The sequence below is a fragment of the Panthera pardus genome, unplaced genomic scaffold (assembly GCF_024362965.1).
Source record: "Panthera pardus isolate Hobbes unplaced genomic scaffold, ASM2436296v1 HiC_scaffold_20, whole genome shotgun sequence".
NCBI classification, from domain to species: domain Eukaryota; kingdom Metazoa; phylum Chordata; class Mammalia; order Carnivora; family Felidae; genus Panthera; species Panthera pardus.
Window position 1 is genome coordinate 86,316,888 of NW_026526766.1, and position 137,302 is coordinate 86,454,189.

A 137,302-nucleotide genomic window follows, 5' to 3' on the forward strand; every position below is an offset into this window, starting at 1 on the left:
GAAAGCAATAAGGCCAAGTGGAACTCCAGGTCAGGATACTGTGACCTTGAAGGAGACCCATCTCTTTCCAAGCCTCAGTTTCCTCATCTGTAAGATTGAGTGAGACAGCCATGACCATTATCCAAGAGGCCCGGCACTAGGGGTACACCTCGCCCATTTCCAGGAATGTTACCGCTTTGCAGCATCAGAGCCCCCCCGCCAGACACGGCTCCAGCGCCCCAAACCCGCAGATGAAGAAAACTACAATCCCCATGGTGCCGCAGGTTGCACCTGCGCACGACTGCCATCCCGCAGCGCCGTGGGCGCCCTCTGGCGGCATCCTGACGCAGAGCTCCGATCCACTCCCGGAGGGGCGGGGGGTCCGCGGCACAGGCAGTCGGAGCGCGCGGCTGCAGCGGCGGAGCCGGAGCCGGAGCCGGAGCCGGGAGCCGGGAGCCGGAGCCGGGAGCCGGAGCGGCGGCCGGATCGTAGCCCGCGGGGCCCGCCGCAGCCATGGGGAACCGCGGCATGGAGGATCTCATCCCGCTGGTCAACCGGCTGCAAGACGCCTTCTCCGCTATCGGCCAGAACGCGGACCTCGACCTGCCGCAGATCGCCGTGGTGGGCGGCCAGAGCGCCGGCAAGAGCTCGGTGCTCGAGAATTTCGTCGGCAGGTAGGAGCGGCGCGCCTCGGAGCGGGGACTCCCCCCGCCCGGGCCCCCGGGCCTCCGCCCCCCACCCCCCCAGCCCCGACGGCACCGCGACCTCGCAGCCCTTGGCGCTGTACCCGCGGACGGCGCGCCCCCCACCTCCAGCCAGAAGGAGGCGGCCCCCCCTCCCCGAGAGCCCCTCAGGGGCAGCAGCGCCCCCCGCTTGCCCGCAAACGTCGTCAAGCCACCGGCCACGGTATCACGCCCCCCTCCTCTGCCACATCCTTTAGGGAAGACGGCGCTCTGCTAAGAGACCCTGGCAAAGGGTCCCCCCTCCCCCAGTATAGGCACCAAGGGGGCCTGCATTACTCAGCGCCTCCCTTCGGCTCCCGCGTTCCCCGGAGCGGGCAGCACCCCAGGGGCAGTGCTCCCCGGCCCTGGGCTCCACGGAAGACAGCTCCCTCCCCCATGAGGATCCCTGGGCCAAGGCTGGGAACCCTCTCCCCAGCTGTGTCCCTGGGAGAGGACACAGTCCCCGGGCATCAAGGACCAGGCACAGCCTCCCCCCTCTCACACACACACACACACACACACACACACACACACACACACCTCTGCAGCTCCCGCCGCCATCCGTGCGCAGCGCAGCGGCCGGGGGGGGGGGGGGGGGGGGGGTCGGGGGAGCTGCAGGACCAGGATGGGGGTGGCGGTGAGACCGCTTCTGATCCTCTTGCGAGCCGCCGGCCGCTGGCTCCGCCGCCGCCCCTGGGTGGGGGGCGCCTGCCGCCGTCGCTCTCCCCGGGGCCTGGCAGAGGGCTTGTAATGGAGGGAGAAGGCGGCGGAGGGCAGAGATGACTAAGACAGGGAAGCAGGATGGCGGGGAGGGGGGAGCCATTTGCAGAACCTAATCCCCCTCCTGCCTCTGATCCCACAGGGCGCTGGGAGGGCCAGGTGGCAGGGAGTGGGGGGGCAACCTCAAAGACAAAAGGTCCTGGGTTTAGGGGGGCAGGTAGGGTCGTGACCCCTTGCCCAGGCTCCCCAAATAAAATGGACGCGGGGATGGCTTTTCCGTGCTGAGAAGAGGATGACGCTCTCCCCGGAGGGGGATGGGGGCTGGGCAGACAGGGAGAAGGCAGTGACACTGGCCTCCGCACTCTGGCATGTCCCTCCCTCACCTTCTTCAGAAACCCTAGCTTTCTCCCAGTGACCTTCCAGGCTGAGGAAGCCACTGGCGAGGGAGGCAGAGGCCCCTCCCTCAGAGGGCAGCGGTTCTAAGGAGACATCCTGGATCCAAGCCAGGTTCTGCTGTGACGCCTCAGACCAATCACTTGCCCTCTCTGAGCCTGTTTCCCCACCTCTAATGAGGACAGCTGGACTGGATGGTTGCTCCTGCCCCTCATATGACTGAGAAGACCAGGGGCAGCCCTGGGGCTCAAGGGAAGGGTTCTGACTGGAGCAGTGTATCTGGGAGACATGGGAAAGCCACCATTGGGGGCGGCTGGGCCCATCTGGTCAGCAGAGGGGGAGGCCGTCTGTCTCTTGGGGACCGGCTCCCACAGAGCCCCCCTCCTGCTCACGTGACCCCCCCCCCCAGAGCTGCAGAGACAAACCGGCAAGAGATACACAGATGGGCCCCTTCCCTGTGGCCCAGCAGTCAGGGTGAGGGAGCGGGGGGACTCTGGAGACAGTAAAGCCCAGAGGCCTTAGTGCTTTAATGGCACCCATGGAAATGCAGCACTTTACGTGTACAGATCATAGTCCTACCTTCATCCATTGAACATTTGCTGAACGCCTGCTTATTGCAGGCTGTGTGCCCTGGGCCGAGGCGGGGGTGGGGGGGAGGTGACCTCAGCCCCCATCTGCTGAGCCCTTCTCGCGTGCCCCACACCATTCTCGGGACGGCTCACAACAGCCCCATGAGGCAGGTACCATGGTGCCCATCCTGCAGATGAGGAAACAGACCCAGAGTCACACAGCCAGGAAGGACAGCATCTATTATATTCCAAAGCCCAGGTTCCTAATGTCAATCTTAAGAGCCCCCGAGAACCAGGCCCTGAACCAGACACGGGGACATGCAGGAGCATGGGCCTCCATTTTCCCCATCTGTGGGATGGGAACACTGGCAGTGGCTGCCCTGCCTTCCTGAGAGGGTGGCGCAGGGCTCCGGTGAGTCCCTGGGTGGAAAAGCCCGTGTTGGGAGGGAGCTGCTGATGGTCAGTTAGGTTTGGGGACCCATGCGTGCTAGGGCAGACCTGGCCCCTGTCTTCCTGGAGTTCGCTGTCCAGCAGACCAGCCAGGCCCCAGCTGACTGTAGCCGCTGTTAGCTTGTTGACTGGAGCAAGATGTGGACTCTGTTCCGGGAGCCCTGGGCCCTCTTATGCCTCCTGCACCTGACAGTGGCCCTGCAGGAGGATAGGCGGCGTGTCACGGGCTCCCGGCCTCTCCTCCGAGGGCTGGGTCCCCAGACTGGTGAGCATGGTAACAGCCGCTCAGCCTCCTGGGGCTTCCCAGGAGCCAACACCCCATGGAGAGGAAGTGGAAAATGCACCAGGGGAAGCAGAGGCTGCTCCGGGCCAGCCCGGGCTCCTGGGCACCCCGGGGCGGGGGGGGGGGGGGGGCCCTGCTGGCAGCTGTGCAACGGAAGTGGCCCCGCAGCTGCCCAGGACGCTGCTAGGACTTCTCTGGGCCTATGCTCTTTCTTCATCCCATTTTGAAAGAAGGGGAAACTGAGGCTAATTCATTTAGTCACTCGGACATTCGTAGAGTGTCCACAGTGTCACAGCACTGGAGATTCCAGGGTGGAAAAGACAAAAGCTTTGCATTCCAGAGGGGGAAACCTCTGAAATAGTAAACACAGGGACAGGTATATGAGGAAGGCAACCGGAGAATGTGGTCAGTCCCGTGGAAGGAAGAAGGGCCGCTTTCCACAGGGAGGTCAGAGAAGGTTTCTAGGAGGGGGTAGCATCTGAGATGAGAAGCCATGGGACGGGGAAGCATTCTAGGCGGAGGGAGCAAAGGCAACGGCCCTGGGGCACTAATACATTTGGTGTGTTCAAAGAACAGAAAGGAGCCACGGTAGCTGGTTGTTTGGAGGGCAAGGGCAACATGGCATCAGAGAGAGATGGGCAGGGGGTGGGTCTACAAGGCCCTGAGGCTACGATGAGGAGTTGGGTGCATTTTCATTATTGCCAGAAGCTTTTAAGTAGTAGAGCGCCTTGAGCTGACTCCAGCAAGGGTGTAAGTTGGGGAGGGGGTGAGGGACAGGGGAGGAGGCTGCTGCGGTGAGCCAGAGCCGTCGGGGAGCCTGGCCCAGGGCTCTCACAGTGGGGAGGCGGAGAATGGTGGGCTTCAGGGGACATTCTGGAGGGAAGTCCCCACAAGACTTGCTGGGATGGGGATGGGGAGGGTGAAGAAAGGGGACTCAAGGCTGACATCAGTGTCTTTGAGTCTGGGTGGGTGTTGGTGCCATTATCGGAGGACGGGAGGAGCAGGCACGGGGGTAAGATCGGGAGCTTGCTTTTGAATATGTTCAGTCTGAAGTGTAAGGTGGGCCGTGTGGTGATGCAAGCCTGAAGCTCAGGGGAGGGCGGGCTGGAAATGTAAATTTGGAAGTCCCAGTAGAGGTGAGATTTAAACCCATGGGAGTAGATGAGATCATCTCGGGGTAAGTGCAGACAGAGGGGTGCGGGGGGCCCAAGACACCCCAGCATTTTGTGAGCAGATGCCTGCTGCCCCGGGCCACCCTCTGTCTGCCCCTGGCTACGTGCCCCCTCCCTGCGACACCTGTCCAGTCCCAAGAGCGGGGTGTCCCGGGGCAAGCTTTCAGGCTCTGCTCCCCTCGCTCTGGTGCCCAGTCGACTGGACAAGTGGATTGTGGCCCCTCTTCCTCCCCTCTTGGTCCCTGGGCAGGCCAAGGCCGGTGGGAATGTGGCAGAGGGGCTGAGAGCTCGGTCTCTGGAATCGACCCTGGGTTTGTAGCTCGGCTCTACTACTTATAAGCTGAGTGACCTTGGACATGTTTCTTAAACCCTGCTCAGCTGCTCTTTCCTCATCGGCAAAATGGGGATAATAATAGCACCTCCCCCATGGGACTGTGCCGAGTGTTGAGATAATGCCCACAAAACACTCAGGGTAAGGCCTAGCACAGAGGATGTGCCCGTTCTGTTCCATCCGAACCAGCTGGGAGGCCGGGGTGCAGGGAGGGCAGGGGGTCTGGTGGGTGGGCTTCTGCCAGGAGGCGGCTCTGAGAGGCAAGGTGTTGGGTTTCCCTAGTGCCTCTTGCCTCTACCCCTGCTCAGGCTCCCTGCCTCCTACCAACCTCCTTGCCCCTTCCTCTACATTCTCAGCCCAGCACAGGCTTGGTGCTGGTCTCTGGCCTCTGAGAGCCCCTCTTGAATGGTTCCATTTCCCAGATTTGGAGACTGAGGCCAAAGAGGATTAGGGGATATCTGAGACATCGTAGGTAGAAAGTCACTGACTGGAGGGGACGGAGGGGACTGACGTTTGCTGGACACTTACAGTGTGCCAGGCCCTAGGGATACAGCTGTGAGCAAGCAGGACCCATCCCTGCTCTGGGGGCTGGGGGGTGGGGGGTGGGAGTTCACAACTGAGCAGGACAGACAGACACTAGATGACACAAAGAGCTCTTTTGTTGTGTGGACCCCCGAGGAGGTGGCCATTGAGGCTGGACATGAACAAGAAAGGGACCCGGTCAGGCAAAGGGGTGAACACACTCCAGGTTCAGGGTCCCACCTGAGCAAAGGCCCAAGGAGGGAAAGAGCCCCCCGTGGGTTCGAGAAGCCAGACAAACAGCAGTGTCACCGAGTGAGGAGTGGAGGCCCCAGTGAGACCAGGCCAAAGAACACCTTTTCCAAACCCCCACCCTACCCAGTGGCCCCCAAGGAGTCAGGCATGAAAGGTGACTCTGGCAGACAGCATCTGATCCCGGCTCCAATAGAATCGAGTTTCCCAGACCTTGGCCAGGGTCAGAGGGTCAGAACCTCGGGGGAGGGGATGCAGGGGGGCCTTTGCGGAGGAGGCCGGTCTAGGGCACAGTGTTATCAGGCGTGAAACAAGAGCGGGAAGGGAGGCCCACGTGCCATATGTCTAAATATTCCAGTTACAAATCAAGCGAAGGGATTGCTGAATACGATACACTCTGTCCTCCCACCTTGGCAAACACACCTTCAGAACGACCTGGCCGACCGGGTTTGAATTAGAATTTCAGGCTCCTCAGAGCTCCGCGATGGGAGGTAGAGTGTGGGGACAGGTGGCCCCTCTCCCCGACCTGCCCCTGTCTCTTACTCCAGCCTGCACCACAAGGGGCCTCCTGGGCTCCCATGTGGACACCCAGCCCTCACATCTGAGCTCTGTCCGTGGTAGCAGAAAGGATCCCCCCTTGGGCCTGGGACTGCCCCTAACAGTTAGGTCAGACCCTGAGGGAGGGCTTGAGACCGACAGGAAATTCCAGAACACGCCAGTGTGGCCTAGGAAGGGTACATAGGCTCCAGCTGGGACCCTCGGCCCCTGGGGGCCCCTTGCTCTAGAGATCCAAAAAGCGACCCCCCTAAAGGACTGGGCAGGGGCCCTGATTCCCCACGTCCAAGGGCAGTGCTCATTATTTTCTTGGAACCAACAGCCCGTTAGTAGGAGAGGCAGACTATCATCCCGGGTTTTCAAATGGCGAGATGGCTCAGAGAGGGTAGGGACCTGCCTGAAGCCCCACAGCACTGGAATTAGAGGCAGGACAGGAAACTGCCCCGGTCTCCTGCCTCTGGGTCAGCGTCCACCGTCTTCACCCCCACCCGTGTGGGTACGTGTCACACCCCTCAGCTTCCCCTCTGCTCTCCCTGGTTGTCTCTCTGGACCCTTACCCCTCCCCGGACCGGAATCCAAGAAAGGAGCAAGAGCTGTACGGGGAAGGCAGCTCTGGCAACTTGGGATTAATTACTACAGGCACCAGAGAAAAGGACTGTTGGCCTCGGAGGGCGTTTAAGGAAGTGGCATCTTCCCACTGCCCTGGCCAAAGGCTCCTAGACCGGCCTCCCCTCCTGTGTCATCCTCCCCACGCGAGTCGGGCCCAAACCCTGTGGATCCGGCCCCCGGCCCACCCACCTCTCTGTATCTCAGCTGCCGCCTCTTTGTCTTAGCTCCTGGGGCAGCCTTCTCTCGTGCCCCCAACCCATCGTCCACCCGGCAGCATGGAACTCTCTGTGGCCTCCCAATCTGATCCCCTCCGCTTAACGCCCTCCTTGGCCCCTGCCCTCCAGACAGAGCCCTCGCTCCTGCTCCCGATTTGGGCCCCTGAGGCCTGCCTGCCTTACCCAGCCTCGCTTCCCGTCCAGCCTCTCCCTGCAGGTGCGCCCTCGTAGCTTACAGTTCATGGGAAAAAATGGGTCCTCACCTTCACCGTGCCTTCGTCTTCCTCCTTCACTGGCTCATCCTCAAAGTCTCACATCAGCCAATACCTCCTCCAGGATGTCTTCCCTGACCACCCTCTCCCCTGTGACCTGACCCTCGGTGTGTGGGGTAGGGCTCAGTTTTCTCCCACGATGAGGGGCTGCGGAGGAAGAGCGAGGCCACTGCCTTGGGCTGAGGGCTCCCGGCCGACAGCGGTTCCAACCACAGTTACCAGGGACATTTTACCTGTTTATTAGTGCCCCAACCCTTTCATGACTCTGGCTCAGGTGTGTCTGGTCTGAGCACAGGGGACTGAGGCCACCAGCCAGGATGGGGAGAAAAATCTCAGCAGGTGAATGCGCACTCACCTCTGACCCGAGTCCCAAATCTGAAGGAGTGAAATGCTCCCTAGCACACACACAAGGCACCTCGCCTACAAGCACCAGATGGCTCGTGTGGCACCACCAATGGACACCCTCCATTAGACCCTCCCACAGCAGGGATCTCAGCAGCCCTAGGAGGGAGCTGCTGGGTTGTGCCCATTTCACTGATGGGGAAACTGAGGTGCGGAGCAGGGAAATAATTTAGTGGTAGTGCTACGATACTTTCACATCAAGCTGCTGGTGATAAGAAATGAGCATCCAGATGTAGCTCCATATTGGATGACTTGATGAATGTCCTTGATGAGCTGTTAGGCAAACAGAGCCTCTACTTAAGTGTCACCGGCGGCCGATGCATGTATGGGCACGTGAGGGGTACCTGACCTCGTCTCCCGTCCCACCAGCCTCACCCAGCCTTGCAAGGAGCAATCAAGAGGATGCAGGGGACACCTAAGCAGGCTCAGTCAGTAAAGAATGCGACTCTTGATCCGAGGGTCGTGAGTTCGAGCCCCGCGTTGGGTGGAGAGATTCCTTAAAAATAAAATCTTAAAAATAAAAGCGGGTGGAGATTTCTTAAACAGCTTTATTGAGGTACAGCTTGCATGCCATAAAATTCACCTGTTTGTGGTGCGCAGCTCGATGATTTTTAGTGCATTTACACGGTTGTGCAGCCATCATCACAATCTAATTTTAAAACACTTCCATCACCCCAAAAAGAAGCCTCGTGATGATGCAGATTTTCAAGTGCCTGGCGGAGCCCCTGACCAGCAGCGCCCGATCCATCAGTGTTTGCCATGATTATTATTGTAAATGATAAAATGTTTACAATGGAGAGCCCCAGGTGTTGGGGTGATGGTTGCGCTTTATTTTTAAACATTTTGTGTATTTTCTGAATATGTTTTCAAAGGGAGAACATACGACTTTTATAAGTAGGAGGCAAAACAGAAATCTATTTCCATCTTGAAAATATAAAGTCATCAACACTGGAAAGGAGGGAAAGAAGGGATGAAGGAGGGAAGGAGGAGAAAGGAAAGATCATGGATTTTTTTTAGTAGGGAAAGTGGTTGCTGAGGGGAGAGTGTGTACTCAGAGTCCAGACCCCCACGTGCCAGTCCTACCCAGTCACCAACTTGCACTGTGGTCTTGGACAACACTCTTTCCCGCCTTGTGCCTCAGTTTCCACACCTCTACAATGAGGGTGATGGTGGGAAAACTGGAGGAGCTCGTCTTCAAATCATTCTTTTGGCCAGCTGGGCTACCTCGAGTGCCAGCTACCTGCCCTGCTCCATGCTGGGGGCTGGGGACACTGGTAAACAGGAGCAGCCCAGTGCCTGCTCTCAGGACATCAGAGCATCAGGAGAAGCCAGGCCAGGACTGCCCTGAAATGTTCAAACCGCAGCTGGAAATTCACAGGCTGTGTGATGTGGGCATGCCTGGGGCCTCCTGGGATAATGGGAACAGAGAGGGACTTCTTGCCTGGAGGCGGCCTCACCTCCTCCCAACTGTATTTCTTGGCCCACCCGCTTCCTCGCCTCCACCCCAGCTCCGTGCTTCAGAGGGCACCTCAGAGCCTGCCCGCCTCCCTTACCTTCCACTTTCAGGGGCAAGATTTGGCTGGAAATATCCTGGCCCACCCACCCACTCTTCCGGCCAGCCCCCGGGAGACCCACCTTCCAACTTCCTCCCTGCTGCATCATTTGGTGGGAGCCCAGCCCGTGTTCCCAGCTTGCTCGACAAGTTATATTATTTATAACCATAATAGCTACCATTGATTCAGGCCTCAAGTTATATAAGCCTCACAGCAACCCATTTTACTGATGTGGACACTGAGGTTCAGAGAGGTATAGCCATTTGTCTACAACCACACAGCTCCTGAGTGGCAGCTGACATTCAACGCCGGGCCAAGCCCAGGAAACAGGAGGCTTAGAAGCAAGACTGGGTACAGACCAAACATGCCGCTTTCTGGTGGTGTTTGCAGTCCACAGGACGGGGGAAGCAGGGTCCCTGAGCTCTGGCCACAGATCTCAGGTATGAGAGTAGAGTAGGGGAGGGTCACTTTGGACGCTTGGTGTACTTTCTCCGGACCCCTCTGGGCGTGACAGCACCAAATCAGGCAGGGAGCGTGCGGCGCTCGGAGGTCCTGAGGGGTGTGCATTTCATCCTCCCTGTGCTTCAGGTTTGAAGGTGCCTCTGCAGATGGCAAGGCAAGGCCTCCTCGGGAAGCCACCATCTGTCCAGAATGAGCAGGGAGAGCTGGCATGCCACCACGCACCCCTCCCACGTGGCCCCCGAGGCTGGTGGGCCCAGCACGCTTTTCTCCGGGCACCTGTTCTGTCCTCCCTCAGCCTAAGCAGGAGCTGGGTGGGAGGTGCAGGGTGGCGCTGGCCGGAGGCCAGATCAGGCCCGAACCCCCACTTTACCAGAGCGCTGTGGGACAGTGTGTCCAGGTGGGAAGCAGGAGCCATGGAGCTATTTAGCCATGCTTGGTCCTTTGAGCATCGCCTGAGCACCTACTATGTGCCAGGCCTCTGGTGAGCGCAGGAGTCCAGCGGGGAGAAAGGAGCTCACAGTCTGGACGTGCGAACCCGCTGGCGCTCTTTGCACCTGCCCGGGCCTGGAGCCCTGAGCCCCGATAGGCCACTTCCTCCCTCATTGCACCTCCCTGCCCCTCTCTGGGCCTCTGTCCCCACCTCTGGACAATAATGGGGGAATGACATGGTCTCTGAAAACTTCTCCTCAGTGTTCATCATTTCCATCTAACATTTCGTGGTCAGAGTCCAGAGATCCGAGTCGTGCCTGGAGGAGGCCGTCAGAGGGTTCTGTGGGATCTGTGTTCCTTGGTGACATTTGGGAACCCTCCTAGAGAGGGGGCTGCTGAGCACCTACTGTGTACCAGACCCAGGCGACGCTTTTTCCATGCCCCCGCCCCGAGGCTGCTGGGCCTTCTTGCAGCCCACGTGTGCTAGAGGATAATGCCCGGTTTCTATAAGGCCAGTTTGCAGCTGAGGGCTTTGAGGCCCAGAGAGTGAAACACCTTGCCCAAGGGCACCAGGCGGCAGAATGGCCAAGGCGGGATTCGAGCCCAGGGATTTGAGTGCAGGCCATGTGAGGGCCTCACTCTGAGAACCTGGGCCGTGATAGAGACGGGGCCTCTCCCCCCACCCAGGCACCTCCATCCCCACCCTGGCCGCACGAGATCCTGGTCTGAGGAGGGCCTCTACTCCCACACATAGCCCTGCCCCTCTAATCTCTGCTTCCCTTAAGCTGCTTGTCCCTTAAGTAGCCCTGGGGAGGCAGTGACTTGGGGCAGGCTGGCCCAGACCCCTGACCACCCTTCCAGCTGGGCCCTGGGCGCCGCTCCCGTACCCTCTAGGTGGCACCTCGTTGACCTCTGACCTGCAGGTCGGCAGGGACCCAGTGGGCCCATCTGTGCAGGGGAGGCCTCTCAGGGAAGAGCTCCAGGGAAGGTCCATGTCTCTGCGTGGGGGGCTTTCTATGGGGAGTCCCATCCTTTCCAGCCCCTCCTGCAGTTTCCATGGCAACTACTGTTGCCATGGTATCGCTGGGTGAGGAGCGGGTGGGGAAAAGGGTGGACCCCAGGCCCCCAAGCCCAACCCAAACCCAGCCTCTGAGAACAGATGTCCTATCTCCACAGCCCTGGGGGATCCCAAATACTAGAGGGTCACCCCCCCCAAAGGAATGAGTAAAGGATGGCAGAGATAGAGACAGGAACCGCCCCCCCCACCCCCGTTAATCCCCTCCTTCTCTCTGCTGACTGGTGCACCTCCGTCCCAGCACATGTCACACTGTATTGCATTATCTGTTTACTTGTCTGTCTCTCCCACCACACTGTGAGCTCCTCCTCCGGGTAGGGAGCGGTCTGACTCATCATCTCGCTTCCCCAGGGCCCAGCACAGGGCCTGGCACAGAGCAGCTGCTCCCAAATATGTCCTAGACTGAATTTAATTGAATTACATAAAAAGCCACGTCTGGCTTCTTGGATTGAAGGAGCAGCACACTTTGACAGGGAAGTTCCCAGGCTCTGGGGCCCCACAGACCCTTGGGTTTGAATCCTAGCTCTGCCATTCCCATCTGGATGACCTTGACAAGTCCCTTCACCTCTCTGACCCTCAGATGCCTCATCTGTAAAGCAATTTCCATATCAGAGCACTGTTTTGAGGACCTGGGGATTTCAGTCAATGTTTATTAAGTACCTCTTGGGTGCTAAGCCTTGGGCTGGACAGTGGGATACAGTGGTGGACAGAAAGACGCCAGTCCTGCCCTTCAGAGGCTTAGTCTTGCAAAAATGAAAAGTGCTTGCCTAGCACCTGGAAACAATGAATAAATGCAGGATTCATCATCCTTCTCCTTCCTCATTGAAGTGGCTGACTCCTCCCTATTAGCCTCTAACCTCCCCAAAGGAGGGGCAGGGTGAGAACAGGATGAGAGAGTCCTCCCCAGGGCCCAAGAAGAGACCTTGAACCCAGGAGCCTGGGCCTACTCTGTTGTGCCCGGGACCCTCCAGGCTAGGGAGTGGGGGCCGGGGGGTGGTGCAAAAAGCTGTGTGGTCCCGGTCAGGCTCTGAGCTGGGGGTAGGAGGCCTGGGTTCTTCTCGGGCTCTGTCCAGGTCCTATAGGAACTTGAATGTGTCTTTTCCCCTTCTTGGGCCTCCATGTGCCTCTCCATGAATGAGGTGGCCAGCTGGAGCCCTATGGTCCCCTCAGGCTGTAGCCTGCTCCCCCTTTCCTGGGTCCTGAGGATCCCATGACTGCAGTTCTGACAGCCTGGTCCCTGAAGAGGTGCCCACCCTCATGCTTGTGCTGGCCTGGGTGGGGCCAAGGGCAGGCGGGGATATGAGAAGAGCTGACAGGACAGAGAATCCACCCACAAGGGTTAGCCAAAAGGACTGCTGAGGTTCACACTGGCACAAGCAGAAATCTGAGGTATAGACATCAGGTCTAGGGCAAGGGGCGACTTTGGGAAGCTCAGGTCCAGTCCTTCAAAGACTGGGTCTTCAGGGGACTGAAGGGCAAGGAGCCCTCACTGCAGAGTCAAACAGATCTGCACCCAGGGTCTGCTCTGCTAGATACTGACTGTGCAACCTAAACACCTCTGAGCCTCAGTTTCCTTATCTGCAAAATGGGGATAATAATGGCACCTACCGGGGCGCCTGAGGGGTTCAGTGGGTTGAGCATCCGACCTCAGCTCAGGTCATGATCTCACAGTTCGTGAGTTCAAGCCCCACATTGGGCTCACTGCTGTCAGCCTGTCAGCGCAGATCCCACTTTGGATCCTCTCTCCCCTTCTCTCTGCCCCTCCCCAGCTTGCGCTCTTCCATAAATAAATAAATAAATAAATAAATAAATAAATAAATAAATAAATAAATATTTAAAATAAAAATAATAATAATGGCACCTACCTCACAAGGCAATATCACGAGAGATTGCCTACAAAGAGCCTGGCATGCAGTAGGCACTTAAGAAGCATGAATTCTTGTCCTTGCTTCCTCCTTTCCCCCATGCCCCCCTCATCCTCAACCCCAGCCAGATGGGGCCCTGGGAAGGGGAAGTGAGATGCTGCCTTTCCCCACAGCGGAAGGGAGGGAAGAAGGTGCAGCTCCATTTCCTTGAGATGCACTCTGTGGCCACTGGACACTTGGGCATGTGGGGTACCCCGCGCCTCAATTGAATGGCAGTGCCTGGGTTGAGGCAGGGACTTGTTGGCCCAGAAGCAACACAGAGCATACCTGAGAGAAATCTGGGAGTTATTAGTCTTGTCTCCTGGCAGCTCACACGCATAAATCTGTGACCCAGGGTACATGGGGGAGGTTCTTTCCACCTTTCTTGCCTGTCATCTCCCCTTAGTGACCTGAAACCCTCAGGCTAAGGTGTAGTGGGCACTTTAGGAGAGCTTTGGAGCTCCCGGTGGCAGGACAGGTGCCCCTGGGACAGGCCTTGACCCTCCTCTCACTCCCAACTCATTGCAGAGACTTCCTGCCCCGAGGGTCAGGCATCGTCACCCGACGCCCCCTGGTCCTGCAGCTGGTCAATGCCACCACAGGTACGCGCTTTCGTCCACGAGCATCCCCACCGGGCCTCTTCAGTCCCCCACCCTATCCCCCAGGGAGGAGTCCAACCTAGCCGCTGAACTTGCTTGCTGTGTGACTTTGGCCCGAGATTCCCCACCAGGACAGTGGGGAACAAAAATGCATAACGTTAGACCTGGCGTTGTTGTGGAGAGGGAGGGAAGAGAAGGCGGTATTTGGGGGTGTGTGGGGGTCTATTCCCAGTGGAAGATGGGTCCCAGGTGGGTTCCGGGCTAAGATGCTTACCCATCTACCCTTCTTCCCTCCACCCCACCCACACTTTGGGGGCAGAATATGCCGAATTCTTGCACTGCAAGGGGAAGAAATTCACCGACTTTGAGGAGGTGCGTCTGGAGATCGAGGCTGAGACCGACCGAGTCACTGGCACTAACAAGGGCATCTCGCCAGTGCCGATCAACCTCCGCGTCTACTCGCCGCATGGTGAGGAGACGCGGCCCCGCCCCCGGCCTCCTGGCTCCCTCGCTTAGCTCCGCCCCCGGGACTGAGTCTTGGCCACGCCCCCTTGCTCGTTCCTCCTAAGGCGGGCTCCGCGCCTCCTGCAGACTCCGCCCCCACAGCGACCCCTCCTCTGCCCGTCCTACCCCCCAAGCTCCACCCTGTCATGACTCCGCCCACCCCTGGCCACGCCTTTAACGGGCCGCCGCTTTAGCCCCGCGTTTCCCTAATCCCGTCCACCTGCCGCCAAACTCCCAAATGGATCCTCTCTAAACCCGGCCCTGTTCCTTAATCCGCCCGCCCACGGCCACGCCCCTCGCCTTGAGCCCGCCCTCTCGCCGCCCTGTCCAGTGCTGAACCTGACACTGGTGGACCTGCCCGGAATGACCAAGGTCCCGGTGGGGGACCAACCTCCTGACATCGAGTTCCAGATCCGGGACATGCTTATGCAGTTCGTCACCAAAGAGAACTGCCTCATCCTGGCTGTATCCCCGGCCAACTCCGACCTGGCCAACTCCGATGCTCTGAAGGTTGCCAAGGAGGTGGACCCCCAGGGTAGGTTCCTAAGGGCAGCAGAAGTGCAAGGCCCTGGGGGTCTGCCCTCAGTGCCAGGCGGAGGGAGCTGCTCTGTGAAGAATGAATGAGGCGGAAGAGCAGAGGCAGGCAGTGGGGGAGGGAGGGCGTGGGGAGGGAGATGTGGGGAGCGGGATGGCAGTCGGGGTGCATGTGGGTCCCATGGGAGGGCAAGTGCAGGTGTAGACGGCCCTCTCCTGCTGCCCTCCCCTTCAGGCCAGCGCACCATCGGGGTCATCACCAAGCTGGACCTAATGGATGAGGGCACAGATGCCCGTGATGTGCTGGAGAACAAACTGCTCCCCCTGCGCAGAGGTAGGCAGGCTCCTCCCCTGACCCGCTCCACTGCCCTTCCCTGTCACCCCGCCCTGTGCAAGGCTGGTTGCCCCTGACCTGGACCCCCTTCCACAGGCTACATTGGGGTGGTGAACCGGAGCCAGAAGGACATTGATGGCAAGAAGGACATCACGGCGGCCTTGGCCGCTGAACGCAAGTTCTTCCTCTCCCATCCGTCCTACCGCCACTTGGCTGACCGCATGGGCACGCCCTACCTGCAGAAGGTCCTCAACCAGGTAGAAGCTCAGGCCTGGGGAAACCAGCATGAGGACAGAATCATTTACATGTGTTTTGGGAGGGTGGCCAACAGAGGTTAGCGTCCACATCGTGCGTACGAACTGAGCCCCAGAAAACAAAGCAACTTGCCCACAGCCCCACCCACCGTGAGGTAGCACCAGAGCTTTGCTGACTTTTCCCTGACAGGGGCCTGGAAAGGGAGCCCTGTAGCCCCTGCGGGTGGAGAGAAGACCCAGACCTTGTGTGGAGGGTGGCACTGACAAGGGCTTGGGTTTGGGGGCCATCACTAGAGTGTACTTGGCCGAAGACCTTGCTGCCTTCTGAAACGGAGAGAGGCTCGTCTGGAGACAGGGATGGGCGATCCCAGGGCCTTCCCTAAGATGTTTCTCCATCTGGAATGGGGCTTCCAGAACTGAGGCATGTGTGTATGTGATGATGGAAGGGAGGCAGTGGGGAAGGCAGGGTGGTGTAGGGGCAGAATTGGGGACTCTGGAGGCCACAGACCTGACACTTGAGCTCTCTGAACCTCCATTTCTGTAAAATCCTGATGATGGGAATAAGGCCCCATTTCATAAGATCCCTGTGTAGCTTCAGGGAGATACTGTGTGTGGGGACCGAGCCAGAGCGAGCCCCAGTACTTGAGAATTACCTTACAGGAGGCCTAAACCCAGAGGGTACAAGGGGACAGCCCCCCCCAGCCATCCCTGTCCCAGAGAGATTTTATTTGGTCCTCATCGTGTCTAAAAATATTGTTAGTCAAAAATCAGGTAATTTCAAATAAAAATCTAGACTTCTGGCTTCTGTTGAAACTTGTATTATTCGCTTATGAATTTAGTTAATACCCCCCTGTATGCCAGGCCCTGCCCTGGGCAGCTTTCCTTCTCGTAGGCAGGGCAGTAGTGGGCAGGGTCATGGCTGCCTTCTGCAGCTCTCAACCTGACCACACCCACAGTCCCCCCCCCCTCCACCGCCCCCGGGCATCCTGGTCCCTGCTTGACCCCGTGGGCATCTGTGTTGGTGCCCATGGCCTTAACCCTTGTCTCATCCCCGGCCCAGCAACTGACCAACCACATCCGGGACACCCTGCCGGGGCTTCGGAACAAGCTGCAGAGCCAGCTCCTGTCCATCGAGAAGGAGGTGGAGGAGTACAAGAACTTCCGGCCTGATGACCCAGCTCGCAAGACCAAGGCTCTGCTGCAGTGAGGCCCTCCCCAACTCCTGACTCCCTGGCACTGAGCTGCCCTCCAGCGCGGGGTTCGCCCAGGGCTCCCTCCACTAGGCTCCTGACGTCGCACCACTCTCCCCCCAGGATGGTCCAGCAGTTTGCCGTGGACTTTGAGAAGCGCATTGAGGGCTCAGGGGACCAGATCGACACCTATGAACTGTCAGGGGGAGCCCGCATCAACCGGATCTTCCATGAGCGCTTCCCCTTTGAGCTAGTCAAGGTAGGATGGTCTCCCTGGGGGCGGGGGTAGAGGGGAGGCTTAGAACTACCACCCTTCCCCCAGGACTTTCACACATATCTTTGCTGACCTGGCACCCAGCCCCGGGTGTGGGGCGTCTGTCTTGGCCTTCCAGGGAGGAGGAAGGCCCTGACCGGCTGTCTCTGGCTCTCCTACACAGATGGAGTTTGATGAGAAGGAGCTCCGAAGAGAGATCAGCTACGCCATCAAGAATATCCATGGCATTAGGCACGTATTGGGACTGGGGAAGGGGGCTGAGCCCTGGAAGGCAGGGGTTCTGGTGCCACGGCACAGGGAGTGGTGAAGTGAGCCGCCCTCAGGAAGGACCAAGAGCTCTGGTCCCCAATCCCCTCAACCCCTTCTGGCTTCCAGCTCAAACGGGCTCGAGCTGGGGGAGGTGGACGGGAGGCCTGGGCCGCTCCCTCCCCGCACCTGCTGTCCTCCTTTGCTGTCCCTGGGAGCAGGGCCTGGAGGCTGGACCAGGCGGGCAGAGCCCAGGACATAAGTGGCTGGGGAAGCTTCTCTGGGCTTGGGCCCCTGCCTGTCCTCAGGATGAGACAGCTTCCCCCAGTCCTATCCAGGTAGCTGCACACAGCTGGCCAAACAACTGGGGAGGGCCTGGGATGGAGCATCGAGGTATTGGTCTGTGTCCTTTTATGATAGGACAGGGCCTCTCAACCTTCCAGATCCTCCCATAGTCCCATTAGCCCAAAGTGGGCCCCATTCTACATCACTTCCCTCCTTCTAGCTAACCCCACTGCCTTTGGAACAGGAAGGGGGGACTGGAAAAAAAGATTGTTCCTTAAAAGCTTAGCCCCCTTCAAGGACCCAGATCTACACTGTTCATTCAACAAGAAAATTTAAAGCATCTGCTATGTGCCAGGCAGTGAACAAGACAAAATGTCCCTGCTTTTATACAGGTTGAATTCCAAGGTTTGGTATGGAATTTACAGACTGATAACTGCATTGGCCGAGGCACAGAAAAAAATATATATATATCGCTCCTCAGCTTAAAATAAAATGTTTTATTCCCAGAAAGGCTCCTAAAGAGAACCCAGTTTGGCATTTTTCATACCATTTCTGGCCATAGAACCTTTTGTATGAATAGAATCTTAAGAGCAAGCCGGACATACATGACAATTATAAGCAGACCTTGTCTTGCCCCCAAAGAGCACCCATGGAATGTCCTTCATTCAAATCCCTCCTGCCCATTTTACAGAGAAGGACACTGAAGCCCAGAGAGGGGTAGTGGGAGGACCCCAAGGGCAGAGTTCAGGCGGTCGGGGTGGGGCCCTGACCTGGCACTCCTGGTAGGAGCTGGCCTGTGACACTGTGCCCTTCTCCCGTTCCGGGCGTTCAGAACGGGGCTCTTTACCCCAGACATGGCCTTTGAGACCATTGTGAAAAAGCAGGTGAAGAAGATCCGAGAACCGTGTCTCAAGTGTGTGGACATGGTTATCTCGGAGCTAATCAGCACGGTTAGACAGTGCACCAAGAAGGTAACCCGGTGGCCCGGGCCAGCCCCCCCCCCCCCCGCCTCTGCCCCCATCCTGCATTGCTGCCAGGCTCTCCTTTCCCACACCCCCCACTGCCTCCTCGGTAGCATGTACAGACCTCAGCGGGGTGGGGGAGGCAGGCCACCACAGACCAAGATGGGGGGCCTCTCCGAGGGGGCCTTACCCACCTCCTGGCCCCCAGGCACAGGGAACAGACATTGATAAGACAGGTGTGATGGTGGCTCTTGTCCTGAGAGCCCACCAAGAGCTCCCCCAGCTCAGGGAGAATAGGCCTTGAAGGGCCCTGAGCCCTCTTCCTGCCCTCAGAGGTGAGGTCATCTCTAGGGGCTCCAGGGAGGGGTCTTGGGGACACCTTGGCCCTGCAGACAGGAGAGCTACAGGGCCTACTTGGCTGCTGCTCTGGGGATCTGGATGGCCAGAGGGGTGCAGAGGACCCAGGTCTGGCAGGTGCCTGACTCCCCACTGTCCTTCATCCCCCACCCCCATTCCCACCCTAGCCTCACTCAGGACCCTGCCCTTCCCTTCCATCCACATCCAACCTTCCAGGGACAGAATCCTCTTCCATCTGCTATGTCATCTGAGCCTCACAGAACCACGCAAGGAGGGAAGGGCAGGGCAGGGAGGACGGCGCCCATGTCACAGCAGGAAGACTGAGGCTTAGGAGATCAAGTGACTTGTCCAAGGTCATATGAGCCAGCAGGTGGCAGAGCTGTTGCTTGAAGCCACGGCTTTGGACTCCAAATCCAGTCCTTGTTTAATTCCACCCCCCAGCCTCCCTTCCTTTCCTCTCTTCACTACTGCCCTGGCCCCTCTCTACCACCTCCACTCTTTCTGTCTTTCCTCTTCTCTCTCTGTCTTTCCCAGCTGAGTTCTCCAGACCCTTTTGGAAGAGAGGCAAAGGATGCCCCTTGAGGAGAAAGGGAAGGGCAGGAGTAGAGTAGGGAGCTGGAGAGTGGAGGTCAGGCAGCTACCCTGCAACTCCAGGAGGCATCATCTGCACCACAGTCTATGCAAATGGAGCCCCCTGGAGTTTTGCAGTGCACAGCCTGGGCAGCTGGATGCAGTAATCCTGGTGGACGTACGGAATTGTGCTGGGCTTCGGAGTCAGGATGAAGTGAATGCAGGAGGTGCTGGCAAACCTAGAACTGAACAGAATGGGTGGGTGGGGTCCTGGCCTGGGCCAGCCCCTTAGGAGGACTCAAGGCTGGGACAAAGATAGCATCAGGAAAGACAGAGAGGGCCGGCTCAGGGTAGCTGGGGGTGGAGGACGCCAAGCCCTGGGGAGAGGATCTGAACTCAGTAAGAGGCCTTGTACAGAACAGGGGGTTGGTCCCTCAGAAGCCCCCTCCCCTCGCCCCATACCCACAGAACCCTTCAAGATACTTGGCCGCTCCTAGGAGGTGCCGGCCCTGGGGGGCGGTAGGGAGGGCCGGTCCCACACTCACATTGTCTTCTGTTCTCTCTTTCTCTGTGTCGGTGTCTCTCTCTTTTCCCCCATGCCTGTGCCATCCTCCACTCCTGAATCCTGGCTCTGCTTGGCTTTCACTCCCCTTCCTTCTCCCGGCCCTGCCCATGGCTGCTTCTCCTCCTGTCCCCTCCTCCTCCCCGGGTGCAGGACGGGCCTCTTCACACCTGACCTCGCTTTTGAAGCCACAGTGAAAAAGCAGGTGCAGAAGCTCAAAGAGCCCAGTATCAAGTGTGTGGATATGGTAGTCAGTGAGCTCACGGCCACCATCAGAAAGTGTAGCGAAAAGGTATGACGGCCACCAGGGCGGGGCTGGGCCTGGCCGTCCCTTCCTCATGGCCAGGGACTCCCGTGGGCAGAACCATCTGCTGAACAGACCCGGCAGCCTCTCGGCCACCCACGTGGACCCAAACACCTGTGCTGGCCAGGTGACTCCGGGCCCTTAAGTTTCATGCCAGCTTATCACCCTGGGTCTGTTTAAATTTATGATCCTTTTAGGCCCCCATCTCTGCCAGAAGACCACCCCAACCTGCGCATCCTCAGTGGCCCCTTTTCACCAATAAGAATGACAATGGCGACAATGCTAAGGGGACAGCTGCTATTTATTGAGCACCTATTATGTGCCAAGCACCAAGCTAAGTGCTTATCCTTTTTATCTCACGTTAGCCTCTCAACAACCCTAAGAAGTGGGTAGTATTATCCCCATTTTACAGATGAACAAACTGAGTCTCAGACAAGAAGAGCAGAGTGGGGTTCTGATTTAGGAAAGCTGAGGGAATAGACCTGGGATCAGGGCCTCCTGGAGTCGGGGAACTATCCCAGTTCCTTAAAACAAATTTGCCTAAAAGCATATTGGATTACTCACTTTCTAGTAATCCATATGCATTCGACAGGGTCAGCCTCTTTTGGGTCTGTGACCTTTTAGATGCCTTCTTCCTATTTGTCTACTTTGGGGCATTTTGAGGATTTTTAGCCAGATATTCCCAACACAGTTCTTCCCTCGGGGGAGTGCATGAGAATCAGTTGCCTGGGGGAACTTTTCCAGAATTCAAATGTCCCTGCCCAGCTGGCTGAATCAGAATCTCAGGGAGAGCCCAGCCTCACCTGTACTTGAAAAAGCTCCCTATGCTGGGAGGTGCGGGCCCTTCTGCCCCAACTTCATGTTTCAAATACATGGGTTTTCATGGCTCGTACATAATTAGTCATGTGCACCCCCCCCCCACCGTTATCCTCTATCACTTTGCCCACTTTTCATGCCTAATGCAGACAGTAAGCAAATTAACAGCCACTCCATCCCTGTTTCAGGTGGAATAAAATCTGGGCTGGACTCCCCACTGCATAGTTTTTACCACGACATCTGAGTCATGGTCCCACTGCACCTTGACTACTAAGCCACACAATCTCACTTTTGTTAAATTTTTAAAAATACCGAGTTTAGTTTAAGCTGCCTCAAATCTCTTTACAAACGAAGACGAGGTATGACTACATTTTTTTCTTAACTTTGCCTTTTAATTGTAAAACCAGTACATTCTTCATTTTAAAAGTTTGGTAAACGCCAAGGCTTAGAGAGAAGGCCACCCCCCTCCCTTTCCAGGGAGCCACCATGGAGATTTTTGTACATTTCTTGCAATATACACTCCTTTGAAAAAAAAGAAAGAAAGAAAGAAAGAAAGAAAGAAAGAAAGAAAGAAAGAAAGAAAGAAAAAGAAAAAGAAACGATCCTTCTTGATTTTGTTCTGATCACGCAGGATTGTTATAAAAATATTCAAGCAGCACAGAGAAAGCAAATCCCCACAATTGAACAACTCTAAAGATAAGAAAAAACGCCTGGACCACGCTTCCTAACTAATTACGTATATATGCCAGTTTAACCTAAATGGACCATACTCCACACACTGATTCGGGAACTCTTTTTTACCAAGCAGTGTGTCATGGGAATGTAGCTACAGGAAGATGTGCCCTTGAACTGCTGAATCGTAGCCCACGGTAGAAATGGGCTGTGATCTACATATTCAATACCTCTTGACATTTAGATTGTTTCAAACTTCTTTTTCTCTTACAAACAGTGCTGCAGCGAACATCCTTATAGATGTATTTACAACATATGTCCTGTTGCTTCTTCTTTGGTTTAATGTTTATTTATTTAGAGAGAGAGAGAGAGAGAGAGAGGGAGAGGGAGGGAGAGAGAATCCCAAGCAGGCTTCGTGCTGTCAGCGCAGAGCCCAACGCGGGGCTCGATCTCACCAACCGTGAGGTCATGACCTGAGCTGAATCAAGAGCCGGACGCTTACCCGACTGAGCCATCCAGATGCCTCTCCTGTTGTTCCTTTAGAGCAAATTTTTACCCAGAGAATCGCCTAGTCGAGAGAGATGAGCATTTCACGATTTTGGTAACTTCCACAAGAGTGCTGCCCAGAAAGTGTTACCTACTTATTCCTGCAAATATCTTTTTCTCTATGTAGGTTTATTTACTCTGTTAGGTAGTCATACTGTAAACATACTAGCATTCTGCTTTTTCTTTTAGTAGCACACATTTTGGGGGGTATTATCACATAGTCAACATAAACATTTTTTAGTGGTTGCATAACACTCTACTGAATAGGTGTATCATGGTTGACATAACGGTTTTCCTATTGGTGAACATTTAAATTGTCTCCAGTTATTCAATATTATAAATAATCTGACAAGGAACATCTTTTTTTTTTTTTTTTTTTTTTTTAGTGTGTATTTATTTCTGAGAGAGACAGAGAGACAGAGTGTGAGCAGGGGAGGGGCAGAGAGGGAGGCAAGAATCTGAAGCAGGCTCCAGGCTCTGAGCTGTCGGCACAGAGCCCAACACCAGGCTTGAACTCGTGAACTGCGAGATCATGACCTGAGCTGAGGTCGGATGCCCAACCGACTGAGCCACCGAGGCACCTCCCCCCCTCCTTTTTTAAGTAAGCTCTACACCCACAATCCTGAGATCAAGTGTCGCAGGCTCCACCAACTGAGCCAGCCAGGCGCCCCTCAACATCTTTTATCTGTTCAAATGTCTTTAGGATTTTTGGGGATTTTTTCTTTAGGATTTTTTCCTTAGGATAGATCCCTAGAAGATGGATTACTAGATACAAACATTTAAAAACTGTGAAATGGGGCGCCTGGGTGGCTCAGTCGGTTAAGCGGCTGACTTCAGCTCAGGTCATGATATCGTAGTCTGTGAGTTTGAGCCCCGCATCAGGCTCTGTGCTGGCAGCTCAGAGCCTGGAGCCTGCCTCCGATCCTGTGTCTCCCTCTCTCTCTGCCCCTCCCCTGCTTGCTCTCTGTCTCTGTCTCTCTCTCTCAAAAATAATAAGCATTAAAAAAATTTTTTTTAATTAAAAACTGTGAAACACTCTGCTGAATTGCATTCCAAAAGAAAGCAGTAATTATCGTATATGGTAAAATTTTGGAAACAACCCAGATGTCCACCAAGAGGCGATCGATTATGTAAAGTATCACCCAGTCAACGGCAGACCATATGTTGGAAGGGCAGGCGTATTTATTTCCATTCACATGTCCCTCTACAGTGTACTGTGGGGAGAAAAAGCAGGTTTCAGAAGACAATGTATAATATTTGGGGGGAGGAAATAATATATATAAATAACAAAATTCCAAAGGCACAGTCACCAAATTGCTAACTGTTACTTTAAGAGCAGGCAAGGAAAAATGGGAACTTTCCCATTTCCACTCTGAAAAATTTAGTCTTACAGTGATTCTGTAGATTTTTGTCAGGAGGAATATGGATCAACAAAACTTTAAAGGGGAAACCTTATAAATTATTTCTTTCTAAAGTTTATTTATTTTGAGAGAGAAAGAGCGAGTGGGGGAGGGACAGAGAGAGAGAGAGGGAGAGAGGGAATCCCAAGCAGGCTCCACACTGTCAGCACAGAGCCCTACACCGGGCTGGATCCCACGAACCGTGAGATCATGACCTGAGCTGAAACCAAGAGTTGGACGCTCAATCGACTGAACCACCCAGGTGCCCCATAAATTATTTCTAAAAAATAATTTTGCCTTTTGATTTATTTAATGAGTAATGATCTCTTTTCTTTACACGGCAAAATACACCCATCTTCGTCTATTTTTTTCCTCCCCAAGTCTTCTAGAAGTTTAGCAAGCCCCCCCCCCCCCGACAGAGGCTTCTAAATAGTCAGCTCTTAACTATTCCCAGACCTGCTGGGACTGCAACTTTCCTCTCTGGATAAAATCTAAAGTTTAATGTCACACGTGGGACGTACTGCCCAATCCTCTCAACAACGCCAAAAGGGAAGGTGCTGTTACTACCCCATTTTACGTGTGGAGAAGCCAAGGCTCGGAGAGGTTGCAGTCACTTTTTTAAGGACAGTCGGCAGGGCAGGGGCTGGCTTTGAAACGAGAGTCATGTGGCTCCAGGGCCTGTGTCCTTGGCCACGAACTCGTGGGCTCCAAACTGACCGCCCCGCTCCCTCAGCCAAGGACTGAGAGAGAAATGTTCCATTTTAAAAACTGGCTAAAAGTCCTGGAAATGCGCAGAGGCAGCCAGAATGGAAAAAGATGCTCAAAGGGAACAGAACTTCTCAAAGAGGCTGAGGCTGCCCTGTCCTGTGTGACACGTGGAAAACTTGACAAATGTAACGTCCAGGCGGTTGGTGGGAGAACTGGTCATGGTCTTTGGCAAATTGCTCCCTCGGCCCTCCCCCCTCTCCCCCCACACCCCTGCCACAGCCCCACCCTGGGAGGGAGCACTTGGGACCACCTCAGAGGAAGCCTTCTGCTGGTGGTGACTCAGTCCTGAATCTCTGCCCCAAGTTGGAGACTTTGAGGAGGAGTAGCAGCCCCTCCTTGGGCCTCGTGGGGCAGCGGACCCACCAGGCCCGTCCAGCCAGCGTTTGTTTTGAAGCCCCAGGTCTCAGGCCACCTCTCCCCAAGGTCCCCTGTGCTTGGCCACGTCAGCCGCACCTTGGCATAGGCATGGGATGGCCGAGGGTGGAGGGGGCAATGTCCCGTCTCTCATGTCTACCTCTCCTGGGCATCCAGGGTGCCACTTTCTTCCCCATCCTCTTGCCTCTCCCCGTGCCCCCCCCCCCGCCCCATCTTCTCAGCCTCCATCTTGCCCTTAGAATCACTACCTGCGACCCAGGCACGCTAACCTCCAGGTCTCTTCCCACGTAGGAGGATCCACCTGAGGGGCCTGACCCAGGCATGGGAAGAGGGACAGGACTGGTTTGAGGTTGGCCCTACCTGGGTCCCACGTGACCACCAAGTGGGGAGGGCAGGCCAGTGGGACTCGAGGTTCCTGTGGGTGGGTTCCCCATCATCAGCTCAGCGAGGCCCCCTCCCCGAGGAGGAGCTTGACCATGAGCCAGAGGAACTGGCGTCCACTCACCCTGGCAAGGAGGGCAAAGACATCCATCCTTCATTCATTCTGTCTTTCCTTCAACATGCCCTCTTTGAGCCCCAGCCTCGTGCCTGGCCCTGCCCCTGCCCTCAGGGCAGCCACAATCCTGTTGATGGGGTGGGGGGGCCACAGAGAGGCCCCTAACCCAGCTCTTGGGGTGGTCAGGGCAGGCTTTCTGGAGGAGGTGGCAGCCAACAGTCTTGAAGGAGAATGAAGCAGCCTGGGCTTTGTCCAGAGCCGGGCTGAGCTGAGGGCAGAGTTCACAGGCAGAGAGAGAAAGGTTTGGAGCAACTTCCCCTTGGTCCTCAGTTGATAAAAACTGGAGGGAAATGGGTGCTGCTGAGCTCCTACCCCAAAGCAGTGGGGTAGAGACCGGTCGGTCGCCTGGCCAGCTCAGAGCTGGTCGGACACCGCTGGGGATGATGGTGCCAGGCAGGGGCATGCAAAGGGAGGCAAAACTGGGTGGATCCTACCAAGAGGGCCCGGGGCCCAGTCAGGCCCCCGCGGGGTACTGCTCATGCTGCTGGCACCCCACTCCGCATGCCGCCCACCCTGTGCCCTCGCATGTCCTGCCTGGGGCTCCTGCATGTCCAGTATGTGCCTGCTTGTTTCCCCTGGCCCCTCCCTCAGCTCTGACAGGGCCACTGCCTGTCCCCAGCCTGACTCAGGAGGCCAGCTGGCACCTTGGGCCCTGCCCTCCCCAGACTCTTCCCGGATAGGAATCTCGAGGCTGTTCTCTGCCTGATTCCACCCGACTCCTGATTCCACCTGATTCCTCCAAGCTTCTGGGAGGACAAGGAGTAGCCCCAAGGGTCAGCGAAAGCTTTGGGAGCTAACGGTCCCCCAAACAAAGGCCTCAATCCAACAGTCTGTTTCCAAGATGGCTGCCACCAAGGTGGCCAGGAGGCTGAGCCCCGTGGCATTTCCGCCCTTGGGAACTGCCCTCCCCCGGAAGATGCCCAAGTAGGCCAGTGAAGAGGGCCTGGAACCAGAAAGACCTTTGAATTGCCATCTGGATCCTACACTTGGGGGAAAGGGTGGCCGTGGCTTGGTGCCTTCAGCTTCCTGGGACCCCAGGCCTCTCTTCCCCTCATCTCGGGCATTCTGTGTGTGCCTCCCACCCCACGCCCCTGGATCCCTGGATTCTGGTGGGGTGGGGGTGCCCCCCGCCGGTGCCCCCTGTGTACGTGGCTCTCTCCCCTCCCGCCCTTCCCCAGCTCCAGCAGTACCCCCGCCTGCGGGAGGAGATGGAGCGCATCGTGACCACCCACATCCGGGAGCGCGAGGGTCGCACCAAGGAGCAGGTGAGTCCCTCCTGCCCCCCACCTCTCCCCCTCCCCACCCCGGGCTCTCCTCCTCCTTCCCATTTTGTCTCTTCTGTCTCCGTCTCCCTTACACTTTCTCGCCTCTACTCTCTGCTTCTCTCTTTTTTAAAAAAAAAAAATTAATGTTTATTTAATCTTGAGAGAGAGAGAGACAGAGAGACAGAGCGTGAGAGGGGGAGGGGCAGAACGAGAGAGGGACGTGTTATCGGAAGCAGGCTCCAGGCTCTGAGCTGTCAGCACAGAGCTTGACGCGGGGCTCGAACTCACAGACTCAGGAGCCATGAGATCATGACGTGAGCCGAAGTCGGATGCTTAACCCACTGAGCCACCAGGCTCCCCTCTGCTTCTCTTTTTTATTGTGGTAAAATATATATAACATGAAATTTACTATTTTAACCATTTTTAAGCATGCAGTTCACTGGCCTTAAGCACATTCACAGTGTCACGCAGCCATCAGCACCATCTGTCTCCAGAACTTTTTCATCTGCCCAAACTGAACCTCATTAAACAGGGACTCCCCGTCCCCTGCTCCCCACCAGCCCCTGGCAACCATCTTTCTACTTTGTGTGTCTATGAATTTGCTCTAGGTGGAAGCTTACAACTGTCCTGTTTGTTTTTTTTAATTCTGTTTCCTTTTTTTTTTTTTAAGTTTATTTATTTTTGAGAACAAGAGGGAGATAAGAGAGAGGGCGTGTGAACAGGGAAGGGCAGAAAGAGAGGGAGAGAGAGAGAACTCCAAGCAGGCTCTGAGCGGCCAGCGCAGAGTCTGACGTGGGGCTCGATCTCACGAACCCGTGAGATGATGACCTGAGCCGAAACCAAGAGTCAGACGCTTAACTGACCGAGCCGCCCCGGCCCCCCAACAATTGTCCTTTTGTGTCGGGCATATTTTACTTAGCACAATTTCTTCAGGGTTCATCCGTGTTGTAGCGGGTGTCAGAATTTCCGTCCTTGTAAAGCCTTTTAAGGCATATGCCACATAGTGTTTATCCATTTGGGCTGTTTCCACCTTTTGGCTCTTATGAATAATGCTTCTATAAACATTAGTGTGCAAATGTCTCTTTGAGACCCCCTTCCAGTTCTCTGGGGCATACACCCAGAAGTGGGATTGCCGAATCATTTGGTAATTCTGTATTTAACTTTTTGAGGAGCCGCCATAGTGTTTTCCATACTATTTATTTCCATAGTATTTCCATAGTATTTCCATACTATTTACTGGAGCTGTGCCATCTGGCATTTCCACTGTCTCCTCCTCCACCTTCTGACAGTCTGTCCTCTCGTCATCTCTCTTGGGGCGTCTCTCTCTATTTTCTACTTCTCCGGGTCACCATATACCTGTCATAGCCACCCCCTCTTCCATTTATGTAGTCATTTATCAAGTATTCATTCATTCATTCACTGATTCATTCAGTCACAAACATGGTCCCTGTTCATTCATTCATTCATTCATCGATTCATTCAATCGCAAACATGGTCCCTGAATGTCGCCTCTGAGCCGGAGGAGCAGAGATGAGCAGGCTCCCTCACGGCCCTCACGAAGCTCACAGGCGAGTCCTCCTTGCTTGTCCATCTCTCAGTCATCCTTCTGTCTATACCTACCTCTGGCTCCCAGTTCCCAGCCCTTCTCCATGATGGTGCTGTCGACGTCTTTGTTTGGATGTGGTGTTTTTGAATCCTTACAGATCTCTTTCATTTCAAAAGTGATAAATACTTAATAAAATATTCAGTCAGTATAAAAGCAATCAAATTACAAGTAAGTGTTCCTTCATTGACTCTTCCCTGCCCCCAGCTCCTCCCACAAAATAACCATCACGCACAGTTTGATGTGTTCCCTTCCAGGCCCAGGCATTTTTTTTTTTTTCTAGGCGCATCCAGATTCCAGATTCCATCTTAATCTTCCGTAACCACAGCCCTGCTGTGTGTCTTGCCTTTTTTCTCTAACGATAATTGTAGTAGCTAACATCTGTGGAGCCCCCGTTACATGTCAGACATGTGATCTGCCTCATTTCATGTGTCCTCACCACTCCTGTGAGGCAGAAACACTTCATCTGTGGAACCTGAGGCTCAGTGAGCACAGGCTTATTACAGGGAGCAGTGGGGCTTGAGTCAAAACCCAGCAGTGTGGATCAGGAATGTCACTCTGGGGGCGCCTGGGTGGCTCAGTCGGTTAAGCGGCCAGCTCCGGCTCAGGTCACGGTCTCACGGTTTGTGGGTTCGAGCCCCGCGTCAGGCTCTGTGCTGACAGCGAAGGGCCCACTTCGGATCCTCTGTCTCCCTCCCTCTGTGCCTCTCCCCCGCTCTTGCTGTCTCTCCCTCTCTCAAAAATAAACATTTAAACAAATTTTATTTTTTCCACTTTCCACTTAAAAAAAAAAATGTCACTCTGATCGTGACTCAGTTCTGAATCCCATTAGTCCTCATTATTTGCAAAGGGGATCTTCCCGTGCCAGAACTTAGAAATTGTCCTCATTCTTTTTTTTTTTAAGTTTTTAGAAGTTTATTTATTTATTTTGAGAGAGAGAGCGCACAAGCAGGGGAGGGGCAGAGAGAAGGAGAGACAGAATCCCAAGTAGGCTTTGCACCATCAGCGCAGAGCCCGAAGTGGGACTCGAACTCACGAACTGGGAGATCGTGACCGGAGCCGAGATCAAGAGTCGGATGTTTAACCGATTGCACCACCCAGGCACTCCTGTCCTCGTTCTTTTGAACAGCTGTAGAGTGCTTTATTGCTTAGAGGCGACCATAATTTATTTCACTTTCTTATGGCCATTGGCTTGGTTCCAATTTTTCACTATTACCAACCACACCACACTGAACACCCTGGGATACATAGCTTTGCTCACTTGATGAGCTTACCTACCAGATAGATACCAGCTAGATAGATAGATAAATAGATTTCTAGAAATGAATATGCGCATGTTAATATTGTTAAATATTTCCAAATTACCCTCCAAGAAGGTGATGCTAATTTACACTCCCACCAACAGTGTATGAGAATCTGTCTCCCCACAGTGTGTCCACACCGGTCACTATCGATATTTATTTTTCATTTGATAGATTATGAAAGGGTCTCGTTGTTTTCATTTACATTTCTTTATTAATGAGGGTGAGCTTTTTTTTCTACACATCCTTATTGATTATATGCGTTTCTTCTATGAATTATGCAATCATGTTCTCTATTTTTGATTTGTGTTTCTTGTCTGCCTTTCACTTATTGACTTGTAGGAACTCTTTTATTTATTATGGATACTATTACTGATGTGTTGATTGATTTATTATGGATTCTATAGGTGCCATAAGTATATTTCTTCCAGCTTTCCATGCATTTTAAAACTTTGCCGTACTTTTTCCCCTTGCCTGCTGACGTGTGTATCCTCAAAGGTCATGCTTCTCATCGATATTGAGTTGGCTTACATGAATACCAATCATGAGGACTTCATAGGCTTTGCCAAGTGAGTGCTCCCTAGGCGGAGAAGGTGACAGCTCCCGTGAGTGTGTGTGCATGTGCGTGTGTGTGTGTGTGCGCGCGCGCGCATGCATGCATGTATAGGACACAGGCCTGCTGGGCTGACCCTCTGAGCGTGGTGCCCACTGGGTAGTGGCATTGAAGCAAGGCCTCTTGAGAGAAGTTCTGAGACTCTTCCTTCGCTCCCTATTAGTGCTCAGCAGAGGAGCAACCAGATGAACAAGAAGAAGGCTTCAGGGAACCAGGTGAGTGAACCCCAGTGCCCCAGCCGGAAGGATGGAGGGTGCCGGACGGACGCCAAGCTCTGAGAGTCCCCTCCCCCGAGGGGAAGGGTCTCACAGGGGCCAGGGAGCCTGTCAGCTGCCAGCCACAAGCCTCCCACTCTGCCTCAGTAACCCTCTCTCCTCTCTCCCGATGCTTCTCGTGGTTGCTATGGTTACCTCTTTGCAGGATGAGATTCTGGTGAGTACCAGGACTGGGGCTCTTGGCTTATGTAGTGATGGGGGAGGAGGGGGCCCATTTGTAGTGGGGACACACGGTGGGGGAAAGGGCACCCTGGCCTGAGCTGCTTGCACACACCAGCACATGGGTGTCCACACACGATCTCAGTCCAGAGGCAAGGCTTAGCCATACACAGAGCCCATCAGCCTACCCATCAGCGTGCATGAGCTAAGTATCTACTTCAGTCAGAGGTAGATCATGTGGGCTGGGTAGTGAAAATGGCTGGTGGGGGCCTGGCAATCATTAGGTGCTCCTTAAATATCTGTTGGATGGATGGATGGATGGATGGATGAAAGAGAAATCTATTTTTAAGGTAGCCATTTCTCCCAGAGAGTTGAGTAAAGAGATGAGTGAAATATCAAGAAACATGTCCCTCTTTGCCTTCTTCTGCCCTTCAGATCTCTGCTGAAGCACCACTTCTCATCCTCACCTGTACACACAAGCCATAATCTGGAATTTTCCAGAGGCCATAGTTTCTTTACAATAATCTAGGTGTTTGTGTGATTATTGGCTTCATATCTAGTTCCTTCTCAAACCCCATGAGGGAAAGGGCCGGGTCCCTCTTGTCCACCAGCACATTCTCAGCCCTCAGCCCAGGGCCTGGCACACAGTAGGTGCTCACTAGAATGAAGGCACTGATGAATGTAATATCCCAGGGCAATTCGGTTCAGCAAACGCTCGGTGGCGTCTACGCTGTGCTGGTCCCTGGACAGGAGTCAGACCTTGGTCCTGCCCCTTGGAGACCTGAGCCTACAGTCAGGACCCAGGCAGGGTGGGAGCTGGAAGAGCAGGAGGTCTCTGGTGCAGGGGCTCTGGAAGGAGGTTTGGCAGAGCTGGGGGTGGCCGAGGGAGGACGAAGGCTGCAAGTCAGCAGGAAGTAGCATGACAAGGTCTGCTGGTCAGATCCTGGGGTATGGAGTGCCGGGGCGTGGCATTTGGACTCAATTCCGAAGACAGTGACGAGACACTGAGGGGATCCTCACCGAACCGGGACAGGGTGGGAGAAGGATCATGGGGCACCTGGCTCTCTTGTTTCTGTTAAAGGCTAAGACAGCTACGCCGCTACTGATCCACTGCGTGACTTGGGTTCTCTGCAAGGTTCTTGGGGAAGCCAGAGAGGGTCAAGGAAGGCTCCAGGAGGGTTTTGGGGGCCTCGGAAGCGGGCCTGACCCCAGAGGGCTTTCCTGCGAGCCCCAGGCTCCTCTTGTCTTCTCTGGATGCTCAGAAAAGCCAGGGAGGTCAGGGCCAGGGGATGGAGCAGAAGAAGCTTCCTCACGCTCAGGATGGCCCACCGCTAGGGTCTACTTAGTGGCCTTGACCTTGGAGTAGAATCTGCAGGCCCTGGTCTGCGGTGATGGCTCAGGATGGTCTTGGGGACAGCAGCTTCCTACAAGGAAAAGAGACCTTTGCCTGTTACTCTGGGCTCCCCAGGGACAAAGGGGCCTGTTCAGTTCGTGCTCAGCCCTTCCCCTTGCTCCCACTCCCCAACACCCCACTCCTGTCCAGAGACTGGGGCCAGAGACCCCGAGAACCCTACTTCTGTTGCATTCATGTGTTCATGTCACAGATGTTTATTGATCACTTTCTGCCTGCCAAGCACACTGCAAGGTGCTGGGATATTCCAGTGAGCTTTTAGAGGGCTCACAATTTAGCAAGACAGGCATCAACAGATAATCTCTCTCTCTCTCTCTCTCTCTCTCTCTCTCTCACACACACACACACAAATTTTGAATCTCAGCCATTGTCACAGAAAGGAGTGATAAAGGACAACAAGACTATAGTGGCGGTCCTGACTCCTACTGGGGGCCAGGGAGGGCCCACCTGAGAATGTGACTCCTGAGCTGATGCCTGGGGCGGGGGGGGGGGGGGGGGGGGGGGGGGGGCCATAGGAATTTGACAGGCAAACAGGAGGGGAAGTGCATTCTAGGCAGAGGCGGCAGCAGCATGTGCGAAGTCCCTGAGGTCAGAAACAAGTCTTACAATAAGGCGCATCTCAAGCTGAAAAGACCTTCAGAATCGTGTGGCCCAGTTGGCCACCTCAACTCGACTCCACACTTTGAGCAGTGGGGAGCTCATCCCCTACGAAGGCTACCAGTCCCCTACTCAGGTGGCTCTAACTATCAAAAGGCTCTTTATCCCGACCCGACCTCTGCCTTCCTGCCTCTTCCAGTCTGTTCACTTGTGGTTCAAACCAGAGCAGGTCTGGCCTGCTCTGACCGGCCAGGCCTCCAAGAGCTAGAAGAGGGGCGGGCTTTTGAGCACCTCTCTTTGCCTACCCCATCCTCCGCAGGGAATCCGGGCCTCTGCCCACTGACCTCCTGCCCTCTCACCCTCCAGGTCATCCGGAAGGGCTGGCTGACCATCAACAACATTGGCATCATGAAGGGGGGCTCCAAGGAGTACTGGTTTGTGCTGACGGCCGAGAATCTGTCCTGGTATAAGGATGACGAGGTAAGGAAAGAGCCACTGGTCAGGGGGTGAGGCTCAGACACCCTGGGCTAGGAGTAGACCGAACCACCCAACAAACGGGTTTTTTTTAATCCCATCCAAGACCCTTGGATGGACTTGGGCTGCAAAGATCCAGGCAATCCCGGGAGCTCATCCAGGCTGGACAGAGAAGATGGCTTATCGGGATCAGGGAGCCTGGGGCTCAGCGCCCTGGAGAGGGTGGGCAGGGGTGCTGGGCACCCCCCTGACCCCACCAGCCCTGTGGCCTTCCTGTTTTCCTGCTCCAAGGGCGCGCCGCCTCCCCCGTGGCCCCCACAGGCCTATGACACACACACGTCCAGCTGCCAGACGCCCTGTTAACCCCTGCACCCCAGTCCCCCAGACCCTGTCGGTGCAAAGGAGGTGCCCCAGATGCCTTGAGGCTGAAGGACCAGGAGTGATGGGGCCCTGTAGAGGAGCCACGGAAAACCCCTCCTTGCCCACAGGGGCAGACAGAGCCCCTGCCGTCTCCCTCCCCTGCTGCTGGTCTCCTTTAAGAATGAGTCTATTTGGCTTCCACATCTGGATTCCAGAGGTGACCAGAGAGAATAGGGAGGGCTGGGGGCGGGGGGGGGGGCTTGTAGTAATGAACTCCAGCTGGCCACAGAGTGGGGGAGGGGACCCTCTTCCTGAGGAAGCTTTTAGAGGAGAGGGCGCTCTCGGTGGGGGAGTGGGGCTGGGGTGGGGGCTGTGATTTTGGTCTCCGAGCCCCCTCCTTGATCCCCGCCCCCTCCAAGTCATCCCGGGCAAGCCCCCCCCCCCCCATCTTGGGCCGGGCCCTCTGTCGTCACTGGCTGGGGCGCCAAGCCATCTGGACCTCATTACCCCAACGCTGGCCTCTCCCGGAGCATGGGGCCCCTGGAAGGGAGGGAGTGTGAGGTGGCGTGACGAGGTGGGGGGGGGGTCGCTTCCTGCTCTGTCGCTCAGGCAGGCTCCCTAGACCCCTCGTGGGCCGGGGGTGCTGACCGCTGGCCCCAGAACTCCTGGTGCCCTTATGTTGGGCTCCTCATACGGGGCCAGGGGACCGTGTGACCTGGGGCTGAGGGCTATACTGCAGGGAAATGTATCCAAGAGAGGCCCTGTCCTCCCGTGACGGGGTCTCATTGAGCTTTGTGTGCACATTCGAGTGGGGTCGCCTGTGGGAGCCGTGCTGAGTTGGTGTGGGCGGGGTGGGGGTGGGCAGCGAATGCCGGGAGGCGGGGTGTGCGAGGCTGGTGGATGTTGGGGGGGGGGTTGTGGGAGAGCGTTTGGGGTGTAAGCATCTAGGTGTGGTTGGGGGCAGACGGTGTGTGCCCGAGGTCTGACTCCGGGGCGTGTGCGCCTGTGCTCGGTGTGTAAGTGAAGGTGCGTGTATGTGGCAGATGGACTTGAGGAGGGAGGGTGTGCACGGGAAACAATATGCATGTACTTGGGACGCAAGGATGGGAGAGGGCCGGTGTTCCATGGTGAGGGTGCGCGTGTGCGCGCACGTGTGTGTGCGTGAGACGTGCAGGAGTCACAGATGTGTGATTTTAGTTTGGGTGTGGGAAGGTATGTGCCTGAGTTGTGGGGGGTGTGCGTGTCGAGTCGTTGAGTTCGTGTGTGTGTGTGTGTGTGTGTGTGTGTTGGATGTGAGCGGAGTTTTGCACTAGAACACCTGGGGGACATGGAGGTGGTCTGGGCTGTGAGGAGCGTGATCTGTCCCCCTCTCTACCCCAGCCGCCAGCCCTCTGGCCTTTGGGACTTGGGTGGCCCTCTGGGCAGACAGGCGGCTGCCCAAACCCCCAGCCCTCGCTGACCCCCCAGCTTCTCATTTCCTCCTCTGCCACCCGTCAGCACCCCCATCCCGTCTCACAGCAGGGTACCCCCCCTTCCCTCTGCACCTCCTCCCCGCATCCCTCCCAACCCGCCCCCCCCCCCCACCAGTCCCCTGCCCGGTCTCCAGACTCCGGTTCTGGGATGGCGTGTGGGGGTCGGTCCAGCTCTCCAGCGGCGGTGCCGAGGGTCTAACCCAGCCCAGCCTAACCAATGTGCAGACTACTGTACAATTTGGGAGTCCTGAACAGATAGTCTAAACACTGGGTAGACGGAGTGGAGGTGTCCTCTGATCCATCCAGGCAGCAGTGTCTGTCGGTCGGGAGCTTCGGCCCCATCTCCTGGAGATCCGAGGCCCCCCAGCCCCAGCCCAGCCAGCCCGTGGTCCCCTCTCTGCTCCCGACTCCCCTTCTGCCTCCTTTGACGTGGCAGGGGTGAGCGGGAGCTGTGGCTGCGAAGGAGGGGCCTGGGGAGGGGGCCGGCCAGCAGGAAGGGAGGGGTGGGGGGAGGAGGCCGCTCCTACCTAGAGTCCAACCCCAGAGCGCAGGCAGGGCGGCCGGGCGGGTGGTGGCGGGGCCTCCCTCGAACGCTTCCAGATGTTCCCTGGCCGCGTGTGCAACTTCCTCCTCTCCTCCCCCAGCCGCCCTCTGGGGCTCCTGGCCACCCGCCTGGCATAAAGAAGGCTTTATGTGGCTGGATGGGCCAGGCGGGTGGAGGGGGCGGGGGGGGGGGGCAGAAGGAGGTGGGCAGGACTGGGAGCAGGGTCCTCCTAAACCCAGCCCCTGACCCGTGGTCCTGGTCGAGGCTCGTGCCCAAGCCCTGAGTCCCTGAGACCCGCATAGACATCCCCGCCCGCCCCCCACACCCCACCCCCGGCCACAGCATGGGTCCTGTAGTGTGGGCAAGTGGGGTGCCGGCAGCAGAAACCCTTGTCCTCCTCCCAGAGCCCCATCCTGGACTATCTCGTCCGCAGATCCCCGGGCCTTCCCTTGAACATAGCAACCTACAGACAGATCTCAGCCCGTGGCAGGCACACACGCGCGTGCACGCCGGCCTGGCGCCCACATGCGCATCCACAGACACACGTCACTCCTCCCAGAGGGCTCCGGCCAAACCAATCCTGTTAAACAGGCCACGGGCACGCAAATGCGTGTGCCCACGGTGTGGCCCGCGGGCACGCCCCATACGACACAGGTATTCACAGTTGCCGCCCGCATCTACAAAGGCGTGCACACATCCGCCTTGACACACGGTGGTGACGGCGTACGTGCTCGGGCCGGCGTGCGTTCGCACAGGCACACGGCCACACACACGTTGCACACACGGGCGTACCACCTCCGGGTCTGTGCCGTGCGCCTGATTGCTAACACATGGGTGGGTTGGGGGGAGTGGGCTGAGCCGGCCCTTTGAAGGCCCCGGGGCTGCCGGCGGCCCCCCCTTCTCTGTCTCTCTGTCTCCACAGTCAGGAAATGAAGTCAGCAGCTTATCCGAAGCAGGTCTCCTTTGGCCGGGCCGGCGGGGAGAGAGGCTTTGAGGGCGGGGTCCCTGGCTGGGGCCGGCCTGGACTGCATCCAGGGCTTGCTTGGGGTGGGACTGGGACCCACCCTCAGCCTTGCCACCCTGCGCTCTTGGGAACGGCTTGAAGGTCATCGGGCACCAGAGGTGCTCAGCAGGCCCAGGGCTCCAGCTCTCTTCAGACAGCACCTGTTCAGTGCAGGGGGGCCCTGGCGCCCAGAAGCCCGGGGCCACTCTGGGGGTCCGCAGCCCCAGCCCCCCGCCCCCAGCACAGAGTGCTCTTCGGACGTGAGGCGCGGCCCCCCTCACCGTTGCTCCCATGTCTATCCGCAGGAGAAAGAGAAGAAATACATGCTTTCCGTGGACAACCTGAAGCTGCGGGATGTGGAGAAAGGTTTCATGTCGAGCAAGCACATCTTTGCCCTCTTTAACACTGAGCAGAGGTGGGTCCCCAGACCCTGCAAGCCCCAAACCAGCCTCACTGGGCAGAGAGGGGAGGGACCCTGCCCTGAGCCCCACAGCACGTCATTCATTTGACAGATATTTACCCAGTCCCTACTCGGTGCTGGACTTCACATCAAAATCTCCTTCCCCCTTCCGCCACCCCCCCACCACCTTCCAGTCATTCGGTTAGTGGGTTAGTGCCTGTTCTGCATAGACTCTGCCGGGCACTGGGGACGAAGAAAAGCCCATCAGTCCCGGTCCCCTTCTTGTTGCTCAGTGTCCAGTGGGGTCCGTGACAATACCGGGTCTCTCCCCTCCCAAGCCAGGGCTGACTCCTGTGGGCTCCACCTCCCTCGAGATGAGGGTTCAGTACAGTTGCCATCGGGGAGGTTCCCAGAAGGCCAGGGAGGGAGCCACTGGGGGCTGCCTGGTCAGGGATGCCCCTCTTATGAGGGGCTCAGTCCCCCTTTTTCTTAGAGCATCGTACTGCTGGTTTCACTGAATCCTGACAGTAACCCAGGGTGGTAGGAGTCATTATTAACCCATCTTCTAGACAAGGAAACTGAAGCTTGGAGAGAGGAGGATTGCCCAGGGTCACACAGCTGGGAAGTGAGAGAGCCAGGACTGGACCCCAGGCATGATGACCGCCCCCCCCCCATCCATGCATGCCCTTAACCACCTGGGTGAGTGGGTTTCATGCCTTTTCCCCTCCCTGCCTGCCCTTGCAGGAATGTCTACAAGGATTATCGGCAGCTGGAACTGGCCTGTGAGACACAGGAGGAGGTGGACAGCTGGAAGGCCTCCTTCCTGAGGGCTGGCGTGTATCCGGAGCGCGTTGGGGTGAGTGGTAGTGCCGGGAGGGGGCCAAGCCACCTGGGTCACCAGCCTCAGCCCTTATGGGCTCAGAAACAGCACAGATCCTCCCCCTACCTGTCCTGGGGCGGGATCAGAGTTAAGCCTTCCTCCCGTCCTCCAATGCTGGTTTTACGTGACCCTCCTCTGCCCCCTCCTCTGCCCCGTTGGCATTTCGCGCATCCCCTGCATATAATGGTGGTTTCTTGTGGCTACTTCACTTTCCTCCTCTCTTTCGCTGATGTCTAGAGTTGCTTTAGAGTGGGGGTAGGGTGCCCTGAGTTCACTCCCCTTCTCCTCTCTGTGTGTGTCTGCTCCGGCTCTGCTTGCTGGTGGCGGCGGCGGTGGCAATGCTGGTGGCGTGACCTCTGTGGCTTTGGCGTGGGCCTCCCAGGACAAGGAGAAAGTGAGTGTGCCCCTCCCTCGCCTTCAGCCAGGTGTCTCCAGCCTGGCCGCAGCTCTGGCCAGGTCTTTGGAATCAGGAAGGGACCTTGGAAAGCCTTTCCTAATCGATGGACTGGGAAACTGAGGCAAATTCTAGGCACTAGACTGAGAGCCGAGATAAGACTGAACAGGGTCTGGGGTCTTAAGAGGCACTGGGCAGAGCCCAGATGCAGAGCATTTGGGGGAGTTGGCATCTGTGTGTGCAGGCCATTTGTTCTCTGCGCCTCAGTGTTCCAGGCCACCCTTGGAGGGAGGGGCCAAGCCCCTGGGGGTGCCTAGAACCTGGCTGCGAGAGCCCAGCTACCCTAATGCCCTCTATTCTCAATGGCAGGCCAGCGAGACTGAGGAGAATGGTTCGGACAGCTTCATGCACTCCATGGACCCACAGCTAGAGCGGCAGGTGGAGACCATCCGGAACCTGGTGGACTCATACATGGCCATCGTTAACAAGACCGTGAGGGACCTCATGCCGAAGACCATCATGCATCTCATGATCAACAATGTGGGTGCAACGCTTCGTGGGCGGTGGGTGCTCTTTTGGGACCAGGGAAGCAGCAGCCAGGTTGGCCCAGGGGAGGCACAGGCCAGTCCCATGGGACCAGGTCTAGAGAGGTAGGTATAGGGCCACGCCAGAGCTGTCCAAAAGAAATAAAGTGTGAGTTCCTTGTATTATTTTGTAGATTCACATATCCAAGTCACTACAAATGTTCTTAAATGTTTTCCAAAAGGGACTAGGAATCACATCTTTTGAGCAGTCCCAGACTGTGTTTTAAAATACATACCCCAGAGAACCACTACCTTCCATGGCTTAGTGAAAAAAAGCATGGCTGCCAGAGAATTAGTACTGTGTTTGAATCCTGGCTTTGCCACAAATTCTGTTGGACTTTCAGTAAACTACCCTCTCTGAGCCTCTGCTCCCTTGTATGTAAAATATGGATAATAACAGAGTTGAGAATTAAAGGGATAAAAAGAGAGTAACGCAGTGCCTGGCACATAGTAGGTGCTCAGCACATCACTGAATAACGAACGAGTAAGTAAGACACAGGCCTGTGGCATAAAAAACCTCAGTGCCCCTCCATGAATTATCCCAGAGCCTGGGCCAGGTAGCACCTGCGGAGTTTAAGGAGAACATTAAACAACCCCCCCCAACCCCCTACACACACAGACACATTTCATCCAATCCAAACACACATTTACACCTGTCACTCAAGGGCTCAGAAAATTTAAACTGTCATCCACCTTATTTTGGCCCAGTGGAGCATGCAAGTCCTTGGACAGGGTGCAAATGCCCCATTTTACAGATGGGGAAACTGAGACCGAAAAAAAGCTGCACAACTAGGTGTCCTGGTTGCATGATAGGCCCTGGGAGCCCTCCCAAATCTATGACTTTGAACAGGTCACTTTTCCTCTCTGGACTATCTGAGGAAAGAGCAAGGACGGAGACGGGGAAGTGGCGGGCGGGGGAGATCTCCGGGTTCAGGTGGCGGCAAAGCCAGGACACTTCCCTCTCCCCCGGCCCCGAGTTCTCAGTCCAGCGCACACACCACGGCGCAGTCAGCGTGGTACAGGCGTCAGAGCCCAGCCTGTCCTCTCTTCGCTTCCTCGCCCGCAGACGAAGGAATTCATCTTCTCGGAGCTGCTGGCCAACCTGTACTCGTGCGGGGACCAGAACACACTGATGGAGGAGTCGGCGGAGCAGGCGCAGCGGCGCGACGAGATGCTGCGCATGTACCACGCACTGAAGGAGGCGCTCAGCATCATCGGCGACATCAACACGACCACTGTCAGCACGCCCATGCCCCCGCCTGTGGACGACTCCTGGCTGCAGGTGCAGAGCGTACCGGCCGGACGCAGGTACCAGGGCCGGCCCCCACGGCCCCAAAGCCCCCCAGCCCGGGGCCCGCGGGAGGAGGGCCGGGACCGGGCAGTGGCGCGCCCGCGTCGCCGGAGCGGCTCCCACCTGGAGCAGGGGGCGGGGCTTAGAAATGGGCGGGGCTTGTTGCGGGGCGGGGCTTGCCGTGAAGCGCTGGCTGCGGGGCTGGGTGGAGCCGGAACTTTAGAGCCACCGGAGGCGGGCCTTAAACTCCGGGAACGAGTAGGGCGGGGCGGGGCGGGGCTTGCGCGCATGGGCGTGACCGGCACGGGGCTGGGGGCGGGGCTCAGGGTGGGGCGGAGCCGCTCATCTCTCCCTTCCTCGTCTTCCGCACCCTGTCGCCCGCAGGTCACCCACGTCCAGCCCCACTCCGCAGCGCCGAGCCCCCGCCGTGCCCCCAGCCCGGCCCGGGTCGCGGGGCCCTGCTCCTGGGCCTCCGCCTGCTGGGTCCGCCCTGGGGGGGGCGCCCCCCGTGCCCTCCAGGCCGGGGGCTTCCCCTGACCCCTTCGGTCCTCCCCCCCAGGTGCCCTCGCGCCCCAACCGCGCCCCGCCCGGGGTCCCCAGGTGAGTAGGGGCTGAAAGCGTCGGAAGAGACCACCGGGAGGGCGTGGCCGGGAGGGAGGTGGGGCCAGAGCCGACCCCCTCCATCCGGGGCGCTTCGGACGTGGGTGCCGGAGCTACGGGAGGTGTGGCCGAGGGCTGGCGGAGCCTGCCCCCCCCCAGGGAGCGCTGAGTCCCGGAGGTGGTCGTTTCTGCGGAGGGGGCCGTGGGACTCATCCCACCTGCCCCCTTCTTTCCAGCACTTGCATGGCGCTTCCCTCCCTTTTCACTTCTCTCTCCCACTGTTGCCTACCTCCTCCTTTCTCCTCGCTCTCCGCCATTCTCCATTCCGTCCTCCACTTCTCTCTTCCAGCCCCTAGTGACCCACCTCACGTCTGGGGATTTGAACTCAGATCTTCTCCAGATGTGGAGTTTGTTCACTTACCCTCAGGGCTACTCTGATGCCCCCCTTCTGAGTCCTGACTCTGAATTGTCCCAAGGGGGGTGTCTGACCTCTGGCCCACAGCAACAGAGGCCAGGCTGTGACTGTGACCAGCAAGGTGTGTGTGATGTGTGTGTGTGGGCGTGCACACGGGTGTGAGTGTAAGAATGGCACTCAGGCACGGGGCTAGGATGCCGAGCAGCTGGGAAAGGGGACTGGGAGGGACGGGGCAATCTAATGGCTTTCTTCTTTCCCCCTGCCCCTACCTGGCCTGGACCAACATGGTGGGTGGGGGGCAGCAGTGGGTGAAAGGCTGCCCCGTTCCCAGAGGTTTCCAGGGAAAAGAATTCTACTTCATCCCTTGGCTTTGCCTTCTTGATTCGTGACCCTTTTTCAAGGAAGCTCGTTCTGATAGCTCAGTCCGTGTTTCCACTGGCCACATTCTCTGAGGAAGAACATATCAGACCAATAGCATCCACCTGTGTTTCCAGATGGCTGGAGGGTAGGACCTAGCCTTCATGGGTCTAGTTTCCATGAACCCCAAATGAAGCAGAGATGGGACTTGCTTCCACGGTGCTCTGATGACCAAAGCAGATGGGTAAAGCAGGCAGCATGGTCAAGCGCGCTGGACTGGAGCCCAGAGGTTCTGGTTAACCCTGTGCTTGTAAGCAAGTCACTTTCCCTCCCGGGGCCTCAGTGTCCCTTCTACCACATGATATTTAACATTCTGCCTTTCTCCCAGGGTTGGCGTGAAGATGGAGGGAGAGAGACAGTGACTGTAGAGAAGCCGCATGAAGTGCAAATGTGGCTGTAGGAACACTTTGCTAACTCCCCTCGGTGTTCAGATTCTTAAGGGAATTTGGCCCGCCCAGGTGCGCGCTGAGGTGTGACATAGGGGAAGAGGAAGATCTGACACCTGCTCTAACTCCAGTCTTGCCAACACACAGGAAACACTTGGCAAGTCACGGCCCTGCCTCGGGGAAGAGAACAGTCTGGGAAGCTTCAAGACAGCTTGACATGGGGGAGGTCCGGGGGCTGACTGGGCTAAGACTCAGGTGGTGAGAAGTCAGGGGCATCTGGGTATGGAGCGGTGGTGTGGGCGAAGGTTTAGTGGGGATGCATTGAGGAGAGCCGCTGGCCAGAGGAGAGTGCAGACGGAACGAGGAAGAATAAGAAAAGGTTGCCCTGACTACAGTGGGGCAGGCTGCAAAACCTTAAAAGTTCACAGAAGTTTGTCTTCTTGAGGCTCAATGCTGTGGGGACTAGGGAGCCCTGGGAGGTTCTTGGGCAGAGAAATGACAGCTGGACCCTGAGAAAGCAAGACCTGTCCCTTACGGAGCATCGCAGGTGGCCCTCTGAGCACGCCAGGCACGAGTGTGCAGGGAGCTGGTGCAAACGCCTCCTGTGTCCGGGCGAGCTTCTGTGTTGTGACTCAGCCCGCGCGTGTGCTTCAATGTGCCGAGTGGCTGCATGCCCCGGATCCGTGCTGCACGTGCCGGCCAGTGAGGGTGCTGGGCAGCGGGAGGCGGGGGAGGTGTGTACGTGTGCGTGTTGTTTGTGGGCATGTGTCAGCGTGCGCATGCGGGGCCATGGGGCCTCACAGCATGTGTGTGCACGCCCGGGGCGTGTGCGTGTGCGTGACCCCACCCCCCGGGCCTGCCCCGTCCGTGCGTGTGAACTGCCATGTTGATTTCGTGCTGTCTTTCAGAATCACTATCAGTGACCCCTGAGGAGCGTCAGCCACGGTAGGTACACACATGCCTCTCTGCCTGCTGCATGAACGGTGTGTCTGCCCCCCGCTGCACCAGCTCCACATTGGGGGGCGCACCCGGGACCTCAGAGCCAGGCTCCCCTCCCTCTCCCTTCTGCAGCTCCAGACTTATTCTTTCCTCTTTCTGTCCTTGCTGCCAGCTGGCTCTCTCACCTCCCTTCTCAGCGAGCCTCGGGACTCAGTGCCACTGCTCAAGACCTCCATGGCTGAGCCTGGGGAGCTCTTGGGACAGGCTCCGCACCCAGGCTGGCAGACGTGGGTGCTCTCTGGAGCCGTCAGGGAGGGCAGAGAGCTCACGGTTTATGGTGTAGAGGCAGGGAACTCGGAGGGGGCGGGCGTCGTTGTGCGTGGGGCTGGACTCAGCCAGCCAGAGGCCTTGGAACTTCATCCTGGGGATGCCACGCTCATTCCCCCATCTGAGCTGTGCTGTTGGGGCAAGGAGCTCTGGGAATCGAATCCACGATAGGGCAGAGGAGGTCGGAGCCCCATCTCCTCGATCACATAGCCAGCGATTGAGCAGCAATCTGGGGCCAAGGCTCTGGTTATGTGCTGATTTCTGAAAGCTGGAGGGCCCTGTCCACACCTCACAGGTGAGGCAGGGTCACACGGCCCCTTCCCCTACCTCCTTGGTGTTGTCACGCCTGTGAAGGCACACTACAAACCACAGCCCGTCCTCGGCCCTAGACGAAGCACCATAGCCCGTCCACGGGCTCATGGGCTTGGGCCTGTTACTCCTAGGGGTGACCTACACTTTTCAGCCAAGGGGACAACAGTGTCCACTGACCTGAGCCTAGTCAACTTCTCTGAGTCCCACCCTGTCTGGGCCGCACATTCACCCAGCGACCCGCCTGTCACTCTGCCCCTGCCGCTGACTCTTGCTCTTCTGCTTTTCCCCAGCAGGAAGGGCCCAGCCTCACCTACGCGACCTGTGGTCCCCCGACCAGCTGAGGCTCCCCTCTTAGACTTATAAGCCTGTGGCCAACTGGCATCCGGCTGCCTGACCTCCCTGCCTCCCCAGGGTCCCTTCCGAGGACTCCGGGCTTTCTGCCCGCCCAGAGGGGTGTCCAGTGCCCCCTCCAGCCATCCTTTTAGCTTCGCCCTCCTGGCTCAAACAGTGTTCTTTCTCCTGTCTCTCTCCATGAGGACTGGTAGCTGGGGCCACGGGGCACGCGGCCCCACACTCCAAGGCTAGGGGTGGCCCTGGGCCAGTACGTTGAAAGACAAGGGGGCCACAAAAAGAGGGAAGGCAGAGGGGCCGAGCATGTGTCTGGAGCTGTGGGTGCACTGCCTGGTGGTGTATGAGAGACCAGCGTGCGTGGCAGGGGGCGGGGGGGGGGGGGCTGCCTTGACCTCCACCCCAGACCCTGGGGAAGCTGTGGCCCCCATTCATCTCCAGTTCTCCCACCTTCCCTTTCTCATCTCTCTCCTCCATTCCAGAACCCTTGCCCACACCCGCAGCTTCCTTTTCTCCCCCTGCCCTCCCCTCCTGCCCCACCGGGCTTGGCATTGCTTGCCTTACCAGTTCTCTCCCTCCTTCTCTCCGTTCTCTCTTTGCTTTCTCTCCAACTGCCAGCCGATCGGGTCAGGCAAGTCCATCCCGTCCTGAGAGCCCCAGGCCCCCCTTCGACCTCTAACCAGATCCCTCTGTTCCTCGGAGACCTCCCTTTCCAAGCCTGCCTGGACGGCGGTTCCGTGACTTGACAGTGGCTCCCCAGACCCAAAGCCTCCCCTTCCTCTGTGACTTAGTCTGTTGTAGTGGTGAGCTGACACATCCAGGCGTGATGTTGGTGAAAACTTGTGCCCCCTCTGTGGTATTGCTCCTACCCCATTCTATAAATATCTATAAATATTCATATATATATACATACACACACACACACACACACACACACGGCCGCCACAGCCTCGCCGCTAGTGTTGGGAATCAATCACCATGCTGTCCCTGAGGAGTCTTGTGGCCCAACTACAAGGGAACACTGTCACCCTGACATCCCCCTCTCCAGCGTGTGCCACCTCTGATGAGCCTCCCGATCATGCCCAGCCCGTGGACAGCCACCTTTCCGTCCCTCCCCTAGTCGAGCACGGGGGTGCCATACTGGCAGCTGTGTGGTTCCCTGACCACCACCAGTCTTGCTGTCTCTTGGCTGAGAATAAAACCCATTTCTGGACAATGGGAAACTGTCCTGTCGGCTTGTGTTCTTTGTGGAGTTCAAGAGAAGGTGAAGGCTTAAACCCTGGGATGCAGGGGTGGGGAAGGGCCCAGCCATTGCTAGTGTGCTGTGAGGAGTGGCAAAGAAAGGCCTCACCCTTTCCCAGGCCTACTGGGAAAGCACCGGGGGGCTCACAGGTCCTTATTCTAGGAAGCCTGCTCTGCCCACTAGGGGGGCAGGGCCACCAACTCAGCCTGGAGGGAGGGCTGGGGGCACGGGCACGCACTATGGAGGGACGGGACAACAGGCCACCAGAGGGGCAGGGTGACGCCACAGAAACTGCCTGACCTGGAAGTCGGCACTCTTGAGTGCTGGGACCTTGCTTGCCCCTCCCCAGGATTGGATCAGGCTTCTGAGCCTCTTGGCCATTAGGGCATGAGCCCCCCCCCCCTCCCCACCACCTTCGAGTCCCCCTGAGATCCCCCAGGCTTCCCCAAGCAGCAGGAGGGCGACAGGGCTGGACCTTCTCTAACGGCTCCTTTGGGCAGGTTCAGACACAGCGGGGCTTTGCACAATCCAGAAGCCTGCCCTCTGCTGGCAGGACCTGCTCCCTGTTCAGCACCCACAGCACAGACCCCAGGACCTAGTGACCGGTGACTGGAAAAGAGGCACACACGAGGCCAAGCGGTATGGCTAAATCCATTTATTCTGAGATAAAAAGCGAAACAGGAGTCGAATTACCCCTGCAGGACCCCGTCCCCACCCCCTTCCTCTCTGTCCTATGCTATCAATAAATAAGTTTCCCTATATTCAAATATTTAATAGAAGTTTCTCCCCATTTGCCAGTTCAAACCTCTGCTATGGTACAGGGGCTGCCCTATCCCCAGAATATACAAAATGTTACACAGATAAGTATGTACACTGGGGAGGGAGCTGGGGAGGAGCCCACCCCGCCACCAGCTTATGCCTTTGCTTGGCTTGTTAGCCCTGACATCCCAAGGCCTGGGAGAGTGCTGCCCAGTCATCTAACTGGACAGTGTGGGGGCCACTTGTGCCCCAAAGTGCCTCTGAAGAGAGGATGCATGAGCCCCTCTGAATGAAGGACTACCTGATGGGGGTGAGGAGGCCACCAGGGAGCCCCTGCTCCCCAAAAGAGGCAACCTCCTAAATAAACTATATTTATTGAGCCTCTGGCTCTTTGTTTTTCCGGAACTGTGAACAGCCCAGAGATAAAGATACAGCCGTTGCCAAGGTGGCAAGGGGTCTGTACGTATTTGTCTCCTCCGTTAGGGGGTTCATCGTACCCCTCTCGACGGTCTTATCTTGGTAGTCTAAGGAGAAAAGAGTGGTCGGGAAGGAATGATAGGGTGGTAGGGACAGGCTGGGGGCAGAGCCCCCAGCCCCAATTGTCTAGGCTTTGTGTGCTAGTGTTAACTCCTAGACCACCGTGATCTTCACCTGATCATTTTCATCGGCCCGGTAGAAGAAGGGGACACAGGGGTTGTTGCCCAAGCCCGGGCGTTCTCGGGGGTTCTGGATCTCACACAGCAGCTGCATGATCTGCTGAGCGGTGGGGTTCTCAGCTGCAGTGTGGCGTGACAGGGCCTCTCCCTGGGGAGGCTCCGCACTGTCACCGTCGGCCAGGCTCACTTCTCGAAGATCATCTTCGGGGGGAGAGAGAGGGGCGGGGCCCTGAGCGCTGTGCAAGCCCTCCCCCACCGCCCGCCCACCCGCCCGCGGGCTCTACTCACCACCCCGGCCACTGGCAGCGCCAAGCTCTTGGGCTGGGGGTGCCGTAGCGGGTTCCCCAGCAGGGTTCTGGGCAGTGGCCAGGAACTTGCCCTGCCATTCATTTCGCTCGTCCACCAGACGGAGCACCAGCTCCTGCAGCTCCAGTAGCTTCACCTGGAGGGAGAGGTGCTGAGCCCCAGCTCTACCCCGGCCCCGCCCCGCCCCCTCTCTGCTCCCGGGGACGCTGAGGGCCCACCTTCATTTCTTCTTTATCCTGAGCCAGTCGGCTAATGTACTCCTCTTTCTCCCGGTGCCGCTCCTTTAGCATGGCCCTCTGATTCTGGTAGAGGGTAATGTACTCTCCTGCGGGGCAGACCGGCTGACGCTCAGGCTCTGCGAGCCCTCACGGAGCTCCCCCGACCCCGGGGGCTGGCCGGCCCGCTCACCTATGGTGTCCGTCTCTCCAGAAAGCTGGATGCAGCGATGCTCCAGGTCCTCCACCCGCTCCTTCAGATCCACTTTCTCCTGCATGAGCTCCAGGAAGCGGCTCTGCAGCCACAGCAGCGGGGGTCAGGGCCGGGCAGCCCTCCCTAGCCATCTCCGCCCCCCCACCCCGCCGGGGCCGTGCCGGAGCCGATTCACTCACCTGCAGCTTGTCCATGGCCACCTGGAGGGCCTGGTGGGTCTCCCCAGGCACGCTGTCCTCGGTGGTCCCAGGGGCCACCAGGCGAGCCAGGCGCTTGCAGCGCAGCCTCTGCTCCTTCAGCTGCCCGCGCAGCCGCGCCTGCTCCTCCTCGGCACTGGCCAGGGCCGAGTTACAAAATGCCACCTGCGGGCAAGACGTGTACGCGTGCGCCTTTGTGGGGGACGCTCGGGACGAGCCGGGGCCGGGGAGGCAGAGAGGCGCTCCTCTCACTGCCTCGGTGGGCACACCTGGTGTTTCGAGGATGGCGCAAGGTCGGACCACCGGCTCCCGGGGGAGGTTGGGGGTCAAGAGAAGCCGAGGGGGGCAAACCAAGAGAGGAGAAGGGTGGCGGGGGACCCCAGAGGGAAGCGGGAAGGTGGGACGGGGAAGGGCCGCTCACCATGGCCTCGCGGCTATCTAGGTCCTCCGGCATGCTCAGCTTCGGCGGGGCTGCCTCCCCGTCCTTCTCCTCACCGTCCAGTCCGTCTCCTGTCGAGGCAGCCGGAGGGGCCTCAGACAACCCAACGGGGGAGGTGGAGCGGGCAGGGGAGGAAAGCCGGGCTCTGCCCCACCTCCCAGAGCGACCTTGGGCCAGCGCGTCCCCGGAGGAGGAGGAGGAGGATTCGCCGCCCTGAAGTCCCCCCTCCTCCTCCTGGGGCTCCGTCCTCTTCCCTGGGCCGGTCCCGCTTACCTTCCTCAGGCACAGCCATGAGGTTCAGCTGCGCCTGGAGCTGCTGGTTCTGCTGGGTGGCAGCTTCCAGGCGTCCCTGAGGGGCCGGGAAGGAGTGAGAAGGGATACAGGCCGCAGGCCCTCCCCGGGGGGGCCCGGCGCTCCAAGCCCCTCACCTGGGTCTCCTGTAACTCTTGGCGGGCCATCTCGGCCTCCGCCTTGCCCTGAACTTCCTCGTGCTGCAGCCGGTCCATAAGCTGCGTCTGCAGCAGCACCTGCTTCTGCAGCATCTCCTTGTCGGAGGCCAGCTGCTGAAAGGCGGCCACGTGCTGCTGATAGGCCGCCACGTACTGCTGCAGGTGGCTCACGTACTGGTCTCGCTGCTGCTGCAGGCTCTCGGCCTCCTGGCTCTTCAGCTCCACCTGCGGGAAGACCCTGGGAGTGAGGCAGGCGGCCTGCAGATTCGGAGCCGGGACGGGGAGGTAGGGGCAACAGCTCTTTCTGCCGCCCTGCTGGGGGCGGTTGCGGGGGGGGGGGGGGGGGGGGGGGGCGGGGGGGGGGCCTGGCTCCTTCACTCCGCGACCTCAGTGACTGCCCCCTGGCGCAGAGTCCCACGCCTCCCTCACCCAGCCTCACACCTCCTGACAACCTTCTTGCCATTTTAACTTTAGTGGAAAATCGAAGCGCGGCCCCCCCTTAAGGGCATGGTTGTCATTTAACCCTCGACACCTCTGTAAGCAAAAGGGTCATCTCCCTTCTAGATTAAGGAAACTGAGGCCGAGAGATGAGAAGTGAAGAGTGACCGCTGGGGTCAGAAGCCACAGCTGAATCCAAGAAGCTCTCCCCCCTCACTGGGGGCTCGAAGGCTCTAGCTGGAATGATGACCTTCGGCCCAGGGCTACCCACTTCTCAAAGTCAGGAGCAAGGAGCCACGAGGAGCTGTGCTCAGAAGGACTCTGCCGTCACATGCCCCCGCCACCAACCCCAGGCTGGAACCGCGGGTCCTGGCCAAGCCCCCCCCCCGCCCCCCCGGGCCTCTGCAGCTGACGCAGGGGTTACCGTCTCCTTCAGCTCCGCCAGCCTCTCCTGCAGCTGGCCCAGCTTCTTGGCCAGCTCCTTCTTGACATGCTGCTCTGACTGCAGCGCGCTGGAAATCTCCATATTCTCGTTGCTCTGAACGAAGAGAAGGAATCGGCGGCTACCCAGTGTGGCCAGAGACCCCAGAGCTCGGTGTCTGCCTCCCACAGCTCAGGGAAAGGTGGAGGCAAGTGGGAAAATCCCCCCACCCCACTCATCTGCGCTCACAGGTGCCGTGACTGGCACCATTTCACGTAAAGGTCCGTACCCCGCCCCCCCCACCGGCCCCATTTCACAGGCGGGGAGACAAAGGCCCGGAGAGGTCAAGGGCCTTGCCCAGCACCAAAGGACTCAGCCAGGGAGGAAGGGCTGCGCACCAGCCTGACGAAGCCATTCTGCAGCTCAGCCAGCTGCTCCTTGAGCTCACGGTTCTGGGACAGCGCACGGCTGATGGTGGTACGGTCATTCTGCATCGTCTCCAGAATCTGCTTGCGCTCCTCAGCCTGCTCCCCCCAGCACTCGGCGGCCCGCTCCAGCTCCAGCAGCCGCTGCTCCTGCTCCCAGTTCAGGCGGCTCAGACCTTCGTTGTCCTGCACCTGGGCCCGCAGCTGCCCTGCCAGGTTCTCCAGCTCCTTCTGTAGTCGTTCAGCCTCCGCCTGCAGTCGCTCTTCCACCTCCGAGGGCCCTGCTGGAGGTTCCTGGGCTGGGGGGACCTCTGCGGGGGGCACGTGGTAGAGGCTTCTTATCCCTGTGCCTTCAAAAAACCCCTCTTTCTGGTCCGCAGCTCCTAGTTTTTTGTTTTTTTTTTTTCTTTTTTAAAGGAGGCTCCACGGGGCGCCTGAGTGTCTCAGTCGGTTGAGCGTCCGACTTCAGCTCAGGTCATGATCTCGCGGTTCGTGAGTTCAAGCCCCGCGTCGGGCTCTGTACTGACAGCTCAGAGCCTGGAGCCTGCTTCGGATTCTGTGTCCCCCTCTCTCTTCGCCCCACCCCTGCCTGTGCTCTGTCTCCCTCTTTCAAAAATGAATAAACATAAAAAGAAAGAAAGAAAGAAAGAAAGAAAGAAAGAAAGAAAGAAAGAAGGCTCCATGCCCAACAAGGGGCTGGAACTCACGACCCCAAAATCGAGAGTCGCACGCTCTACCGACTGAGCCAGCCAGGCGCCCCTTGGTCCACTGCTCCCAACTGGGCTTCCTCACCCCAAACCTTGGCTTCCTGACCGATAATCCCTCACACTCATAGGACGTGCAATCTTTCCAGACACTTATGAATAGAGTTCTTCACGTTTTTATGCTCAAGACAACTCTGGGTGGTTGACAGTGGGCACTCAACCCAGATATGCCAACTCCTGGTCCAGACCTCCTTCCCTTGGCCACGGTGCCCTTCCATCTGTCCGCCTTCCTAGAGCATTCGAAGGCATCCTCGCTGGCCCTCTGACACCAATCCTGTTCCCCTACCACTCCGGCCCCAGCTTACCTATCTGTTTCTTCAGTTCAGCCAAGCTGGCCTCCAGCTCCTGCACCTGACTCACGCTGTGCTCCTTCTCTTCCTTCAACTGCTGCATCTGCCCAGAGCACAGAAGGGATGGACGTGTGGGGGGTGGGGAGGGAGGGATGGGCATGTGGGGGCTGCGGAGGGAGGGACGGCCAGGCAACCGTCGCCCTCTCCACCCACCCCACCCCCACCGCCCCCGCAAAAACCACCCAGCCACCTCTGGCTGCACACAGCAAGTGACAGCCTTCCCATTTTACTGACGCCCCGAAAGATCAAATGACCTAAGGTGGGGGGGCCGAAGGTCACACCTTACCTTTTCAGACATCTGTTTCATCCTTTCCTGCCAAAAGGCATTATCCTCTTTCAGATTCTCTACGTACTTGTCTCTCTCCAGCTGCATATGCTTGAGGGTGTCTTTCAGCTGCAAGAACGGGCACAGAGGTTAGCAGGGGCAGCCACGGGGCCTCACCAGCTCCTGCTTGCCTGCGATCATCCTGCTTCCACACCCCTCGCCCTGCAAGGCCTCACCTGCCCCACACGTGTCTCCAGCCGTGCCCGTTCTTCCAGGGCCTGCTGTAACTGTTGGTTGCTGTCGGGGGGTTTAGACCCACTAGCAAACTGGAGAGTAGAAAACGAGAAGGTTAGCGTTGGGAAACTGGGCTGCTCTATGCAGGTTCCCGCAAACGGGTGTGCGCTAGGATAACGTGCATCCACATCGATGAAGAGGTCCACCCTCACGTCATTAGTACTACGTCCGCAAGCCTCATGTTTACTGAATATTCATTGTAAGTGGCCCTCTGCCTCCCAGGCCCATCAACCTGGTGTTCATCCTTCCAGATCCTTTCTGGCTATAATGATTAAGGCTACAGAGTGGTGCTTGTCCCAGAGATGGGGTGTTCAGGTCACAGAGGACAGGCATCCATCAACTCCGGAGCAAGCATAAGCCCTCACTTTTTCTATCTCCAGCAGGCCATTTGTTAGACTGCCCATCACAGGAATGGGCACAAAGGAGGCATTCCAGTCGTACTGGGTGGATGGATGGGTGGATGGAAGGATACAGAGCTCTGTATGCTGCCCAGGCCAGGCCGAATCTGCAGACTCGTGTTTTGCTCTGGAAGACTGACTGTAAGAGGAGCCCTGACAATTCAGGTCCCATCCCGAAGAAAGCAATCAGGAGGGTGACAGACCGTGGGAGAAACAGTTGGGGCTGTTTCGCTAGGAAAAGATCTTAGGGAGGACAAGGAACCTACGCACACTCCTTCTCAGAGTATCTGAGGGTCTGTCTTGGGCAAGAGGCAAGATTTTTCCTGTGCTGATCTGGAAGGAAGAGCCTTGCCGAAGGAAGTGACGTGAAGGCTGAGTGTTGCTCAGTGTGAAGAAGCACTGACAAGGGGAAGCTCTCTGACCCAGGCACCCTGACGACCTGGTGGCCCGGCCTCCGAGAGGAAGCAGACAGACGCATGGGCTAGAACTGCCTTGTTATGTGTCATGACTCGGAACTATCATCTATACGACAATGGTTTTCAACCGGGGCGCTTTAAAAAAAAGCAAAAAAAAGCCCCATCCCTGAGATTCTAATTCCACAGGTCTGGGCGGGGGCCCGATTTGTAGATGCTTTATCGATGTCTGCAGCAGGATTCTACGGCAGGAGCAGCACGAGAATGCAAATCTTCCAGCTCCTGGCTGGAGACGGCGGCCCCAGATGGATGGGGCCCCAACTCCCTGGGACTCTGGCCTCACCTGCTGCAGCAGGAGCTCCGACATCTCCAGCTTCTTCTCCAGCTCCTGCACCCCAAGCTGCAGGGCCTCCTTCTCTTCCATACAGACACGCAGCCTCTCTTCCAGCTCCGAGTTATGCTCCTTTAGGTCCTCGTTGTCTTTGCTGTAGCCACGGGCAGCAAAGAAAGGTACGAGTAAAGAACAGAAAAGAGCGCTCTGGTGATCCACCCACCACCCTCACCACAGAGCCGCAGAACAGTGGCGTCGGAAGGGACCCGGGGATCAGGAGTCACAAGTGGCAGGCCAGAGAGAAGACAGGAGCGGCCTGAGGCCACGGCCTGTGTTGATTGCACAGCTGGGCCCAGAGCCCGGCTCTGCATCTGTCCTAACCCATATGCAACCCCCCCCCCCCCCCGGCCATGTTCCTGTCCCCCTCCCACTTCCCAGCCCCCAGCCATCCTACTTGTTCTTGTATAATTCCAGTTTGAGGGCATCTCGCTCTTTGGTCAAGTCCTTGTTGTGCTGCAAACACAGAAAGGCGAGGTCAGGATCGGGCAGGCAGAAGGTGCGTCTCGAGGACTAATGGCCGCACAGGGACTCCTCTAGAGCTGTGCTTCTTCAGCCCGCACCCGCCCTTGACATTTCGTTCAAAGCATTCCCAAGCCCATGTTCTCACGTGCCTCGGCTAAGAACTCGGTAAGGGTGGGAGAGAGCCACAGCTGGCTAGCGGAGGCCCACACAGGGCAGGTAGGACTGCAATCATTATTACTAGCGGCACCAGCACTTCTGAACCTTTACTGGGCACTTTACTGGGCACCGAGCTAACAATCGCACCGAATCCCCGCGATCACCGCCTGGGGGAGGATGGGTGCATGTCTGTTTTACAGGTGAACAACACAGAGTGGCACAAGTTAAGTCGTCACCGAGACAGAGCTGGGATTAAACATCTGGTTCTTCACCCATTTTCTCCCTGGGGTGGGGGAGCAGACACAAGGAGGGGAAGTGAGTTTGCATCGTGATCCCCTGTTCCTTTTTTTTAATGGATGGTCTGTTCACACAGCTCACCACCCAGAAGGACAGAGGTGACATGCCTCCCAGCTACTCTGTTTCTCTCCCTGGGTATTTATACATCCTTTCACACACTTCGTATCTAGCACACACACCCTTCTCCCCTTCCTGTACAAATGGTAGCGTACTGAAAGTACTGTTCTAGGGGCACCTGGGTGGCTCCATCAGTTAAGCATCCAACTCTTGGTTTCAGCTCAGGTCATGATCTCATGGTTCATGAGATCGAGCCCCAAGGCAGGCTCGATGACCACCTGGGACCTGCTCGGGATTCTCTCTCTGCCCCTCCCCCACTGGCACATGTCTCTCTCAAGAACAAACATTAAAAAAAAAAAAGTACTGTTCTGTACTGGCCAAGGTCCACAGCCCATGGAGGGCAGGGCTGGCTCTCAGCCTCTGGGCTCTGCATTCAGTGCTCCCTCCAGAAAGCAGCTCCCACCCCTGCCAACTCCCTCAAGTCAGCCAGCTCAGCCCCAGGTTGCTTTTAATAACCACACAACTTTAAGGCAGCGAGAAATGGCCCGTGCCGCCTTCTGGGCAGCAAGACACCCCGTCGTACAGAAGGGACCTTCAGGCCATTCCCCTGTCAGGGTAGCTGCGCCTCCAGTGGATGGGTCAGCTGCTGGGCTCACCTTGTCCACCTGTTTCTGCTGTGTAGACACAGCAGACAGCGTGCGCTCCAGCTCTCCTACGCGCTGGCGGGAAGACTGCAGGCGACTAGCAAGATCTTCAGACTCTCCTGGAATGACAGAGTTCGAAGTGGGACCCAGGAAGGAATCCCACCAAAGCCCTGCCAATGTGCCAGGCTGAGACATGGGTGTCTAGACTCCTACCTGCTTTCTGCCTGACTGCCTGCTGTGTATGGACCAAGGCTGTATGTAAATCGGTCTTCTCAGACACCAGAATCCCTATGGTCTGGATGTGAACCTTTGGGAGGGAAGGGGAAGCAGCCGTGAAGAGGAGGAAAGGAAGCGTTTCCTGGGGGGTGGGAGGGAGACCTTGACACCACACACCTGTAGCTGTTCCCTTAGAGAACCCTGTTCCTTCATAAGCTTCTGCTCAAACTCCTTCTTCTCCTGCAAGAAGGACACAACATCCCTGACTGGGAGGAGGCAGAGTTGAAACAGCAAAAGACACGCTCCTGGAATGCCACCGATGGCCCAGGACAGGCCCAACAATGAGGCCAGATTTGGGGCCCGGGGGGGGGGCGGGCAGCAGAGGGGTAGGGCAGGGGTGCGGGAAGAGGGGGCCCTTTATTTCTCCAGGCTGGGAGCAGACCCAGACGAGAATGGGCCTCTACAACTGAATCCTCCCCAAACCTATCCACCACGTAATCAGCAGACAAATCATGTTACGTTACTTTTTCCAGTTGATCCAAAGTTTCCTGGTGCTGTTGTTTCTGTGGAGAGAGTCAAAGGAGGGTAACTGAGGCTGTCCCCCTTTTACTACCCTCCCCAGACCAAAACGGAGGGATGGGCAGGGGCCAGAAATGGGTTTTAAAGGGAAAGTTCATGGGGACATGAACTGACAGACTCTCCTCAAGTTCCCAAGGCAAGAGACCTTGGGTCTTGGGTGGTTTGCCTCACATCTACACAAGTGAGTCTGAATCCAGAATACCCATGAAAGGCCAAGGACATAAACCTCTAGAAACGGGAGCTGAGAAACGAGACTACCCTTCTGCCAGCTCGTGGCTTGGAAGGGTGCACTCATTCAGCAGATATTTACTGAGCGTGTACCATAGGCCCCGTTCGGTTCTTAACAGCAGGGATATGGGAATGAAGGGCCCTGATCTTCTGAGCTAAATCGGACAGACTCGGACACCTCGAATTCTACCTCCTCAGGAAACTGAAGCCCACAGAGGAAAGGTGACTTGTCCGAGTTCAGAGACAGAGCAAATTAGGGACTGAGTCAGGGCCAGACCACACCAGTCAAGCCAGTGCTTCCTCCAGAGGCAACAGCCCCGGGGCAAGTGGGGAGAGGACTCGAGCAGGGGTGTCTGGAGAACAGAGAGGAGGCAAAGAGGGCAGCCACAGAGAGCCATGCTGCATGCTCCGTGCTCCGGGGTCCCTCCAGCTGAGACCTAGGCCCCCCAGCACCCCACTCTCCCTTGGCAGCAGGGGCCCCCAGCCCCTCTCTTCAGAGCCCCAGGGGAAAACTAGAGCCCCAGATTGGCAGCGTGAAACCAGGGGACCCCACTGGACTCTTACCAATTCCTCTATCTTGCTACTGAGTTGTTTGTTTGTTAGATTGCTGGAGTCCAGGGCTAGTGATAGCTCTTGGTACCGGCTCTGAGGCGCATGCAGAGGAGGAGGAGGAGGAGGAGGAGTTGGACGAGGGCGGGGGGAGAGGTAGAGAGAGCAGTCATTAGGGTTGGGGGCTGTCTGGGCTGTCTCAGCTGGCAGAGGGGCACCCAGCCCCCGCTGTGGGAGGAGGTGGGGGCTGGCCTGCAGGATCACTGGGCCGTGGTCCAAGCCAACTTACCTCCAGATCCTTTATGTTAGCAGAAGTAGCCAGGCCCTCCCCATTGATGTAGGATGAAGACTAGGAGACACGAAAGGGCTAACATGGAGACGCGCGCTGTCCCCCTCGGTGCCTAAGCTCTCCAACTTCCTGTCTTGCCCAACAACTGCAAACTTTTCTAACTTGGCAGTAACCCCTTTGTACCAACTCCTCCTGGTTCTTATCTCCCCCTCCTCCATCCCTCTCCCGGGCAGCTCTCACTCCGTGCTGTCTGCAGCAGGATCAAACGAGGTAACCAGCCTCGAGGTCCAACCCCTTCATTCGGGGAGCTTCAAAGAGGACACTCAGAGGAGCTGTGACGAGCTACACATCAGCCAGCAGGCCAGCTGGTCCCAGGCTCTTCCCTCTCTCCACCTCTGTCGCCTTCTATCATGTTTTCCCTCCCCCTCTACTCCCCTTTGGGCTTCAAGTTCTGGGGTACCTCAGACACAAGACCATTGAGCTGCTGAGAAAGCTGTCGCAGGCTCTCGGTAGATGACAGACATCTGCGGATGAACACAGGAGTCAGGGGTGTAGGAGGCTCGAAGAGAAAGAGGGGGTCACGGGCAGTGGCCCGCCCCAACTCCCTCAGCCTAGGGACCCCTGCCCCCATAGGAGTTACTCACTTGCTTTCTTCCATGAGAAAAGGTTCATTTTTTGCATCATGGTTCTGTTAGGGAAGAAATGCATGAGGTAGTCACTCAATTTCTGGTAAGACCACCCAGGGATGGGGGCGGGGGGGAGCCAAGCTCATTCTGACAACCTTCCATCTTCCCAAACTTCAAGGAAAGACCTGGTCTTGGCCTCCCTCACTTCAGTCCTCGGGAAGGGTGCTTGGCTCTAGAAACCAAACTACCTGAAGAAAGGAGACGAGGGCCCAAAGCAGGTACGGTCCTCTGAGGAGGAGCACAGGGCGAACGTACAGTGGGGTGGCAGGCAAGGGGGAGGGGGCACAAACCTGAGTTGATGCCATGCTAGTGACACGGGGGGGACTAGCACAGGGGGAAGGGACACCGCCAGGTGACACGGTGTCATCAACAGTTGGTGCAGCAGGAGCGGCGCGGTCTTTGGGCGCCTGTCACAGAACAGAGCAGGGGGTTAGGGGCCATGCAGGTAAGAAGGTGCCTTGCTGCCATGGATGCAGGGGTACAGAGCGGGCAGGACAGGGGTTGCTGTGGTCAGAGTGACAATCGCACATGCTGGGAGCCACTCTGGAGCGTGGAGGGCCGCTCTGCAACCTTCTGGATGGCCAAAGCTCAAAGCAGGGTATGCATGACCTCCTTCATGAATACGTGATGGCTTTGCTCTCCCTGGAGCTCAGCAAGAGACAGTACCAGGCTCTGACCTTGGCAGCCACAGCAGGTGGAAGATAGGTGTGCCCAGTCAGGGAGGAGACAGGCACGGCTCTTCCGGAACGCCAGAGTGACCCTCACCCTGGGCCCCTGCTGGGCAAGAGGGTGGTGGTGATGGAGATGTGGTCAACGCCACCCTCTGCCTCCTTCCTCTCTTGCTCTCTTTTCCTCTCCCCCCTGCTCCCCCCAATCACTGGCCATGTTTGCCTTATTCAGGCCTTTTCTGGGAAAGCAGCTGCCCAACTAGAAGCCTCACCCTATGCCTGCAAGTAAAAAGAAAAACATGGCCACTACCCCCACCCCAATCTTCTGGCTCTAAAACCAAGAACCAACCCGAAAAGCCAGAGGTAAGATGTCTACCCTCTGATTCTTGACATTCTGGAGAACAATCCTGGGAGTGGGGACAAGGAGCCATGGAGAAACCACTTCCTCTTCCCTACCTGGACCTACTTGCTTGACCAGAGCCCCACCCAGACTCTTTCCAGGCTCAGGCCTGACACTTAGTCCAAGCGTCTGGCCCCTAGAGATCTCATGTCCTACAGGCCAGATGAGCAAAGAGATGGGGAAGACGGCTGACAAATTCAAGTTTGATGAGGGGAGAGGACTAGGGAGCAAAGGCTCAGCCAGTGAAGCCAGCAGGAGGAGGCCATACCTCTTGCAGGGCCCAGAGCTAGCTGCTCTCTGGACCCATCAGCCCTGGCCTCTGACAATCCACCCCTACCTCCCTCCTTAGATCAAATGCTGCAGAGCCTGGGGAGCTGAAGATGAATCATTTGCATGTTTACTGTCCGTGCTGTGACCTTTGACCCCGGAACCTGGTGTTGCCATGCCAACCTGTTCAGGGAACCTGGGTTCCCATGGATCCCTAGCACTAAACACAAGAAAGTTCAGAAAAGGACAAAAGTAATTTTCTGAGGACTTAAATATATATCACACGACAATCCTGTGAACAACCAGGTTATTTCACACCGTTAGGTCTTGTAGCTAAAGTCTGGAGTGTTTAAAAAACACTGTCCACCCCCCCCAAATGTCCCATTGAAACTAATCTCTCCATGATTCCTCATTTCTGGAAATGCTGTCAGCTCTGTCCAGGACCCTGCAACCACAAGCCTGCATTGCGGGAACAGAAAACCAAAGTGGGAAACAGCTACTGAGACAGAGGGGGTTTAAAAAAACGACAAGCAGGGGCACCTGGGTGGCTCAGTCAGTTAAGCTTCGGCTCAGGTCATGATCTCACAGCTCGAGAGTTCGAACCCCACGTCGGGCTCTGTGCTGACAGATCAGAGCCCGGAGCCTGCTTCAGATTCTGTGTCTCCCTCTCTCTCTGCCCCTCCTCCACTTACGCTATCTCTCTCTTTCTCTCAAAAATAAGTAAACATTAAAAATAATAAGACAAGAAGGATCTGGGTCTTCATTTCCAGGACCACAGCAGGATACAGACACGGAATCGTAGAACTCAGTGCAAATACAAGCTTCCAGACTCCTCTAGGCCTGTACTCCCTTCCCCATGCCCCTTAGCGGCTCCTCTGAGCCTATAAGGTATGTCTCACCTTCTCCAAGATGATAAAAGATGTGGGGGAAGGAAAACAAACCCAATCAACCAAGCAGGTGAAAAAGCAGACATGAACAGGCTGAGGGTTAATGACAGCAACATAAAATAAGCCAGAGGCAAAGTATCCCCCAAACCAGAGAAGCCTTGGAGCATGCACAGCTGGGAAAGAGCAAGCCAGAGAGGGGGCTCGGCACTGCCTCACCTTCCACTTGTCCAATGGGGGGAGCGCTACCCCATTGGAGCGGTTAAGGTCGGACACCAGCACCTTCAGAATGTCCTGAATCTACAGGAGGCGAAAAGGGAGAAACAAGGGCAGGGGGAGAGAGAGAGAGAAAAGTGGCTTAGAGAGAGGTGAGAGAGTCAGGGAAGGAAGAAGAGATGAGGTCACGAGAATGGAATGCTGGAAAAGAGAGACGGGAACAAACCCATGGCCTGTGCCGCCTTCCCAAACGGCCACCTGGCGCCTTGCAGAAATCAACGTGCACAGAGAGAAAAGTCCCCTGAAAGACGCAGTGACACAGAATGCAGTCACCTGCCCGATGCAGCTGTTTTCTGAATACATGCGTGAGACCCTCTCCTCAGGCCCAGGATGCCGGGGATGAATCTGACGGGAATCTCATCTCTGTTTCAAAAACCAGACTGCCGAGGGAAGGGTTCACTTGAACAAAGGGGGCTCCAGCTAGAAGTCTGGAAGACACTGACCTGCTCCAACAATATCATCTTACAGATGAGGCCACTGAGGCCCAGGGGAGGAAGCGATTTTCCTGAGGTCTCCCAGCCAACAGGTGGCAAAGATAGACTCAAAACCCACTGTCTCCTGACCCAAGTGCTTGGGGCTCTCCTCACCACACCCTGGGCCTCTCTTGGTGCTTCCTAAGGGAAGGCTGTGGTGGCATATGGCTGTTCGCACTGCCTGGCTTCCCCTTGAAGCTGGGGATGAGGAAAGTCACCCCATCAGTCACACAGCACCACCCTTGACTGAATGTTCACCCCGCACAAGGCCCTATACTAAGGGATTATTCTAAAAACAACATCAATCGTCTCATTTCAGTGTCACGAGTGTAAGTCAGACAACAATGACCCCAATTTTTACTGACGTGGAAGTATATCCCCAGCAGGGACAGGTCTCCAGCAGAGGGACAGTTGGATTCAAACCTGTACCTGACACTTTCTCCACAACCTTCATCACTGCCCTTTACTACCCCTCACGTACCCCTGTGCCCCCGGAAGCCTGGCCAGCCAATACTCACATCCTCAGGAGAGTGACAATCATCAGCAGTGGTTGTCTCAGGGCTACTGCCATTTTTAATCTTCCTTTTCTTCTTCGATCCTGCAGGAATACCAGGGCTATTCCTCTGCTGATACTCTCTCAACTGCAGCAAGGAAAAGCAATAGGACTCGTGAGAACCGTAAACCCCCATATTCACATCCAGCTTTGTTGTTTACAATATACTCCTCTATCCGCCACCTGATTTAATGCCACCAGCAACCCGACGAGATGTTGTAATCCTTAATGACTGCAGACATGGATGGGTAACGGGCCTTTAAAATAAAGCGGGGGGGGGGGGGGGGGGGCAATAATGGAATTTAAACCCGGTCTTCTGCCTCTGAGTTCTGGGCTTATGCTACAAAATCAGCAGGTGCCAAGAGGCAATCCCAGAGGCACAGAGGTGGAAAAGTAAACATCTGAAACATCTGAATAATCAGACATCAGAGTCCATTCCTGCACATCTGTCAAGGCTGCAGACTGGTATTTCTCAAACTTTTACACCAACAGACCCTGACAGCAGAAAGCAGTGAAGGCACACGCCTGGTGAATTTGGAAACACAACAGAACAAGGGCAACCCAAGCACCATTTCAGAGAGAAGTCTATTATAATCTTACAAATCTATGCAAATGTCATATTATTATGACATAATGTGTCATAACAATGTGTATTAACTTGTAATGTAATTATATGTAATATGTAATGTAATTATAATGTGTAAGAATGTGTATTAATATGTAATAATGTGTATTAACATAAAAGGATTTTTCTCAAGAGAATTAAGCAAAAACTGAGGCTTTGGTCCCATATTTATCCTGTGGCACTCAGGACACTCCATGATGATTGGGGGAAGATTCCCAGCTGTGAAGTTCAGTTTCCAGAGATCTGTTCCACAGAGGGTAAGCAGATCTCACTCCAAAGAGCAGTGATTAAGAGGCACTGGTTCCAGAATCATAGGAAATTAAAATGTGAGGTAGAGGATTCAGATTTAAAATGTCAGAAGTCTTTCTGAACAGTAGAAACCTAGGAGGATACCAAACTAAAGGAAACACATTCCCCCCACTGTCACCAAGGTGTTATCAACGTGTCTCGATCACTAGTGAAGTCAATGTCTAAGGATGGGATACAGTCTAGTAAGGGTGCTTGAAACCCCTCCCACCTAGGTCCTACAGTCCCCAGTTCCCTTCAAACTGGAAATTTGTGCCATGACCACACACCGGAAAGGGGATGAAAACACAGGGGGACTGAGTAGTTAAGATCAAACACCAGGCTCCTGGCGCTAATGACAGTTCCGAGGGGGATTGTGACGTAACTACATTCCACTCCTCCCTACCGACGCCCGCGGCTCCGCTCCGCGGTGGGGGAGGGGAAGGCAGGGCCAGGACCCAGGTCCTTGGAGACCGGGATCGGCCCGGGGAGCCCAGGTCGTCTGGTTCTGGGTGGCAGAAGGCGAGAGCCGAGCCCGGAGTGGGGAGCCCAGGGAGTCACTGCCCAAAGTCACCCAGGGGCGACGGGAGGGGGCGGGGGCTGGGCTGCCAGGGGGCGGGACGGGCTGAGAAGACTTTGGTGGGGGAGCGGGGGGCCGCCAAGGGGCGCCGAGGGGCTCTCCCTGTGTGCCTTAGGGGCAGCACAGACTCTGACCACCGCCCGGCCGTCGAAGGGGCCTTTGGCTGGGTCAGGGAGCCGCGACTCGGCACGTTTTACCTTTTTCCTGGCCGCAGCCAATTTGCTCTGTCGGGTTTCTTCCGACATCACGGGAAGGGAAAAGGGACGGGGGGGAGGGCCACATCATCGCGATCCCAGCAACCACTGCGGAGTTACTCCCGGTAGTCACCGCGCAGACGTGATGGCCAGAAAAGGAGGGACGGGGCGTTTCTAGCTCCAGCTGGGCGGGCGTGGCCTCAATCCTCCAATTCTATTGGCCGACAAGAGAGATGAAAGGGAAAGGGGGCGTGGTTAGAGCCCCGCGAGCTCAAAGGGACAGGTGGAGTCACAATGAAAGCTGCGCGCGCAGCCGCTGTCCCCGCCCACCTCGGGGGGGCGGGGCGGGGCGGGGCCTGGGCTCGCAGGATGCGCGCGCAGCTCGCTACCTGACCGTTGCCGGTCTCCATCCTAAGCTTCCGGTTACCTGGCTGGCCTGAGAGGCCGCTCTCCCGCCTCCGCCCTGGACGCTCCTGCACTGCAGACTCCCCCGAGACGGGGGCCCCGGACCCCAGGGCTCAGAAGGTGGGCGAAGAGCGGACAGCAGGGCGAAAGCGCATCCCTTCACGGCCCCTCTCCTGATGCCTCATAGCCCTGCCCAACTCTCATCTCAGAGATCACTTCCAGAGCCCCCCATCTAGCCCTCCACACTCCCCTTCTCAGAATCCTCCTTCCTTGAGGATCCCTGCCCTGATCCCGGACCCTATCTGCCCCCTTCCCAACTCCTTACCTCCTACACCCCCACATACCCGTTTCCTCCCAGCGCGGATTCTAGGTTCAATCAGTCTTTTTTCCCTCGGATTCCTCTCCAGGACTCAACCAGGACTTTCCAAAAGTTGCCGCGGGGCCTTCCAATCCCCTGTGAGTACCCTTGTGCCCGCCCCCCTTCTCACCCTCCACGGCGTAAGTGGGTGCTGCCCCCAGCCCTCCTCCCCGTCCCCAACAGTAGCTGACCCACCCCAGCCCTCGTCAGGCCTTCACCCAGCAGACCTTGTTCTGCTGAGAAACTCCAGGCCATTTCTCAAGCCTTCCCCTTCTTTTCCTCCTGCCCACCAAGCTTCAAAGAAGAAACGGTCTCCTGGCCTTTGCCAGCGGTACCCCACGTTCTCCAAGCCGGCTCTGTCTCTCCTCCCTCCTGACAGCACTGCAAGTGGTTGGTTTTGTTCTTTTTCACACCACGATCCACCCCACGCAGAAACCATTCTCATTCCCTCAGACGCATGTGTTCTTTCCTGCCTTGGCCATCTAGATACACGCTCCCCTTCTGGAATACTTTCCTTCCAGCTTTTTGCCAAGCTGATGCTTGCTCCTCCTTTAGAGTTGAGGTCCCTAAGAGAAGCCTCACCCCAACTTCTGGCTCAGTCCGGTTGCCCCGTTAGGCGCTCCCTTAGCACACTGTATTTCAAGTTCAAAGCACTTTTCGGGCTTGTTGTTAGCTGGTTAATTATTTGTCATTCACTCATTCATTTGGCACATTTTATTGAATGTCCACCACGTGCCAGGCACTGTTGGGGACACAGTGAACAAAACAAAGTCCCTGCCCTCATGCATTTTACACTCCAGTGGTGTAAGGCCAACAAGGAGCATAAGGTTATTAATGAAACGTCTATGTCGGGTGGTGATGGATGTTATAAAGTATCAGGACAAAGGAATAGTGGGCCATTGAGAAGTGACCGTTTTAGTGGAGCTCTCTGGAGGGAAAACACAATTATTGGCTGTTGTATATACATTCTGTGAAGGCAGGGGCCAGGCTTGCTGTCTTATCCGTTGCTGAATCCCTTCCTCGGTCTCTTCTGTCCTGTGCAGACAGTTGATCCAACACACATTTCCTGAAGATCAGCAGCGTCCCAGGCACTGGACTTCGCAGCTTTTAGAGGCAGAAAGGGCAAAGGTGAACGGCAGCTCCCGGGAAGGGTTTTGTTATCCAATGAGATGATAAGCCCAGCGACGACATAGACTTGAGAATCCAAGAAGTAGACTTGAACCAGATTATCTGAGGTCAGATTAGGGGCCAGGGTGAGCCCACTGGTTAGGATTACGTCTGGCTGGGAGTGAAAGAAAACCCCAAATAATGGTGGCCTAACCCTAACCCTCAGGGACCCAGGTCTATATCTTGTTTTACCACATCTTCAACATGGGTTCCACCTCATCGCCCAAGATACTGATCAACTCTATCATTAGATTCACATTCCAGCCAGTGGGAAAGAGGAAGGCCAGAGAAAGGGAGGCCCTCTTCCTGGAAGGACAGTTCCCAGACGTTGTACACACCATTTCTGATTAACTTCTACTCGCCAGAACTTAACAGGGACCACATCTAATTCCAAGGGAAGCGGGGAAATGTAATCTTATTAAAAGGTGGGGGGAGTCTGTCAGCAGGCAGAAGCAGGGGTAGGCTGTTGAGGACAACTTGTAGGTTCTAAATTGTGCATAATGGGTCAGTGTGGCTAATGACTTTTTTTTTTTTTTTTTTTTGCTTTATTTTTGAGGGGAGGGGGGCCAGAGAGAAAGGAGGACAGAGGATCCGAAGCAGGCTACACGCTGACAGCAGCGAGCCTGATGCGGGGCTTGAACTCACAAACCCATGAGATCATGACCTGAGCCAAAGTCGGATGCTCAGCCAACTGAGCCATCCAGGCGCCCTTGGCTAATGACTTTCTGTGTCGCTCAGCGGCCATCTCCCAAGTCTGGCCAGGCTGATGGAGGCAGCGAGGATTCTCTGCACCTTGACATTCAGAAACTGAAGGAGAAGAGGGACCTGCTGGACACGGAGATCTCCCAACTAATATCTGAGTAAGTCTTGCTGGACCCCTCAGCATGTTTAAGATAACTTTTAACCAGTGCCCAGTAACTGAAACCCAGCCGCACTAGCTTAGTATAAAACTAAGGACCGTACCCCATGCCCTGCTGTTGGATTCAGGGCATCCAGCCCAGCTGTGTGTCTCAGCTGAATCTTTCAGGTAGGGTGTGGTCAGACCCAGGAGGACCTGGAACTAGGAAGAGGAAAGCTGTCCAGAACAGAGGTTATCCCTCTCACGGTCTCTCTCTGAGCCCTGGTTCTCTGCCTCTGCTCCCATCTGCACATGGACTCCATTCTTTCTCTCTCTGCAGGTGGGATCCTCAGTGCCTGGGGGGAAGCTGGCTCTTTCGCAACTCCTAGATTTTCCCATGCCCCATGCTCTGGCCACGTGGCATAGACTGAGCAGCCTTTGAATGTGCCTTTCACACATGAGGGGATCTGAGTAGCCACTCCTGTGCTTATCTGTGAATCCCTCGGCTATGGCCAGGGTCACATAGTACCAGCATGTGGCTGGGAACCACCCCCTAAGGGCACAGAGACGTTTGCCAGGAGCGAGGGGCTGGACAGATCCCCGCCCTACTGTAAGTTTCCTCAGGGCCCTCCCTGTGTCCCTAGTAGGCCCCTAGTGAACATTTGTTAAATAGATGCCTTGTTACTCTCTGAACCTTGGGTCCTCCCCAGCTTTCTTAAACATTTTCTCTCTCTCTCTCTCTTCCATCCCTCATCCCAGAGGCTACAGTGTGGATGAACTGGAGGACCACATCTCCCAGCTCCACGAGTATAACGACATCAAGGATGTAGGCCAGATGCTGCTAGGCAAGCTAGGTGAGTATCAGGACCCCAGAGGAGTAGCCAGGGCTCAGAGGAAAGGAGTCCCCATTCCCCAGGGTGTTTGGATTTTGTTCCTGGACCCTCTAATTTTCCAGCCCTCCCATCCTCAGCTGCCCTGCTCCCCAAATGCTCCAAAGCAGCTGGACAGCTCTTACAGGAGTCCCTGAGGTTTTTTTCTTCAAGTGTAGGGCCTGCATCAGAGCCAGAGACAGGTTTGAGCATGAACTCACCAACCTGCCAGGTTGAGGGCTATGGTTCCCAGTCTTCTGGGGCCTATTCAGGAAGCAAAGGAGCACAAAGAAAGGAATTCTAAAATGTGTTAACTGCTATGAAAGAAACAAAGGCCAGAGCTGGGGAATACTGAGACATGAACAGGGTGGCGGGTGGGGATGAGCTAAGGTGGTTAGAGAAGGCCTCTGAGGAGACCCCTTTTCCCTGAGAGGAAAAAAGAGTCCTTGAGGGAGCAGGAAGCATGGCATCACCAAATGGCCAGGACATGGCCCATAGGGCAGCCTAAGGAGTGAGAGTTTTCAGCAGGCCCCAGGTGCAATGTGAATATAAATTTACATTTTCAGCATATGGCTCTAGCTGCTCAGTGCAGTCTCAGCTTTGTTTGGCTCCTCTGCAAAGTGGGGTGAGGGTTCAATGAGTCTAGTTTGGGGTGGCCAAGCAGGGCCCACAGTGGAGGGGTCTAGAAGGAGTAGCAGGAGGGTATCTCGGCCAACTAGAGGAGAAGGAATAAGGTGTAGGAGTGGGTCCTGGGTAGCTCAGTCCTTGGGCCATTCTCCTTCCTATGCCTCCCACCGGACACATTCTTTCTTCCTTCTTTCCTTTCAGCCGTGATCCGAGGTGTCACCACCAAAGAGTTGTATGCAGAATTTGGCTTGGACATGAATGACTGAGCAAAGGCTAACAGCCCCTTGCCCGTGGCCCACTGGGACAGGCAGATTTGGACATGAGAGGCAGCGAGAGCCCAGCCGGAACAGAACACCCACAGGCTTCCCAGCAAGAAAGGGTCAGGAGCCCTTTTCTAGAGAGCTCAAGCTGAGTGAGGAGGGAGCCCAGAGAAGAGACAGACAGAGAAGAAGGGCTGTTCCCTGCTCCAAGTTTCCTGAAATGTCCAGTGATATCTGTGTGTGTGTGTGTGTGTGTGTGTGTGTGTGTGTGTGTGTCTCCTATTTGTAAATAAACATACAAGCAATCTTGGTGTAAATCTGTACATGGAGTCCCTCTCCTCTGATCTTCCCTGGGAAGCCCCCTGGTCATCCCTGGGAGAAAAACAGTCTGCCTTGGATTATAACAAGCTTACACAGGATGCCTGGGTGGCTCAGTCAAGCATCTGATTGACTTGATTTCGGCTCAGGTCATGATCTCACAGTCGTGAGATCGAGCCTCATGTCAGGCTCCACGCTGAGCACAGAGCCTGCTTGGGATTCTCTCTCTTTCTCCCTAAAATTAAAAAAAAAAAAAATTGGGGTGCCTGGGGGGCTCAGTTGGTTAAGCGCCAGACTTTGGCTCAGGTCATGATCTCACACTTTGTAAGTTCGAGCCCCGTATCGGGCTCTGTGCTGACAGCTCAGAGTCTGGAGCCTGCTTCAGACTCTGTGTCTCCCTCTCTCTCTGTGCCTTCCCCGCTCTCACTCTGCCTCTCTCTTTTTAATTAAAAAATCTTTTTTAATTAAAAAAAAAATTGTGGGGCGCCTGGATGACTCAGTCTGTTAAGCGTCCGACTTCAGCTCAAGTCATGATTTCATGGTTCGTGAGTCTGAGCCTGCATTGGGCTCTCTGCTGTCAGCACACAGCCTGCTTGGGATCCTCTGTCCCTCTCTCTCCGCCCCTCTCCTGCTCTCTCTTTCTCAAGAATAAATAAGCGTTAAAAAAAATTGCAAACAAGCTTACACGTACCAAGCACTATGCTGAGTACCCTTCATCCATCATCTCTAATACCGGAGTCCATCCTATGAGGACTTAGTATTGCTGAGGATGAGGAAATTGAGGCTCAGAGAAGCAAAGTGACTTACCTAAGGTCACACAGCCAGTAAGTGGCAAAGCAGGGATTCAAGCACAAGTCTAGTTCTGAAGCTTAGAGTTTGCGGAACTGCCTTTCTGGGCTGGGGCACAAGCGGGTAAGGGCTGAGGGTGAAACCGTGACACTGGAGGAATTCTTCCCTTGTGAGTCCTTCTGCACGATGAGCGTTCCAGTCCCCAGCTATAGTCCGCCAAGCCAGGGTGAGCCGTGTCTTCCTTGTGTGTTGCTTATCCTGAACCACCAGCACCAGCAGAAGTCAAACTAGTGTTTCAAGTGCTCAGTACCATCCAGAATGACAGGATTTCACACTGAACTTGCCAAGTGTTCTGACTGTTCGAGCTGCTCATCCGGCTGTCCCTGCAGGACATCTTAAGATCTTAGATGTGATAGCAGTGCTTGAAGCCAGGCTGTCATGGGGTGAGGGACGTTTCGAAAAACCGGCCCTGTAAGTCGGGCCTGACTGTGGGTTCCGGCTCCATCCGCTTATGAGCTGTGTGGCCACAGGCCATGACCTGGCCTCAAGAAGCAGAAATAATAGTAGTATTGTATGCAGTGTGGCAGCGTGCACTAGCTACCTCAACAAACAACCTCCAGATCTCCGTGGCTGAGCACAGGAAGGGTTTATTTCATAAAGTCTGATGAGAGTCTGGCAGCCCCTCCCCCCATCCCCCACCTCTTCGGGCTTCACCGCCGGAATCCACAGCAGGGAGAAGAGAAGAGGGGAAGACACATCAACTCGGAATGGAGCCCTCCCCAGGTCAGCAGCCATCACTCCTGCTCACAGACAATTGTCCAGAGCTAGTCACGTGGCCCAAACCCGCTGGGGACTGGGAAACAGGAGTGAGCAGCACATGGCTATTTGGTGGAGACTGGCTGCCGTCCGAGCCACAAGTGCCTGGCTCCACAGCATTCTTCCAGGACTCGGTGAGCAGCTGCACCTGCGCTTCCGTGGCTGGCCTGAACCATGCTGGCGCTCCAGCCCTTTCTGGACCCCAAATGCTTGTCTGCGTCTCTACGTCCCTGTTCATGACCGTGAAAGCCCAAGTACATTCTCATCTTGGGGTTTCTTCTTTCCATTCTTGCCATTTCCTGTACTTTCACATCATAATGTCAATAGGTTTTCACAACCCCCTGAAGGGATAGGTTCTATTAGAGTCCCCATTTGGCAGGTGAGGAAACTGAGGCTCAGAGAGCGGAGGCAACTTGTCAAAGTCAGAGAGTGGCCGAACCTGGACAAGAGCCCAGGTCCGTCTGGCTCTGGACCCCAGGCTTTTTCTAACCTGGACCTCACACCATGAGGCCTTGTGGGGCTGGGCGCCCTCTGAGGACAAGACTGTCAGATTCATCTTGGGGCACCTGGGTGGCTCAGTTGGTTAAGTGGCCAACTTCAGCTCAGGTCATGATCTAACAGTTTGTGGGTTCGAGCCCCCCATTGGGCTCTGTGCTGACAGCTCAGAGCCTGGAGCCTGCTTCGAATTCTGTGTCTCCTTCTCTGTCTGCCCTTCCTCTGCTTGCTCTCTCTCTCTCTCTCTCAAAATAATAAACATTTTTAAAAAATCAGACTGTCACCTTTCCTGCCTGTACCTCACACATACTCGTTATTTGCCAAACTGAATGTGGCCCTGATCCCATCCCCTTAGGTCCTGAGGAAGAGCTGATGATCTCACTGGAAATGGATCCCGGACTGGGACAGGCTTCTGAGCCTCTAACATGTCTCAGATCCTACCCAGCTGTCACCTCACTTGACTTTTCCCTTTCAGCTTCCTGGGCCACATCATCTTCCAGTGGAAGAGGAAGAGGAGGAGAGGTAAGCAGCCAGGCTCAGGGTGGTGGGAACCCCAGGGGGAGTGGCCCCTCCTGGAGGTTCCCCCCCACCTCACACCATTTTCTTCACCTGGACAGCTGGCTCGTCCTGTCTCTGTCCACACGGAGCCTCTCAGTGCCCGGAGCTGGGGAACCGTGGCCTCTGGGTCTCTGCCACACAGTGCCCCCCGGCAGCAGGAAGTCAGGGGTCTAGAAAATGATGACAATACAGTTTGGTACGTGGTTGTAGTGGGTTACGGGAGCACACGTGAGCAGCACCTAATCAGTTTGGGACACTGGAGAAATGTCCTTGGAAGGAGACACCAATGCCTGTACTGAGGGGTCAGCCAGACAAGAATGTGGGTGAGGATTCCAGGAGGGGAAAAGGTGTGGGCAGAGGCCCCCAAGGCTAAGATCTTAGCGGGCCCAGGACGGGCACTGGGGACTCCGTCTGCTTGGACAACGATTAGAGACAATTTGCTGACTGTTCACTTGGACTCTTGATGCAGATGGGAGCCCGCCCCAGACACAGTCATAACCCACCTCTGAGTTTGGGGCTGATCTTTTTCTGGCGGGGAGATGGGTACAGTTTTTATTTTTATTTATGATTTAACTCTTACGATTTAAAAAAAAATCCAGGGGCGCCCGCGTGGCTCAATCGGTTAGGCATCTGACTCTTGATTGATCTCGGCTCAGGTCATGATCTCACAGTTTGTGGGATCGAGCCCCGTGTCAGGCTCTGCGCTGACAGCCCGGGGCCTGCTTGGGATTCTCTCTCTCCCTCTCTGCCCCTCCTCCACTCACACGCGCACGCTCTCTCTCGCTCTCAAAATGAATTTTAAAAAAACTTTAATTCATTCATTCATTCGCTCATTTAAATCCAATAAAGACTTTAACTCCAATGAAGAAGATGGGAGGATCCTTGGTGGTTTTCCTTTTCTCACCTTTTTCTCTACGGCAGCAATGCAATTGCATTAGGTGGTGCAGCTGCCGGGACCTGCTCATCCCCACACCTCCACCTGCTGACTCTCTCAGTTCACAGTCCAGCCAGTTCATCCTGACCTTCTTGTAATTGATCCTTTCTTTGCTTTATTCCTCCCCTTTTCCCTTAACTCTGGGCTAGTTATTTTGCTTTAATGTTAAGCTTCTCTTCAACCTTAATTCCAAATACTACTAAAAATCACTTTTCCCTGGACACTTGCCTCTTTAAAGATACAGATAGCCTGGGGCGCCTGGGTGGCTCCGTTGATTAAGTCATGCTCAGGTCATGATCTCATGGTTTGTGGGTTCGAGCCCCGCATCAGGCTCTGTGATGACAGCCCAGAGCCTGGAGCCTGCTTCGGATTCCATGTCTCCCTCTCTCTCTGCCCCTCCCCTCCTTGTTCTCTGTCTCTGTCTCTCTCTATCTCTCTCAAAATTAAATAAGCATTAAAAACAAAAAAATACAGATAGCCTGGAGTCCCAAGACCACCTGTGGCTTTGTATTTGTGTTCTGGCAGTTGCCCTGAGTTGCCTTTCTTCTGGAAGGCAATAGATGGCACTAGGGTCGATTCCGGGTTCTCAGGCTGAGAGTGCATACACTGCCCAGAACTCCAAAGACGTTTGTATTTTGGACCAATCATAAGGCACCCAAGGAGGACGCTGGGAAGGAAAGCATCATCTGGATCCATTTCCTCTTATATGGGGTCAGCTCTACCGGCTGTCATGGCAGGCAGAGACCTCGAGGGGGCAGTGTCTATCCAGAGATGCTCCCAACTGCGTGGGAGGCAATCCCCGGGAGAACCTTGCTGGGGAAAGTCCAGGCCAGCAGAGCTGCTGGCTGCAGACCAGATCTTCAAAGCACCCACATGGAAGTGGGGTGCTCTCTGGCAGCACCTTACCCAGGAATCTGAAGCGATCCCCACCCCCACCACAGGTGGTAAGGAGCCAGCTGGTTGTGAGATGTGGATAGTGACAGGTGCCATTGCTGGGGGTGTGCCCCCTTGGCAGCCAAGGGTAACTCTGACACAGACCTGATTTGATCACATCTAATGTAAACCTCAGTCAGAAACATTATTCATGGGGCACCTCTGACATTAACGCGACACAGCCTGCATTCTCATCCTCCTTGGGGACCGAAAGAGGCTATTTCTGGACAGTACATCCCCATGGAGGCAGTGTCACCAAATAGCACCCCACCTGAGCTTTGCTCAGAAGAGGATACTTCAGGGGGAGGGGAGACACAGGAAGAAGGCCAGGGGCCCAGAGCCCCACTGTGATGGGAGAAGGGTGCCCGTGGGGCCCCCCACCCTGATGTCCTAAAGGCATTGTGACGAAAGTTCTAAGTCAGGTGGAGGGGGACTGAGAAACGAGGTGAAAGGTGACAACCACACACTCAAACCAGTCACAAGCCGGAAGTTTCCCCAGAGAAGGGTTTGATGGTGGTAACAACCAACCTTTACGAAACACACTTGTTGGTCGAGCAGGGAGACACGCATGTCTCGGGCGCTGTCCCATCGACACCTCCCAGCCGTGGAGCATGTGAGGTGGAGTCTCCTCATTTCCAAACTGCAGCTCAAGGGGTGGAGTGATTTGCTCAAGGTCACAGGTCCAGTAAGGACTGAACTGTTCGTTGGACTCCAGGCCCTGGCCCACAGGGTGCAATCCTGCCTCCCCAGCAAAGGCCCAGCCTCCCACGAGTCTCTTACCCAATGTCATGCACTGATTAAAGGAGTTAGAACTTGAACCTAGAACTCTCTGAGCCCTGAAGCCCAAGGTCTTAACCACAAATCTCTGCTGTGCTTCTTATAAGTTGTATCTGCCCAAGCCCTGCCCTAGAGGCCAGGCCAGCGGCCAGAAATGAACAGCCTCAGCCTTGGCCCCTCTCTCCTATTTCCTCTGAACCAGAGGCTTTGCTCCCTTCCCAGTGACCCTCTCATCCCTAACATCAGGACAGGAGCAGAGCCCCTCCTGACCTTCAGCTTCCTCAGCCCTTGTGTTCATCCCAGAATCCCAAAGGATCTCAGCTGGAATACCCATCACAGCAGCTCACACTGGGATAACGTGCTCTGTGCCAGCCCCCAGGCCTTGTGCTCAGCATAACTATTACATGTGTTTGCACGTATTCCTGATGGTGGCCCTAAGAGGTACGGAATTATCTCCATTTTCCAGATGAGGCAAATGAAACTCAGAGAGGTTAAGTCACTTTCCCAAGGTAACACAGCTAAGAAGCAGACTCAGAGGTTGAAGTTTCCAAAGACATGCTCTTTAAAAACCAGGTAATAATTTCCAGACCTCTGATTATCACAATTATCTGAAGGGCTTTTAAAAATAAAGATTTGGGGGCGCCTGGGTGGCTCAGTTGGATAGGGATCTGACTTCGGCTCAGGTAATGACCTCACGGTTTGTGGGTTTGAGCCCCACATCCACCTCTGTGCTGACAGCTCAGAGCCTGGGTCCTGCTTCCGATTCCTTGTATCCCTCTCTCTCACTCTCTCTCTCTCTCTGCCCCTCTCCCACTCGTACTCTGTCTCTCTCAAAAATAAATAAACATTAAAAAAAAATTAAAAGATAAATAAAGATTTGGGTTCCTAACTCCACCCTAGGGATTCTGATTTTGTAGGCCTGGGGCAGGCCTATATTTTTTTAACAGGCTCCCCAGCTGTTCTTGATATGTGACCTCTCTGGTGAGTGTTCCTTGGTGGTTGGTGAAATTGCTTCTAACCGCCAGTAATAACGTCCGACCAAATCCTGCCTCCAAACCAGCCATTTTCAAACCCACCTACAGAGTCCCTGGACCCGAAGAGCCAGCTCCAGATCAAACTCAGGTGGGATTTTATCTGGCTTCTCTTCAGCGCCTGCTCACAGGTCCTGGTGTTTATTAGCTCTGCGACTTGCCTGGAGCCGACCTGCGGCCCCACCCTCCACCCTGGCACCAGTGGACCTGCCCAGCTGGTTTGCCAGGGAGCAGCTCGGCCTATCTGGCCATCTTGGGGCTCTTTTCGCTTCTGACTGATCAGAGGCTCAGGAAGTACCTGGGGGGCGTGGGAGCAGGGACCACGTGGAAAAGAGTGCAGGGTAGGGAGTCACTTTGACCATGAGCCCCCCCCACCCCACCCCCAGACAGCCTCACCACCCCACCAGTCACCCCCTGGCCACCCACCTGATGCCTGTCTCTCTCAGTCAACCTCTACCGCCCCCTGACAGGAACTTCTTTGGTGTGACTCATGTAGGTCCCTCCTGCTATCCAGCCCATGTCCGGAGTCCCACGCTTCCTGCTAAGTGCTTGAAGGAATGGGTTAGTTAGGGACTACAGGATATTGCAGAAGAGATCGAGATGTGGATGATATGGCGGTGGAAATAGTTTTTTGTCAGTTTTCTAATCTGTGGCCAGAGAAAGCTCAGCGGGCCATGCCATGTATAGACAGATGCAGGAGGGTGGGTGGGTTGGCACAGACTTCACCAGGGCTTAGTTTGCTCATCTACAGTGTAGGTAAAATAAACCCTGCTGTGGCCACTTTGCAGAGGATCATAGGTGTAAAGGCAGAGTTAATGATTCTAAAGATATAGGTCATTTTGTCAGCTTATTATTATGACGATGCGTTTGTGTGTTCTAAGCATACTCCTAGCCCCCAAGGAGTGCGAGGGCCTTATAACTTCAAGTGGGACCTTTACTAAGCCTGCCTCCAAACCAGCCCTCCCAGGAAAGTCTGGGGGGGGGGGGTGCGGCTGGGAAGGAAGGAGTAAGAGAGGGGGCACCTAGGAGAGAAGGTAGAAGGGGAGGGGGCTGGGGAGCCTATAAAAGTAAAATCCTTACCTTGAAAGCTGTGGTTACCTGGGCATTCATTCGCTCCTTCGTTCATTCAATGAGTATTATTTCAAGCACTGCTCTAAACTCTGGGGGTGCCACAGTGAGGACAAAATAAATACCCGGCCCTTGTGGAGCTTGCGTTCAAAGGTGGAGGAGAAGACAATAGAGCGAATAAAAATAAATAAATAAATCGGTCTTCAGATGGCGATAAGTGCCAGGGAGAAAAATAAATCAGGGAAAAGAGATGGTGGCTGAAGCTTATAAAATTTGGGCCTCCTTCCCCTCCTCCCCCAAATACATATTGAATGAATTGAAAATACAGGTCCTGGGCCCAGGAAGGGGCCTGTTCTGGGGCAGTTTTAAGCAGGGTGGGAAGGGATTAGGGGAGTTGAGACCCACAAGGAGGCGAGGGAGGGGCCCCTGTGGACACCTGCAGGGAATAGCAAGGAGAAAAGGCCCTGAGGCAAAAGTGTTTGAGGAACAGTGTAGAAGCAAGCTTGGATCTCAGCGGGGCAAACAATGGAAATGAGTTGGGGGGTGGGGGAGCAGAGAGTGAGGACCTTCCAAGCCACTGTAAGGACTTTGGCTTCTATCCTAGGTGAGAAGGAAAGAGCTTGCAATAGAAAAGTAGCAAGACTAACTTGCATTTTACCAGAATCCCTCTGCCCACTAGGTGGAGGGGGTCACAAGGGTGAACGGTGGTGATCAGTAGTCAGACTCTGGAAACAACGATATTTTGGGGGCAGAGCCAGCAGCATTTGCTAATGGATGAAGTATGGGGTGTGTGGGAAAGGGGGCCTGCTGGGATCTGGGCGGAAGTCACTGGAAGGGTGGAGTCGCATTCCCTGGAATGAGGAAGTCTGGGAAGATAAGGAGCTAGGTTGGGGTTCTTCGAGGTTTGAGACTCACCAACTCATCATCCAAGTGGGAATACTAGGCGACAGGTATTTGGGAATGGAGCTCACAGGGAGGGTCAGGTGAAATGTAGAGATGGGGGCGCTGACCGTCTGACATTCCCTGGTTTAGACAGCCATGCGATTGCCCACTGACATCACCTAGGAGAAGGAACCAGGAAGGGAGGAGACCACAGGAACCAGGGGAAGAGAATTGGGGACAGTCACCAGAGACAGCCTTTCTAAGAGTTGTGCTCTTAAAGGTGGTAGAGAAATGAAATTACTGGAGAGAGCCATGAAGTCAGGAAGGAGTTAATGTTTCTTTTCGAGTTTGGGCTTTTGGGGGGGGGGGGGGAATATACACAAAATTGACTGTTTTAACCCTTTTTAAGTGTAGTTCAGTGGCCTGTGTACATTCACAAGGCTGTGCAACCACTGCCACCGTCCATGTCGATAGCTCTTCTCCTCTTGCAAAACTGAAACTCTGTCCCCGTTAAACACAGATTCCCCAACACGCCCACCATTCTACTCTCTGTGTCTATGAACTCAATGACTCTAGGGACCTCGAACAACCGGAATCATACAGTATCTGTCTTCTCACAATGGGTTTATTTCACCCACCATGAGGCCTTCGAGTTTCATTCATGTTATAGCAGGTGCCAGAATCTCCTTCCTTTCTAACACTTGAATAATATTCTATTGTACGGGCAGACCACGTTTTATTTATGCATTTATCCTTCCGTGGACACATGCATTGTTTCCCTTTTGTCTACTGTGAATGCCACTGTGCACGTGGGTGTGCAAGTATCTTTTTGAGTCTTTGTCTTCCGTTCTTCTGGCTGTACGTCCAGAAGTGGAACTGTGGGATCATATTGTCAGTCTATGTTTATTTTTTTATTATTTAAAAAAAATTTTTTTGAAGTTTATTTATTTTGGAGAGAGAGAGAGACAGAGTGTGAGCTGGCGAGGGGCAGAGAGAGAGGGAGAAACAGAATCCAAAGCAGACTCCAGGCTCTGAGTGGTCAGCACAGAACCTGACGTGGGGCTCAGACTCACAGACTGAGAGATCATGACCTGAACCGAAGTCGGACACTTAACTGACTGAGCCACCCAGGTGCCCCAAGTCTGTTTTATCATTTGAGGAACTGCCACGCTGTTTTCTGCTTGTTTTATTTTTAAGTTTTTTTTTTTTTTAATTTACTTAAGTAATCTCTACACCTATCATGGGGTTTGAACTCACCACCCCAAGATCAAGAGTTGCACATTCTTCTCACTAAGCCAGCCAGGTATCCCACTGCTTGTTTGTTTTTAAGACAGGAAATACAGCAGCATGTTTGTATGCTGATGAAAGGGATCAAGTAGGGGGACCTGGGTGGCTCAGTAGGTTGAGTGTCCGACTCTTGGTTTCAGCTCAGGTCATGATCTCACAGGCATGAGATCGAGCCTCACATTGGGTGCTGTGCTGGGCGTGGAGCCTGCTTAAGATTCTCTCTCTTCCTCACCCTCTGCCCCTCATCTCTCCCTCTCTTTCTCTCTCTCTCTCAGAAAGAAAGGGAAGGGAAGGAAGGGAAGGGAAGGGAAGAGAAGGGAAGGGAAGGGAAGGGAAGGGAAGGGAAGGGGAGGGGAGGGGAGGGGAGGGGAGGGGAGGGGAGGGGAGGGGAGGAGAGGAGAGGAGAGGAGAGGAGAGGAGAGGAGAGGAGAGGAAAGGAAAGGAAAGGAAAGGAAAGGAAAGGAAAGGAAAGGAAAGAGTACAAAGGAGGAAATGATCAAGCAAAAGAAAGGGAGAATTGCCAGGGTGATGAGCTTGGGTCAGGAGAAAAGGTGGAAATTTGTGCACAAGACAGGCACACCTCATTTTATTGTACTTTGCTTTATTGTGCTTGGCACATATTGTGTTTTTTTACAAACTGAAGGTCTGTAGCCATCATGCATTGAGTCTACTGGCACCATTTTCCCAACAGCATTTCCTCACTTTGCGTCTCTGTGTCACATTTTGGTAATTCTCACAATATTTCAAACTTTTTCATTATGATTCTATTTGTTATGGTGATCTGTGATCAGTGATTTTGTGATTGTTACCGCTGTAATTGTTTTGGGGCACCATAAACCTTGCACATGTAAGACAGCAAACTTAGTCGATAAATGTTATGTGTGTTCTGGCTGCTCCGGTGGCTGGCTGTTCCCCTCTTTGTCTCTCTCTCTCACTCCCCTTGTGCCTCCCTATTCTCTGAGACACAACAATATATTGAAACTAGGCCAGTTAATAACCCTACAGTGGCCTCCAAGTATTCAATGGTCTGGATAGAAGATCAAACAGGCCACCACCCATTCCCTTACGCCAACACCTAATCAGGAGCGAGGCCTTAATTCTCTTCAATTCTATACAGGCTGAACGAGGTGAGGGGGCTGCATAAGAAGTCTACTTTACAAGCTAAAGTAGAGGTTGGTTTATGAGGTTTAAGGAAAGAGCCATCTCCATAATATCCAAGTGCAAGGTAAAGCAGCAAGTGGCTTACATAGAAGCTGCAGCAAGTTTTCCAGAAGAATTAGCGAACATTAATGAAGGTGGCTACACTAAACACAGATTCTTTTTCTTTTGCTAAGTTTTTTTGTAAGTTTTTTTTTTTGAGAGAGAGAGAGAGAGAGCATGCATGCATGCAAGTGGGGGAAGGGCAGAGAGAAGGAGAGACAGAATCTCAAGCAGGCACTGTGCCATCATAGCAGAGCCCGATTCGGGGCTTGAACTCACGAACTGTGAGACCATGACCTGGGCCGAGATCAAGAGTCAGACACTTAACCGACTGAGCCACCCAGGTGCCCCTAACAGCCGATTCTTTCTTTATTTAAAAAAAAAAATTTTTTTAAGTTTATGTATTTATTTTGAAAGAGAGAGAGAGAGAGAGAGCACAAGCAGGGGAGAGAGAGAGAGGGAGGGAGAGAGAGAATCCCAAGCAGGCTCTGCATTGGCAGCACAGAGCCCAAAGTGGGGCTCGAACTCACAAACTGTGAGATCATGACCTGAGCTGAAACCAAGAGTTGGATGCTTAACCAGCTGAGCCAAGCAGGGTGCCCCACAACAGATTCTTAATGTAGACAAAACAAAACATCCTTATATTGGAAGCAGATACCATCTAGGACTTCCATAGCTAGAGAGGAGAAATCAATGGCTGGCTTCAAAGGACAGGCTGGCTCTCTTCTTAGGGGCTAATGCAGCCAGTGGCTTTCAGTTGAAGCCAATGCTCATTGACCATTCCAAAAATGCTAGGGCCCTTAAGAATAGCTTAATCTACTCTGCCTGTGCTCCATCAGTGGAACAACAAAGACTGGATGACAGCACATCTGTTTACAACATGGTTTACTGAATATTTTAAGCCTACTGTTGAGACCTTACTGCTCAGAAAAGAAAGATTTCTTTTTAAAAAAATTTTTTAAATGTTTATTTATTTTTGACAGAGAGAGAGAGAGAGAGACAGAGCATGAGTGGGGGAGGGGCAGAGAGAGAGAGAAGGAGACACAGAATCGGAAGCAGGCTCCAGGCTCCGAGCTGTCAGCACAGAGCCCGACGCGGGGCTTGAACTCACAGACCGTGAGATCGTGACCTGAGCCAAAGTCAGACGCTCAACCCAGGTGCCCCAGAAAAGAAAGATTTCTTTCAAAATATTGCTGCTCATTGACAATGCACCTGGTCACCCAAGAGCTCTGATGGAGACGGACAATGACATTATGTTTTCATGCCTGCTAACATGACATCCATTCTGTGGCCTGTGGGTCAAGTAGTAATTTCTACTTCCAAGTGTTATTATTTAAGAAGTATATTTTGTGGGACGCCTGGGTGGCTCAGTGGGTTAAGTGTCCGACTTCCGCTCAGGTCATAATCACTGAAGACTGCTCAGAAGCCCTTTAACTAGTCAAAGAATAACACATGGTGGTATTTCTACGCCGTGGAGCTGCACAGCAATAAAAAGGAAAAGAAACCACTGACCTGTCCACTGGGGATAAATCTCAAATACACAAAGCCAGTCTCCAAAGTTTATATGCTGTCTGATTGAATTCAGTCAACGTTCTGGAAAAGACATAACGATAGGAACAGAAAATAGATCTAGAGTTGCCAGGGGAGGGGCTGACTGCAAAGGGGCAGCGTGAGGGACTTTTGGGGGCGATGGGCCTGTGAGTAGCCTGACCGTGGTAGGAGTGGGTGGGCAACTGCATGCACTTGTCACGAACTGCACACCAAAAATAGTGAACTTGCAAACACTATTTACAAAAACACAAAGTAGAGATTGAGCCTGAAAAAAAAAAAAAAAAAAGCACTCTCCGCTATTTCTTAGACACCTGCCTCCACACACACAGCAGAGGAGGGTTTACCATGAAGCTAATGACACTTGAGCTTCATTCTTTTTCTTAGAGGACCCATAAATTGCACAAGCTTCAGGCCCCTCGAAACTTGGGTCCACCCCAGGACTGGGCCCCACAGGGGCGTCTGGCCCTGCCCCCTTCTCCATCCTCAACCTTCTCCCATTTGCCCAGTCTGGGCCGGCCACACCACCGCAGGGCCCGGTGTCTCTGCTCCTGTCTAGGAAGCTCTGCCCCCAGCTCTGCCCCCAGATGTCTGCACGGGGGGCTCCTCTGACATCCAGGTCCCGGCTTCTATGTCACCACCTCAGAGAGATCCTCCTGGGAGCTCTGCTGCACCACTCTGCCTGATTTCCTTCCAAGCACTCATTTCCGCCATTATATTCTTACCTGCTCTTCTCGCGATGTACCCTCTGGGAAACCAAGGGTGTTCTCTGTGCTTCGACACCAGCACCAGAGCCAGAGCAGTGGCTGGCCCACGGAAGTACTTGGGGGAAGGCTGAACTAGGGAATGACCAAGCGGGTGTTGTTTTAATCCCCATTTTACAGTGGGTGGACTGGTTTCACAGAGGTCGAAATACCCAGTGCAAGGTGGGGTTCACATGCTGGCCCTTCGGCTGCCAAAGGTTTACCGCGACACACAGGAGCAGGACAGACAATGGCAAATCGTTTGCCCATGGGTTTGCTGATGAAGTTGCTGTTTTGTTTTATTTTTATGTTTATTTTTAAGAGAGAGAGAAAGAGAGCACAAGGTTGGGGGGGGGGGGGAGGGCAGAGAGGGAGGGAGACACAGAATCTGAAGCAGGCTCCAGGCTCCGAGCTGTCTGCACAGAGCCCGACGTGGGGCTCCAACTCAAGAACCATGAGACCATGACCTGAGCCGAAGTCAGACGCTCAACCATTTGACCGCCCAGGCACCCCTAAGTTGCTGGTATTTTTAAGAACATGTTTTGTGCACAGTCAGTGCATGAAGTTGCACTTTCTTTGGCTTTAAAAACACTGTTTCTTTCTTGTTTTCTTTCTCTTTTTTCCTTCCTTCCTTCCTTTTCTTTCTTTTTCTTTCTTTCTTTCTTTCTTTCTTTCTTTCTTTCTTTCTTTCTTTCTCTTGAGAGGGAGAGAAAGGGTGCAAGTGAGCAAGGGGCAGAGAGAGAGAGAGAGGAATCCCATGAGGGGCAGAGAGAGAGAAGTAGAACTCACCCAAAGTGGGGCTTGTGTTCACCCAATGTGGGGCACAAGCTCAGGCGATATGGGACTCGAACTCATCAACTCACCAACCATGAGATCATGACCTGAGTGGAAGTCAGATGCTTAATGACAGCCTCCCAGGCGCCCACTATTTCTTGAAATAATGAACTCAATAGTATAACTTAATGGCACAAAAACAGACACTCAGATCAATGGAACAGAATAGAGAACCCAGAAATGGACCCACAAACGTATGGCCAACTAATCTTTGACAAAGCAGGAAAGAAGATCCAATGGAATAAAGACAGTCTCTTCAGCAAGTGGCGCTGGGAAAACTGGACAGCGACATGCAGAAGAATGAACCTGGACCACTTTCTTACACCATACACAAAAATAAGCTCAAAATGGATGAAAGACCTAAATGTAAGACAGGAACCATCAAAATCCTCAAGGAGAAAGCAGGCAAAAACCTCTTTGATCTTGACCACAGCAACTTCTTATTCAACACGTCTCTGGAGGCAAGGGGAACAAAAGCAAAAATGAACTACTGGGACCTCATCAAAATAAAAAGCTTCTGCACAGCAAAGGAAACAATCAGCAAAAGCAAAAGGCAACCGATGGAATACGAGAAGATATTTGCAAATGACATAGCAGATAAAGGGTTAGTATCCAAAATCTGTAAAGAACTTCTCAAACTCAACACCCAAAAAACAAATAATCCAGTGATGAAATGGGCAAAAGACATGAATAGACACTTCTCCGAAGAGGACATCCAGGTGGCCAACTGACACATGAAAAAATGCTCCACATCGCTCATCATCAGGGAAATACAAATCAAAACCACAATGAGATGCCACCTCACCCCTGTCAGAATGGCAAACATTAACAACTCAGGCAACAACAGATATTGGCGAGGATGCAGAGAAAGAGGATCTCTTCTGCACTGCTGGTGGGAATGCAAACTGGTGCAGCCACTCTGGAAAACAGTATGGAGGTTCCTCAAAAAACTAAAAATGGAACTACCCTACGACCCAGCAATTGTACTACTCAGCATTTATCCAAGGGATACAGGTGTGCTGTTTCGAAGGGACGCATGCACCCCCATGTTTATAGCAGCACTCTCGACAATAGCCAAAGGATGGAAAGAGCCCGAATGTCCATCAATGGATGAATGGATAAAGAAGATGTGGTACATATAGACAATGGAGTATTACTTGGCAATCAAAAAGAATGAAATCTTGCCATTTGCAACTACGTGGATGGAACTGGAGGGTATTGTGCTAAGTGAAGTTAGTCAGAGAAAGACAAATATCATGACTTCACTCATACAAGGTCTTTAAGATACAAAACAGATGAACAGAAGGGAAGGGAAGCAAAATTAATATAAAAACAGGGAGGGGGACAAAACAGAAGAGACTCTTAAATATGGAGAACAAACAGAGGGTTACTGGAGGGGTTGTGAGAGGGGAGATGGGCGAAATGGGTAAGGGGCATTAAGGAATCTACTCCTGAAATCATTGTTGCACTATATGATAACTTGAATGGAAATTTAAAAAAATATATTAAACAAAAAAAATAGTACAACTTAAAACTGAAGTTACAAATCTCATGTCGCTAATGTATTTGGCACCGTTTAACAATCACTGTTAAGTTCTAGCCTTTTTTTTTTTTAACATTTATTTATTTTTGAGAGACAGAGAGAGGCAGAGTATGAGCAGGGGAGGGGCAGAGAGAGAGGGAGACACAGAATTCGAAGCAGGCTGCAGGCTCCGAGCTGTCAGCACAGAGACCGACGCGGGGCCCGAACTTACAAACCGCGAGATCATGACCTGAGCCGAAGTCGGATGCTCAACCGACTGAGCCGCCCAGGCGCCCCAGTTCTGGCCTTTCCAAGGTTAAAGACACCTACTGAAGAAAACATTTTACTAATCCCTAAGGGATTTGGGATGGTTTTCCCAGCCCACTGAGGCTGCATATTGACCGGATAGTTTGGGCATGCCTCAGGGTTTTCCAGTCCCCTGCAATCCCAAGGTCCTGACAGGCCACACTGAGTCCTCTTTCATAATCTCTGTGCCAGTAAGGACTCCAAATGGGGTGGTGGGACAGCTCATGTATCTGGGTCCCAGTTATCTACTTTTCCCCCCTAACTGAGATTTCCATACACCCTCTGCTGCCCCCCAGATTTCCTCACCGTTGGATTGGATCCAGCTAATCTACGCCTTACTTGATTTTATTCTGAATTTTCTACATGCAGAAATGTGTATTTTCACATGTTTCCTAGCTATCAGGACCACAACTCTTAGATAAGATTAGATTATGTGTGTCTCCTCTGGCTCCAAAGTCTTGGTAGGAAAATCCAACTGGGGACCTACCCAGGGTACAGTTGGGTTGGGCCTAGGTCGGGCCAAGGTCAAAACAGGGAGGCCATGGTTAAAGAAGGAATAAGGGCATAGGTTCTGGAGTCAGACTACCCAGTTCAAATCTTTTTTTTTTTTTTTTAAGTTTATTTATTTTCAAGAGAGAGAGAGAGGGTGCATGTGCGAGCAGGGAAGGGGCAGAAAGAGGGAGAATTCCAAGCAGGCTCCGCACTGCCAGGACAGAGCCCACTGTGGGGCTTGAACTCCTGAAGGGTGAGATCATGACCTGAGCCGAAGTCAAGAGTTGGATGTTCAACGGACTGAGCCACCCAGGTGCCCCTACCCGGTTCAAATCTTGAGTCTACCCTTGACTGGCTATCTACCCTCTACCCACTTGGTGCCTCAGTTTCCCCATCTGCAAAATGGGGATTAAATTGCCTGGGAATTTTGGTGTGAGGGGGGGGCCATCTAAGAGGGGTTGGTAGGTGGAAGCTTGGAGCTGCTAAACAGCAAGAAAGGTGACTGCCTGGGGCAGTGAACGTGGCTTGAGTAAGGAGGGGTGGAGCAGACATCTATTCACGGCTCAGCCTGCGACAGGTGCGGGTGACTGTGGTCAGAGAGGCAGGACACATGCGGGTTAAACTGAGGTGGGGAACATCTACCTGCCGCAGAAGTCATGGAGATAGCAGGGTCCTATTGGGACGTAAACGCTCCCTGCCAGCTTCCTCACCCATAAAACAGGGATAATCATAGTATCTTTCGTACTGGGGTGAGCGGGCGAGCAACGGAGATGGTGAATGTGAAATTCTCAATGCAGAGCCCGGCTTATCAGAACCCCACAGTAAATGATAGCTGCTGTGGATGAGGGAGTTTGGGGCAAGTTGAGGGCAGAGTACAGGCTAACAGTACCCCCCCACACACCAGGTGGAATATGTGTGATATTCCTTGGACACTCCTGGCTACCCAAGAACAAAGGGAAAGCGTTTAAGTGCTTGCCACGGTGATGCGGGAAACTAAGACAAACGAAAAATTAAATTCTCTTACTGCCTACAGCCCATTGACAAGTCCTTGAAACCAGCAGAGTGACCTCCCTCTAGGAGCTCAGCTGCCTCGATGATGACACTTTGCTAGGGGCAAAAGAAAATCTTGGCTTAACATTATCCTGACCCTCCAGGAACCTGTAAGTCTACTTTAACATATAAAAATTACTTTGGAAACTTCCTTTAGCTCAACTCCTCCAAGATATATGCAGGCAATCACGCTCCAAGTGTAACATGCCCCCCTGATACACGTCAGAAGGGTCCCATGACTGAGGTTTTACTAAACAGTAATAAATGTCGTTTCCCTAGCAACAGCTCAAGGTCCTGCAAACTTTGCTTCCAAAATACCTCAGAGACTTATTCCATCCCTAACCCCCTCGCAACCTGAGGGTATATAATCAGTAACCTGTCATGACCCCAGTGCAGACTTTCTGCCCACGGGTCCTTTAATAAAATCACCTTTTTGCACCAAAGATGTCTTCAAGAAGTCTTTCTTGGCCGTCGGCTCCGGACCCCCCCTCCACCCTCCACCATCACCCCAAAACTTCATCAGCTGTTATTAACGTCACTGTTCTCTTGCCTTCAAATCAGCAGACCTATTGATCACCAAACATGCCCAGGCCCCAGGCTGGGCACTGGGCACTGGGCCCTGGGAAAATTTACAGTAAATTTATTTTACTGTAAAATAATTTACAGTGATGTAAACTTTACAGTAAAACTTTAAACTTTACAGTGTAAAATTTACAGTAAAATTATTTTACTGTAAAAAAATTTACAGTGATGGCACAGTTTCCGGAAGGCACTGCGCGCAGCCAGTTTCTTCCTTCTATTGAAGTTATTGGCTGAAGTGTCAAAAGAAAGGCCCAGAGGGGCTGGGGCCTGTCTGAAGAAACAAATCCTGGTCGTCCTGGCTCTTAGCCCTGTGAGGTTCAAGAAAATGCGTAGATGACGAAATCGAGGTGGATCTTCCTTCCAGAAGATTATCGGTCAGATTATGAAGCGAAAGGTCCAAGGTCCCGCTTTCTGACAACACAGGACACCCACCTCCGGTGCAAAGGTCCTCAAGGTGATTCTCATTCACAGGCAATAAAGCCAATCTGGGTGCTGCATCACCACAGAGGACCTATTGTCCCCTGATAAGTCAGATACTCTTTGACCTGCACTGGCTGTTCCCTTGGCCTCAAAGGCTTCTTCCTCCAGACAGTTTCCTGGCTCCCTGCCTCACCTCCTTCAGCTCTTTATGCAGATGACCCCTTCTCAGGCTGCCCCTTTAACATCTCCACTTGGTGTTTGGGCCGTCTTGTTAACCGAGGTATTCCCGGTGCTTACCACAGGATCAGGAAACTGGTGGGCACTAAATAAATATTTGTTGAGTGAATTCCGGATAAAGTGGCTGGAACCCAGACCTTGGGGAAAGCTGACCCATCCTAACGGCAACAATGTGCTATGGGCAGGAATAGCCCAAGGCAGGGAGAAGGTCGGAGGCTTCCTGTACCTCTTCCTGTCCCTCTGGGTCTGGAGGAATTAGCACCCACACTTGATGGACAGACAGGGAGAAATGGTCACTCTCTATTACACATGAAAGAAGCAAGTTGTGCCACACTGTCTATTATAATTCCACCTTGTTAAAAAAACTAACCATTTGGGTTATTCATTTATTTAACACACCGATACTGAATGCATATACAGGTAAGAGAAAAATGCCTCCTTTCTCTGCACATGCAATAGTTCTGACACCAAATGAGTGGGACTTTCTGGACCAAGCAATTCTTGGTGGACAAGGACTGGTGTCCTACAGTTTAACTCAATTCTGATACTCACTGCCTGGAGTTAACACCAAACCCACGGGTTCAGGGCTCAGTCCCACAAGACCAGCCCCCATTTCGGGCGCTAACCACGAGTCCCAGGTTGTCACCGGGACTGCAGACCAACTGGCTATACGTCGGGAGTTCCCATGACCCCTTCATCAAGTTTGATCGTTTGCTTGAACAGCTCATAGAACTCAGAGAAACAGTTACCTATGTTGGCCAGTTTATTGTAAAGGATACGACGCTGGAACAGCCAAATGGAAGAGCCGCGCAGGGCCAGGTACGCGGGAAGGGGGCGGAACTTCCATGCCCTCTCTGGGTGCGCCACCCTCCTGGCACCTAGACGTGCTCCCCAACATGGAAGCTCTCAGAGCCACGACATTTAGGGGTTTTCTGGGGCTCCCATTCAGTAGGCAAGTGTGGTTGAAATGGGGCTTCTTACAAATGACAAAAGATGTTCCTTTCACTTTTATTACTTAGGAAATTACAACCGTTTTAGGTGCTCTGGCCAGGAGCCGGGGAGGAAGACCCAAATATGTATTCCTTAGGATATCTCAATATCACAAGAGGTATTCAATTCCTTAAGCGCAGAGTTACAAAGCACCTACTGTGTGCCACGCCTGGGACTAGTTGGTAAGCCGCCATCACAAAAGCAGCAATACCACCAGCAGAGAGGCAGGGTGGTGTCGTGGTTAGGAATGTGTCTTCTGGACAACACATCTGATCCCGGGCTCTGACTCCCTTGCTGGGTGTCCTTGGACATGTCATTTGCCCTCTTCATGCTGCAGTTTCCTCATCTATAAAAGAGGGGTAGCCATAGCACCTAAACCTCAGGCCTGTTTGAGGATTAAATGAGATCAGCTATGCTCCCGTTCTTAGCCCGGGGCCTGGCACAAAGCATTTGCTCACCTGGCTCATCTTGGCTCATCTCGTCCCTGTATGAGATAGGCACCATTGTCACCCCTTCTGCATGACAGGAGAGGAAACCAGGACTCACCCACGTGAAGCTACTGGCCCATTTCACATACTGAAGAAAGGGCAGGGCTGGTATCCAAACCCAGGTGGTCAATCCTACAGCACCCTTGGATCATTTCAGCTTGCAGAGGGAGCATGTTTTGTGTTCCTAAATGAAAAAGAGATACATCCTGTTGTGATGTGATGAAGTTTGTGATGAAGATGTTGCTGTGAAGGCATCCGAAAAATGAAATTAGCACTTAAGTCAGTAGATTTACCAGATTACCCTCTGCAGTGTGGGCGGGCCTTACCTAATCAGTTGAAGGACTTCAAAGGAAAAACAAAAAGAAAGTGAGGTCCCCACAGAAGAGGGAATTCTGTTTCCAGACTGTCTGGGGACTTAAGTCGGCAACATCAAGTCTCCCCTGGGCCTTCAGCCTGTTCCTCTACCCTGAAGATTTTGGACTTAACAGGCTCCACAATCACCCGAGCAAATTTCTTAAGACAGATCTCTCTCTATATATACACACTTATTGGTTCTCTTTCCCTGAAGAACCTTGACAAACACATATCCCGTCCCAGGAGCCTATGGTGTGTGGCTCTGGTGAATGAAATAGACAAAGTCCTCATCTCAAAAGACTCCTGAGAGATACTTTTCTCTTTTATAATCGAAGACCAATGACCCAAACTTTGTAAATCCTAGAATGAGATCCAGATATACCTCTTCTTTTATTTTATTTTTATTATATTTTAATGCTTATTTATTTTTGAGAGAGAGACACAGAACCACAAGCAGGGGAGGAGCAGAGAGAGAGGGAGACACAGAATCCGTAGCAGGCTCCAGGCTCCGAGCTGCCAGAACAGAGCCCGACAAGGGGCTCGAGCTCACAAACCATGAGATCATGACCTGAGCCGACGTCGGGCGCTTCACTGACTGAGCCACCAGGCACCCCTGAAGTTGAACTCTTAACCGACTGAGCCACCAAGGCATCCCCAGATAGACTTCTTATATACAGTGCAATCAAATAAAAAGTTTAAATTCTTACTTGGCTAAGGAAAGGGGAGATGCTTGCTGAAAGCCCTGGAGAGAGGCCCTGGTAGGGACAGCTAGATTCCCTGACCCTGGCTTGCCACCTTCTAGATCCACTGGGGCCCTGGGCCCTCCCCACCACCGCCGGCTGGTACGGAAGGCTGTGAGCGGCTCTAGTCCGTAGCACTCCTACCAAAGAGCTCCTAAGGGAGCGTTGACTAACCACAGCATACCTGCCCCAGTCAATCTGCAGCAGATATGGAGGGAAGCACGGGGAGTTTTCTGGTCACGTGACAATAGTGCTCTGAGGAGCACTGAGCCAGCCCAGGTGAATGTCTTACCATGCGTTGTGGGTTGAATCGTGTCCCTGCAAATCCTCATGTTAAAGTCCGAATCCCCTGGTACCTCAGAACGTGAACGTTTCTGGAAACAGGGTCATTGCAGATGTCATTAGTTAAGAGGAAGTCATATTGAGCACAGCGGGGACCTAATCTGACCAGTGTCCTTAGGAAAGGGGGAAATTTGGACACAAGGTGCGTCTGCAGGGAGAAGGCCGTGTGAACTTGAAAGCAGGTATCTGAGTGATGCCTTCTACCGGCCAGGGAACCCAAGATTGCCAGCAAACCAGCAGAAGCCAGGAGAGAAGCTTGGCAGATTCTCCTTCACATCCCTCAGAAGGAACCAGCCCTCTGGTTGATCTTGGACCCCTAGTCTTCTACATTCAGCCTATTGCAAGACAGTAACTTTCTACCGTTTAAGCCACTTGGTTTGTGGTACCTTATTAGGGCAGCCCTGGTGAGGTAGGCAAACCCTACCACTCGTGGCTGTTCGCTACTCTCTTCTTCAAGTTTACTTATTTTAGGAGGGGGGTGGGCGGGGAGGGACAGAGAGAGGATCCCAAGCAGGCTCCCCAGTGCCAGCGTGGAGCCCGATGCGGGGCTCAAACTCACGAACCGTGAGATCACGACCTGAGCTGAAATCAAGAGCTGAACACGTAACCGACTGAGCCCCACGTTGGCTACTCTCTTCTTAAATGGCCCTCAAGTAGCCATCAGTTTGGCTCCTGATGACTCAAAGAGAATGGCGATGCCCGGCTGGCTCCTGGGGGGCCCTGTTTGTACAGCTCTGGTATCAGATTCTTTAGGCACTTGCTGAAATGCAGATTTCCGGGCCCTGCTCCAGACCCACTGAGTTAGAATCCAAGGGCTACGGCTAGAATCTGGATTCTCAAAGATCTCTCCGGCTGATCTTTTTGCCAATGGACTTTTTTTTTTTTTTTAAACAGTTGTTTGCAGAAAAATTGAGATGACATACAGAGAATTCCCATATACTCAACACGGACTCTGCCGTATTATTGTACCATTTAACACTTTACGTTAGTATATTTGTTACAATTAACGAACAAATACTGAGACGTTACTATATAGTAGCTAGTGTCCAGAAATTACTTAGATTTCCTTTATTTTTACCTGAAGTCCTCTTTTTCTGTTCCAGGATCCCATATTACTTCTGGTTGTCATGTCTCCTTAGGTTCTTCTTGGCTATGGTGGTTTCTCAGACTTCACTACTTTTGATGACCTTGGTAAGTTTTTTTTTTTTTTTTTTAATGTTTACTTATTTTTGAGAGAGCATATGTGGGGGAAGGGCAGAGAGAGTGGCGGGGGACAGAGGATCCGAAGCAGGCTCTGTGCCGTCAGCATGGAGCCCCGTGCGGGGCTTGAACTCACGAGCCATGCGATCACGACCTGAGCCGAAGGTGGTGGCCCAACCGAGCCACCCAGGTGCCCTGATGACCTTGATGATTTTGAGGAGTCCTGGTCAGGTATTTCGTAGGATGCCTCACTGCCAGAATCTGTCCCATGTCCTCAGAAGACTGGAGCCATGGCTTATTGGGAGGAAGGCCACAGAGGTGAAGGGGCATTTTCATCACCTCACATCAAGAGGACATACAGGCAACGGCAACAACTTTATCACTGTCGCTGTTGACCTTGATCACCTGGCCAAGGTGTTTGTCCAGCTCCCAGCTGATTATCGCCCCAGATGAACAAGAGGTGATGGAGAGAAGGCCTCTGACTCTGTGACAGCTCTCTTAGGTCACCGTTCCGAAGAAAGCAGCCACGGCAGGCGGATAGCCCGCTGGATGGCTCGCACACACAGCGCTGGTCTTACCCACAGCGAGCACCTCACCATGACTTCATGTGTAACAACCCCACAAGACAGGCAGAACCATTATTCTCATGTTACAGGTCAAGGAGCTGCTCTTTGAGGCCCCACAGCCAGCAGCCCGCAGAGCCTCACCTGCCTGGCACCACGCCGAGGCTTGCAGGGAAGGTGGGAAGGTGAGGACGCCAAGGTGGCTGGGGTCTCCTCTCCCAGGGTGACAGCAGGGACAGGAGACATGCAGTGTTTCCCTTTGGGGCCCAGACTGGAACCTTAGCCAGAGGCCAACTTGCTCCTTCTACCCCAAATGTGAGTAGGAAATATCTATATGGATAGAGGTTAAAAGAGAGCCAGACCAAAAAACAAAATAAAACAAAAACAAAAACAAAACAAAAACCCTGTTCACAAGGGATCAAGGTGTCCAAAGCCTAGAGAAAAACCAAATTGGCAGAAAAAAAGGCTACAAAAATCAGTTTTTGGTAATTTTCCTGACAGTATTAGAATAGAGCCTTTTTTAGATTTAACTTTTTTAAAGTTTATTTATCGGGGTGCCTGGAGTGGCTCAGTGGGTTAGGTATCTGCCTCTTCATCTCAGCTCAGATCATGATCTCACAGTTTGTAAGATCGAGTCCCACGTCGGGCTCTGTGCTCAAAGTGCGGAGCCTGCTTGGGATTCTCACTCCCTCTCTCTCTCTCTCCCTCAAAATAAACTTTTTTGAGGGAGAGAGCATGGGAGCGTGCACAAGCATGCACACACAAGTGTGTGGTGAGGGGAGGGGCAGAGAGAGGAGAGAGAGAATCCCAAGCAGCTCTGCACTGTCAGCACGAGCCCGATGCGGGGTTGGAACTCACAAACCGTGAGATCATGACCTGAGCAGAGATCAGGAGTTGGAAGAGCCACCCAGGCACCCTAATTTTATTTTTTTAAACTTATCTCTATACCGTGGGGCTGGAACTCACAACCCTGAGATCAAGAGTTGCGTGTTCTGGGACCCTGGGTGGCTCAGTCAGTGAAGCGTCCGCCTTTGGCCTAGGTCATGATCTCACTGGTCCCGAGTTCTAGCCCCGCATCGGGCTCTGTGCTGACAGCTCAGAGCCTGGAGTCTGTTTCAGATTCTGTGTCTCCCTCTCTCTCTCTGCTCCTCCCCCACTCACACTCTGTCTCTCTCTCTCTCAAAAATAAACATTAAAAAAAAAATTAAAAAAAAAAAAAGTTGCCTGTTCTACTGACTGAGCCAGCCAGGTGCCCTTAGAATAGAGAACCTTTGGACCCTATATACACCTCGTCTATTTATACAGTCCCTTACTGATGGAGGATAGTGACATTTCCTATTTGCTACTATTACAATGCAGCTATGACCATCTATGTACCTACAATTTTCTGGAATCAGAGTAAGAAGACAGATTCCTGAAACTGTAACCACTGAGTCTCAGGGCAGGAGTGTTCTTAGTGTTGACACATACTACCAAGTATTCCTAAAATCCTAAAAGGTTACACAGTCGTGCATTCCTACCAATAGCACAGATTGCCCATTTTCTCACATCACCAATACTGGATATTCTCTTTTTATTGTTTTGAAAGGCAAGGAGAAGGCATATCATTTTCATCTGTAAATCTTTCATCATTAGAGAGATTGAGCATCATTTCTGGTTTACTGGCCACTTGTATTTCTTTCCATATATACATATATATATATATATATATATATATGCATGTAGAAAATATATGTATATAGAACATATATATATTATATATATACATACACACATACACACACACACACAATTCATGCCATTGGCCCAATTTTCTTGTCTCTTTCTTTTTTATAAGAGCTCTTTATACATTATGGCTATTCATTCTTAAACATATTGCAAGTATTTTTATCAGTCTGTCATTTGTTTATCACCTTTTCCTTCACAAAGAAGTTCTTCCTTTTCAACTGTTTCAAGTCTGTGGATCTTTTTTCTTACAGCTTCGGAGTTTTATGTCACATGTAGAAAAGCTTCCCCCTACCCTTGCTTTCTGCAGTTATCAGTGGCCGCTCAGGAACAACTCTTGTCTTTTCCATCCGGTGCCCCACCAGTGGCCTGGCCCTTCAATGCCCAGCACCATTCTCCAGCCCTGAGGCAGAGCTCGGCCCCCTGGAGTCCCAGGACCAGCTAGGGTTGGGGCGCTGCCGGGGTGCCCAGGCCTGGCCTCAAGCTCTTCTCCAGTTCCACTGCCACCCGGGGAGCTGTGGCCTGGATGGCATTCTGGATGCTGTGTATGTCCCACTGGGTCCTCAGGAGGGCGTCGTCCAGGGTGAAGAAGCCGTCACGGGTACGCCGCACTTGGGAGCAGACAGCAGTGGTCTTCAGCTCCAGGCCGATCTCGTGCACCAACTTTCGCAGTTGCTTCTGTGTCTCGTGCATGCACTGTACCTCTGCCAGGGGTACATAACAACAGATCCCACGGATGGGAGCACAGCCTCTGGTGTCTGCTGATCTAGATCCACTCCCTGTGATACCTCCTGGCTGGGTGATAACCCTAGCAAAGTATCTTAGTTCTCCAGGGCTCTGCCATTCCAAATGTAGCCCAAGGGCCAGCCCTGAAAGCTTGTTAGACCTGCAGAATCTTAGGCCCCACCCAAACCTGCAGAGTCAGAAGTTGCCTTTTAAAGAAGACACGCCCCCCCCACCCCCGCCAGAGCTCTCTCTCTCTCTATAAATGAATAAACTTCAAAAAGGGGCGGGGGGGGGGGGGGGGGGATGGGGGGGGGGGGGCACCTGAGTGGTTCAGTCAATTAAGCTCCGAACTCTTGATTTCTTGATTTCGACTCAGGTCAGGTCATGATCTCACCAATGAGATGAAGCCCCACATCGGGCTCCGTGCTGAGCGGATCGTGGAGCCTGCTTGAGATTCTCTCTCCCTGCTCTCTACCCCCTCCCTGGCTCACGCTCTCTCAAAATAAATCAATAAACTTAAAAAAAAAAAAAAAAAAAGACCCCCAGGTGATTTGTGGGCAGGTTAATGTTCCAGAAATGCTGCTCTAAGACTCCGTATGTTCATCTATAAAATGGGTGGTCGTGAGAAGTCTGAGAGATAATCTACATAAGGTGCTTAGCACTGGGAGAGCCCTGATCGGTACTCAAGGAAAGGAGCCCTGGTTAGTAAGACAGAGAGAAGGAGGTGGGCAGGACTGGGATGGTGAGGGTGCCGTCTGATGGCTTGCTGAAACCTGAAACGCTGCAAAGATCCTGAGTATAACTTGCTCACTTAAAGGCTGGCTCTAAAGGGTGACTTGGCAGCGGATAGGACAGCATTCGATCCGTGTGCCGTGTGACTTGGTCAGGTCCAGCCCCGTGCGGAGAAGGACGCTGGTCCTGGCGCCTTAGCCAGCAGAGACTGGGGCTGTCACGTGCCAGCCTCTGTAAACCCACGAACCCCATCTCACTGCTCCAACTTCCTGGGGGAGCCTACCTAAGAGGAACTCCGGAGGCGCAAAGTGGAGGCATCGAATGCCCGTTATCAGCATCGGGGACTTGTTCATGGGCCGGATCAAGCCTCTCACGGCCATGTCGTAGGCCTCCTGGGTCTGCAGGTCGAGGTTGGAGTACCTGGGGATGAGAAGGGGACTGGCATGGAGTGGGGAGCTGGGCAGACTGTTTGCCCCTGGCCCTGCCCCGTCTCGCGAAAGAGCTTTCCTGAAGCTCTTCATTCTCTTTCCATCTTCCCTGCCCTTCCAGCCACCTTTTTCTCTGTCCCCTCCAATCTTTAGATACAGGCTCTGCCCTCCTCTGCACACACCCCCCAGCTTCCAGTCATGCACATGCTGCCTGCTCCCACCCCCTGGCTCTACATCATATCATGTGGGTTCCTGGCTTCCTTCTCCACTAAATCATATATTCCCACTGAGGCCAGCCGGGGTCTCTTGTTCCCCCTTGGTCTCCCCAGGGGCTGGCCTGGCACAAAGAAACACTTCTGCGTGCTGTGGAAGGAAGGGCTGCTTCAAGTCTGCTTTCGGGCTCCAAAGAGATGCATGGAATCTGCCCCAGGGTGGGCGGAGCCTACAGGGAGCCCAGTGGGCATTTCTTGCTCTTCCAGCACCTCCTCAAGGGCCCCTTTCAGGAAAGTGTGGGTTGGGCTCCACTTACATCACCAGGGCCTTCTGATGGGAACCTTGGATCAGGGCTAGGATCCGGTCCAGTTTCTCTCTGGTCACGTGGTCTGGAAAAGCCAGGGGGGATGGTCAGCACACAGGTGCCCGCTGAGGACAGGTGAACTCCCTCCCCCCAAACCAGCCCTGTCCTTGGAACCTGGAGGGTGTCCCAGAGCACCCTCTGTCCCAGAGTTCCCATCTAGAGGATTGAGAGTCCTTTGAGAATCTTGGGAAAGCCCAGAACCCTCTTCTTACAAAGTTATATCTGAACTCAGCATTGTGAGGACATTTTCAAGGGGCTCATACACTCCAAGTTTCTTCTGGGTGCGCCTGGGTGGCTCAGTCAGTTAAGCATCCGACTTCAGCTCAGGTCATGATTTCATGGTTCACAAGTTCGAGCCCACACTGGGCTCTATGCTCACAGCTCAGAGACTGGAGCCTGATTCGGATTCTGTGTCTCCCTATCTCTCTGTGCCTCCCTTGCTCGTGCTCTGTCTCTGTCTCTGTCTCTCTCTCTCTCTCAAAAATAAATAAACATTAAAAAAAAGTTTCTTCTGGAAATGAGCTTTATCCAATATTCTAAGCCAGGTCCCCTGAACCCCAATCTAGGGTTGCTTGTGCCAGGGACCCTGTGAGGGAGACCGCCATCTGTCTCAATGCAGAAACAGATGGCAAGAAGAGGGAGGGGCTCTGCCTGCTGGACCCACTGAGTGACAAGGGCAGGCAGCTGCCAAGCCTGGGGACGCTCATGAACGGCTAGAAGGCTGATCCTGGGACCCAGCTGGGCAGATGCCAACTTCTGACTCCAAAGGCCAGAGCTCTGGGCACAGGTGTGGTAACCAAAGGCTTGCCAGCTTGGAAGGGACTAAGCCTCTTATTCCTTCTGTCTGGCTTTATTCACCCTGTTGCCTTACCTGAAATGCACCCACCACTGCTTCCTTCCCCCTCATTGAGGAGCCTCAAATGTAGCCTCCTCCAGGAAGACTTCCTGGAGCCTGTCACTTTTTTTCTTTTTGAAGGAGAGACAGAGCATGAGTGGGGGAGGAGCAGAGAGAGAGAGAGACATAGAATTTGAAGCAGGCTCCAGGCTCTAAGCTGTCAGCACAAAGCCCGATGCGGGACTCGAGCTCACGAACTGTGACCTGAGCCGAAGTAGGACACTTAACCGACTGAGCCACCCAGGCGCCCCTGGAGCCTGTCATTTCTTTCTCCTGGCTCCTGCCACTCTGCACCTGGGTCTCTTTCCCAGCATTAATTTGCTCTGTTTTTAACTTTTTTTTTTTTTCATTTTGAGAGAGAGAGAGCACAAGTGGGTGGAGGGAGAGGGAGGGGGAGAGGGAGGGGGAGAGGGAGAGGGAGAGGGAGAGGGAGAGGGAGAGGGAGAGGGAGAGGGAGAGGGAGAGGGAGAGGGAGAGACAGAGAGAGAGAGAGAGAATCTCTAGCAGGCAGGCTCCACACTCAGCACAGAGCCTGACACAGGGCTCAATCCCATTATGCTGGGATCATGACCTGAGCTGAAATCAAGAGTGGGGCACTTTAAAAAAAAAAAAAGAAAGAAAAGAAAAAAAGGGCGCCTGGGTGTGTCAGTCAGTTAAGCATCCAACTTCGGCTTAGGTCGTGATTTCACGGTTTGTGAATTCAAGCCACGCGTCGGGCTCTGTGCTGACAGCTGAGTCTGGAGCCTGCTTCAGATTCTGTGGTGTTTCCCTCCCTTTCTGCCCTTCCCCCACTCGTGCTCTGTCTTTGTCTCTCAAAAATGAATAAATGTTATAAAAAACTTTTAAATCATTAAGAAATTTACAATAAATTGGGAATGCAAGCTGGTGCAGCCACTCTGGAAAACAGTATGGAGGTTCCTTAAAAAACTAAAAACAGAACTACCCTACGACCCAGCAATTGCACTACTAGGCATTTATCCAAGGGATACAGGTGTGCTGTTTCGAAGGGACACATGCACCCCAATGCTTACAGCAGCACTATCAACAGCAGCCAAAGTATGGAAAGAGCCCAACGTCCATCGATGGATGAATGGATAAAGAAGATGTGGTCTATATAGACAATGGAGTATTACTCAGCCATCAAAAAGAATGAAATCTTGCCATTTGCAACTGCGTGGATGGAACTGGAGAGTATTATGCTAAGTGAAGTCAGTCAGAGAAAGACAAACATCATATGACTTCACCCATACGAGGACTTTAAGAGACAAAACAGATGAACATAAGGGAAGGGAAGCAAAAAGGATATAAAAACAGGGAGGGGGACAAAGCAGAAGAGACTCATAAATATGGAGAACAAACTGACGGTGATGGGAGGGGTTGTGGGAGGGGGGATGGGCTAAATGGGTAAGGGGCACTACGGAATCTATTCCTGAAATCATTGTTGCACTATATGCTAATCTGGATGTAAATTTAAAAAAAAAAGAAGAAATTTACAATAATTTTTTAAGTTTATTTATTTTTTGAGTGAGAGAGAGAGAGAGAGCACGTACACATGCACAAACATGCAGGGGTAGAGAGTCCCAAGCAGGCTCTGCACCATCAGTGCAGAACCCGACGCAAGGCTCAATCTCATGAACCACGACACGAGATCATGACCAAAGTTGGACGCTTAACCAACTGACCACCCAGGTGCCCTTCTTCTTTAAGAAATTTAGATTAGGGGGCACCTGGGTGGCTCAGGGCATGATCTCATGGTTCACAAGTCCAAGCCCCACATCAGGCTCTCTGTCAGCACAGAGCCTGCTTCGGATCCTCTGTCCTCTCCCCCGTTTCTGCCCCTCCCCCACTTGTGCATACTCTCTCTCTCTCTCAAAAATAAATACACATCAAAAACGAAAAACAGAAATTTAGATTAGCATTAACAAACACCTCCCCTCTCCTCCAAATTCTGCCTTCCTCTCTCCCAGAAGTGTCAACTTGCTAGTTATCTTTAGATGTGTTTTGTATGCTGATACACTCACATGTACAGACATAATCGTGTTACTTTGCCACATGTTTCTAATCCTCTCCAGGTGATGTGGTGGTGTGTGTTTGCTCTCCCTGCCGGACTGTGAGTTCACTGAGATTGGGGACCCCATCTGACTCATCATACATCCTCTCCCCACCCCCAGTACCTAGCACGTGGCTGGTGCTCAAAAAACATCCATTAAATAAGAAATGAATTACATCTATGGAAAATGTCAGAACACAGGGGAGAGTAAGAAGGAAAGAATGAGCCATCCAGCCATCCATCAGCCCCCATCCAAGCAGCCAACCCTCCAACCATCCATCCATCCAACCAATAAGCACCTCCCACGTCCCAGGCTCTGCGCTGTGTAACCACAGGAGTGGAATGACACAGTCCCTGTTCTCACGGGTGACAGTGTAATGGGAAGGCAGATATTAAATAATCATGAATCATTAGTCGATTATTGTTCTGAGAGTCCACCTCGTTCGTCTGGGGGTTAGAGGAGCTTCCCTGGGGAGGTGACATTTATGCCAGGTGGGGAAGCAAAGGGGGAACACATGGCATTTGTTTATGGAAGACAGAATCATGTGCCCAAGGCCCTCTAACAGCCAGACTGAACTTAGTGTGTTGGGAGTCACCGAGGGAGGCTGAATGGCCTGCACGGGGAGTGGGGGGGGGGGGGGGGGGGCGTAGGAACCAAGGGACAGCAAATGCAAAGGCAGCCACAGCTGCTCCTCCCTCTGCCCTGGGCTCCTGCGGGCTCTCACCATATGTTGACTTCTCCACCAGCCGCCCATCTTCACAGAAGTCATCTGTGGCTTTGCCCAGGAGGCCACGCACCGTGTAATCCTGCAGGGACAGGGAGGGGAAGAAATGGTCAGTGTCCCTGCTCTCCCTCAGCACTGAGGAAGGAAGTGAGCCGACAGCTCAAACCCCCAACCTGCTAGACAGGCCACAGGTGGGGGGGTTCCTCAGGTCTCCCCTCAGGGAGCGCAGGCACTCAGAGACCCCCAGCCACCTCACTGCCCCTGTCGGGAAGGGCACCAGACTTTTCTATGACAGCAATCACCTGACTGCAAAGGACAATGACAACCCTACTATGACCACCTCATGCCTGCATAACTCTCCTCTCCAGACAAACCTAACAACTTATGCTGGGCCCTTCCCAGTGCACCCTGCTGGCTTCTCCCTCCCCCTCCAAATACAATCTGTGCAGCTGCCTCTGTCACAGAGATGATGGCAACAGTGACAATAATTTATTGACTGTGCTAAGTGCCTGTGCTAAGTACATTGCACGCAGTTACTAATTTAAACTTCAGAGTAACCCTATGGAGGAGGTACTATTATCTCTCCCATTATAGACTTGAGGAAGGGGGGATACACAGATATTAAGCAATCCACCCAAGGACCCAGAGCTGGCAGAGGAGTAGAAGCTGTTTTTTATGTGTTTTTTGTTTTGTTAATGTTTTTATTTATTTTTGAGAGAGAGAGAGAGAGAGAGAGAGAGAGAGACAGAGTACAAGCTGGGGAGGGACACAGAGAGAGGGAGACACAGAATCTGAAACAGGCTCCAGGCTCTGAGCTATCAGCACAGAGCCCGATGCAGGGCTCGAACTCATGAACCGTGAGATCATGACCTGAGCCGAAGCCAGACACTTAACTGACTGAGCCACCCAGGTACCCCTGTGTTTTGTTTTTTAATGTTTATTTATTTTTGAGATAGAGAGAGTAGGAGCAGGGGAAGGACACAGAGAGAGGGAGAGAGAGAATCCCAAACAGACTCTGGGCTGTCGGCACAGAGACTGACACGGGGCTCCAACTCACAAACCATGAGATCATGACCTGAGCCGAAATCAAGAGTTGGACGCTTAACCAGACACCTTGAAGCTAGTTTTGAACTGAAGCCATTTGGCTCCAAAAACTGCTCTTAACCACTAAAAATGTAGGCTCTCTGACACGGCACCTCTGTCCCCATTCATGGTGCCAGACTCCACGGCCCCAGTCCAGACACAAACTCCTTGAGGTCTAGGCGGCGACATCCACTTCTCAGTCTTGAGGACGGAACGGAGTGGTGTCATGATCGGGCTCTGGTGTCAGACAGATCCAGGTTCAAATCCCAGCTCTGTTCCTTACAGGCTGCACGACCCTGGGCAAGTGACATCCCCTCTCAACGCCTCAGTTCTCTCATCTGTAAGGTGGGTTAACACTAGATCCCACTTTTTGGGGAAGTTGTGAGGCATCCACAAGGGAGTCCACAGGGGTCCACGTGCAGCGCTCGGCACAGAGCAGCCCGCACGCAGTAATGCCTACAGCCGTTGCTGTGTTATCCTTATCCCCCAGCACACGGCCATAAAACAATGCCTGCTGATGGCCGGGCCCGTTCCCCCACAGAATCCTCTCGGCTTCAGAGTCCCACCAGTGACTCCCAGGGAAAGGACCAGGGGCTAAATGAGTTGTCCCCAGCACCCCCATACCTTGGTGAGGTGAGCATTGTACATGTCGGTGAGGAGGCTGCGTCCGTGTCCCACGCCAAGCACTGAAAGACAGCAAGGCTGATCTCACACCTGACTCCCCCTTCCCTGGGACCCCCAACCCTTACAGCCACCACCAGAATACTCCCACCTTCAATGCTACTAAAGCCAGCAGAGGGGGGTAAGGACAGCACAAGTAAGCTCTTCTGCGTAGATATGAAAATGCAGATTTCAGGGCCCACCCATACATACTGACTCTGACTGCTGGAGAGGAGGGGCCTAGGATCCTTAGTAAGCTCGCCAGGGGATTCTGATGTGCTCAAAAGCAAGAGACCACTGGCCCAGTCACACAGACCTGCACTCAAATGTGGGATGGCTCTAAGCATGCCCTTTAACCTACTTGGGCCTCAAGCTCCCCATCAGCAAACTGGGGATAAAAATGCCATCTGATCCCTGCGGGTGTTGTGAAGGTTGAGGCAATGCACAGGAAGAAATCAACACAAAGGAAGGGCCCAATAAAGGGGCACTATGACCACTCCCTGCCTTTTTCTGGCTGTTTCTCCCTCTGGCTGAAGGAGAGAATGATCCTCCATTCACTCCTGGAGAGGGAGCATGAGATCATGTCTGCCTGCCTGTGCCCCAGGAAGTTAGACAAGGGGACTGTGACTATCGTGCATGGAGGATGTGGCCACCGCCTGACCCCGGGGGCACAGATGGCTCATGACTCAGGCCTTTGTGTGTCCAGCTCCAGCGACATTCAGACCCTGGCCAATGGGGCCAGTCACGCGCTTGGCTACCCCCCACAAGTGATGACCATTTTCCCTCCCTGGACGAGGGGCATTCACTAGCCACGTGACCCAGACCAAGTCACCTAAGTTCCTGGAGCCTTCTTTTCTTCATAAAATCATAAAATATCTACCTAATAAGGTTGTAGTCAGGAATATATGTGCACAAAGGGCTTTGTACCACATGTCACATACAGGAATCACTTGATAAAGGTGGGCAATTGTGACATCCCCTCCCCCCCACCCCCCACCGGCCCTTCCAGCAGCTGATCAGACTTGGGGCAGGAATCAGGGGAGGAGGGCAATGGTGAGAAATGGCTGTCAGGCTGGAAGTAAGCCGGGTTCCTGGCAGCTCCCCAGTTCTCCCGCAGGCTCACCACATCACTGCACCCCCAGGCTCACCACATCACCTACCAAGTACCCCAGACGCCTGGGCATCCAGCCGGTGTCCCACGCCAACCTTCAAGCTGGTGAATGCTGGTCCACAGACTGGAAAGAAACAAACAAGGTCCCTTTCCTCAATGAATCCAGCTTCCAGGATGACTTTGGCCTGCATGGTGACCTCATTCCTAGAATGTAGCTTCATGGAGCCCAAACCAGGATGGGGGTGGACTCTCGGGCTTCCCTACCATGGATTCTGGGGCCTAGAACCACTTCTTCAGTCCCCTGGGCCCAGAAAAAGGGCTTGTTACTCTGTCTCTCATCGCTCCCCCAGTAAGAGGCTTTGCGTAGACTGGGCATAACACTGGGCCGCGAGTTTCCTACTCAGCTGCTGCAGAAGGAGACTCCTGGCCACCCCAGGGAGAAAATGGACATGGTAAGTTCCTGAAGGCAGGGCGTGGGTTCCTAATTCTACCCCCAGAGAACCTAGGTGCTCAGGAAATACCTAGTGAAAGAATGAACGACTCATCAAAAATACATACATTAAAATATGTGGGTTTTTGTATATCAATTCTATCTCGATAATGCTGTTGAAGAAAAAGAAAAAAAAAAAAAAAAGACCGTACACAGGAAATGAGTCAGAAGCATATACCCTTCTATAGATCAAGAGGTGTCTAAGGGAAGGATACAGGATGGTTAAGTGCCTACTGATTTTAGGCTATGTTACTTAATGTCAACACTGAGCCTCAGTTTCCTCAATTTGAAAAATGAGAACAGGACCCACCTCATAGGATTCTGGTGAAAATTCTATGAGATGGTATTTGGTAAAAGCTTAACACAGTATCTAGTACAGAGAGGATCCTCAGTACATCATACTTGTTACACTTTAGAGTCACTAAATATCACTGTCAAAGGGATTTTAATGGTTTCTGGACAAGCCCCTCAATCTTTCTAATCTCATCTAGTGACAGAGAGCTCATTATAAAACCCGTTCCATTCTTGGGCAGCTCTGTTGACTAAAAAAGTCACTCTTTCCCAAGAGTCCGAAACTCCCTCCTTAGGACTTCTACCTGAGGGTGTCAATTGCCGTCTGGAGTCCCAGAATAATTACAGAATAATTAAAAGGGGTCAGCAAACTACAGTCTACAGGCTATATCCCCAAACTTGTTTTTTTAATGGCCCATGAGTTAAATTTCTTTTTTCTTTTTTAAATCGTTCAAAAAAATCAAAAGAATAATATTTTGTGACATAGGAAAATTATATGAAACTCAAATGTCACTTTTCACAAATAAAGTTGCATTGGAACACAGCCAGGCTCATTGCTTTGCACACTGCCTACAGGTTCTTTTTTTTTTTTTTTTACGTTTTATTTTATTTTTTGAGAGAGAGAGAGAGACAGAGCACAAACAGGGGAGGGGCAGAGAGAGAGGGAGACAGAATCTAAAGCAGGCTCAAGGCTCTGAGCTGTTAGCACAGAGCCTGATGCAGGACTTGAACCCATGAACAGGAGATCATGACCTGAGCCGAAGTCTGACTGATGCTCAACGGACTGAGCCACCTGGGCGTCCCATCTATAGGTTCTTTTGCACTACAATGGCAGAGTTGGGCCCGCAAAGCCTAAAATATTTACTCTCTGGCTCTTTTCAGGAAAACTGGCCAATCCCTGGTCAAATACGTCATCCCTGCTGTGGCCCTTCAAGGATCCGGGACAGGAATCTAAGCACTGACTGGGACACGGACTCTGGGCAGAGATTACCTGGGGAGTGACAGCCAGGCCCTGGCCTGAAGGTGCCTTACCCAGCGGATGGTTGGTGAGAGAAGGCACACTGGTGGCTGTGAGGGTAAGCGCCTTCTCTTCACTGCCTTCCATGGGGCCCAGCAGGAACCGAACACGCTGTTCAGGGGCAGGAGGCTTCCCAGCATTGACACCTGAGTACACAAAGGTAAAGGATATCCGGTCAGTTCTGTCTGAACACGTGGGGAAGGTGGAACAGGGAAGAATGGAGCTGTAGAAGAGAAAGCCCACGATGTAGCAAATAGCAGCAGTTAAGACACAGACTTGGGAAGGTGGGTGGGGAACGGATGAAATAGGTACTGGGAAATAAAGAGTACACTTATCATGATGAGCACTGAGTAATGCATAAAATTGTTAAATCACTATATTGTCAAATCACTATATTGTACACCTGAAACCAATTTAATACTGTATGTTAACTATACTGGAATTAAAATAAAAACAACTTAAAAATATAAACATAAGGAGAAAAGGCAAAAAAAAAAAAAAAGAGAAAGAAACAGACTGGTTCAAATTCTGATTCTACTACTTATGACAACGGACAACACTGAGTCTGTTTACCCATCTGAACGCGGGGGGAAAGCGAGGAGTAAGGGAGTGTACAGAACCAGCGATCTGGAAAGCGATCTGCCCGGGGAACTGGGTCACATGACTTTATTTTGCCTGAAGGATGAGAAGCGGAGATGGATTCCCGGGAGAACCGGAGCGGGGTTGTGGGTCCGGTTCGAGGCACTCACCCTTCAGAAGCTGCAGCTCCACGGTGTCCCGCAGGTGCTTCCATTTCAGCCCCGGGGGCTTGTAGACCGCGAAGAGCCCATGCAGCCGCGCCAGCGCCAGGCGGCGGGACCCCATTCCCCTAGGCCCACGGCGCGGGTTAGTGGACTAGCGGGACCCCAACGGAAGTGCCGTACTGTCCCGTTCCCAAATATGTCCTGACCCTGGGCGCCGCCATGTTTCGCAGCCGGAAGAGGTTCTTTCTTATTGGCCTCGGGGAAAACGCGCAGTGGGGAGGGAAGTAGGGCCCGGCGCTGAAGTCCATGCCAGCGGGGCTCACGTGGGAAAGCTTTCTGGGAGTGAGGCGACATGGGGAGAGTTTTGCTTTGGTGGACGTAGGTAGCGGACAGGCCGTCTGGGTTTTCTTCGGATACTTAGCGATAGGACCCTTTGCTGGCCGTACTACGATTTTTCCCCTCCAAACGCCCTTCAGAGCGCTCCGCGCCCGGAAAGGCGTGCGGCTTCCACCCGGCCCTGCTCGCGGGTGCCCGCTGCCATGGCGACCCTGCTGCGAGCTGCCCTGCGCCCTCTCCGCCCGCCCCCCGGGCACCGGGGGCCGGCTGTAGGTAAGTGGCAGAGGCGAGAGGGAGGCCTGGGGCGCCCGGCTCCTCTGACCGCGGCGCTTTTTTCTTTTTTTTTTTTTTTTTTTTTTTTAATGCCTGTAGACGTGCTGCTCCGAGGCGCGCGCCATGGCGCCGGCCAGCTCTACCCTGAGCACATCCCCACCTCCCCGCTGCAGAAGGTTCTGCTGGCCGCGGGCTCGGCCGGAATGGCCCTCTACAACCCGTACCGCCACGGTAAGGCTGCCCGCGCACGCCCTTGCCTGGGAAGCCTGGGCAGGTGCCGACCTCTCTCTACCCGTCTCCTAGGGGGTAACTGGAGAATAAACTAGGCCGGGGTACCCAAACCTGGCTGCACCCCATCATCACCCGCAAGGCTCACAAAAATGCAGATGCCCGGGTCCCACCCTGACCTCAGTCTGGACCGGCCAAGCCTGGGGAAGGGAAGGGAAGGGAAGGGAGGGGAGAGAAGGGCCTGCGTTTTTAAATAAACTACTTCCCGGAAGATTCAGTTATCCAGCCACAATGAGAACCTCTCCACTAAATAGATGATTTGTTTGTTATAATAACATGCGTCAAATTGTAACAGCCCACTAAAAATTAAACTTTATGAGGTCAGAGACCATGACTGCCCTATTCCACTGTATCAGCAGCATTTTTTAAGTCATCTGTATGCCTAACATGGGACTCGAACTCACGACCCAGAGATCAAGAATCATACCTCAACGGGCTGAGCCACCCAGGCACCCCTCAGCAGTATTTTAGATTGTGCCTTGACATAACAAATGCCCAGTGTTTGCTGGATTTAAACATATTGGGGTTCTACAGTACATTTATCCTCCCTCTCAGGATTCTAAGTATTCTGGAAAGTACTATTACTCCTACTAATAAAAATGATAATGCTGGGGCACCTGGGTGGCTCAGTCGGTTGAGTGTCTGACTTCGGCTCAGGTGGTGATCTCACGGTCCGTGAGTTTGAGCCCCACGTCGGGCTCTGTACTGATGGCTCAGAGCCTGGAGCCTGCTTCAGATTCTGTGTCTCCCTCTCTCTGCCCCTCCCCCCTCATGCTCTGTCTCTCTCTCTCTCTCTCTCTCTGTCAAAACTAAACATGAAAAAAAATTTTTTTTTTAAATGATGATGCTAACTGCTCACCGAGCTTTTATTCTGGTCGTTCACTGCAGTAAGTGTTCTATGTACACGGTGTTCTTGATTTTTCACATTAACCCTATGAGAAAGGTATTTTCCACATTTCATAAATTAGGACCCTGAGGCTTGGAAGCAGTTTGCACAAGTTAACCTAAATAGTGAGATTGCAGCTGAACCCAAACCTAGCACTCTGATGCCAAAGCTTGCACCTATCAATGGAGGCATGGTATTCTGTTGTAATAATGGGTGTAAAAGTGATTTGTAAACTCTTTAGAGCACTGTGCTAACCAGAGCCTTCTCAACCCATTAGATTAGTAACAATGGTAATAATTATAGGTACATGTATTTTGCACTTACTGTGTGCAAGGAGATTTGCTAAATATTTAACAAATCCTTGTACCTAAGAGATAGATTGTATTTCAGTTTATCCTGTAGGAGACAGGCTCAGATCAGGTCTGGTAACTTACCTGAGATCATGTCCTACATTTGTCCCCATTTCTTTTCTTTTAGACATGGTCGCGGTTCTAGGGGAGACCACAGGACTTCATGCCCTGAAGGTCCTCAGGGACCAAATGAAGAGGGATCCAGAGGGTGCCCAGATCCTACGGTAGGTCCCAACTCTGCTTGGGGGATTGAGGAAATTCTCTGGGGATCCTGATCTCTCTGAGGTCACATTGTGTTCCTCTGGGGAGCTCTTCTTGATGCACTGGCCATGGATGTCTGCCCAGGCTGGGCACTGCCCAACTCCATGGGCGCCATTCACATAACACTGTGATGACCCGTGGGTAGTGCAGTGTAGTGGCCTCAGCCCAGTTCCAGCCACAGAGCCCTCTGCCTTCCCTAAGCTCTCCTAACAGGCTAGCTATAACCCCCCAGCCCTGCAGTGCCCTTTGTGAGTACCCTGATTACATCTGAGACATGCCCCCGAGATTGTGCCCCTATAAGCAGAGACTGTGGCCTTAGCTTGTCATAATCTCCTCGGCACCTGCCATCGTCCTGCAGTAGGATTTGTGGCCCCATTATTGCTCTCTGCCCTTTCACTTCTCACACCCTTGCTCTAACTGGATCTCTCACCTGCCTTTGCTGATGCGCTTCTAATACCTAAGTCCTGCCTTCTGCCTTGCAGCGAGCGTCCGCGGATCTTACTGTCCACCCTTGACCTGGACAAGCTCCGTAGTCTGCCTGAGGGCTCACTTGGCCGAGAGTATCTCCGTTTCCTAGATGTGAATGTGAGTTTCCAGCTTCTGTGCATTTGACAGTCACCAGGAAGGGCAGAGAAGGGCATGGGAGTGACATCCTGAGGAAGAAGGAGTCCTGAGTGGCCACCACGGGCAGGTGTGCTTTTTGTCCCTTGTGCCAAGGCTTTGTCATTTTCTATGGGACAGGCAAATGGGCCAGGAACTCCAAGGGATAATACTGGCCAGTATTTAGTAGTGTCTTACTAAAACAAAACAAAACCAAACTCTCTTATTGAATGTCAGGTGCCAGGCTCATACCTGGTCTTGCTGAACCCTCCCAGCAGCCTTGTCAGGTATGTCCTATTATTATCCCCTTTAATAGATGAAGAAACTGAGACTCAGAGCACTTAAGCAACTTGATGATTTCATACAGCCAGTATAAATGGAGGCAGTATTCATACTTAGATCACACCTTTTTTTTTTTTTTTTTTAACATTTTAAGTAATCTCTACACCCATTGTGGGGCTCAAACTCACAACCCTGAGATCAAAAGTCACATGCTCTACCAACTGAACCATCCAGGCATTCCCAGATCATGCTCTCAACTGCTGTACTATGTCCCCCCAGTTCTAGAGATAGGGTATGACAAGTTGTGACACTCTCTGCCCCAGGCAAGGAGGAAAGGAGCTGGTGGGGAGAGTCCCAGCTACTGAGGAACTCACTCATTTGTTCAGAATCTGCCCTGTGCCATCCATGGTTACGGGTGCTGGAGATATAATGGTGAACTAAACAAAGTCCTGCTCTTGAGATACTAATATTCTGGTTTGGAGAAGAAAACAGTAAAGCAATAAGAGAAAAAAATTTGTGTAAAAATTCAGGTCAAATAGTTATTGACTACTTAGAATGTCCAATACTGTTCTCAGTAGTTGAGACACAGAGAGCGAAACTGGCAAAGAGCCTGCTGTTGTGGAGCTTCCATTCTCGCAGATGGTGAGAACAACAGTCAGCATGATGGAGGACGACGAGACGGGGTCGGAGGCCCATGTCTGATGGGGAGGTCACAGGAGGCCCCTCTGAGGAGACTCGGAAGAGGAGGAGGAGCAGAGGGCCTGGCAAGTGCAAGGCCCTGTGTATTTCAGAACAGGAAAACTGACCAAGGCGGCCACATAGGAGTCAGGGGGGCAGCCAGTGGGTGACAGGTCAGACCCTGCCAGCCATGGGAAGAAGTCTGTATTTTATAGCGGGAGCAATGGGAAGACATGGAGGGTTTCAACTAGGGTAGTAACATGACCTGATTTGTTATTTTTTTTTTAATGTTTATCTTGAGAGCACGAGAGAGAGTGGGGGAGGGGTGGAGAGAGAGGGAGAGAGAGAATCCCAATGTGGGGCTCGATCCCACAAACCGTGAGATCACAACCTGAGCCAAAACCAAGAGACTAATGCTCAACCAACTGAGCCACCTAGGTGCCCCATGGCCTGATTTATAAAAGGGCCTTAGGATATAGCTGGGCCACCTTCCCTGTCTCAACCCCTCCCTCCCAAAATACACACATCCCATCAAAGCACCTCTGTCAAAGGGCCCTCCAGGTTGCTCTAGAACTAGGCTTCTGAACCTTGGCACTACGGACTTTTGGGCCCACTTAATGCTTTGTAGGGGCTGCCCTGTGCATTCGAGGATGTTTAACAGCCTCCCTGGCCTCTACGCGTAGATGGCAGTAGCACCCCATTAAGTTATGACAACCACCAATGTCTCCAGACGTTGCAAATATCCCCTGGTGGGCAGTTGAGAACCTACTACTCTAGAAGATCGTTGTCCCTGAGAAAATAATCTGCTCCCTATACTCTCCTGACACTTGCCCCTGCCCCATTTTCTACCATCTGCTCAGATTTCACCAGGAAGCAAGTTCTTTCATCAGTGGGAAACCCACCAGGGTAGCCTTCCCCAAGTGCCACCCAGGGAGGGACTGCCTTTCATCTTGTTGCTGTGGAGGGGATGGGACTGCCAGGGCCTCCCTGGGCACCTTGCCCAGTCTCAGCCCTAGTTGTGATAACAGCCCTAGAGATTGTGACACTTGTAGAGCACTGACACCAGCAGCCCACGGAATGAGAAGGAATACCTTTGTCCCAGCAGAGATTTATATCAAAGTTCAAGGTGAGGCCACCCTCCCTGAGGCTGACATTGGTAGAGGGTTTGGTCATCTTGTGGTGTCAAGATTTTGAGCATGGGCTCTGGAGTTAAGAGTAGCCTAAGTTAGGATCATACCTCTCTTCCCAGCTTTATGGCCCTGAGCAAATCATTTGACCTCTCTGAACCTCATATCACTTATCTAAGGTAAGGGAACCTAATGTCTAGCTGCCAGGGCACTCAACATGGTTTATAAATAATGGATGTTAAGGCTACTGGCTTTGGAATCCAACAGACTTTGTTCCAGCCACTTGATTAGCTGTGTAATCTTCAGGAAGTTACTTAACTTCTCTGAGCCCTTTTCTTATCTGTCTCTGAGGCTCATAATATCTACCACCAGATGATCATGAGGGTGCAGTGTGATGATATATGTAAAGGACTTCATACAGTGCTGACACATAGTAGATACTTGATAAATATAGTTGTTGTCACCGTGATCGCCTTCAGCTTCACACGACATGTAGAAGAAATTAGGAGGGGGACCTGGGTGGCTCAGTTGGTTAAGTATCCAACTTCAGCTCAGGTCATGATCTTGCAGCTTGTGAGTTCAGGCCCCACACTGGGCTCACTGCTGTCAGCGCAGAGCCCGCTTCGGATCCTGTCCCTCTCTCTGCCCCTCCTCCTCTTGCACTCTAAAAAATAAGTAAAACATTAAAAAAAAGAAGAAGAAGCGAGGCACCTGGGTGGTTCAGTCAGTTAAGCGGCTGACTTCGGCTCAGGCCGTGATCTCATGGTTCGTGAGTTCAAGCCCCGTGTCAGGGCTGTGCTGACAGCTCAGAGCCTGGAGCCTGCTTTGGATTCTGTGTCTCCCTCTCTCTCTGCCCTACCCCTGCTTCAGCTCTGTCTCTCAAAAATGAATAAACATTAAAAAAAAAAATTTTTTTTTTTTTTAAAAGAAGAAGAGATTAGGACCCGGGACCCAATGAGGTCACAGATGCGGACCAAGGCCACTCAGCCAGCAACCCCAAAAGCAACGAAGACATCAAATCCTTTGGCCCCTGGACAGGCTGACACCATGCTTTGAGGACAGGAACACCACACTGTTCCCGTTCTGCATGGGTGCTGCTGAGGACTGAGGAGGTGGGTGGGTAAGAAGAGGACAGTTGTCATCCCTTCCTGGGGTCAGAAAATTGCCGGGAGCTGGCCTTTTACTCACGTATTCGTGAGACGTTTATTCACCCAGGCCCTGGCGATACAACAGTGAGCAAATCAGCTGGTAGCCCCTCTGCAGCCGAAAGGCTGCTGCCGCACCGTTCACAGACAGAGACCGCAAGCCAATAGGAGGCTTAATTTATTTTTATTTTTTTATGTTTATTTATTTTTGAGACAGAGAGAGACAGAGCATGAATGGGGGAGGGGCAGAGAGAGAGGGAGACACAGAATCGGAAGCAGGCTCCAGGCTCTGAGCCATCAGCCCAGAGCCCGACGCGGGGCTCAAACCCACGGACGCGAGATCGTGACCTGAGCTGAAGTCGGACGCCCAACCGACTGAGCCACCCAGGCGCCCCCAGTAGGAGGCTTTAAAACTTGCTGTTAGCCACTTCAGTAAAAGCAGAAAGAAACAAGTGGAATTAACTTTAATAGCATATTACTGTATGTTTAACCTAATGGACCCAAAGTATTATCATTTCAGCATGTAATCGGTATTTCTAAATTACTGAGATTTTACATTGCTCTCTTCATGCCAAGTCTTCAAAACTCAGTGTGTATTTTATACACACTACGGCACATTTCAAGGCTTGGTGGCCACATGTGGTAAGTGGCTGCTGTACTGGAAAGTCCAGGTCTAGAAGAAGGGCAGACTCACTACGTCACAATACAAGATACAGGATGCTGCAAGAGACCATAACATGGACCTGATCGGTCAAAGGTCATAGACAGCCTCCCTGCAGCAGGAACACGTAAGGCAAGTCATAAAGGACAGATAGAAATTGTCAAGGTGAAACTGAGGGTTTCGGGGGAGAGTACCCTAGGCTGGGAGCAGCTTATGTGAAGGATCAGGGCCAGGACACCTGGCTGGTTCAGTCAGCAGAGTGTGCAACTCTTGATCTCAGGGTTGTAAATTCAAGCCCTGTGTTGGGTACAGAGATTACTTGAAAAAATAAAACCTTTTTTTTAAAAAAAGGATCAGGGGTCTTGGAAGCTTCTTCTTTTCCTATTTTATTCTAATTGTGGTTTAAACCTAACATAAGGTGAACTAACATGAGAGTTGCTATCTCAGGGGAGCCTGGCTGGCTCAGTCAGAACATGTGATTCTTGATCTCAGGGTCAGGAGTTCGGGCCCCATGTTGGGGGTAGAGTTTACTTAAAAAAAACAAAACAAAAAAAAAAAAAACAGGCGCCTGGGTGGCTCAGTTAGTTGAGCTTCCAAGTTCGGCTCAGGTCATGATATCACGGTCTGTGAGTTTGAGCCCCGTGTCGGTCTCTGTGCTGACAGCTCAGAGCCTGGAGCCTGCTTCGGATTCTGTGTCTCCCTCTCTCTCTGACCCTCCCCCGTTCATGCTCTGTTTCTCTGTGTCTCAAAAATAAAACATTAAAAAAAAAAAAAAAAAGTTGTCATCTTAACCATTTCTAAGTGGAGAGTTAGTAGTGTTAAATATATTCGCGTTGTTGTGAAGCCAACCTCCAGGACTTTTACCTGGAACTCTATCCGCTTAAACAACTACCACTTCCTCCTACCCCATGGAGCTTCTTTGCCATAAATTCCAACAGGCTGAGACATTCTGTGTGAGTTGGGGTAGGCCATGGGGGTGTCAGTGCCACTATATCCCCTGCCTGCAGACTCCCCTGTTGGCAGGTATGGACAGAAACTGTCCTCAGAGGGAGCGCCTGGGTGGCTCAGTCGGTTAAGCATCTAACTTCAGCTCAGGTCATGATCTCACAGTTCATGAGTTCGAGCCCCTATGCTGACAGCTCAGAGCCTGGAGCCTCTTTTAGATTCTCTGTCTCCCTCTCTCTCCCTGTCCCTTCCTGGCTCGCACTCTCAAAAGTAAATAAACGTTTAAAAAAAAAAATTTTTTTTTTTTTTTTTTTGAAGAAAAGAAACAGTCCTCAGAGATTTTTGGTGGGTATGAATTTGGTGGGAGTGGTTCACAGTCAAAGAGAGGTTGGCCAGTTAGGCCTTGGGGACAGTTGGGAAGAGATACAGGGGAGGCTCATTGTTGTCAGAGGGTCTCCCCAGACACCCGAGCACCCACCCGATTCGTGGACGATGAGGAACTAGCATATGTGATCCAACGGTACCGGGAGGTACACGACATGCTCCACACCCTGCTGGGGATGCCCACCAACATGCTGGGTGAGTGCTCCCCCCCAGTTGCCTTGAGAGTGGCGATGGGCGGGGTGGGGTGGAGTGAGGTGGGAGGTTCCAGCCAGCCTGGCCACCTGGGTCTGTCACCCACCAGTTAGCCAGCTCAGTGCCTCGTTTTCCTGCTTTCTGAACATCTTGGGTGTGTGTCTGAACCACTGCCTGTACGATTCCTAAGCTGACCCGGGCTCCCTGCTCTGAAACCCTCTGCAACTCCCTGAGGCCTGGAGGAACCACCCTGGACTTCTCACCCCGGCCTTTAGAGTCCTCTGCACACTGACCCCAAGCTTCCTTTCCAGCCCTTATCTTCTTCTGCTCTTCCCCAGGCCCTTTCCTGCACCCAAGCCAAGTGCTCCAAAGCCCAGTGGGAACCAGGACTGGGCACAGCTAACCTGGTAGAGATTAAAGAGGAGCCAGGGCTTTGCTCCGCCACGAGCACCATGGCCTCTCCTCCTGGGCCCTTCTCACCTCCCACCCCATCCCTCACCCTGCCCCCCAGGGGAGATCGTGGTGAAGTGGTTTGAGGCTGTCCAGACCGGCCTGCCCATGTGCATCCTGGGTGCTCTCTTTGGACCGATCCGACTCCATACCCAGTAAGTTCTCAAGTGGCAAGGGGTTGGGGGAGAACTCAGAGGAGCCACGGCTCCAGGAAATGGGACAAGCATATCACTTTCCTGGACAGCCCCAGAGTTCTCTAGGAAGCCAGGGTAGAAGGAATGGGGCAAAAAGGTGAAACCGGTCTGGGATAGGGTCTCCAAGGCAACGAATGAAGTTTGGATGTTTCACAGGACTCTCTAGGGGCTTTGGGGCCAGGCCTCAGTGTTGGGTCAGAGCAATGGACTTGCGAGGGTGGGGCTGGTGGGAAGGAGTGGCAAATCCAGGGTTAGTTTCCGGAGTTAAGTAGCCCCTGATTTAAATCTGGGCTTCAGCATACTCAAAATATGTAGCCTTGGGCACAAGATTTTGCCTCACTGAGTTCCTGTTTCCTCATCTGCTAATGAAAATAATAACTACCTTCTTTTCAAGGTGTTTGTGAGGATTAACTGAGAAAATGTGCATCAGCTTCTGGGCACATAGTGTGCCTGGCCCTGGGGATCTTATGTCTTCTTTTTCCTCTGCTGCCCCACAGGGGCCTGCAGGTGCTGGTTTCGGAGCTGATCCCGTGGGCAGTTCAGAATGGGCGCAGAGCCCCATGTGTCTTCAACCTGTACTACGAGCGGCGCTGGGAGCAGCCCCTGAGGGCTCTACGGGAGGAGCTGGGCATCACAGACCCCCCGATGCTTGTCAGGGCCCTGGCCTAGGCCCTGAGGTACTGCCCACCCTCAACCCCTGGGGGCAGAAGACTCTTTTGCCATACCTTTGTTCCTTTTCTTTGAACACTGACCCTTGGACATCATTTGTCATAATTTGTTACAACCACTGCTGAGTGGCTTGAGGGCCACCCAGGAGGGAGCCAGGAGTTGCCCAAAGAGAACCATGTGTGAGTGGGAATCAGTCATCCAGGCTGGTGGGGGCGGGATGTCTCAGTTCCACTGCCCCTGTTCTGGACTGCTCTTTGCCATCCAGGGTTTTTTGAGGGCCAGGCTGGATTTCCTCCAGCAGTGAGGGCTATACCCAGGTACAAAGGCCTGAAAAGGAGCAGGTGAGTCTGCTGTCTGAATAAAGCCTGCCATCAGGCCAACTATCTACCTCTTCCTCTAGCAGCCTTGGGCCTTTGAGCACCAAGGGCAGACATTCCCTTCAGCCTGAACTTCAGCTACTTGTCCTGTTTCCTTTGGTCTAAAGTCAGACAGACTGGGACTCAAATTCCCAATTCCTCCATCATTTTCTGGCAGAGGAACTTGGCCCCCCTGTCAGCCCATTTCATCATCAGTAAAAGGGGAATGAAAACAGCACCCACTTCCTAGGGTCACTGTGGGGATTTCCTGAGGTGACACTCAGAAGAGGGCTTCAGAGAAAGGGCCCCGGGGACAGAAGGCAATTATCCTCATTGTGATCACAGGTGAGGAGGCAGCTCTGAGGCTGCTGATTCATTTTGGAATGGCACCCAGACATTTTCCCTGGGTCAGGGCCAAGGAGTTGGGGACAGGCAGGTTGAAAGAATCACCGGAAGAGTGAGTGACCCTGTCTTGGGTTTTAGAACGAGAAACACTGAGAGTTTTGGGGAGCCAGCTCCCCTTTGTGTGGATAGGACAACCAAGCCCAGAGATGGGCAAGGAATTGCCCGAAATAACTAGAACACAGGCCACGTGTCCTCCTTGGTTGGGTTTCCTATGCCTCAGTTTCCCTAGGTAATAAGGGTTACAGTTTTTTTTTTTTTAATTTTTTTTTTTTAACATTTATTTATTTTTGAGACACAGAGAGACAGAGCATGAACAGGGAGGGTCAGAGAGAGGGAGACACAGAATCTGAAACAGGCTCCAGGCTCTGAGCGGTCAGCACAGAGTCCAACGCGGGGCTCGAACTCACAGCCCTCACAGACCGTGAGATCGTGACCTGAGCTGAAGTCGGCCGCTTAACCGACTGAGCCACCCAGGCGCCCCAAGGGTTACAGTTTATTTACAGCTGTACTCTGTGCGTTAGCAACTGAGATGCATTATTGCACTAATGCCTCCCAACAACCCAAAGACAAAAGCCATACTATTGCTTGCATTTTACTAATGAGGCAGTAGCAGAGCTGGGTCTGGAACCACGGGCCTCTCCAAAACCGGCCCCACATTGCCACACCAGCGCCTCAACCTTCCTTGTGCGACTGAGTCCCAGTCCAGATAGATAGAGCTGGGAGGCTGGAGGCCTACCTCGGAACAGTGGCCTTTTCCAAGAGCGAAGCCTTGTCCTGAGCTCTTTGAATTTCTGGAGAAAGGAGAGGATTAGGGTGAGCTTTCTATATCTAATCCTTCTTTGCAGCGTAGGCCATCTTTCCAGACCCAGCATGTTTCCATGGCTTTCCAGGGTCCAGGCACCCCTTGCCCCCAGGTCAGTAAAAGTCAACAGTGCCAAGTTAGGGGGAGAAAGGCCTGACTTGCAGATGGCCTTCTCTGCCCAGCTGGGGAGTTCACCTGCTCCAGCCACCTGGTGCCTGAATGGCCCTGGGCCTTTACAGCATTCAAGAGATGGGCACTGGCTGTCACAATTAGCGGGGAATGAAGTCTGGTCTCCAGATCTTAGGGTGGCACCAACTCACGATTGGAAATAAGTTATACACTGGCAACAGCTACCACTTACTGAGTTCTTACCACAGCCCGTAAGGCTCTGCCAACTTCTACCTAGAAACTTCCACTCTTCATCTCAATAAACTATGTTGGCCTTCTCTTTGTTGTTGTTTGTTTTGTTTTTTTAAGTTTATTTATTTTGAGAGACAGTGGTAGCAGGGGAGGGGCGGGGGGGCAGGGGGTACACAGAATCTGAAACGGGCTGTGTGCTGACAGCCCGACGTGGGGCTCAAACTCAGGAACCATGCGATCACGACCTGAGCCGAAGTCGGACACCTAACCGACTGAGCCACCCAGGCACCCCTTCTTCCTACCTTTGGGAATAGCATCCTGTCCCCTAGTCATTACATGGCCAACTACTTGTCATTCACATTTGTGCTCAAATGTCACCTCTTCAGAGAGGCCTTCCCTGACCACCCATTTAAAGAGGTTCCTTCCCCCTTGCCACACTATGTCACCTTTTCTTCCCAGCACTTAACCACTCTGAAAAGATGTCATTTTTTAACATGTGGGGGGTTTTTTTGTTTTTTTGTGTGGGTTTTTTTTGTTTTGTTTTGTTTTGTTTTGTTTGTTTTTTTTGAGAGCAAGGGAGGGGCAGAGAGAAGGAGGAGGGACAGAGGATCCAAAGTGGGCTCTGTGCTGACAGCAGCAAGCCCCATGCGGGGCTTGAACTCACAAACTGTGAGATCATGACCTGAGCCAAAGTTGGACACTTAACCAACTAAGTCACCCAGGGGCCCCTTATTTGTTCATTTATTTACAAGTTCTCTGTGCCATGGGAGCAGGGAGCTTGTTCTTTCCCTTCACCACTGGGAAGAGTGCTTGGCACATGGTAAGGGCTTGCTGCTTCATAGTGGAAAGCATGGATGCTAAGCCCTGCATGTGCAAAACTACATTCGGTCCCCACAACCACCTCACTTCACAGTGAAGACCATGGGTCTCAGGTCCAGGGAGCGTCCTCAAGTCACACATCTGGGCTGTGACGGAACTTGTTTTGCAGCAGACAGGTCTTGAGTCCCCTTCTGGCAGCTCAGGGAAAGCTCCCTTTCCCTCTGCCTGATAAAAAGCCATATGTAGCTGGCTTCAGAGCCATGTTTGGGGGCACAGGCTCTGAGGACAGACAGACATGGCCCTGCCACTGACCAGCACTGCACCCTTGCAGTAGCCCGTCACCCCTTTGAGCCTCTGGCTCCCTACCTGTAAAACGGGGAGAGTATACACCCATCCCACAACAGGGCCATTATGCATGTGCAGTGTTAGCACATAGTAAACATTTAGGAAATGGAAGCGGTCATGTCCCAGGAAGATCCCTCAAGACCTCTGAAGTCACCACATACACAACGAAGCCAGAGGCATTTACTCTGCACACACCCAGAGTGGGCGGACTTACGTAGTCCAAAGGTCCTGATGCCAAATGCAACCAAGCATCTACAAGGTGAGCATCCGCTGTGTGCCGGGGCCAAACCACTGTAGTCCCCTCCGGACCTTTAATGCCTTCAAGTCCTAACTCTTACCTGAAAAGTCTGGAAGTTTAAGTGCCGATGTTCGTTCTCTAACGCAGGGCAGACAGGGGCCATGTCAGTGGAAAGGAGCCCACTGTGAGGTCAGCCTAAACTCAGCCTGTCCCGCAAATAACGGCACCCAGCTCCTACCCTCCTAACCCTCAATGGCTCTTTACTGCCCCCAAGATAAACTCCTCAGCCCAGCACACAAAGGCCTTCCAATCACATTTCCCACCACAAGGTCCTCCCCTGTCCATGTGTCCCGATGCACAAGCCCCCTGGTCTCCAGCTATTTCACAAATGCCTTCTGAGTGTTGGCCAAACGCTGGGGGTCCTGCAATGATTGAAATAGCTGCATCCGCCCACCCTCTTGGGAGTTGAGCGGTTACAGCGGCTAAGGGCCTCCAACATGCCCGCCCTATGCTGAGAGCTTGACGGGCGCCATTTCCTTGAGTCCTTACCCACCCCTAGGAGGCAGGGACCATGATGACTGTATTCCCATTTTATAAATGAGGACACTGAGGGGGCACCCGGCTGGCTCAGTCCGTAGAGGATGGGACTCTTGATCTCAGGGTTGTACGTTTGAGCCCCATGTTGGGTGTAGAGATTGTTTAAAAATAAAATCTAAAGGGGCGCCGGGGTGGCTCAGTTGGTTAGGCATCCGACTTCGGCTCAGGTCATGATCTCGTGGTTTGTGAGTTCGAACCCCGTGTCAGGCTCTGTGCTGGCAGCTCAGAACCCAGAACCTGCTTGGGATTCTGTGTCTCCCTCTCTCTGCCTCTTCTCCAGATCACACACACACTCTCTCTCTCTCTCTCTCTCTCTCTCTCAAAGATAAACATTAAAAAAATTTTTTTACTAAAATCTAAAAAAGAAAATGAGACACCGAGGCTCCGTGAGAAGAGGTGATTTGCCCAATGCCTCACAGGTGGGACTGGGAGTGGAACCCAGGTGTATCTGACTGAAAAGCAAAGAAGACAAGTCATAATAATGTGTGATGGGTGTTGACAGAGGTATGGTGAGCAGTTGGTGAGGGGCAACCCATTTAGTGATCTAATCTCCACCTGCTGGTGTATCCGACTAGACTGTCAGCAACTTGAAGACGGGCTGTCTCGTTCCCTCTATGTCCCCTTGCATCTCCCCCATAGGCCAGGCCCAGGGTCTGGTGGAGTACTGCCTTGGCCTCACCATTGTGACCAGGCTAGGGGGAGGAGAACAAGGGAGCTGGTCACCACTGCCATCTTGCAAACTCTCATTTGCCCACATTGTATATGACCTCAGCAAATGATGTGGACACGATCGTGTTTACACCCCTGGATCCTGTGTGGATCAGATCAGAGCCTCCAATTCACTCTCGCTGTCATTCATTCAACAAACATTTATCGGGCTTCTGTTATTTCCTAAGCCCTGCAGATATAATCAGAGATAATCTACATGTCTAGATTTTACATGAGCTTTGTGGTCAGTGAGCTTGTAAATTACAATAATAAATACGTCAAACACAGACTCAAATTCTGGGAAGTGAGCACCAGCAGCGTGTCCTCATTTTTATATATAAAAAGTGGAGGGGCACCTGGGTGGCTCGGCAGGCTGAGCGTCCGACTTCAGCTCAGGTCATGATCTCATAGGTTGTGAGTTCGAGCCCCGCGTCAGGCTCTGCCCTGGCAGCTCAGAGCCTGGAGCCTGCTTCCGATTCTGTGTCTCCCTCTCTCTCTGCCCCTCCTCCGCTCCTGCCCTGTCTCTCAAAAATACACATTAAAAAAAAAGAAGTGGAGGGGTGCCTGGCTGGTTCAGTTCAGTGGAGCATGTGACGACTCTTGATCTCAGGGCTGTGGGCTCGAGCCCCATGGAGGGTGTAGGGATTACTTTAAAAAACTATTTTATTTGGGAATGCAAACTGGTGCAGCCGCTGAGGAAAACAGTATGGAAGTTCCCCAAAAAGTTAAAAATAGAACTACCCTAGGATCTAGCAGTTGTACTACTGGGTGTTTGCCTACGTAAAGAATAAGAAAACACACCAATTCTAAAGGGATACATGCACCCCTATGTTAATAGCAGCATTATTTCCAATAGCCAAAATACAGAAGCAGCCCAGTGTCTATCTATTGATGAACGAATCAGGACAATGTGGTGTATATATATATATACAATGGAATGTTGTTCAACTATAAAAAACGATGAAATCTTGCCATTTGCAATGACATGGGTGGAGTTAGCGAGTATAATGCTAAGTGAAGTTATTCAGCCAGAGAAAGACAAGTGCCGTATGATTTCATGTGGAATTTAAGAAATAAAACATGGGGTGCCTGGGTGGCTCAGTCAGTTAAGCGTCCGACTTCAGCTCAGGTCACGATCTCGCGGTCCGTGAGTTCGAGCCCCGCGTCGGGCTCTGGACTGATGGCTCAGAGCCTGGAGCCTGCTTCCGATTCTGTGTCTCCCTCTCTCTCTGACCCTCCCCCGTTCATGCTCTGTCTCTCTCTGTCTCAAAAATAAATAAACGTTAAAAAAAATTTTTTTTTTAAAATAAATAAAACATGAGCAAAGGGGAAAAAAAGAGAGAGGCAAGGCAAGAAACAGACTCTTAACTATGGAGATCAAACTGAAGGTCACCAGAGGGGAGGGTGGTGGGGGGATGGATTAAGTAAGTGATGGGGATTAAGGAGGGCACTTGTGATGAGCACCAGGTGCTGTATGGAAGTGTTGGGTCACTACATTGTACACCTGAAACCAATAGAATACTATATGTTAACTAACTGGAATGAAAACAATAACTTAAAAATAATAATAAATAAAAATTTAAAAACAAAAAAACCTTTTATTTGCCTGTTTGTTTGTCTTTGAGAGAGAGAAAGAGAGCACGAGCAGGTAAGGGGCAGAGAGCGAGGGAGATAGAGGATCCCAAGCAGGCCTCACACTGTCAGCACAGAGCCTGACATGGGACTCCATCTCGTGAACCTTGAGATCATGACCGAAGCCAAAATCAAGAGCGAGATGCTTGGGACACCTGGGTGGTGTCTGACTTCGGCTCGGGTCATGATCTCATGACTCGTGTGTTCGGCCCCACATCGGGCTCTGTGTTGACAGCTCAGAGCTTGGAGGATGCTTCAGATTCTGTGTTCCCTTTCTCTCTGCCCCTCCCCTGCTTGCAATGTCTCTCTCTCTCTCTCTCTCTCTCTCTCTCTCTCAAAAAGAAATAAACACTAAAAAAAAATTTTAAAAACATTGGGACGCTTAACCGACTGAGCCACCCAGGTGCCTGCCAAAAATAAAATCTTTTTTTTTTTTAAGGTTTATTTATTTTGAGAGAGAGAGAGAGCAGGGGAGGGGAAGAAAGAATCCCAAGCAGGCTCTGCATTGTCTGCAAGGAGCCTGATGCAGGGCTTGATCTCACGAACTCATGGCTTGAGCGGAAGCCAATAGCTGGATGCTTAACTGACTGAGCCACCCAGGAGCCACATAAAATCTGGAAGGAAGGAAGGAAGGAAGGAAGGAAGGAAGGAAGGAAGGAAGGAAGGAAGGAAGGAAGGAAGGAAAGAAAGAAGGAAAGAAAGAAGGAAAGAAAGAAGGAAAGAAGGAAGGAAGGAAGGAAGGAAGGAAAGAAAGAGAAAGAAAGAAAGAAAGAAAGGAAGGAAGGAAGAAAGAAATGGAGACTTTGAACAAACACTCGGCTGAGAAGCTGACCCATGTCTGTTGGATGCCAATGCCCATCACCACTGCACCACACTGCCTCCCACGAGGGAGCCGGAGCTTTAATTTACCTAAGTCCCCCCAAAGGATGCACTCTATACTCTGGAATAAATAGGTCCAAGTAATTATTAGACCAAAACTTCATTTCATTTTTGAGCCCTCTGACTAGACCCTGAAAATTGCCCATCCCCCCCTTTAAGGACTTCTTCCCGGACTAAGGAATTAGTGGATGTATTTCAGGATAAGAAGTGTGGACGCCCAACATGTTTGATTATCGAGGAATCAAGTTTTCAGAGGTCTCAGTGCCACACAGGGCTGGGAAGCTGGTCAGTGACCCAGGACCCAGCAGGTGGCATGACAAATGTAGTCATAGGCTTAGAAGTTAGCTGATTTGCTGCAGGGTCCAGAGAGGTCCGAGGCCAAAGTTACGTACAGGTCTTCAGATCCGTGCCCTTTGTACCACGAGGTGTGTCAAACTGCTTACAACACACCACGGCTAGAAAGGATTCCTAGGCAGAAATCCTGACGTCACATTTATTGCCATCCCAGAAGCAGAGGTTCCAGCCTCTGGTCTGCAGATCTTCTGAAACTTGTGAAGGTATTGAAGGCCGTAAAATAGCCACATGAAAGTGAGGGAGGAGGGATCAAAATTCGACTCTGGTGGGACTCGAACCCACAACCTTTGAATCACCACACCAAGGCTCGGCTAGAAGTCCAATGCGCTATCCATTGCGCCACAGAGCCGGCTACCGAAGCCTCCCCCGGCTCACCTCTCAGCCTAAGCCGCCCTTTTAGCGTTCTTCTAGGTGCGGCTTTGGCCTCTCCGGAACCCTGCTCGTGTCTGCGCGCGGACTCTGGATCCTCCGCCCACGATGCTGGCGGGGGTGTTCCCCCCACGTCGGAACGCCCTGGACTGGGGGCGCAGGACCCACTCCCAGCCCGCGGGTCTCCTCCCGTCCCGGGGGTCTCCGCGGCGGGGCCGGGCAGGGCGGCGCGGACTACAACTCCCAGCGTGCCGCGCGGGGTGCCGCCCGAGGCCGTCGCGCGCGCAGGGCGGGCTGGGCCGGGCGGCGTCGGCGCGTTGGAGCTGCGCGTCGCCGCGGTCTCTGCGGCTTTCCGGCCGTGGGGAAGGCGCGGGAGGCGGTGCTGCGGGCCGGCGCAGCCGGTTTGGGGTTGCAGGAGGCGGGCGGGGGAGGAGCGCCGCGGGCGGGCGGGGCCGGGCGGCAGGCGGGGCTGGCCGGGCGGCCGGGCCATGCAGGGCGCAGAGCCGGCAAAGCTCTGCTGAGACTCGGCTCTGCGCTCCCAGGGGCGGCTGATGCCCCCAGCGTTCCCCACTCCGCTGCCGCAGCCAGGCCGCATCTGGACGGGGCACCGCGCGGCGGGGCCGACGCTGGGTGAGCAAAAGCCAGGCCAGTGGGTCCCCGGGCGGGGAATGTGCCCGGCTGAGTCTTGGGGAGGTGGCGCGGCCGGCTGGGATGAGGGACGCGCCCTGCTGTTGTGTCTCCTTGCCGGGCGCTCTGCTGCCCTGGCTCCTTAGGGGCGAGGGCGGTTCGCAGTGACCAGGGACGGGGGCGCGAGGTATCTCGGCATCCCTTTCCCTTCTCGTCCCATCCCCCAGCCATCCAGGATGGGTTCCTGTTCTCTGCCCTGGCCGGTTCTGGGAGGTCTGAGGACCTTAGAGACCTTGGCATTGGATTTAGGAGTGCTGGTTTGGTCTCCCTCCCGGCTTTTGATTTTCCCGTGGAGAAGGGGGAGATGGCATGTAAGGGCTCCCTGTGGTCCAGACCGTGTCCTCATACTGGCTTGGAGACTCTTAGGCTACATCACAGCCGTGACCTTCAGCCCCCTCCCCACGAATCGGAGAACCCTGCAAGAAAACGGAGTCCCATCTGCTTCCTCTTGAGCAAGTCCCTAAGGCTCCAGGAGAAGAGCCCAAGACTCCTAATCTCAGTCCAGTCAGCTGTTCCCCTTCCCCTATAGCCCAATCCCTAAAGATGCATGTAAATGGCTTGCTGAGTGTGTTTGTAAGGGGGTGCCTTCAGTGCCCTCTTATGCTCCCTCAATCACCTTTCCCCTCTAGGCGGTCATCTCTCAGGCACCTCCAGGCTCTAACCCGTTTGCTCTGTCGCCCTCTGTGGGCCAGCAGAAACATGGCACCCTGCGAGTCTGTGGGCAGAGACTCTGCCAGGCCCCTTTCCCGGGAGCTTGCCCCTTTGGGTGTTGTGGCTTGGCCTGGTCATCCAGAGACCCAAAGACCCATCCTTGAGTATTTGGATGAGGAGTCAAGCCAGAGATGCTTAAGTTAATACCCCCTCCAAGACATTTTGGTTCAAGATCCTGGATGTCAGGAGGGTAGACTGTCCTGTTTTGGCTGGAAGGGCTTCCAAGAGCAATTCTCACTTACACCATAGCACAGAGGGGGAGACTAAGGCCTAAAGTAGGAAAGGAACTTACCCAAGGTCACTGGAAGAGTCGTAGGAGGACTAAGGGGCTAGAATCTAGCCTCTGCGTCTCAGCCATGGAATTACTCATCTCTAGTCCCGTGCTTCTAGCCTGTTTCAAGACAGCTGAGCTGTGGAAAGGGACCCCATCCTCAGCTGCCTACTCAGTATGGCTAAGCCTCACCTCACTACAGGTTGACCCTTAGGACCATAGTAGCTGCCTAGGCCAGGAGGTAGGGGACATAGACATTTGGCTCCACTGACTGCTCTGTGCCCACAGGCCGCAATGCTGCTCGGGGCGTCTCTGGTGGGGGTGTTGCTGTTCTCCAAGCTGGTGCTGAAATTGCCTTGGACTCAAGTGGGGTTCTCCCTGCTGTTCCTCTACCTGGGATCTGGAGGCTGGCGCTTTGTCCGAATCTTCATCAAGACCATAAGGCGTGATGTCTTGTGAGTATTTGGTCCAGCCCATCTTAGGGTCTCCCTAATTCCCCAGATTTCTCCAGACCAGACCAGGGCACCTGAGCCCCAGAGGAGGAACCTCTGCTCTACCTCCTTCCCCCAGCAGTAGTACCTGGTATCTCCATCTTCCAAGATGAAAGTCTTCTCCTAGGGCATCTCCCTAACTTGATGCTGTTTAGCCTAGGGCAGACTTAGGGGCCCAAGACATGCACTGAATGCCAGGTGTGTTGAGAAGACATCTGCAAAGAGTCCTGAGGACATGTTTTAATTAGTGAGATGATGAAGAGGAACCCTGTGGGAAGGACCCTGTCCTTGGGTTGGCATGAGTCTGAGAGGGCACAGAGGTCAGAGCAGGGCCCTGAAACAGATGCGTGGAGGAACCTGCTCCCCAAAGAAAGTCAGGTAGGGTCTACAGGGCCATCCTGTGCCAGAAACACCTGCTGCTACCTGCTCTGTGCGAGGCATCGGGCTGGCTCTGGGACCCAGGGAGGAACAAGGGAGACCTAGTCCTGGGCCCGGCTCAGTCTGGTCAGGGAGATGAGAAGGTGATACAGTAAATCCCTAAACTCACAATGTTGTGTGAGCAGAGACCCTGGCCATCTTGCTCACAGTGGTGTCCCAGTGCTTGGCACAGTGACCCACACTCAGAACAGGCAGCTCGCTCATCTGAATTGACTGCAAAAGGAGGTATCGAGCGGCCACTGCAGGAGGGGTGCTAGCAGAGAGCTGTGAGAGTATGGAGCGGGGCGAGAGGGCTTTAGGCGTAAGCCTTGCGGAATCAGGGAGGCTTGGAGGACAAAAAGCTATAGTTAAAAGTCTCCTCCAGGTGATGGGAGCAGGCGTAGAAGAGTGGAGCTCCAGTGGCTCAGTTGGTTAGCACGTGGTACTTACACAACAGAAGAGGCATAGAAGTCAGGGAGCTAGGAGGGTTCAGGGGTCAGAGGTGGCAGGGGCGGGCAGGGAAAGGGGATATTGCCAAGTGATTCCGCATCACCTAGTGAAGCTCTGTGCCCGGTACTGAGTGAGACCCGGGGGGGTCTCAGGGGGTAAGCAGGATGGAGCCCCTGCTGGGCTCACAGGGAGGGAGACCGAGCAAATCACAAGCTTATCCTTTATTTACTGTGAGAGTGGTCTGGAGAGGTTGCAGTACAGGGCTGTGGGAGGTCCCAGATGAGCCGGGACTTTGACTTGGGCCCCAGAATCTTGGAAGACTCTGACAGAACACTAGATTCCAAGAAGAGCTTCAAGGGTCCTGGGTGTTACACTCTGGAGCCAGAGAGGACTGAGATTGTGATCTTAGCTTGTCGCAGCCTGGGCGAGCCGTGGTGCTGCAGGGCCTCGCTTTCTCCCTTGTACTGAGGAGGGAGTCACCCCCCGGGGTCCCTGGGTGTTATTGTGAGGCATCAGTGGGCCGGTGCCTGTAATGGTGCCCAGCACACAGGTGCTGGGAAACGGGAGCATTGCAAGTGATCGGGCTCAGGAGCCTCAGGCCCGTGGGACAGCAGCCTGGGCCAGGGTGTCGGGAACCCTGCTCCCAACCCCAGCAGTCACGGCTCCCTTGCTTGCTCCCACCTAGCGGCGGCATAGTGCTCCTGAAGGTGAAGGCAAAGGTCCGGCGGTACCTGCGGGAGCGGCGGACAGTGCCCATTTTGTTTGCCTCCACGGTCCGGCGCCACCCTGACAAGACAGCCTTGATCTTTGAGGGCACAGACACACATTGGACCTTCCGCCAGCTGGATGACTACTCAAGCAGCGTGGCCAACTTCCTACAGGCTCAGGGCCTGGCCTCGGGCGACGTGGCCGCCCTCTTCATGGAGAACCGCAATGAGTTTGTGGGCCTGTGGCTGGGCATGGCCAAGCTGGGTGTGGAGGCAGCACTCATCAACACCAACCTGCGGCGGGACGCCCTGCGCCACTGCCTGACCACTTCCCAGGCCAAGGTCCTCATCTTTGGCAGTGAGATGGCTCCAGGTGAGCCCCTGGGGTGCGGGGTCAGGCAGGGAGTCCCACAGCATCTTGCACAGACTACAGCCCCCTTCTGGGCCTGAGGGAGGCTATGTGGCTCAGAGGTTAAGGGCATGAGCCTTGGTGTCCGATGGCCTGGCCTCTGCCACTGGTAAGCTGGAGATCCTGAGGAAGAGACTGGAAATGTCTGTGTCTCTGTTTTCTCACTGTCCTACCTACCACATACTGTTTTTAAGAAGATACTTTGCCTGCAGCACTAACAAAGTAGCTGATTCTAGGCGAGCCCTCAGCTATGATGGTAACCATTCTTATGAGTAATTAGGCCTCATTTGCTTCATCTATAAAATGGAAACAATCTCTTTTCTGCTGTCTGGCAGAGCTTATGTTATTTGCCGCGGTGTGGAGCGCTGACCAAGACTGAGCTTGGTGCTTTAATAGGCAGCTCTAGGGGTGCCTGGGTGGCTTAGTCGGTTGAGCGTCCAACTTCAGCTGAGGTCATGATCTCAGTGTGTGAGTTCGAGCCCCGCGCCAGGCTCTGTGCTGACAGCTCAGATCCCGGAGCCTGCTTCAGAATCTGTGCCTTCCTTTCTCCCCCTCCCTGGGGTGCTCTGTTTCTCTCTCTCAAATATAAATAAACATTAAAAAAATTTTAATAAGCAGCTCTAATCTTCACAAAGCCTGGTGAAGTAGGGATGGCTGTCTCGGCTTTACAGATGAGGAGACAGAGGTTCCGAGTGGTGTGAGGAGATCGTCTAAGGTCACGCAGAGGCAGGATTTCATCTTGGGCTTGACCAGTGTCCCCTGTCCCGCATGGCTATGGTGCGGGATGATGGCCAGGGAAGGTGACTAAAATGCAGAACGGGAGAGGAACGATGCAGCAGGGAGAGGGGAGAGGGTTGGACAAATCTAAAGGGAGGCCGAGGAAGCGGGGCTGAGGGGGCCGGGACTGGCCTGTGCCTGGTGCGGGTGAGCACCTGGACCGTGGTAGTGCACAGGGGAGCCTGAGAGAAGGTTCCCACCCTCTGACCCTCCATGCCTCCCTTCCAACCACACACGAGCGTGGCACAGCGCGTAAAGGCACAGACCTTGGTGTGCGGTACAGCTGGTCATTCTAGCTGTGAGCAGGCCCTGCCGTCCTGGGAGCCTCGTCTCCTCATCTACGCAGTGGGCTGCTGTTGGTACCTGGGCTGTGTGAGCAGGAGAGCACACGGAAGGAGCCCGCCGTGTAGCTCCGTAGCAGCTAGGGAGCTGTTGCTCTTGTCAGCGTCTTTCTTACAACGAGGTTGGTGCTTCACCCATCTTGCCCCCCACACACAGCCGGTCTCCCCTGATGACATGCCAGCCTTGACACAAGCAGAGGTCCTGAGGACATGGGGTCCCTGGCCTGCCCCCTGATCAGCCCTGTCTTCCCCACAGCCATCTTTGAAATCCATGCCAACCTGGACCCTTCGCTCAGCCTCTTCTGCTCCGGCCCCTGGGAGCCCGGCACGGTGCCCGTCGGCACAGAGCACCTGGACCCCCTGCTGGAAGATGCCCCCAAGCACCTGCCCAGTAGCCCTGACAAGGGCTTCACAGGTGAGTCCCCTGCCCCACAGAGGCGTTCTCAGAGGGGCCCAGGACAGAGCGCTGACCTCGGGGCGGGAGGCCTGCGTACTCCTGCAGACTTGTCATGTGACCTGGAGTGAGTCATATCACCTACCTTTTTCCATCTGGGAAGATGGGCACAGTTACTATGGGTCACTCTGAAGGTTAAGTGAGCTGAAGATGCCAGGCACGGTGCCAAGTACTCGGGACCTCACAAAACCTGATTCTTGGACTTGTTGAACGAGCCTTCATCGCTGCCCAAATGTGCAAGATCACGTGGAGCCCAAGAAACTGCTGGGTCTGAATTTCGGCTGGGGTTGGACCAGGGGCAAGACCCTCTAGCACCTGTTTGGTGCCGGCCCCTGTCAGCCTGCGATCCTCTCCCTGCCCTAGACTGTCCTGCCTGCCCATCCCCTCCTCCAGGCAGCCTTCTGACCCTGTAGCCTCTCCTCTATGCTCCACCCTGCCCTATGGAACCCCCAGCTTGCTGCGCCACCCAGAGGGCGAGAGCTGGTGCTGAGCACATGCAGCAGCCCCTCTGCTTCCCTCGTGCCCCGGAGCACCTGAGCTGCCCTCTGAGCCTCGGTTCCCACAGCTATAAAATCAGGGGTGGTAATGGAACCTATTTTATGGAGTGGCTTTGAAGATTGTAAAAGATAACAGTGGAAAACTAGGGTGTGACAAGAAGTGCTCAGTAACCGGTCATTGTCATTGCGGTCATTTCATCTCTGTCATACGTGGATTTTGTCTCCCGGTGCTTTTGTAAGCTACTTGAAGACAGGGTGTCTGGCTGGGTCAGCCTGGTGTCCTCGTGGTGTCCAGCCCTTGGCATCAGCAGGCATCCAGAGGGCATGAGATGGTTGACACACAGCGTGCAGCTGTCCCACAGCGTTCCTGACCTAGAACCCCCAGCCCAGTGGGGAAACTAATGTGACAGCCCCTGACCTGGGCTACAGGGTGGGATGGAGAAGTGGTCTGTGGTACAGAAGTTCCCTGGGCACTGTCCTTCCTGCAGATAATGCCTCCCCAGCCCTGTGCTGTCCCTTCTCAAAGCCATTTATGTGTCTGTTTTCTTTAGATAAGCTCTTCTACATCTACACATCAGGCACCACAGGGATGCCCAAAGCCGCCATTGTGGTGCACAGCAGGTAAGGGGCAGGCTCCTGGGGGGAGGACTGGGGGTGGTGGGACCCAGGGGCCTCTCCTCCTCCTTTCCAGGGCCCACCGAACACTCTGTGCCCTCCAGGTATTACCGCATGGCTGCCCTGGTGTACTACGGATTCCGAATGCGGCCGGACGACGTTGTCTATGACTGCCTGCCCCTCTACCACTCAGCAGGTAGTACTGGGCCCTTCCGCTCAGTCTCTGGCACCCCAGGCCTCAGGAGCCCCCCAGACCCCCTCAGCAGGCAGCATCTTGTGGTAGAAACACATGAGCTTTGGAGTCAAATCTGGGTTAAAATTCAGAGGTAGCCATTGACTGGACCTCTGAATGAAGACAGCAACGTGAACCTCACAGCTTGTGTGCCCGCATCACACAGGACACCTGGGTTAGTCTGTTCATTTTCATGGGTGTGCACACCCTTGCTGCTTGGTCTTAGGAGCTTTAGGGAAGACAGAGATGGAATAAATATAGTTCCTGCCCTCAAGGTGCTTAGAGTCAGATGTGTCTTTAAGGCAGGATGAAGGATGGAACCCCAACGTGACTTTAATTCAGGAAATGACATGGTGAGTGCGGAGACAGGCAGGGAGCAGGAGCTCAGCTCAAGAGAAGAGCCCAGTGATGGCCAGGAAGGCTTCCTGGAGGAGATGCATTCAAGTCAGGCAGATGTGAGGTGCAGAAGCCAGGTGGGCTAGCTTGTTCCCCCCTGGATGAATGGCAGAATTACAGGTACAGGAGCAGGAGCTTGGGGGCAGCTCCAGACGCCCCAGGGAACAGTCTAAGGAGTATGCACTTGATCCCACACTGGGGAGGTACTGGGGAGCCATGGAAGATTGGGGAGAGGTATGATTAGTGCTGGAGGAACAGGACAGGAAAGAGGGACTGGGGGAAGGGCCTTGGAGGAGGCGGGCTGGACAAGAGGAGGCTCTGGAGGGAGGGGTCTCCTGGCTCCCAGACCTCCATGGCCCATCCCTTCGCCTTCAGGAAACATTGTGGGAATCGGGCAGTGCCTGCTCCATGGCATGACGGTGGTGATCCGGAAGAAGTTCTCAGCCTCCCGGTTCTGGGACGATTGTATTAAGTACAACTGCACAGTGAGTGAGGAGGGCAGGGGATGAGCCGTCCCTGTCCCCTTGTGACCGAGCAGCCCCACTCGGGGACGTCAGTCTTACAGCTAAGGCCAGTTGTTCACTGGGGGCAATATTCCCATTGTTCGGATGGGGAGGCTGAGGCCCGGGGCCTACAGGATTGGGAGGTAAAGTGAGAGCAGCCACGAGCCAGCCTCACTCCAGGTCCACCCACAGATTGTGCAGTACATCGGCGAGTTGTGCCGGTACCTCCTGAACCAGCCACCCCGGGAGGCGGAGCACCAGCACCAGGTGCGCATGGCACTCGGCAATGGCCTCCGCCAGTCCATCTGGACCGACTTTTCTAGCCGCTTCCACATCCCCCAGGTGGCCGAGTTCTACGGGGCCACCGAGTGTAACTGCAGTGTGGGCAACTTCGACAGCCAGGTGAGCAGTGGGGCGGTGGAGGGCGGGCAGGATCCAGTGTGGAGTGTGGTGGGCACCAGAGCCTCCGCTGTCTGGTTAGGGCGGGCAGGGTCAAGCACAGAGGGTGGTGGGCACCAGAGCCTCCGCTGTCCGGTTAGGGCAAGGCAGCCATGGGAGTGTGAGGGCCAGGCCCCCCAACACTGCCTAGTCTCAGGCCTGTGGCGGGAGAGCCCAGGTCCAAGTCTTGGCCTTTGCAGGTGGGGGCATGTGGCTTCAACAGCCGCATCCTGTCCTTTGTGTACCCCATCCGGCTGGTGCGAGTCAACGAGGACACCATGGAACTGATCCGGGGGCCCAATGGCCTCTGCCTTCCCTGCCAGCCAGGTCTGCCCCGGGGCTGGAAGTGTGGGCAGAGCAGGGGAGGTTGGCCTGGGAGATGGGACTGGGATGGGTGAGTAGGGAGCCCTTGTTCTGACCAGTGGCTGTCACTCAGCTCTTCTCTTATAGCTACGAGTCCTCTTTCTTCATCCATCTGTCCCTCCATTCCTTGTCCTCTCTACCCATCAGTCAATTAACTCACTGTCGTGTGGAGGACCCTGGGATTGATCCTGGCTCAGCCCCTTAGCTCTGTGCCCAAGTCCCCTCATCTGCCAGTGAGGCTGATGGCGGCGCTGCCTCCTGCGGCTGCCCCGGGGGTCACGTATGGTAAAGAACAGACCGCTCTCTGAACAGAGCCAGGGGCCCCAGGAGTGCTGGCCCCGGTCAGGCTGTCCCCATAGCGCTTGGCCACCCTTTCGTATCGTTCATCTTTCCATCTCACAGGCGTTACTCAGACATTACTGAGTGCCCATGTGCCGCAGACCCGCCCAGAGAAGCTCCCTGCCCTCCAGGCTCCCGCACCGGAGCAGGGCAGTGTTTCTGTGGGAAGCAGTGTGAACAGAAGTCCAATCAAGATGCAGGGCACATTGCGGGGTGGGGGGTGGGGGGGTGCTGGTGGTGGCGGAGGCCTAACCCTAACCCTTCCCTGCACCCAGGTGAGCCAGGCCAGCTAGTGGGCCGCATCATCCAGCAGGATCCCCTGCGGCGCTTTGACGGCTACCTCAACCAGGGTGCCAACAATAAGAAGATTGCCAAGGACGTCTTCCAAAAGGGAGACCAGGCCTACCTCACCGGTGGGTGGGCACCAGCCCCTTTGGGTGGGCAGGGTGGAGAGGAACGAAGGGGCCCTCGCCCACCTGCAGAGAACACCTGCCCCAGGACGCCCCAGTCCCAGCCCTCCCTGTCCAGCAGATCCCGGGGTCCGGTGAGGCCTGCCAGCCCCAGCCCTGCCTCACACAGCGCCCCCCTAGGTGACGTGCTGGTGATGGACGAGCTGGGCTATCTGTACTTCCGAGACCGCACGGGAGACACGTTCCGCTGGAAAGGCGAGAATGTGTCCACCACCGAGGTGGAGGGCACACTCAGCCGCCTGCTGGACATGGCCGACGTGGCAGTGTATGGTGTCGGGGTGCCAGGTATCTGTGGGCTGGTGGGAGCTGCCAGGTGTGGGTGGGAGGCACCCCCAGGGGCACGGCCAGCTCCTCACGGTCCGCGCTGCTGCCTCCAGGAACCGAGGGCCGGGCTGGAATGGCTGCGGTGGCCAACCCTGCTGGCAGCTGTGACCTGGAGCATTTTGCACAGCTGCTGGAGAAGGAGCTGCCCCTGTATGCCCGCCCCATCTTCCTGCGCTTCCTGCCTGAGCTGCACAAAACGGGTATGTCCCCTCCCCTGCTCCAGCTTACAGGCCCCAGGCCTGTGCCCCTTCTTGGTTCCTTTTGGAGAGACCCGGGCGGCTGTCATTTGACCTTTACCCACAGCATTGCTGTGTCGTTGGTAAGCAGACCTCCCTGTGTACAAGTGAGTGGACTGAGCCTTCAGAGAGAGAAGGTTCATACGTCCGTTAGCGGGACGAATGTTTACTGAGTACCTACTGTGTGCCTGCCAGGCTCTGTGCTAGGCCTTTGGGGATATAGGTAACAAATTCTGATGGGACCTTTGCCTTCTTGAAGCCTGTTCAGCGGTAGGGGAGGCAGCAGAGGACACGGAATTCCAAATGTAAAGGGTAGAATACAGATCAAACTGACAGAAAAGCAAATGAATGGGGGTGGGGTGCCTGGGAGGCCCCCCTGAGGAAGTGATGTTTGAGCTGAGACCTGAATGAAAGGGCGGGGTTTGTGGGGTGGGAGGCATTCCAGGCAGGTCCTGAGACAGGACGGCACTTGGCCAAGAGAGGAAGGAAAGGAGGCCCCCAAAGCTGGAGCCAAGGGAGGCGGGGTGGGGGCAGGCAGTGATGTCAGGTGGGGCAGAGAGGTCAGTGGAGACCAGAAGACTCTGTGGGCTGGGGAGGGGCCTGGACTATGTCCAGGCAGTAGGGAGCCACAGAAGTGTTTGAGTAGAGCAGTGACCTATGTCAGGTGCATGTTCCACACAGTCCTCTGGATGCCACGTGGAGTGCAGGAGAGGGCTGCAGACAGCTCCAGGGGAGTGGGGAGACGAGTGAGGGGCTCTTGCTGCTGTCCAGGCGAGAGGTGAGCGGTGGGTCCACGGTCACATAGCAGGGCAGTGCCAGCCTCTGTCTGTTGGACCACTGACGGGTCCCCTGATGGGCAGGAAGTCTGGGGGTCCTGCCCAGTCCTGCCCCCAGCTTGCCTTAGTGCTTGTTGCCCTGTCCGGACTCTCCCCCTGCTCAGCCTCAGGCCACCTCCCATACGCTCATCATGTCAACCCCTGCCCTGCTGGAAGGCCTGCCCTCACCGAGGTGGCCCCTGCCAGGTAGTAGGCCCCTAGGAGCCCCTGAAACAGTGCGTGACTGAGCCCGAGAGCTCCTGAGTTTTGGGTGACAGCTGACTTCTCTGTGCAGGAGAGGCAGGGAAGCTGTCAGCCCTCAGGTTTCAGAGGTTTGCTACAGCACAAACACCCCAAAACTTACTTTAGGGCATAAAACAGTCATGTTTTTGCTCTCAGTGGTGGGTCAGCAATTTGGGGTCAAGTTCAGCTGAGCGGTTCTTCTGCTGGCCCCCCCTGGAGTGGAAGAGCTGCCATCGCTTGTGACTCAGCTGGGGCTGGAGGGGCCAGGATGATGTCCTTACCCACCCGTCTGGCTCCCGGCCGGTTGGTTCTGCAGCGCTGGCCAACAGACCTGTGTGTGAGGATGATGATGATCTGTATGTGCGCTGACCGGCACGGCAGCCACTAGCCCTGCGTAGCTACTGAGCGCTTTTTTAAATGGGGCCGGTATGACTGAGGAACTGAATTTGACATTTTGCTTAATTTTAATTAAATGTGTGTGGTCTCATATGGCCAGTGGCTATCCTACTGGATAGTGCCAGCCCAGGGGGCTTTCCTGGGATGTTTCCCCTCTGTTCTGCGTGGCTTCCCAGCCTTCAGAGACCACACCAGTGTCAGGCACTGCCAGGAGGGAGGGAGTAGAAGCTGCAAAGCCCCTCGAGGCCTAGACCCAGCACTCGAATGTTCTGGTTTTTTTTAATTTTTTTTTTTTAACATTTTATTTATTTTTGAGACAGGGAGAGACAGAGCATGAACAGGGGAGGGTCAGAGAGAGGGAGACACAGAATCCGAAACAGGCTCCAGGCTCCGAGCTGTCAGCACAGAGCCCGACGCGGGGCTCGAACTCACGGACCGCGAGATCGTGACCTGAGCCGAAGTCGGACGCTTAACCGACTGAGCCACCCAGGCGCCCCTCAAATGTTCTGTTGGTCAAAGCAAGTCACAAGGCCAGTTCGGGTTCAGGTGGGGGATGGAAAAAGACTCCAGCTCTTGCTGGGAGACATGGCCAAGCCACAAGGTGGTGGAGTGCGCGTCCAGGGAGGGAAGGAATCGGGCAATTTGTCATACATACCTGGATTCAAATCCCAGTTCCAGCGTTGATGAGCTGTGTGATGTTGGCCCCGGGGGCGTGTCTCACTGCGCCAGTCTCTCCTGCCCTGTAGGGGTGATGCCCCTGAGGAGAGATGGGGAATTTACATTACGAGTGCTGAGAAAACATTGCTGCCTGTTGAAACGACTTCAGATATGTTAAAAGCTGAAAATGACATGCATCGTAGAATCCATAGAAGAGTGTTGAGCACCTGCCTCTGGGGTTGATGTGCAGATGAAATTAGATCATGCCCTTCCCTGGGAGGTGCTCAAAGCCCAGATCTGAGTTCTGGTCCTCACTCTGCTGTCACTCAGTGTGTGTGGCCTTAGATGGATAGTTTCCCTTCTTTGGTTGTCTGTTTCCCCATTTGCAAAAAGAAGACGGGTAATGCAGCCCCCCCCCGCCCCTTCACCAGGGCTGCTCTGAAAAGCAGGATATAATATAATTAACTGGAGCCGCCTTTGCAAACTGTAAAGGGCTGTGCCCTACCGTGCTCTAGGCCGCTTTCCCGTGTTCTCTCCAGCCTTCCTTCTCTGTCCCTCTTCAGCTTTGGTGGTCAGCTTTCTGAGGCCCAGGCCCCTGCCCTGCACCCTCTGATCCATCCCCATTGCTCCCTCAGGGACCTTCAAGCTACAGAAGACAGAGCTGCGGAAGGAAGGCTTTGACCCATCGGTTGTGAGAGACCCACTGTTCTACTTGGATACCCGGAAGGGCCGCTACATCCCGCTGGACCAAGAGGCCTACGCCCGCATCCAGGCAGGCGAGGAGAAGCTGTGATTTGCCCCTGAGTCCCTCTAAGGGCCAGTGGGTGCAGGATCCAGAGCCCCAGCTCCCACCCCAGAGGGGTCATGGGCGATGCCAGACCAAAGCAAGCAGGGCCCAGCACCTCCGCCCCGAGGTGCTGACCCCCTCCCCATCAAAACTGCCAAGTGACTCACTGCCACCTCCCCCTGCCCCCCAAGAGGGCTTTCTGTGAAAGCCTCATGTCCGCATTACGTCTTCGAGGCCAGGTGGGGCCTCTAGGCCCCAGGCTAAGATGGACTGGGCGCCTCAGGAGGACGTCTTGGGTCAGGGCAAGGCCAGGTGGAGGGCCGCCAAGCACTCCCCCAAAAGCAGGGAGCTTGTAAATGGGACCAGGGCAGAAGCCCCCAGACTCAGGAAGCCAGCAGAGTGGGCAGGGGCTGCAGTGGCTGTTGATCAGGTGGCCGAAGAGGATCCTAGCCCTGGAGCTGTTCCAGTGTCGCTCAGCACTGCCTGCGCCTCAGGGAGGGTAGGAGGACCACCCTGACCTGCAGCGGGCAGTCTGGACTGAGCCCCCTGCCCCGCCCGCCACCATCCTTCTCCTCGGTGGCTGCCTGGCTGCCCCTCAGGTGGGACCTTTCTCTTTGTAGGTCTGTCTGTGTCACTTTCTCCATCTCAGTCCTGGGCCGGTTATGAGAGGATCAGGGGTAGAGGGGGTCGCTCAGGGGCCAATAAACTGCCTTGACTCCCCCTAGCCTGTGTGCGTGCCACCTGAGCTCACCCTACCTGCTCAGGCCCCACCTCCTGCCCCTCCGGCCCACTCACTCACTCCGACTTAGGGATATAGCAGTTAAGATGCCTTCAGTGAGTTGGCAAGGTATTTAATAGCATGAGCTTAAAAGTCCAAACTAGCTGTGTCACTTTTGAGTTCGTGGCCTAGGGCAAGTGACTCAGTCTCCTCTTCTGTGAAAGGGGAGTAATCGGGAGGATTTCAGAGAACAAGGGACCCATTTTGAGGAAAGGGCTGTTCAGAGCCTTTGAGGGAGAAAACTCTAACCCAGGATGGGATCCCGTCTCCAGACCCTCACTTGTGCTGTTCGCCTTGCCTGGGGTGCATTTCTCCAGGGGTTCGGTGGCTGTGCAAAAGCCAGAGCAGGACTGCCTGACCAGCTGGGGCAGAGTCCAGGGAAAAGCTTCCTGGAGCGGTCTTACCAGAGCTGCAGCAATCAGCAGTGCCAGTGGAGAGCCAGCTGTCTCCTGGGCCCCATCACTAGAGTCACACCCAGGCTGGAAACGGATGGCCCATTGGGAAAGGGGTCCAACTCACCCCAGGGCAGTGGGCAATGTGTGCCCCTGGGGCTTCATCTTCACTGTTTAACCCTCACCACAGTCTTTCATTTGCTGAGGTCACACAGCAGTGGAGACGGGGCGCTGGAAGGCAAACCCAAGCCCCTCTTGCTTCTTGCTGCCCCACCCGCCTGCTGGTGCAGAAGGCAACGGGAAAACCAACAGCTTCCATTCCACGAATGCCTGTGGAGCCAACTGTGGGCCCCGCCCTAGGCCTGCAGCTGACAGCCAGGGTGGAGGGGGGCCAGGGTGAGATCCGGGGTGCCTCCTGGGGGAGTGACTTTGAAAGAGGAATCTGATGCTGCTCAGGGGGAAATGGGGGGCAGAGCTGGAGTAGGGCCCTTGGAGAATGGTGCTGAGGGGGTTTAGGAGGGAGTGGTAGGCATGGCTGCAGTGTCCCAGTGAGACCAGCAGAGGGCATGCAGAGCTTGGAGAATTCCTTCTTGGCCCTTCTCAGCCTCCAAAAGCAGAAAGGAGGGGCTGCCTCATCCCCAGGCCGGTACCCAGCCCAGAGCACTCCGTCTTTGAGGGCCCAGGGTTGGACTTCCATGGGCTGGTCCTGGCTGACAGCTTTGTATCTAACCCTTAGCAGTGAGTACTTTCCAATGGGATAGCGCTGCCACCCACCCAGGGGCCCCTATTCTTTCCTGGAGATTGAACGCAGTCACCGAAAGGCAGTATGGAGTGGTGGTTGGGTTAACAACCTCCAGCTCGAAAGGGCAGGTGCTCAAGTCCATTTGCCAGGCTAAGCCTCAGGTTCTTCTGCAAATAGAGATTTAGGGTAGTTGTGAAAATGCATTGTGCCTGGAGGTCTCTTAACTCTGGGTCTGGTGCCAATACCTGCTCAGTACACAGCAGTTACAGGGTAAAAAACGAAAAAGGATATATATACAGGTATCAGGACCCCAGACTAGGCCTGAGTTTACCACTTCCACACTGCTTCCCCCTCTGCCCCCCCCTCCCCCCGCCCCAGTGAAGGGCCTTGGGAGCTCTCCCATCTGCCTCTGGTCATCCTCAACCATGGCTCTGTGAGTTAGGCGCACAGTAGCTTCTCAGTATGTGCTTGTGAATTTAACGATAGCTACTGTTTATTGGGCATTTCCTGACGTTTTCTATGCTGTTTCATGGTTTACAAAGTACCGCGTTAAGTTCATCTGTGGAGCAGAGTCTAAAGGCCTGCTGGGGGCAGGGGCAGAAGCGGTGCACGGTAAGATAGACCTGGGAGCCCACTGTCCGGGGACAGGGGAGAGGGAGCTAGCGAGTTAAGAAGCAGCCGGTGAGGTAGTTAGCTGCACCCAACCCAGCGCGCTGGCCAGGTAGGCAGTTGTGTTTCACGGTCAGAGAGGCTATTCAAGAAAGAGTTCTCCAAGAATTGGAGGGGGAAGAGCATCCCAGACAGGAGTAGCAGCAACATGTAAAGGCCTGCAGGGCAGGTCTAGGAAAGCAATGAAGCTGCAGGGGAGTGCGCATCCGGTGTGGAGTAGGGCTGAAGCAAAGTATGAAAAATGAGTCTTTTGTGGGCACTTGCACACTTCCAGACAGTGGGGGCTCTGCTAGGAGGTCCCTCATCCCTCCTCAGGTCACACCCACTTCCTTCGACTTGCTCACGGCCACACCGTATGGAGCCCTTCCTATGTGCCAGGCGATTTGCAATGTGCTACGTGTGCATCCGTTTGTTAAATCCGTAAGGAAAAGCAGCTACTATTTTTACCCCCATTCCACAGATGAAGAATCTGAGGCTCAGGGAGGCAAAGTCTCTCCAAAGACCACAGAGCCTGCGAATGGCAGCTCTGGGGGTAAGGCCCCTTCCTGGAGCTTCAGTGTTCCCATCTGCAACAGTGCCTGGGGGCGGGCAGAGGCTGGAAAGAGCCGGCCTCGAGCATCCCTGGAGGTCCTACCGCCCTCAGGACAGGCAAGTGGCCGACCAGGCCAGTGCTTGGAGTATCACTTTCAATTCCTGGGAAGAAGGTTAAATACCTCCGAGGGGCCCATTTAGGCGGTGGCGGCAAGGGAGGGGGTGACCAAGTGACTTTCAAAGGGGCCTGAATGCATGGCCGGCCCCTCCCCCCCCCCCCCCCCCCCCCCGAGGAGGGGGCCCTGCTTCCTCCCAGCCTAATGATATTCTAGGCTCAGCCCTCATCTTTGGCGGCAGTTTAACCCGAGCCGGGGCGGATTTCTTTCTCACTGATCTCAGCTTGACACCCAATTAGCACAAGAATGGGAGGAGGAAGCCTGCGAGAGGCGCCTCCCAGCCTCCCGGGGCGCATGAGGGGAGCAGGCTGGAGACAAAGGGCAGCAGGCAGGGGGGCACCCGCGCCCTCGCCTCCCCTGCAGACCCCGCCTTTGTCTCCCTTGGAGCTTCTGAGGAGATAGAGGCCGCCGCCCGGGCTGGCCGGCCTGCTGGAGGAGACAGGGGATGGGGCCCAAGCCCCTCTTCTGTGTGGATCCCAGGGGAGGGCATCTGGGTGAGCCTGACCCAATGGGAGGCAGTGAGGGCCAGTGATGCTGAAGGCACTACAACCTGGGGTTGAGGCCTTAGGGGGCATGAGACACTTAGGGGCCATGAGCAAACCACTGGTTCTGAGCCTCAGTTTTCTCATTTGAAAAATGGGGATAATAGTAGTCTCTGTGAGCAGCCAATCAGGTAGGGCATGTAAACACCTGGCAGGTGGAAGGTGGGCATTCAATAAATACTCTTTTTTAAATACATTTTTAAAGTTTATTTATTCAGAGAGTGAGAGAGGGAGA

General features: G+C 54.0%; 6 protein-coding genes, 1 long non-coding RNA gene and 1 other non-coding gene across 37 annotated transcripts in view; 4 read left to right on the plus strand and 4 right to left on the minus strand.

Moving 5' to 3' along the window:
* Window positions 1-359: 359 nt before the first annotated feature.
* On the plus strand, window positions 360-44,572 carry DNM1 (dynamin 1). 23 transcript variants are annotated; one of them, XM_053908350.1, is made up of 23 exons: window positions 360-653; window positions 13,395-13,468; window positions 13,785-13,934; window positions 14,301-14,504; window positions 14,739-14,837; window positions 14,934-15,094; window positions 16,152-16,294; window positions 16,405-16,540; window positions 16,719-16,786; window positions 17,919-18,057; window positions 26,153-26,239; window positions 29,642-29,712; window positions 29,920-29,971; window positions 30,177-30,188; window positions 32,565-32,678; window positions 36,357-36,466; window positions 37,196-37,307; window positions 37,714-37,725; window positions 38,095-38,265; window positions 39,376-39,617; window positions 39,985-40,200; window positions 42,327-42,363; window positions 43,287-44,572. In XM_053908350.1, exons 1-22 carry the CDS (start codon window positions 493-495, stop codon window positions 42,346-42,348), a joined length of 2,556 nt encoding a protein of 851 aa, XP_053764325.1. In that variant the 5' UTR covers window positions 360-492; the 3' UTR covers window positions 42,349-42,363; window positions 43,287-44,572. The 23 variants fall into 23 exon arrangements, 16 of the variants coding, with proteins under 16 accessions (XP_053764325.1, XP_053764328.1, XP_053764324.1 ...); XM_053908353.1 differs by lacking the exon at window positions 17,919-18,057 and adding an exon at window positions 19,691-19,829 and having other exon boundaries at window positions 42,327-42,367; window positions 43,963-44,572; XM_053908349.1 differs by lacking the exon at window positions 17,919-18,057 and adding an exon at window positions 19,691-19,829.
* Window positions 44,573-45,227: 655 nt separating this feature from the next.
* Window positions 45,228-61,483, minus strand: GOLGA2 (golgin A2). Of its 6 annotated transcripts, XM_019420959.2 has the most exons (27): window positions 61,353-61,483; window positions 59,631-59,753; window positions 58,583-58,663; window positions 56,435-56,551; window positions 56,103-56,146; window positions 55,919-55,982; window positions 55,459-55,518; window positions 55,185-55,265; window positions 54,338-54,376; window positions 53,991-54,053; window positions 53,811-53,904; window positions 53,610-53,716; window positions 52,376-52,434; window positions 51,934-52,075; window positions 50,722-50,811; window positions 50,507-50,614; window positions 50,176-50,263; window positions 49,080-49,417; window positions 48,685-48,798; window positions 47,802-48,047; window positions 47,647-47,722; window positions 47,356-47,444; window positions 46,917-47,099; window positions 46,717-46,819; window positions 46,527-46,633; window positions 46,291-46,444; window positions 45,228-46,203 (listed from the first exon to the last, which is right to left on the minus strand). In XM_019420959.2, exons 1-27 carry the CDS (start codon window positions 61,398-61,400, stop codon window positions 45,977-45,979), a joined length of 3,045 nt encoding a protein of 1,014 aa, XP_019276504.1. In that variant the 5' UTR covers window positions 61,401-61,483; the 3' UTR covers window positions 45,228-45,976. The 6 variants fall into 6 exon arrangements, with proteins under 6 accessions (XP_019276504.1, XP_019276506.1, XP_019276505.1 ...); XM_019420961.2 differs by lacking the exon at window positions 55,185-55,265; XM_019420960.2 differs by lacking the exon at window positions 58,583-58,663 and having other exon boundaries at window positions 61,353-61,482.
* A 99-nt stretch (window positions 61,484-61,582) lies between these two features.
* Window positions 61,583-66,148, plus strand: SWI5 (SWI5 homologous recombination repair protein). Its single transcript, XM_053908015.1, has 7 exons — window positions 61,583-61,603; window positions 61,793-61,874; window positions 62,162-62,210; window positions 63,156-63,240; window positions 64,018-64,139; window positions 64,877-64,971; window positions 65,815-66,148. The coding sequence occupies exons 1-7, from the start codon at window positions 61,583-61,585 to the stop codon at window positions 65,877-65,879; spliced, it is 519 nt and encodes a 172-aa protein (XP_053763990.1). The 3' UTR covers window positions 65,880-66,148.
* A 24,780-nt stretch (window positions 66,149-90,928) lies between these two features.
* TRUB2 (TruB pseudouridine synthase family member 2) lies at window positions 90,929-102,867 on the minus strand. The gene is given in 9 exon segments (XM_019420953.2): window positions 90,929-91,558; window positions 91,560-91,801; window positions 92,839-92,975; window positions 93,513-93,585; window positions 97,231-97,312; window positions 98,938-98,999; window positions 100,134-100,208; window positions 101,898-102,029; window positions 102,633-102,867. Coding segments are annotated over 9 exon segments (1,002 nt in total). The 5' UTR covers window positions 102,748-102,867; the 3' UTR covers window positions 90,929-91,474.
* A 61-nt stretch (window positions 102,868-102,928) lies between these two features.
* Window positions 102,929-114,356, plus strand: COQ4 (coenzyme Q4). 2 transcript variants are annotated; one of them, XM_019420957.2, is made up of 8 exons: window positions 102,939-103,235; window positions 103,335-103,466; window positions 104,887-104,983; window positions 105,503-105,605; window positions 110,908-111,037; window positions 111,546-111,639; window positions 112,176-113,337; window positions 113,583-114,356. In XM_019420957.2, the coding sequence occupies exons 1-7, from the start codon at window positions 103,166-103,168 to the stop codon at window positions 112,345-112,347; spliced, it is 798 nt and encodes a 265-aa protein (XP_019276502.2). In that variant the 5' UTR covers window positions 102,939-103,165; the 3' UTR covers window positions 112,348-113,337; window positions 113,583-114,356. The 2 variants fall into 2 exon arrangements, with proteins under 2 accessions (XP_019276503.2, XP_019276502.2); XM_019420958.2 differs by lacking the exons at window positions 110,908-111,037; window positions 111,546-111,639; window positions 112,176-113,337; window positions 113,583-114,356 and adding an exon at window positions 106,481-106,856 and having other exon boundaries at window positions 102,929-103,235.
* A 5,743-nt stretch (window positions 114,357-120,099) lies between these two features.
* On the minus strand, window positions 120,100-120,191 carry TRNAR-UCU (transfer RNA arginine (anticodon UCU)). Its single transcript is given in 2 exon segments — window positions 120,100-120,135; window positions 120,155-120,191. It is a non-coding gene; the product is annotated as a tRNA-Arg (tRNA).
* A 516-nt stretch (window positions 120,192-120,707) lies between these two features.
* Window positions 120,708-133,961, plus strand: SLC27A4 (solute carrier family 27 member 4). The gene is made up of 13 exons (XM_019420942.2): window positions 120,708-120,841; window positions 122,169-122,335; window positions 123,924-124,318; window positions 125,729-125,887; window positions 126,975-127,044; window positions 127,143-127,234; window positions 128,042-128,151; window positions 128,362-128,571; window positions 128,808-128,934; window positions 129,585-129,722; window positions 129,900-130,064; window positions 130,157-130,303; window positions 133,086-133,961. Exons 2-13 carry the CDS (start codon window positions 122,175-122,177, stop codon window positions 133,241-133,243), a joined length of 1,932 nt encoding a protein of 643 aa, XP_019276487.2. The 5' UTR covers window positions 120,708-120,841; window positions 122,169-122,174; the 3' UTR covers window positions 133,244-133,961.
* The window catches only part of LOC109250075 (uncharacterized), an 8,777-nt gene continuing 2,993 nt past the window's right edge, over window positions 131,519-137,302 (minus strand). For both annotated transcript variants that reach the window (XR_002072872.2, XR_002072871.2), the window contains exons 2-3: window positions 132,449-132,550; window positions 131,519-131,728 (exon numbers count right to left, since the gene is read on the minus strand). This is a non-coding gene — a long non-coding RNA (uncharacterized LOC109250075). The remainder of the gene's footprint in view (window positions 131,729-132,448; window positions 132,551-137,302) is intronic.

Bases quoted from the DNA above. Each gene is read 5' to 3' on its own strand.
- DNM1 (XM_053908342.1), top strand. From the start codon at position 493: ATGGGGAACCGCGGCATGGAGGATCTCATCCCGCTGGTCAACCGGCTG. The intron at 15,095-16,151 runs GTAGAAGCTCAG...TCCCCGGCCCAG, and splicing joins TGCAGAAGGTCCTCAACCAG to CAACTGACCAACCACATCCG. The intron at 36,467-37,195 runs GTGGGTCCCCAG...CTGCCCTTGCAG, and splicing joins CTCTTTAACACTGAGCAGAG to GAATGTCTACAAGGATTATC.
- GOLGA2 (XM_019420959.2), bottom strand. From the start codon at position 61,400: ATGTCGGAAGAAACCCGACAGAGCAAATTGGCTGCGGCCAGGAAAAAG. The intron at 55,519-55,918 runs GTACCCCAGAAC...CGTGTCTCCTAG, and splicing joins TCAATGGTCTTGTGTCTGAG to TCTTCATCCTACATCAATGG. The intron at 54,377-55,184 runs GTAAGAGTCCAG...CTCTCTCCACAG, and splicing joins GTAGCAAGATAGAGGAATTG to AAACAACAGCACCAGGAAAC.
- SWI5 (XM_053908015.1), top strand. From the start codon at position 61,583: ATGAAAGGGAAAGGGGGCGTG. The intron at 61,604-61,792 runs GTTAGAGCCCCG...CTGGCCTGAGAG, and splicing joins TGAAAGGGAAAGGGGGCGTG to GCCGCTCTCCCGCCTCCGCC. The intron at 62,211-63,155 runs GTGAGTACCCTT...TGTCCTGTGCAG, and splicing joins GCGGGGCCTTCCAATCCCCT to ACAGTTGATCCAACACACAT.
- COQ4 (XM_019420957.2), top strand. From the start codon at position 103,166: ATGGCGACCCTGCTGCGAGCTGCCCTGCGCCCTCTCCGCCCGCCCCCC. The intron at 103,467-104,886 runs GTAAGGCTGCCC...CTTTTCTTTTAG, and splicing joins CTACAACCCGTACCGCCACG to ACATGGTCGCGGTTCTAGGG. The intron at 105,606-110,907 runs GTGAGTTTCCAG...CATTGTTGTCAG, and splicing joins TCCGTTTCCTAGATGTGAAT to AGGGTCTCCCCAGACACCCG.
- SLC27A4 (XM_019420942.2), top strand. From the start codon at position 122,175: ATGCTGCTCGGGGCGTCTCTGGTGGGGGTGTTGCTGTTCTCCAAGCTG. The intron at 125,888-126,974 runs GTGAGTCCCCTG...TGTTTTCTTTAG, and splicing joins CCCTGACAAGGGCTTCACAG to ATAAGCTCTTCTACATCTAC. The intron at 127,045-127,142 runs GTAAGGGGCAGG...TGTGCCCTCCAG, and splicing joins GCCATTGTGGTGCACAGCAG to GTATTACCGCATGGCTGCCC.